The 144,179-nt window shown below is 33.7% G+C and overlaps 2 protein-coding genes, 1 long non-coding RNA gene and 1 pseudogene across 3 annotated transcripts in view; 3 read left to right on the forward strand and 1 right to left on the reverse strand.

The window, feature by feature from the left end:
* Positions 1–40,426: 40,426 nt before the first annotated feature.
* On the forward strand, positions 40,427–82,288 carry LOC145256138 (uncharacterized protein C56G2.4-like). The gene is made up of 8 exons (XM_080114723.1): positions 40,427–40,736; positions 42,721–42,959; positions 52,957–53,131; positions 64,944–65,048; positions 66,743–66,863; positions 69,363–69,493; positions 74,681–74,954; positions 81,854–82,288. The coding sequence occupies exons 1-8, from the start codon at positions 40,535–40,537 to the stop codon at positions 82,113–82,115; spliced, it is 1,509 nt and encodes a 502-aa protein (XP_079970849.1). The 5' UTR covers positions 40,427–40,534; the 3' UTR covers positions 82,116–82,288.
* On the reverse strand, positions 60,237–60,353 carry LOC145256561 (5S ribosomal RNA; annotated as a pseudogene).
* A 25,708-nt stretch (positions 82,289–107,996) lies between the features above and the next one.
* LOC145256301 (uncharacterized) lies at positions 107,997–115,700 on the forward strand. The gene is made up of 2 exons (XR_013863966.1): positions 107,997–108,318; positions 112,670–115,700. It is a non-coding gene; the product is annotated as an uncharacterized LOC145256301 (long non-coding RNA).
* Positions 115,701–143,859: 28,159 nt separating this feature from the next.
* LOC145256106 (UDP-glucuronosyltransferase 1-2-like) overlaps positions 143,860–144,179 on the forward strand; it is a 15,384-nt gene continuing 15,064 nt past the window's right edge. Inside the window, exon 1 of the mRNA XM_080114692.1 lies at positions 143,860–143,970. The gene's annotated coding sequence lies outside the window, so the exon portion shown is untranslated. The remainder of the gene's footprint in view (positions 143,971–144,179) is intronic.

Genomic DNA, 144,179 nt, shown 5'->3' on the forward strand with positions numbered 1-144,179 from the left:
TGATGGTGGAATTTGTGCTCATTTTTGCATTACCTCCTAATCCATATTAATCCATACTAATCCATATTAATCCATATTAATCCATACTAATCCATATTAATCCATACTAATCCATATTAATCCATATTAATCCATACTAATCCATATTAATCCATATTAATTCCTAACTGTCCATCGAACGGATTTCGTAATACTTTGCCGCATATAATCAGAAGTTAATTCCATGCATGCAAATGCATAAATATTTACATTAAGATTATCTACTGTCTGTATCTTGAATGAGATTCCCACAACGTTTCGGCTGATGTTACCTCCGACGTTCTTGTCGAACTCAAAAATCTGTAAGTCGAACTGACCTGGTAAACTAGGAGCTATTAGCTCTGTGTACTGATTTCATTGTTGCAAATTTTGTTGCTTTAGTTGTTGATGTTTCTGTTTTGGAGTATTCGACATTTTGCAACGTGGATATGTTTGTCTGAACTGTGTTATTTGATTGGAAATATGATATTTATATGAAAATCGAACGGATCACAGATCACAGATTAGTCCGTACATTCATGCGGTAACTGGCATGAATTTAGGTTATAGGATCGTTTTTATAGTTAAGCAGTGTCCAATTTAGCTTCCCAAAAATTGGAGTTCTTGATTCCATTACCTCGTCACTGCCTATTCATTCCCTTCTAGTAATGAATTTCTCTTTGTTTGTTGAAGTAATATATATATATATATATATATATATATATATATATATATATATATATATATATATATTTGGGGGGAGTGCGTATTCGGGCTTTGTTTGTTGAAGTAATATATATACGCATATATATATATATATATATATATATATATATATATATATATATATATATTTGGGGGGAGTGCGTATTCGGGCTTTGTTTGTTGAAGTAATATATATATATATATATATATATATATATATATATATATATTTGGGGGGGGAGTGCGTATTCGGGCTTTGTTTGTTGAAGTAATATATATATATGCATATATATATATATATATATATATATATATATATATATAAATGTATATATATATATATATATATATATATATATATATATATATATATATATATATATATATATATATATTTGGGGGTGCGTATTCGGGCTACATGTTTTTCATTTGCACAAACATTATTACAAATAACCGAGAGCTTTTGTTTAATTTTATTTTTTCGATTTTTCTTATTATAAATTTATACTTAAATCGAAAATGTTAACATATATCCCATATGTATCATAAACGCTTTCACTCCGTTCTCGAAGCATCAACTGGCTATGAATTTGCGATTCAATACCTTTTGTGAAAATAATGTTTCATCTCTTTTTCACGGCGTTTTGATCGTGCAATCATTATAGCTAGCATGTAGTGTTTTGTCTTTCTGATTTCCATACGTCTGTAAGTTCTCCCTCCAGGGAGGAAAGAAAGGGGGCATGAGAAAATTAAAAAAAACAGAAAGAGTGAAGCAGACAAGAAAGCAGTATGTATTACAAATTCGTTTTACATTCCTGCTAACATACGCATAAATATAATAGAACATAACCGATTCCATAGAATTAGTTATGCTCTAATGGGAGTAAGAAAATATATGCATCTGTTGGGAGAAATAAAAAGGCCGTGATGAAATCCAAAAGGGGTAAAAAGAAATAGTAGGGGAAAAAAATGTGTGATGAAGGTTTAAATGTGGACCAATCATTTTATGTGTGTATTTTGATGATATACTTTTATTTATTTATTTGTATATACCCCAAAAAAGGCAAAATGTCACTTCGATATAGGGGGCTAATATCTGGAACATAATTTACAGGGACACTGTCCAGGGAGTTGAGCAACAAGATGTCTGTTTACATTACACTTGAGCTTCTGCATGTCAGTACAGTCATGGAAGCAGGAACCCGGAAGAGAATTCCAAAGTCTAGCAGTCCTAAGGAAGAAACTATTAGAGTAGAAGGTTTTCTGGCATCTGGGGATCTTTATTGTGTAGAGGTGGGATTTTGCTGCTTGGATATTTATATCGAGTTGGCACAAGAGCTTGTAGTTCGTCGAAGTGCCTACCATTAAAATACTTGTAAAATAGGCAGAGGGGTGCAACATTTCGTCAATGGGACAGAGGTCGAAGCCTAGCAAACAGTGTGGGACCTATTAGGTTGGCGGCTCTTTTGAACCCTATCTAATAGCCAGAGGATAATAGCAGATGCACCAGCTTAAATAGTCCATACATGGGCGAATAGTGGCCTTGTAGAGATACAGGATACTCTCAAGCGTATGTAAATTTCTAGCACGGTAAAGAGAGCCCACCTTATTTGCCTTGTCAATGCCCTTGATGTATCTGTTCCAACTCATGTTCCCGTGAATTTTAAGCTGAGGAGTTTGAACGAAGTACTTTCAGGTAATGTATCATTAGCCATAGCTATTAGTGGTTAAAAAAGTTTCTTTTAATTATTAAAGGAAAGAAGCTTAGTCTTGGCAGCTTGGAATGTACACATCCATTTTTGTCCTTATTCCACTACAAACTGGAAATCTTCCTCTAGACTTTTCGCCATTGCCTTGAATATGTGTTCATTTGTTTTCCCCTCGTGTCTGTTATAGAACAGGATCATTTATGACTATGAAGAATAATAAAGGTTCAAGGATCTACATCTGAGGCACACTCGCATTTATAACATATTGCTTTGACGTACGACAATTGAAACCACCTGGATTTCTTTCTTATTTTAGAAAGATTTAATGGTGTTAAGTATTCGTACAGGAATACCATACGATCTGATTTTCCCAAGAAGACCATCATGCCGTACCCTGTCAATGGCCTTAGATTTATCTAGGGCTACTGTCCTAGCGAACCTTGCCTTATCCAGTGCATAATATATACGTTCAGAGATGCCAGTTAACATATCTGCCGTAGAACAGGCTTGCCTAAATCCATGCAATTAGTCGGACAGAAGTTTAGCAGCCGTGAGTTGGTGAACTAAAGCTTGATTAATTATGGGCACAAATATTTTGATGAAAATAGTGAGGAGGTTTATGGAGTGATAATTTAATGGGTCAGTTATTTCACCAGAATTTTGAGCCAGGAAAGCAGCATTCGTTAAGGCATTTGTTGAAAAGTTTAAAGAAACTTGGGGCAATTTGGTCGTTCGAGTAATAAATATTTATCATTTTATCATTAATATGAGCTGTGGAAAATTAAGTTTTAATCAAAATCAAAAAAAAAAAATAAAAAAGAAAGTGTGGCAAAAAAGAAGGTAGTCGTAAAAAATGTAGCTTCTTTTTTAAATGTTTTCGTCTAATGAAAATATCGTTGATTCGTTAGCGTCGAATATTATGATATGAAAACAGAAACGATTGTCTTAAAAACTACATTTTGTATTATTAGTGTTATCAACTTTGTTATGTAAAAAAATCGTCGCAGCTTTCTTTTTTTATGTTTAGATTTAATAAAAAGTATTCCTGCATCGAGCGTCCTAAATTATGAGATGAAAAAAAGAACGGATTTCTTAGTAAACGAGAGTTGTTTCCCTTTGCAAAATGACAAATTGTAAAATGGCAGCAACATTCTTTCTACCCGGCGTTTTATTTATCTATTTTAGATTTTTTTTCCTCACATAAAAAACTATCTTTGTATCTAACTTTTATCATGACAAGTAAAAAGGGATAAATATTAAAAGTAGGGATGAAACGATTCAAATATATTCTCAGATTTCAATACAATTATCGATTCCGTTCCAAATTTGCGATTCCGATACAGTTATGGATTTCAATACAAATACGGATTTCGATACAGTTACGGATTTCGATACAGTTACGGATTTTGATACAGTTACGGATTCCGATACAGTTATGGATTTCGATACAGTTATGGATTTCAATACAATTACGGATTTTGATACAGTTATGGATTCCGGTACAGTTATGGATTCCGATATAGTTACGGATTCCGATACAGTTATGGATTCCGATACAGTTATGGATTCCAATACAGTCACGGATTTTGAGACAGTTACAGATTCTGATATATTCACGGATTCTGATACAGTTACGGATTTCGATACAGTTACGGATGTTCATACAGTTACGGATTTTCATACAGTTACGGATTTCCATACAGTCATGGACTCTGATACAGTTACGGATTCCAATACAGTTACGGATTCCAATACAGTTATGGATTCCGATACAGTTTAGGATTTTTATACAGTTATGGATTCCGATACAGTCATGGATTTCAATACAGTTACGGATTCCGATACAATTACTGATTTCACGGATTTCGATACAGTTACAGATTCCGATACAGTTACAGATTCCGATACAGTTACGGATTTCGATACAGTTATGGATTTTGATACAGTTATGGATTCCAATACAGTTACGGATTTCGATACAGTTACAAAAATCTCTAAATTGTAACTATAGTAACTTTATTTTCGGATTACGCACAACTCTATTCTATTTTTTTTTTCACAAACGTAAAAATACACTTTGTGGGGTTGAGCTGTATAGTTTTGTTTTACTGATACTAAAATCATTAAATATTTACCATTTTTACATTAATATGAACTGTGGAAAATTAAGTTTTAATCAAAATCAAAAAAATGAACACAACAAAAAGAATCGTTTTTGGCATCTCTACTGAAAAAAGTCACCTACACCATTTCTTTATAACGTTTTCTTTTTAACATTCCAAACAAGGTACATTGCTACAGAAACTTAATGGCTTTGAAGTAATTTATAGCAGCCAGATTATTGAAGAGGAGAACTATGAGTAATCTAGATATATCTAGAAGTGTAAGCCATGTTTAGTTTCAGAACAGTTTCCGATGGTGTGTTGTTCTACACAAGTTCTGGAGGTGACTGGTTTGCAGTAGACAGTTCTCGAGTTAGAATCCACAGAGCAAAAGATTCTTCCCATTTTGACACGAAGAAGACGTATGCGAAATAGCTACAGAAAGGTTTAATTTTTATGGAGCAATTCTGGTTTCTGATTGGTTGGTAGCAGAACGGGAATTAATTCGATTTGTCTGTTCCCAACTGTGCGGGATCATACCCTATCATAATACTCTTATGATGGTATGTGTCTCCTAGCGGCTTCGGCAGCAGGAAGACAGGGTAGTAGTACACGTCAAGGATCCGTTCTTGACACTCATCCCAACAAGTGAGGGGCTGGGAACCGGCCCAGCACCTGTCCGACTGAGGTACACCGCCTGGGTAATTCCCAAGGGTCCACCCTCCAAGGCCTTGCCACCAGGCTTTCCAGTGGAGTAAGTTTATTGCTTGTCGCCTGAGGAGCCCCGACCGGGGAATGCCGACGGAGTTACTCAGACAATTTTTGCAATTGCAGCAGTGCCCCGCCTTTAGGGGAGCCTGTTTAGATCCCCACAGCCTTGTGCCAAACATTGATGAGGTGGGCAGCAATTGAATCACTACCCCATTATAATACAAAAATATTATAACATATATATATAATAATGGCTTTTACTGTGTGTGTGTGTGTGTGTGTGTGTGTGTGTGTGTGTGTGTGTGTGTGTGTGTGTGTGCAGGACAGTCTCAAAATCAGTAAATAATTTTATTATTGGCATCAGCAACGGTAAATTAAGTTTAAAAAAAAAAACAAAAAAAGAAAAAAACAATTCAACGTCGTTTTTAGTTATCACAAAAATAAGCACACAAATTTTCTGATTCCAATACCGATTCCGATACTACACAAAATTACGATTTTTTTTTTTTTTTTTTTTTTGTCGAATCTCGATTATGATTAATCGTGCCAACACTAATCAAAACATTAAACTTTTCTCAGCTTGTGCAAACTCACCAGATTTATTTGGTATGGGCACTTTTATTGATAGTACACGCATGAAGCTCTTGTCCCCTTTGAAGTAATCTCCTCCGGCTGCAATGCACTTGTTGTAATGTTTCAACAACTATTGGAAGGTCCCATGAAATTTATCTTGTGTGAGCATGACAATGACTCTCCTCACAGCCTCTTTCATTTCCTCAATTTTCTCATAACGGCGGCCTCTAAGCAAGGAAGGTCTGGACTATCGAGAGGAGGATGAACTGTCTTGATGTCCCTTCTTAGTCAAAAAGTCTGTGACAAGGATGGAGTTGGAAACTGCTGCATCTTCAGTTAATCGCAAAAATTGTGTGTACAGTTCCCACACTAACATCAAAATGTGCACTTATTGTTTCTATAGACATACGACAATCTTTGTCTATTAAATTCTTTATTTGGCCAATCAATTCTTGTGTTATGACTTTCTTATTGCTCCCGCACCTCCTATCCTCCGTTACAGACTCTGTGTCTTCCTCTAATCTCTTATGCCACTCAAAAACTGATGTTCGATTCATGCAAGATGGTCCAAAACAATTTGAAGCATTCCATACGTTTCTGTGGCATTTTTTTCAAAATTTAAAACAGAATTTTATTGCACATCGTTCTTCTAAAGTGTCCTTATGTCCAGCTTGCATTTTTGAAATTCACCAGCTGTGACAATCAGACTTTAGTAGGGTGTATTCCAGTTCCTGATGTACCAGTTCATTTGAACCTGAAATCATAAAAAAACTGGTCTGTCATCTCATAAGAGATATAGCAATAACATACTGAATTTCCAGGAGTCTACAATTTTTAATGCTTGTACAAAAGAGTCTGGAAACTTATTGAAGGCACCTTGTTTAAACCTTAACCAAATTATGCAACAGTGCAACTAAGAAAAATAGACTAACACAGGAAGTAGCGAATGCACTCCCTGGTATTTCTTCAACTCAATGATGGTGAACATATGGCAGGAAATTGATGCCATATGCAAATGCAACGAAAGGATATCATAATGCTTGCGGCAATATAAAGTCTTTGAAGATAGATTCACTTGTAATAAAATCTGTATTTTTTAAAATTGTATTTATCTGTACATATACATATACATATACATATACATATACAGGGTGTCCGAAAAGTCACTGAAGCATTTTGAACTTAAATAAATTCTTTATTTTTGATGACATCTTTCTGCAATTTTAACACAATTTTGACTAAGACATTGGAAAATTTAGAAAAAATGCAAAATTCAAACAATCTTTATTTATGAAAAATAATGTCTTTCAAATGTTGCCCATTTTCAGCTTCGCGTATTATCTGTCGCTATGGCAATGTCAAATGGCCACCACGTTCCCCAGATTTGACTAGCCCCGACTTTTTTGTGTGGATATTTTTAGAAAGAGCCTATGTTAACAAACTCCAAACCCTACAAGAATTGAAGGAAAACATCAGGAACGAAATAAGGGAGGTAAATTGCAATCCAGAGATTCTGCAGTCTGTCATGAATAATGTTTTGGAAAGAGTACAAATATGCGAAGCTGAAAATGGGCAACATTTAAAAGACATTATTTTTTATTTAGCATAATCTAAAACTTTTAGGAATCGTCAGTTTATAGGAAATAGTGTAGTGTATGGTAATGTAAAAAAGTCTGAGCATTGTGAAAAAACAGTCCTGAAAAGAGAACTAAACAAGATACAACTATAGTAAAAAAAAATATATATGTATAACAAATATCCGTAGGCAATGTAATAAACGGGAAATTTATACTTTAGCGGCATAAACTAGTTGACAAACAAAGGAAGTAAAAAAAACTTGCGGAAAAGTAAGTATAGTAGTCAAATACAAACTGAATGAAAAGTAATGCAAATGATAATTTATTTTAACGTAATTCAGACTTAGAGTGTGAAAATGTGGTTTCTGTAAAAACAAAAAATAGCTTTTTTATGATTTCGAAAGTGAAAAAAAAATTCTTTTTTTTTCCTAATCCTCCCAATCTAGTCTCGTTGGCAGTTTGATGTAGGAGGCTACTACAACTCTCTTTTATTAAGAGATTCGGTGGACGTTTATGTTGTAACGAAGTAAGGGTGTGGGGAGGTTGATGCCCCCTCCCGTTAGGAAGAAAGACAAAACCACTTGGTGTCAAGTTGTTTATTTAAGAATCACGAGAACTCTGTGTGTTAAAAGTTAAAAGAGAAACTGCATTTACTAACTGTTTATTTGAGTTCGATCAGATCTTTTAAGCGAGCGATTGTTTTATTTTTAGAAATGATGATTCAGATTATGGACTGAGAGCGGAATTTCTAAACAAAGAGAAATAATATCCGCGTGATGTTCAGAGGGCGAACATGAATGTTTATATATATATCAACAAGTTAGAGAGATACGGGGGAATGCGCAGAAGACAGACTATCAGATGGACAGATAGAAAGAACACATAAAGTCAGAGCAGAGCGGGCTTTTGACTTAAAACACATTTCTTCAGATACCCAGAGACCGACACTCCACAAGGTTACAAGCTGACGCCTTCGAACATATTCTTAGAATAATAACATATCGCTTCCTTCAAGACTCTGAAAGAATTATAAGAACTGTACTTTTTTTTTAATATATATTTGTGTGCAGAATCGTTTTATCCTGTTTTCTTTTACTACACTAAAAATCCACGGCTCTCTTTCGACGACTTTCGTCGTTGAGAGGGTACACAACGAATTGGTCCAGGATATATATCTAGACGATTAACCGATAATTCGGTCACTTCCCCATACCAGTAACTTTAGACGGCCAAGAATTATCACCGGCAGTGGAAGGGTTTGGAGGTCGACGATCATCCTCAACCGACTGGTGAAAGTGTGGGGGTAACAATGTAACCCCCTCCCCGTAAATCCCACAATTTGCATTTTTTTACGTTAATCTCATCGATAAAAAACTTAACTTTCAGATAAGAAAAAAGCAAAATTGTAAAAAAAATAAAAATTGTTTTTATGACTTTTATAGTCGGGAATCAGTTTTCAATTATAATGTTCTATTGAATTGCACACGTACTTTATGACCATCACCGAGAAAAATATTGTCGCAATATTTTTTTCGGCGATGGTAACAAAGTGCGTGTTCAATTTAGTAGAACGCTAATGTGTAAATAATTTTAACCCAAATAATGTGTAATGACATGTGCAACTTTTAACTAAATGTTATGGTTAATTTTTGTAAACATCAGTCTGTAAAATAAAGGAAAGTAAAGTATAAATGATTTTAAAAGAGATCAGTTCATTTTAGCATCGGTTAATTTAAGACGCGGAAATCAAATATGATGTAAAGAAAGCTGCGGATATATTTTGTTAATGTAAAAATGTGGCATATTAAAGTTTTAATGGTTAGTTGTTGTAAACATAAGTCTGTATAATAAAGAAAAGGCGACCATAGTAAAGCATAAATCATTTAAAAAGAGATCAGTTCATTTTAGCATCGGTTAATTTAGGACGCGGAAACCGGATACGATATAAAGAAAGCTGCGACTTTGTTATGTAATAATGTTAATCCTAATAAAGCATAATGGCATGTGTACCTGGTAAGTAAATCTAAAAAACAGTCTGTAAAATAAAGGAAAAGCGATGATAGTAAAATATAAATTATTTTTTAAAAATGCGTAGCGATTGATCGGCCATATTGATTAAGGATTGCTGTGTTCGTTTTTTATATGTTAGTGTACAATCTGAAATAATAGAATTTCATGGTCGCAGCCAATAAGAATAGGCAGAATGTTATTGGGGAGAAATCATTATTTTCGAATAGTGAAGTGCAATGGTAGGTGTAGGAGTCTGGGTGTTTAATCCAGTTAATAAGGGTGTCAGGTCAATAAAGTTATAATGGTTATATATTTACCCGGTCCTTACTGGGAGAGTGGGAGGACTTTTCATGTTTATAGATCTTGGCAATCGTGATGAAGTCGCTTGTAGGAAATAAAATAGGATTTTATTATAACGAATAAATGTCTGTAACGGCATTCAAAAGTTACATAAGATGGTGGGTAAAAGTTTAGACATAATAAATTTGTATGTGGCATCTGTTATTGCAAACCTAATTAGGTCTAGAAGGGAATTTCTGCAATCAAATATATATATATATATATATATATATATATAAAGTGACATTTTTTAAAAAGTGTATGTCTGTCTATGTGTCTGTCTGTGTACATTTTCCTACCAAACTACTCTGTCAATATTCAGTTTACAGACTCGAGATTTGACATACGGGGTATTGAGATTTGGGAAAATCTTTTTAATCGGGTTTCGACCAGAAATTTGGCTGTCAAGTGGTCATATTTCAACGATTTGATCTTTTAAAAGTCTACTTAACTCCTCCGCCAATTTTGGGTCTAAACACTTGGAATTTTAGATGTAGGTTACTTGGACATGGATCAAACTTTTTAATTCACTTGAGCCCAAAACAATAGTTTAAGGATTCAAAATTGGGGTCAAATTAAAAAAAAATTAACCTCTGTGGTCTCTATCAAATTACTTAGCCAATGTTTGGTCTAAACATTTGAAATTTTGCATACAGTGTATTCAGATGTAGGCCAAGCTTTTTAATTGGTTTTTGGCCGAAAATTTTGCAGCCAGGGGGGTCAAAGTTAAAAAGATTTGACCTTTCCCGTCTCTAGCAAACTATTCAGCCAATTTTAAGTCTAAACATTTGAAATTTTACATAAAGGGTATTCAGACATGCAGCAAGCTTTTTAATCACTTTTTGGGCGAAAATTTGGGGTGCCAAGAAGTCAAAGTTAAGAATCCTTCCTCGATTTTGGGTTTAAGCATTTGAAATTTTATATGTAGGTAAGCTGGATATGAATAAAACCTTTTAATATATATACATATTGATATAAAGTTATGAACAGCGCATAGGGCCCGTGCAAAGCCGGACTGAACTGCTAGTATATCTATAAAAGTGAGAATGTGTGTGTGTGTGTGTGTGTGTGTGTGTGTGTGTGTGTGTGTGTGTGTGTGTTAGTGAGGACAACTCTCAACCTATATACTACACGAATGTTTTATTGAAACTTGACTTGAAATTTTGTATATAGGTTTGTAGAGTTGAATGTCATAATCAAAGAAGCCAGCGTCCTCGTGTATATGCATTGTGTGGCTATAGATCTTACCTTCAGCTGGGATGTGTGTGTGTGTGTGTGTGTGTGTGTGTGTGTGTGTGTGTGTGTGTGTGAGAGCGAGAGCGAGAGCGAGCGAGATAAAGATGGCGGCCGTGGCTTTATAAGGTGTGGTCTCGTGGAATCAAACGAGATCACACCGCCCACCGCACACATATGCAAATGAAATGCAGTTAGTTTTTTATTTTTTTTTTAAATAACACGCCTGTTGGCAGGGGTTAGGGGATAGGTACGTGCTGGAAATTGAGAGAGAAAGTTACGAGGAGAAAATACAATGACGAATTCTATCCGTGAACTTTTGTGTATTTTTTTTTCTCTCCCAAAATACCAACCCATTTAACTGAAAGGGTATTCAGATATGTGGCAAAAATTTTATTTGGTTTTTATCCAGAAAACAAGGGCTGTTAAGGGGTCAAAATTAAAAACATGGTACTTGGGTTTGAGGGTCTCGAGGTTTTATCTGTTTGTAAACTGTTTCACAACTGTGCATCCGCGAATCGTTCACATGACAGCTTCCTTATGTTAAGAATAACCTTCGTGACAATTTGGTCTAACGGTTATCGTACTTGACTTACTGTCTTTATGTTTTGGTTTCAATCTCAGCTTTTTTTTACTTACAAAAAGTGAACTGCTTAAAAAAAAGCATAATACTCGCATGCACATGTCTCAGTTTCTGCATGAATTAGATAGTTTTAGTTAAAGACTCATATTTCAAATGTGGTTCTCGTTTAAACCTGCTTCATTTCAGTGATACGCAGCCGCCACTGTGCAAATATAGGATAACCCGTAGGCAAGATCAGACATGAATTAACTGGAGGAAATGTCGAATTCGAATTATGGCCTCAATTGTGACGGTTTGAGGTGGAAAGCAAGTATTTACATGACGTGATGGGAAATTTTAACTGATCAAAGTGACTAGAGACTAAAAAAGATGAAGTTTGAAATAAAAACCAAACGACAAAAACGAGGAAAGAAGAAAATATGATTAACTGTAGAAGAAAACGACTTTTTTTTTGTTTCTACATTTTTAATGCGATTAGGCCTGTAAAGAAGGAGGGGACAATAAACTGGAATTGATAATAGATGGGAAAAGAGGGCGTAACTATATGTTTACGGTCCAGAAAGCGACTTTCTCGGTGCTCCTGTGTGGGTGCGGACCCCAAGTTGACCACACACACACACACACACACACACACACACACACACACACACACACACACACACACACACACACTACTTCCGGACCAACGTAATTTTTACACGAATGGCAAAGACAATAAATAAAAAGAAATGAGAAAAAGAATTAAGATATCGCTAGTTGACTTATCTGGCGTTGTCCGGTAATGATTTTATTTTACAATTTGTTTTTTTTGTTTTTTTTTTTTGGTCCTTTCTTTTTGTTTTTTAGGGCGTTTTAATTCTATTATTACTTTTTTCTTGTTTGTTTCCAGTAAAGTGAAGTAGCTAGAATTTGGTTCCTTTTAAAAATATCGCTCATATGGAAATAATTTCAAATAGCGGGACCTGTGGAAATTATTGAGGTTAGCATTCTGTAGATATTCAGCATAAATAGAGACGCTCTGATATTATTGTAGCTCTTTTGTTAAAACTGCAAAAGTATTTATCAAAACTAGGATATTTATCAAAGCTAGCAGGGACGCCCAGCGTAGACCGGTCGTAAGTTACGCTTAAATATGATATTTTAATTCTTGCAGATTTCTTATATATTATTATAGAGTTAATGTTGTATTGATGCTTGTATATTATAACGTTGTGATTTCAAAAACAAAAAAAAAACATATCCGTATGATTTAAATGCAACCTTGAATCGAAACCGAAACCAAAACTTATAATTTTACCAAGTTACGATTGCAACTGAAGGAACTTCAGTTATATATATATATATATATATATATATATATATATATATATGTTTATATATATTTATGTATATATATGCATATATATGTATATATATGTATATATTTATGTATATATATGTATATATATGTATATATATGTATATATATGTATATATATATTTATATATATATGTATATATATGCATATATATGTATATATATATTTATATATATATGTATATACGTATATATACATATATGTACACATATATATACATATATATACATATATATAAATATATATATACATATATATAAATATATATATATACATATATATACATATATATACATATATATAAATATATATACATATATACATACATATATATATACATATATATAGATGTATATATTTATACATATATATAAATATATATATATACATATATATAAATATATAGATACATATATATACATATATATATAAATATATATATATAAATATATATATACATATATATACATATATATAAATATATATATATCCATATATATACATATATATAAATATATATATATATATACATATATATATAAATATATATATATATACATATATATACATATATATAAATATATATATACATATATATACATATATATAAATATATATATACATATATATACATATATATAAATATATATATACATATATATACATATATACATATATATACATATATATACATATATATAAATATATATATATATTCATATATATAATTATTTATATATACAGATATATAAATATATATACATATATATAAATATATATATACATATATATAAATATATATATATACATATTTATATATATATATATATATATATATATATATATATATATATATATATATATATATATTATCGACAATAATATAAGGAACGGAAAAAAATTACAATTATTCATGTATATTTCAAAAATTATAGCATGGATTTTTCGGAAATACTCAGAATAAACAAATAGAACCAATGTGTATAAACTAATACAAAAAAAATAAATAAAAATAAATAAATAAAATTACGATTCAATATTGAGAAATATTTTAGTTTTAAATTATATCTGTGGATTTATCCTGGCCAAAAGTTAAGGAACGAAATAGAAACTTTATGTTTTTTTTAATGCAAATGTTTTAAAAAAATAAATTCATTCAATATTTAGTGAACATCCCTTTATTCTTTATGACCTCACTGCACCTTCGACCACAAGACTGGATTAGTTTCTTGCAAAATTCAGGATTTATCTTTTCCCACTCTTCCTTCAATAAATCCCACAAATGATTTTGATTTGGGGGATTCCTTGTCTGTGCTCTTTCTCCAATCATTTTTCAAACATTTTCTATCGGACTCAGATCCGGACTCTGCGCTGGCCAGTCCATTACTCTTATTTCTTCTTCCTCGAGGTAACTTATCACTTTTTAGCTTAATGGCAAGGGGCGTTATCTTGCATAAAAATGCTTGGCTGATTAAGTGAAAGGCGTAAGCTCTCAATTACATGTTTTTGAAGGAGCTGCTTATAAGTCTCCGCATTAACCCTACCATAGATTCGAACTAGAGGGCCAACTCCTTCCAAGGATATCATAACCCACACCATTACACTTCTCCCTCCGAATTTAAGTGTCTTTTTAACACATTTGGAGGATAATCGTTCACCTGCTTTACGCCGTACATGCTTCTTTCCATCAGATCCAAACAAATTGAACTTGGATTCATCGCTGAAGTGAACCTTAGCCCATTGTTCATCAGTCCAGACGACATGCTCATGGGCAAACTCCAAACGGCTATATTTGTTCTTCTTGGAGATCAAGGGTTTAGATACTGGCACTCTGGCATGCAATCCGGCAGGTGTTAACCGTCGAGAAACAGTTTTTCTAGATATATTTTTCCCAGTCTGTTCATTAAAATCACGAGAAATTGATGTTGCGGATTTGAATCGGTCACTAAGAGCCTGCCTTTCCATAATCCTATCTTCTCTTTGAGACGTTTTAGGGGGTCTGCCGGTTTTAAGGGATGCTTCTAATGTAGTTTTATTCTTATATCGAGCTATCACACGATGAACAACACTTTTTGATCTTCGAACGATATTAGAAATTGTTGAAATTGATTTCTTTTCTTTGTAATTGTCTAAAATTAATTTTTTTTCTTGGAGAGACAGAGTTTTGCGAGTCGGTGACGCCATTTTTCTTTGTTGTGCTTATCAGCAGTTCCAATATTAAAAACTAGCTGTTTTTATGTAAAGTTTAGTCTCTTAAAAATAAATTTTCTATTTCGTTCCTTAACTTTTGGCCAGGATAAATCCACAGATATAATTTTAAACTAAAATATTTCTCAATATTGAATCGTAATTTTTTTTGTATTAGTTTATACACATTGGTTCTATTTGTTTATTCTGAGTATTTCAGAAAAATCTATGCATTAATTTTTTAAATATACATGAGTAATTGTAAATTTGTTTCCGTTCTTTATATTATGGCCGATACTATATATATATATATATATATATATATGTACATGTATATGTACATATATATGTGTATATATATATATATATATATATATATATATATATATATATATAACTCAAGTTACTTCAATTGCTATCGAAACTTGGTAAAATTATGTATAAAAAACATAGATGACTTAAGTGTCATCAGCTATAATCGAAACCGCAACATCACTTATGAAGAATTCTAGGTAAAATTATTTATGAAAAAATAAATGATTTAAGTGCCATAAGCTATAATCGAAACCGAAACCAAAACTTATGACGAATCAAATTGAATTAGATTATATTGTTCTTAATAACATGCCGAAAGGATTTACGATGAAGAAAAATAAGATATTGATTTTATCGGAAGAAAATTATCGATGACAAAGAAAATGATGGAGAGATTGACTTTACTTTGTTATATACAAGTAGGTGTACTCGACATTTATCGGGCGATGAGCTAAGCAGTTACATCTGTATACATAATTAGTTGATTCTCAGGCAATTGCATAGTTATCTCCTTTTTTGCTTATTCCGATCTGATTTTCGTCATTCCAAATTTTGATCATGTAGCAACTGTTTTTCCAGCTCAAAAGCGATACGAAATTGTCCCCAGGTCTGAATATCATATATATTAAATTTCAAGTCGATAGATAAAATGACATACGATATGATATACGGCATAATCGCGTTCTCGTCAGACCAGATAAATATATATAGTTTATGTTGTTGATTTTTTAAAACAGTATTAAGGTTAATATCTCCACCTTGGAAATCCGGTGTTTTCTTAGAAAGTCGCCCACTTTGTATTTGGACGCATTTATTTATTTATTTATTATTAAAAAAAAAGTAATCTACGTACACGTATATATATATATATATATATATATATATATATATATATATATATATATATATATATATATATATAAACATTTTCTCTTTGTAAGGAAACATCATTTTTTTGGTCACTCTTGTCTACGAATGGAAACAAAGTTGATATAAAAAATATATTTTCGCGAAAATTATCTTTACTTTCATCATATTTTGCTTAGGGTAATATTATTGAGTATAAAAACCTCTTTACAACCCTTCCTTTTCATAATCTATCATACTTTCATCAATCACAGTCCATTTTCTGTAGGCTGTTTTTGAACCCAGTCAACGACGGGTACTTCTACTAGTATATATATATATATATATATATATATATATATATATATATATATATATATATATAGGGGAGACAAATAAATAGAAACATTAAAAAATCCCCGATACATATTTTTAAATACACCCCTCTATCTAAACAAGCATAATATATAAAATACCCGAAAAGACTGAAACGAAAAATCACAATACTAAAATCCAAGAATCCAAAAAATAAATATCAAAATAGAATGAAAGCACCCCTACACTTATTTCAGAAGAGCTGGTCCCCCCTCCTCACACATACACATTAGTAACGACCTTGGATCACAGTCACCTTCCTAGGGAAGCAAATAACATCATAACACTACTAAACAGTACACACATTCTCAAACCAATACAAGAAAACACACACACACACACTACCCTACCCTAAAGGAAAAGAAAAAACACAATCAGAAAGAGAGAGTGAGAGAGAAAAACACAACACAGGAGTGACCACAGCCGAGGTCGGTGGCCTCGACACAGTCCAATAATAGAATAATAAAAATTGAATATTCAAGTGAATAGTAGACACTTACACGCTTCCACCCCTTGGAAACATTTCAAATGAACAACGAAAATGCTATTTTTACATCTCCAACACATTTGAAAATAATTTCTGACGAGGATGCTTCACAGAACGTCTGAAACGCGTTAAAACGATTTAAATGATTTAAAAACATTATTACAATGATCTAAACATAATTCTCAATGAAAAACCAAGACACGGAATAATAAAATAATGTTAAAAAATACACATATTTATATATATATATATATATATATATATATATATACTAGCAGAAGTACCCGCCGTTGACTGGGTTCAAAAACAGCCTACAGAAAATGGACTGTGATTGATGAAAGTATGATAGATTATGAAAAGGAAGGGTTGTAAAGAGGTTTTGATACTCAAAAATTTTACCCTAAGCAAAATATGATGAAAGTAAAGATAATTTTCGCGGAAATATATTTTTTATATCAACTTTGTTTCCATTCGTAGCCAAGAGTGACCAACAAAATGATGTTTCCTTACAAAGAGAAAATTTTATATATATATATATATATATATATATATATATATATATATATATATATATATATAAGAAATAAAAGTTACCATAGTCAATAAAAGTTACTTTTTTTGGTAGAAAAGTTCATTGGTTTGTATTTTTAAGTAGTTTGTAAAAAATCTTTTTTTTCAATTCACGAACCGGTTTTTAAAAAAATCAAAATGGCAGCGAATTTGAAATGTAGAGCCCCGTTTTCAATTTGAAGGAGGGGCACCTGAGCATTCTGTGTTAACAATTTAAGAGAGTTCCGTCAACGTAAGAAATATTTATAAACATATTTTAATGTTTTCCGTTATTTTGTGCTTGAGGAATATTCGATTATGGCATGTGTAGTTTATATAAAAATTCATTTAAGTTGTTATCGCATCAAATTTCGTTTTAATTTCGGTTTGCTGAAATTATTTCAAGTAAAGAGCATTAAAAACTATTTCAAAACAAAAAAAAACATGAACTGAACTTTTATTGACTATGGTAACATTTATTTCTTGTATATTTATTTTTTCGGATAGTCGTTTGTTGGCTTTTCTGCTAAACACTCTTACTAAATAATATCAACGAAATATCAAAAAACAAAGAAACAAAAACAGTTTTGAAAAATAATGAAGCTTTACTTTAGTAAAATAATCCGAAACAGCAAAATGGGATATTAAAGAAGTAAATACGTAATTACTTTAGTTTTTTAAAATAAAGAATTGATATAAATATGAATAAGAAGAAAATGGCACCCTTTTCAAGCAGAACAGCTTCGTTTCAGTTTTACAGTATTTAACGGTGTAGTATTGCGCCGTAGAATTCAGAGTTGTACTATAGTAACGTAAAGAACACGCAGAAAGGGTTGTAATCAACTGAATTCCTTCTAGTACGCTGACAAAAATTCTTAAACAGATATATAAATAAAAATAAAAAGGTTATGTAAATGTTTTTTAAAAAGACACGTAATCACGTGAGCAGGATTTTTTCCTTTTTTTGACACGATAATAAGTAACGTTCTTATTTTTTATTATTTATCTATTTATCTATTTTCGAAAGAGTAGCACGTGCAAGTGGAGAAGGAACAAAACAGAGTTATACAAAATTTGTGTCGAGAATTGTCTAAAATTCCGACTTTTGGGGGAGGGGCTTTCACTTTAATAAGAAGATGAATTTATGAGGTGAATTTATTCGACACAATATGATTCAACTCAAAAAAATAAATAAAATCTAACGTAAATTAAGATTAAAGTTAAGGTGTTATTGTGGACCCTCACCCCTTTTAAAAAACCTTGTTAAACTTTGTGATATATTTGCATTCTATGGGGGTCAGGCGCGAACGAACACCAAATAATTTTATTATACCATATTTCTTTAAACTGAAACATAATTATCAAAGTATACTTACGCAAATAGATATGAAAAGTCCTTGTTAAAGTTTGTGCCTATTTCCATTCCATGGAGTACAGGCGCGAACACAGATCGCACAATTTTATTATACCATCCCTATTTAAGTTGAAGCATACTTATCAAAGTATTATTATGTACATCTATATCAAAAACCTTTATAAACGTTTTTTTTTTATTTCCATACTTTGTGGGCCAGGCGCGAACGCAGACCCCACGGATTTTATGAACCACCGTTCTGCCAGATCAAACATACCCATTCCTGCTCCTCGATATATCTTCTATCATTATATGTAATCAATTTTTTTAAAATAGTCAACCATATAGGAGCCTATTCATGACCACACACACACACACACACACACGTTCAGCTAGCAGTTTAGCCCGGCTTAAAAAGCTTGCCCTATGTCTGAATACACGTTATGTAAAATTTCAAATGTTTAGACCAAAGATTGGCCTAGAGGTCAATTTTTAAAAAACTTTCACCCCAATTTTGACCCTTTAACATTTATTGTTTGGGACTCAAATCAAATTAAAAAAAACCCTGATCCGTCTTTAAGGAACCTATAACTAAAATTTCTAATGCTTGAACCCGAAATTGGCGGAGGTGTTTAGTAGAGTTTTCAAAGCTCAAATCCTTGAACTTTGACCTCTCGACAGCCAAATTTCTGGCCTAAAGCCGATTAAAATTTATTTCGAAATCTCTATACCCTTTATGTAAAATCTCTGCCGCTTGCCTGTTTCCCACCTGACTACAACTTGGACGTCTTCAAGTCCAACATAAACAAACTATTGACAAACCGCCTCCTTAAGTGAGACACTCTATCAAAACCCCCAATACTTACGATTACTACAATACTATCTCACTGATTACTGTACACGCAATAACCCTTATCCCTGAGTGGCCTTCGGGCCTTGATAAGTGGTGACCCCATTTAAAAACAATCTCGAGTCGGTAGACTGAAAATTAGCAGAGTAATTCAATAGGGAAATGTACACACACAGACGCACACAGAGACAACTTCACTTGTGTGTATATATATATATATATATATATATATATATATATATATATATATATATATATATATATATATATATATATATATATGAATTGTGGATTTGTTGTCACATCTTAGAAGACATTTTTATAAGTAAATTGAAATTATTTGAAAACCAAATAATGCCAAGGAAAAGTTCTTAACACAGAGGAGGGAGATGCATAACACAGAGGGGTTACACAATGTTCATTATAGATAATGATAATAACAATTATCTTTTTCTGTTGTAACTGAATGACGTCACGAGACAACACGTACAAAACATGATGATGACTTCTTTATTCATCTGATCGACCGGTCTACATGGTTAATCTTCTACCCCTTCGCTTCCAAAGGAGCAGCTGACCACTGACTGCCAACTGACTTACTCTCAAATCTTTCTCTCTCTCTCTCTCTCTCTCTCTCTCTCTCTCTCTCTCTCTCTCTGACTGACTGTCTCACTAACTGACTAACTCTAGCTCCTATATTGAGAATCTCCTTTCGTCTATGACGTCAGAAGTGTGTTTCCCAAACGTGACCAATTCACGTGGCTATGGATGTTTTTCCAAACACACTTTTAACATCAAAAGAATTCTCAACATATAATTCTAACCTATTTTTTAACAATATATTTTTAATTTGTATTTTTTTACATAGGCGTCATCACTTATCAAGGCCGAGAGCCCACTCAAGGATAAGGGTTAAAGAGTGTACAGTAGTCAAAAGGACAATATAGTAATCGATAGTAATGGAAGTTCGGTAAATTTGTTAATTTAAGTGGAACGGCTCACCAGAAACTTGTTCACGTTGGACTTGAAGACAACCATATTATAGACGGCTGGAAAGCAGTAAAACGGAAGACAATTCCACAGGCGTGCAGTTCTAAGAAAAAAGCTTTGATCATGGAATTTACGTTTAGGTTTAGGCACAGATAAAGAGTGGATGGGGAATTACTGATAGTGTTTTCAGCTAGACGAGTGTTTCTTATGAATGTTTGGCGAGTGTGGATCATAGACTGAAACTCAGTCGAAAACTGTCCATGAAAATAACGATAAAGCAGAGACAAACTCGCAACATCTCTTCTGTGAGATAGAGGTTGCAGCGAAGAGAAAAGGATATCTCCCACGAGGCCACAAAGTCTATTTTGAACTCTATCAAGGCAGGACAAGTCCTTTCTAGCAGCTTCTGCCCAGATGTGGCAACAGTATTCCATCCTTGGACGTACCTGGCTCTTATATAGATAGAGAATTGCATCAGCAGTTAGATATCTAATGGATCGATAGAAGGATCCGACCATTTTACCAGCGGCCTTGGCAACAGATTTGGTGTACGTATTCCATTTAAGATCAGGAGTAAAGGTCAAGAAGCTTGTCAAAACTTGAGGCCTCCCCAAGACGAGAGCCATTCATTTTAATTGATGCCAGATGGGGATCAAAACGTTGATGATGTAAAGATAGAAGCTTGCATTGTTCATTCTTTAGCTGACATTTTTAATATTCAGTTTTCTAAAAGAATGAACAATCAATTCTGTTTACGATATAAACAACATCTAACTATTCTAATAGAATTTAACAATAGACTAAATGCTAACGGTCCAATTCTTAACCTTGCTTACAAGGTTCGAGTCTCGGCTTATCTTAATCTCATTTTCACCTATCTAATACTCGTCTTACTTACATGGAAATGGGGCAGCCTTTCCTTGTAACAAAAGGACTAGTTGTTAAAACTGAAAAAGATAAGATATTCTAGTAAAAATATATAATAAATTCATGGTGGAAATCGCTTCAGACAATGTAGGAAGCTATTTGATGTAATGAGCTAAATTAAAATCGATTATTTCTTATTGTTCTTGACGTAAGAATCCCAAGTTGCTCAAATGACGTGCTTTCTGTCCTTTAGTCCTCACATTCCTTAAGCAATGTTTGTCGCAAAGAGAGAAGAATTGCTGTTTACTGGGTCAGAATCTATTCCATCAAACACTTGTTAGCAAGTTTTTGACATCGAAATACTATTTTAGCTTTTTACATCAAGTGGCTCCACGCCTTGTCTCGAGCGATTTCCATAAAAATATATCGAACGAATAGAGAATCAACAGTCTTGAATCAACAGAAGCAGTTGTCATGCTGTGTCGTACATTTGTTGTGCCCTAATTTGTCGCACATAATTAGTAAAATCAGGCCCGATCTTTAAAAGCTAACTTTTTTTTTCATTTTTAGTAAGATGTTGTAGTTTTACGAAATTTGAAAAGAAAAAAAGATGAACACAAGGCAAGATGAAAATGATACTTACAAAAAGAAACACACACACACACACACACATACATACAAAAAAAATCTGGCAAAGCAAGAAGGAAAACATGAAGACAGGAAGAGGGCGAGGCGAAACTAAGAAGGGAGAAGGGGATTAACTGAAGATTAAAAAGGGGAGCGAGGATTAAGGAAAAACAAACGCAGCACTATCGGATTAGACAGAGTAACAACAGTCGGTGCGTCAGATCAGAAAAGACCAAATACCGTTGATAGCGAATGTATACTTTGAAATTATACATAAAAACAAAGAGAAATACTTAAAAGAATGCGGCGTTCACTTTGATGAAAAACGAACAGAAGAAAAAAATAGTTAATTGACCACAATTCATTTTGACTTCACATCGACCATAAAAAATACGCAGAAAACAAGTGAATATGTGGCCTGCAAGGAGAACTCGTGTTGCAAACCTTCAATTTCCAAGATTTTGTCCAAAAAAGGGAAGAAAGATATTTCAGTCAATGTTCTATATCGTTTGTTTCTACATTGCAGGTAAGTTTTTCTAAGAATTTGCTAGCACAGCGAGTTCTATTATTTTATATATATATATTACAGGCATCTCTCTCTCTCTCTCTCTCTCTCTCTCTCTCTCTCTCTCTCTCTATATATATATATATATATATATATATATATATATATATATATATATATATATATATATATATATATATTGCAGGCCGATATATATTATATATATATATTATATATATATATATATATATACTAAAAATAAATGTTTTTTAACTCTTTTTCAAGATGTTTTTTAATATGTTTTATTAATCATTTGTTCATATATATATATATATATATATATATATTATTACAGGTATATATATATATATATATATATATATATATATATATATATATATATATATATATATATATATATATATATATATGTACTAGCAAAAGTACGCGTCGTTGACTGGGTTCAAAAACAGCCTACAGAAAATGGACTCTGATTTATGAAAGTATGATAGTTTATGAAAAGGAAGGGTCGTAAAGAGATAGCTTCGAATTTGGAGGTATCAAAACCAAAGCAAAATATGATAAACCCCATAATTTATTATACCATATCTGTTCACACTGAAACACTTATCACATTATTTTGTGGATCTATATAAAAAAACCCTTGTTAAACTTTGTGACATATTTACATTCTATGGGGGTCAGGTGCGAACGAACACCCCATAATTTCATCATACCATATTTATTCAAACTGAAACATAATTATCAAAGTATACTTACGCAGATAGATATGAAGAGTCTTCATTAAAGTCTGTGCCTTTTTCCATTCTATGGAGGCCTGGCGCGAACACAGACCCCACAATTTTATTATACCATCCCTATTTAAGTTAAAACATACTTATCAAATTATTCTTATGTACATCTATATCAAAAACACTTGTAAAGGTTTTTTTTTAATTTTTAATTTTTTTTATTTCCATACTTTGTGGACCAGGCGCGAAGCAGACCCCACAATTTTAATGAACCACCGTTCTGCCAGATCAAACATACCCATTCCTGTGTCTCGATACATCTTATATCATTATATGTAATCAGTTTTGTAAAATAGTCAAACATATAGGAGCCTATTCGTGTCCACACGCACACACACACACACACACACACACACACACACACACACACACACATTCAGCTTTATATTATAGATATATATATATATAAAACAAAAATCTTGTTGATAGGAATTTTTATTCAAATTTTCAAAAAACATTATAGACCTCTATACAAAATTTTGATTATCCGATATGGAGTAGACCTCGATTATTTGTCCTCCTTGTCGGATAATCAAAATTTTGTATAACTTCCTTACAGGTCTATAATGGTTTTTTTGAAAATTGGAATAAATTTTCATTTACAAGATATTTGTTTTGCATATATATATATATATATATATATATATATATATATATATATATTGTCTCTCTCCCTCTCCCTCTCTCTAACTCCCTCCCTCTCTCTCTCTCTCTCTCTCTCTATATATATATATATATATATATATATATATATATATATATAGAGAGAGAGAGAGAGAGAGAGAGAGAGAGAGAGAACGGATACCTCTGTAAGGATAACTGCGTGTGTAATTGTGAGACAAGGGTTGAATAATCCCCAACCAAACCTCTCCAAAATCGGAACTGTTTACATCCAGTAGCAAGGAAAAAGAGGACCAAGACATAGATTCTGCTTTTGTACATATATATATATATATATATATATATATATATATATATATATATATACTTAAGAATAAAGTTATCCAATAGATCTACTAGTGTAGAAACCCAGTGATACTTGGTCTTTCAAAATATTATTGACTGTAATATTTTATAGAGACAATCCCAGCTAAATAAAAATTGCTCAATATACTAGAAAGAGCAAATAAATCAAACTTTAGTAATGCAATCATTTAAAATTATGACGTGAAATGGTTGAATTTCAATCAAGAAAATTTTTGTTATTATATGTAAGACAAAGAATACAATTCAATTAGTATACTAACTGAATTGGAATCGTCGCATCACTTAATATTTTTCCTATCGAATTACTGATTCCGTACTAAATTTCTGATTCCGATATAATTACTAATTCCGATTCTTTATAAATCCGTAAATATTTAATTATGAAGTTGCTAATTTTTTACCGTTTATCGTAAAAATACAAGTTAAATGCACAGATGTTTTTTTTTCAAACGTAAAAATACATTAGTGGAGAGATGATTTATCGATTTTAGTTTTACTCGTAGTTTAAAATCAATAATAATTTATTATTTTATCATTATTACCAGCAGTGTAAGATTTTGCTTTAAACAAAATAAAATAAACAAGACAGTTGAAGGAATCGTTTTTGGCATCAAAAATAGGCACGAAAATGCTTGATTCCGGTACACTATTATATATAATGGCTTTGTGTAGCCAACCACACCTTTTTGGAATAACAGCTAACCTTTATCGGTGCAAATGACTGCCACAAGACAAAGTATACAGGAGACCGCAGGTTTTATATCAGAATTTCCTTCTAGATGCATATCTTAACGCTGACCGAGGGTGCATCTCTCCCAGTGAATTAATGCGCCCCAGATACCAATCTGGAAATTTCTGCAACGCAGCGCGGTACATACAGCGCCTAGCCTTCCCAAATGGTCACGCATCTCGTACTGGCTAGGCTCAACGTTGCTTAACTTCGGTGATCTTGCAAGAACCGGTATGTGTCAACGTGGTTGTGCCGTATATATATATATATATATATATATATATATATATATATATATATATATATAACTACTTCATTTACTCACATATAATTAATATACGAAAGTATAAATTTATGCGGAAACTTTAAGTATTTGCTTCAAAAGTGCTCAATACGTAGGTAGAGCTAGTTAGTAAGATATAAAATATATAAGCCCAAGTCCTAGAGTGGATGAAACGCGAAATATTCAGTGTAGCTTAATCGCCATATATATTTATAACTTACTATATATATATATATATATATATATATATATATATATATATATATATATATATATATATATATTACTTGTTTATTGTTATATAAACATGGTTACATCCTGCTGCTACAAATAGCCACTTGTTTCAATCAAACAACAGATATCATCAGGCAGCGACTTGACTATTCAAAAGTTCAATGAATAATGGATTTTCATTTTAGGTAGGAACTCTTTAAAAGTTGGAGTTAAAAAACTTAAAACACAGAACTTTAATTATAAGATGTAAAGAGGGAGGGGCAATTTAAATAAAGTTAAAAGATTATAATGGAGAGAGAGTGATTAAGAAGAGAAAAAAAGAGAAATAGAGAAATAAAATAGAGAGAAAAAATATAGAGAGAAAAAAATATAGAGAAAAAAGTACATATAATATGGAGAAGAAAAAGAAAAAAAATATAAATGGTTATTATAAAGAGAATAAGGACTAGAAGGGAAAAGAAAGAATGTTGAGATATAGTTAAAAAGAGAAATAAAGAAAGTAAGAATTAATAGGAAGGGAATCTTAAAGAAGTTGCCAGTATATAGAAAAAGAAAGAGAAAAAAATCTGCGTGTCAACCAATTTATGAACAATTATACAATTCAGTAATGAGACAAGATTATTACAAATACAATCTAAACGTTAGAAATAAACATGTCAAAAAAGACAGCGAATGTATCCAACTGACATATTTATCATCTAACATACGTCCACGAGTAATATCAACGCAGTTCAAACATACGTCTACAATTAATTAAGCCTTTTATACTAAATGATGTTTTTCACGTTTTTATTAAATGAATATATAAGTAAAAGAGAAAAATAATAATGAAAGAACAATATTAAAATTAATAATAATAATAATAATAATAAAAATAATAGTAATAATAATAATAGTAAAAATAATAATAATAATAATAATAATAATAATAATAATAATAATAATAATAATAATAATAATAATAAAAACAGAATAAAATTAATATTTATTATCTTTTTAATATAACATATTTAGCCATAAGAGGGGATTAAATAAATTAAATAATATATATATATATATATATATATATATATATATATATATATATATATATATATATATATATATAATAATTAAAATTACAATAAGTTTATCAAGGTAATCAAAATGGTAAACTTAAAATATATTATAAATATTAAAGAGTTAATATTTACAAGTAAAATAAACTCAGCCAGATGTAAAAGCTCAATAAAACCGAAAAGGAAATAGAGCTTATAATATGAACAAATGATTAATAAAACATGTTAAAAGACATCTTGAAAAAGAGTTAAAAACATATTTAATCTTAAAAAAGGAAACACAAGATAAGTGGATAGTCCTTAATCCGCGGAGTTTCGAAGAAATACTCTCCTTATCATCAGAGGGCAGGAATTAGCAAAATGCAGGATCGGATTTTGCATATCCACTTATCTTATGTTTCCTTTTTTAAAATTAAATATGTTTTTAACTCTTTTTCAAGATGTCTTTTAACATGCTTTATTAATCATTTGTTCATATATATTTATATATATATATATAGAGAGAGAGAGAAAGTGAGAGAGAGAGAGAAAGAAAGAGAGAGAATATATAATATATATTGGTGTATATGAATTCAATATATATTTTCTTGTTTATAACTTTTCTTTATATGGTTATGCTCCACCCTACATGTTGAGCTTTTTATATGTTTATAAGTCTCCCTTTAAGAAATCCTTCAATATTTCTTTAATTCCATCTCATATGTATATGTGCGTGTATATGTGTGTGCGCATATGTGCGTGTATGTATGGAAAAAATTTTTTTAATGAAACAAGCAAGTCTATATTATAATTCTGTGAATCTGTCCATTCCAAATTTTCTCAGTAACTACTGAGCCGATATGCCTTAAATTTTGTATGGACCTTTATTATTATAAGATGCAGAGAACTAAATATTATGGTATCCGTTTAATGCACAATTAGGGATCAATAATCAGCTCTCTGAATTAAGAAAAATAAAAGGCTTTACGTTTAGAGTGACTCTTGTGTGACAAAACGCACTCCAAACGCCCATGCACAGCCATCGTTCATTGCTTTGAAAATGGTGGTGTCTATGTATAAAAATTCATTCTCGAGCACAATAGGGCACTCGTTTAAATTGTACCACTCCCGCATTCGCAGCTCTTCAACTTTTTGAATTTAAAAAATATAGGAGGCTGTATTTTTTTTTTGACGGCCCTCGTAGATATTCAGGCATGATGTTAATTATAAATACCCAACGTTCGGAGCCATGAATGTGTTGTATACAATGTGAGGGAAATAATATGAGGTGCTTCAATAAGTTTCCAGACTTATTTTTTGTACAGGTATTTAAAATTGTTGTCGACTCATGAAAATTCAGTATGTTATTGCTATACATGCTATAAAGTGACTGAACAATTTTTTATGATTTCAGGTTCAAATGAACAGCTACAGCAGGAATTGGAATACACTCTACTAAAGCCTGATTGTCACAGCTGGTGAATTTTAAAAATGCAATCTGGACGTAAGGACACTTTAGAAGAACGATATGAAATAAAATTCTGTTTTAAACTTGGGAAAAAAATGCCACAGAAACGTATGAAATGCTTCAGACTGCTTTTGGACCATCTTGCATAAATCGAACATCAAAGGCAAGAAATCCGTGAAGTATGATAAAAGGTGCGGGAGGAGTAAGGAAGTAAGAACACCAGAGTTGATTGGTTTAATATAAAATTTAATGGATAAGAATCACCGTGTGTCTATAGAGAAACTAAGTTTACAGTTTGATGTCGAGTATAGGAACTGTGCACACAATTATTCGTGAGGAACTGAAGATGCAGAAAATTTACGCAAAGTTTGCTCTAAGAAAGACAGACTACTTGACCAAGATGGGCATCAAGACAGTTCCTCACCCTCCCTATAGTCCAGATCTTGCTCCCTGTGACTTTTCCTTATTCCCTAAGCTCAAGGAAAACATTAGAGCATATCGTTATGAGATAATTGAGGAGATGAGAGAAGCATCTTTCTTAGAACTGCACGCCTGTGGAACTCTGTTCCGTCTGCCTGCTTCCCACCTGACTACAACTTGGATGTCTTCAAGACCAATGTTAACAAATTCCTAATGAACCGCCCCCTTAATTAAACATGTCATCAAATCTCCACACTAACGTAATGTACTTACAATAACCCTTATCCCTGAGTGGCTTCCGGGCCTTGATAAGTGGTGATCACTGTGTAAAAAAAAAAAAAAAAAAAAAAAAAGCTGTCACGAGAGTCATTGAAACGTTCACACAAAACTTCCATGGAGCCTTCCAGAAGTTTTCGGAATGGTACAACAAGTGCATTACAGCTGGAGGAGATTACTTCGAAGCGGGCTAGAGTTTCATGTGTGAACTATCAATAAAAGTGCGCATACCAAAAAATCTGGAAACTTATTTAAGCCAACTCGAAGGTCAAGAGTTCAAGTAATACAAAAGATCTGACATATTTATAATTTCAGTAGCTTTTATTTATTTTTATTTTTTTATTAATATATCTATATATTTCATTAGCTTTCATTTTAATCAATTTTTTTTATTATTAATATTTCATGTTTTAAATTTTTTATTATTAATATTTCATTTTTAATATTTTTTTATTATTAATATTTCATTCTTTAAATTTTTTTTATTATTATTTAATTTTTTTTAAATTTTATTATTAATATTTCATGTTTTATTTTTTATTATTAATATTCATTTTTTTATTTTTTTATTATTAATATTGCATTTTTATAATTTTTTTATTATTAATATTTCATTTTTAACATTTTTTTTAATATTAACATTACATTTTTATCAATTTCTTTCATTATTATTATTTCATGATGATAATTTTTTCATTATTAACATTTCATGATTATGTTTTTATTATTAACATTTCATGATTATTATTTTTTCATTATTAATGTTTCCTGATTATTTTTTATTATTAATATTTCATGATTATTATTTTTTCATTATTAATATTTCATAATTATTTTTTCATTATTAACATTTCATGGTTATTATTTTTTCATTACAAACATTTCATGATTATTATTTTTTCATTATTAATATTTTATGATTATTATTTTTTCATTATTAATATTTCATGGTTATTTTTATTATTAACATTTCCTGATTATTATTTCTTTACTATTTTTTTTTTTTTATTTTTTTTTTTTTTTATTACAGTTTCACCCCAAACAAGGCAAATTGCCACTTTGGTGTAGGGGGCTACTATCAGGGGCAACAACTACTGGGGTAATATGTAGGGATTTGGGCAGCAAGGTGTCGGTTCACGTTACACTTGAACTTCTGCACGTCAGTACTGTTGGGGAAGCAGGGACCTGGAATGGAATTCCAGAGTCTTGCGGTTCATGATGATTTTTTCATTAACATTTCATGATTATTATTTTTTATTTTTTCATTATTAATATTTTTTCATTATTAATATTTCATGATAATTATTTTTTATAATTAATATTTCATGATTATTATTTTTTCATTATTCATATTTCATGATTATTTTTTATTATTAACATATGATGATTATTATTTTTTATTTTTTCATTATTAATATTTCATGATAATTATTTTTTATAATTAATATTTCATGATTATTATTTTTTCATTATTAATATTTCATGATTATTATTTTTTCATTATTAATATTTCATGATTATTATTTTTTCATTATTAATATTTCATGATTATTATTTTTTATTAATATTTCATGATAATTATTTTTTCATTATTAATATTTCATGATTATTATTTTTTCATTATTAATATTTCATGATTATTATTTTTTCATTATTAATATTTCATGATTATTATTTTTTCATTATTAATATTTCATGATTATTATTTTTTATTAATATTTCATGATTATTATTTTTTCATTATTAATATTTCATGATTATTATTTTTTATTATTAATATTTCATGATTATTATTTTTTATTATTAATATTTCATGATTATTATTTTTTACTATTAATATTTCATGATTATTTTTTTTTCATTATCAACATATCATGATTATTATTTTTTTCATTATTAATATTTCATGATTATTATTTTTTTCATTATTAATATATCATGATTATTATTTTTTTCATTATTAACATTTCATGATTATTTTTTTATTATTAATATTTCATGATTATTTTTTTTATTATTAATATTTCATGATTATTATTTTTTATTATTAATATTTCATGATTATTATTTTTTATTAATAATATTTCATGATTATTAATTTTTATTATTAATATTTCATGATTATTTTTTTCATTATTAACATTTCATGGTTATTATTTTTTATTATTAATATTTCATGATTATTATTTTTTCATTAATAACATTTCATTATTATTATTTTTTATTATTAATATTTTATTATTATTATTATTATTATTATTATTATTATTATTATTATTATTATTATTATTATTATTATTATTTGCATTGTTTGTATCATTCGGGTTGTGTCTTTCATATTGTGTGTAATTTTCACAAAATTTCATTTGATGTCACCTCCGACCGTCTTCAGGTTTATCATTTTGAACTCGAGAATCTTTCTGACGAACTGGTGAAGAAGCATGGAATTTCGAGCGGAACCCTTCATTTAATACATGGGCTAGAATGCTATCGTTCTGTTAGCCATGCACTGCAAAGCATGGAATCGAGAAGTCTTCTCCCTAAATTTTATTGGAATTGATGAGAACAATAAGTTACCTTCCCCATGATGAAGAGAAAATAAATAAATTTGAAGGGTCTATCAATAGACAGGAAATTTCGGTGTTCGACAAGACACACCTTGAAAAGGTCAAACTGCACTAAGGATTCAACCTTCAACCTCCAGAAGAGTGTCATTTACAACTGAATTATACGAAGTACTTTATATAGTTGTGAATTACTTGTGAATTTCCGAGTTTGACAGAAAGATTACTATGTTTGAAAAGATACACCTGAAGAAGTTCGGAGATTAAATGGGCCAAAAACATGTGAAAATTAATCCAAATAATCCCAATAATAGACATCATCAAAAATTCAGAAACATATTATTATTATTATTATTATTATTATTATTATTATTATTATTATTATTAGCTCTCAAGGAGCTTTCACACAGGTCATAAAAGATCTCTCCTTGAAAACAACCTGTGGTGTTCCCTGGAAGCTGAATGACAACAAGTCTCCCCAGATTTCCCATACTTTCCACCTCTTTTGATAATATTTGTAAATAAATTCGCGTTATCGCAACAACCGCTTACCATTGATTTCTTCCGGCAGCGAACATCAGTCTCCACTTGAATTTGAGTGGCAATAAGCCCCCTCCCCCTCCAAGGTCCCAGTTCTCTTTGCACTTGTCCAGCGAAGGTCTGGCCGGTGCTCTCCCCTGATCTTTCCATCCTCTTTGCCCCTTCTCAACAATTTGGCATCAGTCTTTTGGGGGGGGGGTGATAGGACAATGGAAGGGGATGGATTATTATTATCATTATTATTATTACTAATTGATAAAGTAATAATGCAGGATGCGAAGAAGAAGAGAAATCTGAGCGTAGCATGGATCGATTACAGAAAGGCTTATGACATGGTTCCTCATTCATGGATACGTGAAATACTATTGATGATGAAGGTTGCTGAGAATGTGGTAGGGCTTTTGGAGACAAGTATGGCTCAATGGAAAACGGTGCTGACAGCAAACAGAGAGGAGATGGGGCAGGTTGGCATTAAACGTGGGATATTTCAAGGAGAGTCGTTATCGCCACTTCTTTTTGTAATGATAATGATGCCACTGAGCATCCTTTCGAAGAGAGAAAAACTGGGGTATAACTTTGGATCTGATGACAGACGCCTCAACGATCTACTGTTTATGGACGATTTGAAAATATTTGGTAGAAATGAAAAGGAAATGGAGAGTCTGGTAGAACTTGTGGGGACATACTCAGAAGACATTGGGATGGAGTTTGGGATTAGTAAATGTGCGGTGCTGATGATGAAAAGAGGAGTAAAGGTTCATTCGAATGGAATAGTGCTGCCAAATGGAGAAATCATGACAGAAATAGAAGATACAGGATATAAGTATTTAGGAGTGCTGGAGGGTTTGGCATCATGAACAGAGAAATGAAAGAAAAAGTCAGGAAGGAGTATCTTAGAAGAGTGAAACTAATTGCAAAGTCGAAACTGTATGGAGGAAATCTAATGAAAGCAGTAAATGCATGGGCAGTCAGTGTTTTGAGATACAGTGCGGGAATTTTAGAATGGTCTGACAAGGATTTGCATGCCATGGATATCAAAACAAGAAAAGTTTTAGCAATTTTTGGTATATTTCACATTCGAAATAGCTTAGCTAGGCTGTATCAAAAGAGGAAAGATGGTGGGAGAGGATTGAAAAGTGTAAAAGATTGTGTTAAAACCGAGGAGATGTCGTTGAAGGAGCATGTGGTTAGAAGTGAGGAGTGGATGCTTAAGGTTGTTGCCAATGAAGTGGAGGTGTGTGAGACCAAGGCTGATTATGTGAAACGTATGGATAAAGAAAGGGCAGAGGAACTGGCTAGGAAGAAAATGCATGGAAGGTTCTTCCAGGATATAGCAGAAGTGGCTGATGAAAGATCATGGCAATGGCTTAGAGCTGGATATCTGGCTAAGAGTACTGAAGCTTTTGTTTGTGCAGCACAAGAGCAGGCATTAGGAACACAATTGTTCAAAAAAGTGGTTCTAGGAGAGGAAATTGCTGCAGAATGCCGGATTTGTGGTAAGACCTCAGAGTCAATTGTGCACCTTGCAGCAGGGTGTAGTGGATTGGCCCAGAGAGAGTACCACAAAAGACACTATCGCATGGGACTCCGGATATATTGAAAGGTGTGTAAGAGGGTTGGGGTGAAGTGTGCTGAAAAATGGTTTGAGGAGGTTCCTGATGAAGTGAGAACAAGTGAGGATGACAAGGTAGAGGTATGGTGGGACAAAAGTGTCATAACGACCAAGCAATTGGAACATAATCGTCCGGATTTGGTCGTCATTGACAAGGTCTCAAAAAAATGGCAGATTGTAGACTTCTCAGTACCCTGGGACAGGAATGTGAGAGAGAAGGAGAATGAGAAGTTGAGCAATTATGCTCCATTGGCGTTGGAGATAAGGCGTATACATGGGGTTAAAACACAAATAATCCCGGTCGTAGTTGGTACACTAGGAGTAGTATCAAGTCGTCTGGAAGGACAATTGAAAAAACTACAAATCCCCGATGTTTTAGGCGGCCTTCAAACCTCTGCAATTATAGGTACCACCAACATCCTTAGGAAAACCCTTGATCTTTGAAGCTCCTGGTTTGAAGCTGGGATTAAGGGAAATCCTCTGGAAATGAATCCCATCCCTTTCCAGAAATACATTCATAAGTGAAATCAGAATTATTATTATTATCATTATTATTATTATTATCATTATTATTATTATTGTTATTATTATTATTATTATCATTATTATTATTATTATTATTATTATTATTATTGTTATTATTATTGTTATTATCATTATTATCATTATTATTATTATTGTTATTATTGTTATTATTATTGTTATTATCATTATTATTATTATTATCATTATTATTATTATTGTTATTATTATTATTATTATCATTATTATCATTATTATTATTATTATTATTATTATTATCATTATTATCATTATTATTATTATTGTTATTATTGTTATTATTGTTATTATCATTATTATTATTATCATTATTATTATTATTATTATTATTGTTATTATTATCATTATTATCATTATTATCATTATTATTATTATTATTATTATTGTTATTATCATTATTATCATTATTATTATTATTGTTATTATTGTTATTATTATTGTTATTATCATTATTATTATTATTATCATTATTATTATTATTGTTATTATTATTATTATTATCATTATTATCATTATTATTATTATTATCATTATTATTATTATTATCATTATTATTATTATTATTATTATTATTATTATTGTTATTATTATTATTCACTAGGAGTTTTCACACAGATCACCATCAAAGAATTCTTTTTAAGAACAACCTGTCGTGTTCCCTGAAGTCTGAGTAACAGCAATGCTTCCTACACTTCCAACACTCATAACCGTTTTCGATAACCTTTGCAAATTCGTTTGCATTATCGCAATAGCTGTTTACCATTGAGTCCTCGTTTGTACCGACCATTGTTCTTCACTGGAATTTGGATTGTAATAAGCCTCCCGAAGGTCCCAGTCCTTTTAGCACTTATTCAGTGGAGGTCTGATTAGTGCTTTCTCTCCTCGTTCTTTTCATCATTCTTGATCCTACTTACTTATTTGGTGTGGCGCCAGTGTCTGGTAACTTACAATTATACAGTTTTAGTTTTCATGATTCCAGTGATGTTTTTTATGTTTTACGCCTGTAGCAGTTTCTATATGTCTGGCTTGCACTTGTCATATGAATAAGTCCCCACATCGAAGGTTTTTCTTAATACTTCAGCCGCTTTCATTATTGTTAGCTGTTGCATCTTCTCAGCCATACCTCTGAGTCCAATCTTTTTACTCTCTAACAGTTTTTGCACAGGCCATGGTCGACATGCCTCAGTTCTTCTTTGGTCCAACCTCTAAACGGTCTTGAATATCTTACTAGTAGCATTGTGTATACCTTTAATTAGGTTTCTGCTAGATAGTTTAGTTCCGAATTATTATTATTATTATTATTATTATTATTATTATTATTATTATTATTATTTTAGTTTTTTTAGTTTTTTTTTATTCAATCTCACCTCAAACAAGGCAAGTGCCACTTTGAAGTAGGGGGCTACTATCAGGGACATAATTTGCGGGGGCATTATGAAGGGAGATGAGTAGAAAGATGTTTGTTCACATTACACTTGAACTTCTGCATATCAGTACAGTTGAGAAAGCAGTATCCCGGAAAGGAGTTCCAAAGATTTGCAGTTATGGGGAATAAACTATTGGAGTAAAAGGCTTTCTTACACCTAAGGATCTCTACTGTAAAGGGGTGGGACTTAGTTGCTTGTCGGGTTTGTCGGGGTAGTCACGTCGAGGAGGTACAAGTGTTTGCAGTTCGTCAGAGCATTCACTATTCAAGTATTTGTAGAACAGGCATTATTATTATTATTATTATTATTATTATTATTATTATTATTATTATTATTATTTCGAAGTAATGAACAGTTTTATATCTTTATTCATTGTAATTTTTGTTTTCGGTACCGATTACTATCATGGTATTAAAACTTATTTGCTATCGGATTTGTCTTATTGTTTCAGGTTTCCTCTTGTTGAAACTATTCTCTGTGAAATATACCGCAATTGATTTAAACAGAATTTACGAACTATTTGAAGAGGTATTAAACGAAAATAAATATTTGTTTAGAGTCACGCAATGTAACTGTGTATTTTGTCGGCTAAATAGTTGGTTCTCAGAGTAATAGAAAATGTGAAGAAATTTTTTTCTGATAAAGTTTGGTTCTGGAATAGAAGACGCAAGAAATATTTTTTTACAAGGGAGTCACCACTTATCAAGGACCGAAGGCCACTCGAGGATAAGTGTTAATGAGTGTACTGTGGTGGAAATTGGTTATAAATTGACTATTTAAAAGAACAGCTCAATAAGAATTTGTTTACATTAGACTTGAAGACGACCATTTTGTAGTCACCTGGAAAGCAGGCTAACAGGACAGAATTTCACAGGCGGCCAGTTTTAGGAAAGAAGTTTTGTTCATTAAACTTGCGTTTAGATTTAGGCACTGATAAAGAGTGGGGGACATTGTTCATAGTGGTTGTAGATAAACGAGTTGTTTTTTTGTTTGTTTTTATTTGTGAAAGTCCAAAATATTCACTAATTTCTAAAATCTGTGTTGAAAATATCTGCACGATTGGAAACGTACTGAGCCAATATTCTTGATTGTAGAACGATTTTTGTAATAGAAAAAAATGTAGTTGTTCGAAGCAAAATAAAAATGTAGCATACATTCAGTCAGAAAATTTTGTTAGGGAAAGAGCGTTGTTCATGAAACTTGCGTTTAGATTTAGGCACAGATATAGAGTGGGGGACATTATTGATAATAGTTGTACCTATTTCCTATGCCTCCCCACGGGACAGAGTTAGACACCAGGGTTGTTTTTTAACGTGGAGAAAAGGTACAAAAATAAAAAATTGTCTCAGTCGTGAAGGATTGATCCTCCACCGAAAGAGAACAAGAAATGGAAGTGCAGCATCTGAAGAACAGATACTACACTTTGATCTTGGCCCAAAAAGTTGTAGCTAGACAATTGCTTTTTGTGAACCTTTGGCAAAGGGGAATCATAGATTGAAGCTCCGCCGAACATTTTCTATAGTGAATGCCCTAGATATTTGCTAATAATTATACTTTTAGACCCAAACCCAAAGAAAGAGTAGATGGACATACAACCAGAGTGCGCCTTTCAGTTCGATTTGTGCCTGTGTGTGTTTTTATTTATTTATTTATCTATTTATGTTTTCTTTTATTTACTTGAAACAAGGTACATTGTTTGTAAGTGAGACTTAAAGGCCTACTTTAATTAGGCGCCAGATTTATAGAGGGCATTCCTAGTTGGGAGTTGGGTAGCAATATATTTGTTGACATGACATCTAAATATTTGCATATAGGTACAGTCTAAGAAATAGGTGACCGGAAGGAAACTCCAAAGGCAAGCATTGTAACAGAATGCATATGAGCACGTATGAAAATATCAGCAGCAGCAGCAGCAGCCGAAAAATGGATGGCAAGCAATTGTATTAGCGGCAGGAGCAGCATTTGAATGCGTATGCAAATTGGCAAGTGTGCTTGGATTTGCGTCTGAAGAAAAAGAACAAAAGGACACCACGTGGTCAGAGAGAAAGAAAGTCAGTGCCCCGAAGGAGATGGATGTGTAATATGAAGGGAGAATAAAGAGTATAGTCGAAGAAGATGGACGTATAAAAAATGACTGTCTATGACTGGTGTGTAGTGGAGCAGAAGTAAGAGACTTTTAAGCTGGTGTTGAGACGAGGAGAAAGAAAAACTGTAAAAAAAACGATAAGTTCAAAAAGAAAAAAGCCAAATCGGATTTATTTATTTATTGTTTCTTTGTTCCTTTTTGATGGTGACGGACGACGTGGGGATCCGAAAGAGGTTTGAACTGTAACAGAACTATGGCCCGGAGATTTTTTTGCTTGGTTTATAGATGGAGAAGGGGTGAAGGAAATGAGGCCATAGAGGTCACAACAAAGAATACATTTAATTGACAACGTTTGAAATATGTAGAATCTGACTCCATGCAATTAAGGACAGACGAATATTGAAGGTTGAGAACCGGTTTTATTTATTAATGACAGTTTTAATTAGAAGAGGTAAAGTGTTCGTAGGATGTTTGTAGGTGTGTATGCATTGATAAGGAAAGAACTTTTGTAGGCTTGTATAATTTAACAAAGAATGAATGTTCGTAAGACTTATCTTTTCGGACGATGGGGGTGGTAAGTGAGTGGCCGGTCGTGCTACTGTCGGTGATATGTGTCCTGGCTTTTAACTTGAGAGTGGCGACTTCTTTCCTCAACAGCTAGCAGCACGCGTCTTCGCCTCCTATGTTTTTTTCCTTTTCTTTTTTCTTTTCTCTAAAAATGCCTCGTTTTATAGGGGCACATCGGCTCCCACTGACTGTGATATTTTAGGCCTTTATTTTAGGCGCGGAGCTCTGCCATTGGGTGATAATTCTTTTGTGGTTATCTTATTTTTCTTTTTCCAAACGGAAACGATGCGTGGAGCCATGTGCAAAAGACGATTTTTCATTTTGTCTCTTATGCTGGATACGTTAGCATCCGGTTCGCTGCTAATTCTCATCATGTTTCCACAGAACACAGTTCGAATGCAACGGCAATTTTACAGCATGGTAAAGAGAGATCCTTGTCTTTGAAGCAGACTTGACTGTGTCTTGTCTACATTTATTCTAATTCTAATTTGGTTGGAATGTTTTTTATATGAAAAACGTTCAATAAGTAATTATTCTGACCCACTTCTCATAGCAGTAGAGCAACATAACAGCTATTAGTCTTTCTCTACACAAGAATAATCCAGAGCTACACGATTCTCTCATCTGTGAAGGACGTTTTTCATAGAACACAACCAGTTGTTTATCTACCCACGACGTGCCTTCAGAAATCATCTTGGTAACGCTTTATTTAAAAAATTAATTTTATGCAAGGTTAGAATGTGTGTGGATTGGAGAAGATTTCATAACCATATGCTTGTGCCTGTGCTTTGATTTATCTTCTTGGCACATTTCCATTCTCGCTTCTGGAAAGGTGTTAGAAACCTGGGAATCCATCTGGCAGACACCTTATGCATGTGTGTTTCATAAGTAGATCCTCAGCAATAAGGTTAAACAATAAATTTGGCAAAGGTCACGTGCGGGATCTTTGTGTGTTCGAGTGACGGCAAACAAAAACGTAAGTCAAGGCTCGGGAGATGATGTCAAAACGAGGTCAAATTTTAGGACACAAAATCCCTGGTCAGCAAGCGACCACATTCTTGTAAAACATTGCAGATTGGAATGTCGTCGTCATTTTAATCAAATAAAGATATACAAAGGAGAGTCGATGCAGCGACATGAGATGGGTGCTGCACACCACCCACTAACCCTGTCACGCATGCCATCAGATCTGTCTTCCCTCATATATGATGCTCCCCATCATACTCTTAAGTATATAATTTCAGCCTTCATCCAACATATATATGCATATTGGTTCTATGTGTTATCTTGGTCCTCTCATCTATACTCCTCCTGCCACATATCATCTAGTCTCTCTTCTGCCACATATCATCTAGTCTCTCTTCTGTATGCCCCTCCTCGTATGCAACATATGCAAATGCGCATGGATGATACTTTTCACAGACTAATTTTGATCACACAGCAACCTTTCAATATGGCAGCCTCAACTTAACAGACAGAAGCGGATGATTAGGTCTGTAGGTCTGGGAGCTGTTTCTCTAATATATATATATATATATATATATATATATATATATATATATATATATATATATATATATATATATACCCGTCCTGTCACACAACTGTTAAAGAATAAAAAAACTGCCAAACTGTCAAACGAATATATTTCAAGCATTTAGGGAATTGAGGCCGCAAATTTGCTTCAATTTTTTCGGTTTTTTTTTCTATACCAGTTTATACGTTTTTCTTTTTTTAAAACGTTCCAATCTTTTGTCTCTCTTTTTAACTTCGCCGATTTGGACTTTATTTCATATGCGTGCTCATTTTAATGTGAACACTGGCGAAGCATGAATTTTTTTCAACCATTTTTGGCAAAGGATGTACACTCATATAACCACAAATAGTGTAACCCTTCTGATGCATCTTTAAATAACAGCAATTTCCGTCTTTTTTTTTTCTTCTTTTTATAAAACTGCATTTTTCTTGTAGATATCCTGCCACAAGTCACGTGTTCCCCTTGTTCTGGGGAAAATTCGGTCAAGGCAGATCTGCAATCCTGTGTGAGGGCTGTGCGAACAATGTTTCAAGATGACCATCGTTTCTGGTTTGGCCAAGACTACCGAATAGAGTGTCCAGACGATAAAGCCAAGAAACAAACCAGATGTTACAATCCACTGACCAACAGTACAGACAGTTTGGCCACTCGCCTCTTTGAACCAGCAAAGTTTAACAGCACACAATTAAATGGATACATGACCGTCCAGTATTTTTCACCCCCTGGTACGTTCAAAAAGTGTTATCCTTTTTATTTTATTTTATTTATTTATTTATTTTGTATTCACCTCAGGCTAAGGAACTACTTTGATTAGAAAGTAGATTTATAATAACCAACCTAAGTGATGAGTTGTGTAGTAAGGTGGTTGTTCACATTACATTTAAATTTGTACTTTTGTAGAGTCAAAGAAGCAGGAAACAAGGAGGGAATTACAAAGGCAAGCCATCAAAAGAAAAGAAACTATAAAAGTAGAAGCATTTACAGGCAAGCCTTTTTATTTATAGCATTTGTGGTGGCTTTTCGTCATGGTTCCAAGCATTCTGATTAAGTATTTTAATGGTGAATGCTCTGACGAACTGCAGACACTTGTGCCCTCACTACGTAGACACCCTCAACAAACCCGACAGGCAGCTAAATCCCACCCCCCACACAGTAGAAATGTAAAAGATCTTTCTACTCCAATAGTTTCTTCCCCAGAACCGCTACACTCTGGAATCCCATTCCAAGTCCCTGCTTCCCTAACTGTACTGACATGCAGAAATTCAAGTGTAATGTGAACCGACATCTTGCTACCCAAATCCCAAGATAGTGCCCCAGTAGTTGCTGCCCCTGATAGTAGCCCCCTACACCAAAGTGGCAATGTGCCTTGTTTGGGGTGAAAATGTAATAAAAAAAAAAAAGTTGACTTCTTTACACTTTCATGCTCTAACTAATTTTCATTCTCCCCTCCCCCTCGCTAGTTCTTTCTAAACAAAAAAGCAAGAAGTTTTTTAATCATTGACATAACTTGCTGCTTCACTACCAGAATGCAGGAGAAGAAAGGACATGAAAAAATAATTGTCAAGATCTGAAATTCAAGCCATTATATAAAAATAAATTTATAAAATGTTCTCTACAGTGCAATGTAAACTACCATGTATTGTAAACTAAGTCACTGCAGGGAGGCATGTCACGTTTCCTCTTGGTGCACCACAGTGTGTCCCCAACTAGAGCAGACAATTAATCGATTTGATTGAAAAATGGTCGATTTCACCAATTTTGATGACAATAAAATATGAGAGTCCCTGCTCATATATATATATATATATATATATATATATATATATATATATATATATATATATATATATATATACAAGTGAGAATGTGTGTGTGTGAACATTTCTCAACCTATGTACTCAACAAATGTTTTAAACTACAGACTTGAAATTTAGTACATAGGATATTTAGACTTGTGAAAACATTTTAATTGGGTTTCATCCGGAAAAAATGGCTGCTAAGGAGTCAAAATTAAAAAAATTGGTATGTGAGGGGGATCATTGGATTTTTTATCTGTTTGCTAACTTTTTCATGAATGCGTATGCGTGACTCGTTCTCATGACAGCTTCCTTATATTAAGAATAAGTAGGTTTGAAAACACACTTTAAAGTCGTGGCAAGCTGGCCTAATGATCATCGTACTTGACTCCCTGTCTTTAGGTTTTGGTTTCGATCTCAGCTCGAGTATTTTTTTTTTTTACTTACAAGAAGTGAACTGTTCAGAAAAAAAAACATACTCGTATGCTCATGTTTCAGTTTCTGTATGAATTAAAATATAATAAAAATATTTCTGTATGAATTAAAATATAATAAAAAGTATATTATGACTGGGCAACGCCGGGCGGTTTGCTAGTATATATATATATATATATATATACTAGCAAACCGCCCGGCGTTGCCCAGTCATAAAATACTTTTTATTATATTTTAATTCATACAGAAATATTTTTATTATATTTTAATTCAATATATATATATTGAAAATGACACTCAAGATGATGAGAACAGTAGTCCAAAGAATCCAAATAATACAAATAACCAATTCTCATCTCAAAAATTCAGAAACGTTAAAAAAATTGTTTATACTGAAGTAAAAAGAAAGTAATTTTTATTTTTATTATCTGCCAAAAACAGTGATTATAATGATTGATAATTCATTATTTTGCTTCAGGGAGTTATGCGGCTTGCTACAACATTGTGCATGAGGGAAAAAATGTAAGTTTCTCTCTTGACCCGACCACTGACATCGTCTTAAGTCCATGGCAAACTCGAAAACGGCCTTTGATCAGCTGGATATTGCCGGGAAAGCCACGACAAATTTCGTACACTCTTATGTTCGTGGATGCTGGACTTGGCAAAGTCCTTGCGCTCTATACCAATATTCAAGGGAGCAAACTCATAAATAAAACGGTAGGTTTTTGGACTTTTACATAATTATGAAAATAATAAACTTTTTGAACGTTAAAAACTTGGATTTAAAATGAGTGCTTTCTGCCATATTGATTATTCAGTGTGTGTGTGTGTGTGTGTGTGTGTGTGTGTGTGTGTGTGTGAAATGACACTAACCCTATTTGGGTTCAACCGGCTTCCTCTGAAAGAGGAAGTTTCATGGGAGTATGAAATTCACAAGCGATCCCCAATCGCATGTATATCCCCGTTAGGGAAGATGACGACATTAGGTTTTTGCAACTTTTTACAGGGAGGCGTCGACGTTCTTCTTACATACAGTGCCTGGAATTCCAAATAGGTCATCCATTTTAGTAATGACCAGGCTCAACGTTGCTTAACTTTGGTGATCTGTGTATCAACGCGATTATGCTGTGTTATTGAGTATGATTCAAATTGTATTCATTTTTACATTAAATACTAATCCCTATTAATCCCTAACTGTGCATGGAACAGATGTTGCATTCTGAGGGGGGGGGATTTCGTCTTTTATTATTATTATTGACAACTGTACACTCAATAACCCGTATCCTCGAGTGGTCTCTCGGCCTTGATAAGTGGTTACTCCTATGTCAAAAAAAAAAAAAGAAAAAAAGAAAAAAAAGAATCTGACCCAAGGTCATATCAGCATCCTTTGCCAGTTTATGGTAAGCTGCATAAAAAGTAACCAGAAAAAGCCAACGCGATTAGTCAGTCAGTCATGACCTATCAGCAGATGATGTTTCTGATAAAGAAAAAAAAAACAAGAAAAAAGATTTGTTTTCATTGTTACAAAAACAAAAACAAAATCATTTCATTGAAAACTAAAACTTCTTAGATACTTTCCAAAAAAAAAAACAACAACTTTATAGTTATTTCTATGTTTTCGTCTTAAAAAAAAACACTTATTTCTCTGAAACATTTGCGGGGGAAAAATTTTTTTAAATAAAATTTTCTTAAATTTTTTTTATTTTCTTATTTCTTTCATATAATTAAGCTTACGATAAGTCTTATTTTTCTTGTATTAAAGTTTTGTTTACAGCGTTTAGAATTCATTGTCAGATTCTGAATCAGTACCGATAATTTTTCTAGCCTCATAAAGGGATCCCACCCTGTTTTACATTTTTTAAATTGGCTAACTTCTTATGCGCAACAGATGATTAGCAGCTTTCGAATACATCTATCTCCCATCAACGGCCATCCAGACGAAGGAAGATATGAAATAAAACATAAAACACTAAACTTTGTAGCTTGCTAAAAATGGGCATAAATTATAACCAAATTAATTGTTAAATACCTTTAAAATTTATGTTCCGTTCTGCATGAAATACATATCTCTATTAATCCTTACCTGTGAATTGAATATCATAATACTTAGTTCACTGCACCTTTTGGTGTATCAGAATTTGGGGGGAATTTTTGACACCCCTAACATGAAACTGTGAATAAAATATAAAGAAACTCGTAATTTCTCTTTTAAAAGTGAGTTGTTTATTTTCGTTATGGAATATACTTCCAAAATAAACAATTAAAGTTGTTTGAAAAATGATAGAAATATTATTTTTCATTTTTTAAAAAACAGTGTTTACAAAGTGCTGGCGCGCCTTCATGCAGCAATTTTTTTGTTTTACGTAATGAAATCAATTGAATTTACGAGTTTATTTTTTTTTCAATTTTTAAACTTTAAAAATCTATCAAAATTTTTCTATTGGTTAAATTTTTACGATATTTTCAGGGTCAATGTGAAATTTTATGCTCTTTCGAATAAACCGAATATAATATTTTAGACAAACGTTTTTTTTAAATTCACCTCCCATTTTGAAATGTCCATTAAAATTTTAATAATTAATTTATGTACCAAAGTCCACAAATTGAAGATAAAAGATCAATAAATAATATATTGTAAATTAAAACAAAAAAAAAAGAAGTGTTGTTTGGAAATTTACTTGTAAAGTCTAAAGTGTAAAACCTTTTTTTAAAAAAAAGCACACTGATTTTTTTTTTTTAATTGGGGGCCTATGTTCTGCTTATATTGTTCAGTAAGTAATGTTTCATTCGATGTTTTCTTTTTTTTTAGATATTTAAAAAAAATTCACTCGACAAAAAAGAATGAAAATATAATAAATCAAAAATTTATGTATTTCTTTGAGAAAAGAAAAAAAAATCCTCGACGGTCTTTCTTTTTTAAAGGCAAAATCTTATAAGTAAAATTTGACTATTTTTAAACTATGGGAACACATATTTCTTCAGGGACAAGGCTAGACGACTAATACGAACGTGTGGTTTTTACTTCCTTCTGTCCATCCGTAGTTTAAAACAATAAAAAAACTACTTCCGGTTTTCGCTAAAAACGTAAAATTCTTGCATCATGGCGCGTTTTTCAAATAGGTGTTTAAAAAATTCTTTTATTTAAAAAATAAATGGATTTTAAAATATAAATATGGATAAATTCTTAACAATGAAGAATGGAACTACACATTGATTAGTAATTCTTATAAGTAAGTGATTTTTTGGAATTTATATTGATTTTTTATAATCGACATAAGTTAAATTTCGTTTATTATCTTCAAATCTTTTTAAAAAACGATTTAAAAAAACAAATATTGCATAATTTGCTATTAAACCTGTTATTTTTTTTAATTTTGGTCTTTGCTCCTTTAATTGAAAAAAAAATTAGGGTTTGAATTACATTTTTCAAGTAGATATAAGTTTGGAAAGATAGGAGGTCGAATTATTCAATATTTTTTCACGCAAGGTCGTTTTTGACATATCTACTGCACCTTGTCATAACAAAAATCGATACTAAATATTAGCCAAATCGACCCAGTAGTTTCCAATAAAAAAATAAGATTTAGATACCAATCCTTAATAATCTCTACTAATTTCTTAATGCATCGACGGATACCATAATACATAGGTCGCTGCACTTTATCACAAAAAAGGTCCATATAAAATTTCAGCAAAATCGAACAAATAGACAGGCCACGATGAAATATAATATACTAACCATTTTTGTCTATTAAAAGCGATAACACCTACAGCTCATTTATTTAAAATGAGGACTATATGTTACATAGGGTTATCATTGAGGGGCACCATTTACGTTTGGTGTATAACATAAAAGGATTCCGTGTGCGTATGATTGTCTCTAATATAAAGGGTTGTGTGTTTGATTATCATGAAGGGAATCGTGTGTGTGACATGTATTTTCAGAACCTACCTCTGCTTCTTCGATGTTGGACCATCTGGAAATTTCTCATCCTGGAGGGAGACTTGATACCTGTTTTTGGATGAAGATTCAATCACTCCAAGACAAGGAATTAGTTTTATAGTTTTTTATTTCACTTTCCCCAGAGGTCCTGCAGAAGGTGGAAGTGAAATCGGCCTGTGTGGGTTCTTATTCTACACACGTCAGCGTTCGTCCCCCCCCCCGTGGAGAGGAGGAGACAACGAGAAGCCGTCCGTTATCTTTTGTGTCCAAATCAAATCTCACCGATCTAGCCAACCTGACCACATCACTCATACGTAATCTGGTCAGCTGACCTTCGGTTCTGGTAAACGTGTCTACACTCCACGTTTACTCACCTCTCTCTCTCTCTCTCTCTCTCTCTCTCTCTCTCTCTCATATATGCCAAACGTCTAGAGTAAATGTGGTACTGTGGTGATTAATCAGTATCAATCCCTCTAAATACCTCACATTGCATGGACTAGATACCATAATACTTAGTTGGTTGCACATAATAGTGGTTTATACAAAATTTTAAACAGATCGTTCTAACAATTTCCGAGAACAGCTAAAACTTAAATACTAATCTCTATTAATCCTTAATAATACCTAAAGCAAATACCTAACCTACCTAACTGTGGATCAAAACGGGTACCATAAAGTTTACTGTGCCTTATCAAAACAAATGTTCATACAAAATTTCAGCTAGATAGACCCAGTAGTTTCTGAGCAAAAGTGAAACTGACAGACAGATAAACAGACAGACTAATAGAAAAATGATATCAGCTAAACTTTTAGTCTGATAAAAGCCGGCAAAGGTTATAGACTGTTGAGTTCAAATTAGTATTTATGCTACACTTTGAGAAGAAATAAACAGGTCGCCCAGCATTGCCCGGTCGTAAAATATGCTTAAATATGATTAATGCATATGTCATATTCATTATTACTATATATTAGACCCAATATATAGTAATGATTTAAAAAGTAAAAAAAAAAAAAATGACTTGTGCACCACCAACAAAAATTGAAACCAAAACGTTTAGCTTACGATTTTCATTTTCCTTTGGCGTTAATGCCTGAGCTATGAAGACATGTTTGCTGCAAGGCTAAAAATTAAAAAAATGAACCAATAGCTATTACGTTAAACATGTATATTCGTGATGTTGTCGTTTGATCTTCACCTGGCATATTCTATTTTTTTTTAATTGCACCAATTTTTCTCGGCTTAAACCCAAATATAAAGTTTTGCATGAGTTTGAATACTCTATATGTTAAGTTTCATGTCTGTAGACCAAAAACTGATGAAAGAGTTTGTAGGCAAAATTTTTTTAAACAAATATATATATACACACACATATATATATACTAGCAAAAGTACCCGTCGTTGACTGGGTTCAAAAACAGCCTACAGAAAATGGACTCTAATTTATGAAAGTATGATAAGTTATGAAAAGGAAGGGTTGTAAAGAGATAGCTTCGAATTTGGAGGTATCAAAACCAAAGCAAAATATGATGAAAGTAAAAATAAAATAAATAAACCCCATAATTTATTATACCATACCTGTACACACTGAAACACTTATCACAATATTCTGTGAATATATATTAAACACCTTGTTGAACTTTGTGACATATTTACATTCTATGGAGGTCAGGCGCAAACGAACACCCCATCATTTTATTATACCATATTTCTTCAAAATGAAACATAATTATCAAAGTATACTTACGCAGATAGATATGAAAAGTCTTTATTAAAGTTTGTGCCTATTTCCATTCTATGGAGACCAGACGTGAACGTAGACCCCACAATTTTATTATGCCATCCCTATTTAAGTTAAAACATACTTATCAAAGTATTCTTATGTATATCTATATCAAAAGCACTTGTAAACGTTTTTTTTTTAATTTTTTAATTTTTTATTTCCATACTTTGTGGACCAGGCACGAACGCAGACCCCACAATTTTAATGAACCACCGTTCTGCCAGATCAAACTTACCCATTCCTGTGTCTCGATACATATATATATATATATATATATATATATATATATCTTTGTTAAATTGTCTTAAAGATATCTTATTATAACATTACATTTAAACCTAATTCCAATTTATGATTTTATTCTAATTTTTATTCTCAATTATTTTACTTTGTTTATCACCATCATAAAGTAACTATTTCCCTTTATATTTGAAATATTTTCCAGATACATCTGCCTTACTTAAAAATGCTAGGTTTATATTTGGTGTCTTTTAAAAAAAAACACTACCCAATATTTTTGCTGATGAGGAGACTTTGTTTCAAAAGACTATATGTTAAAATTATTGTCCAGGAATTAATGTCTATCGCAATAAAAACATTGTTTCCGAAACGATCGTACAATTTATTGGCTTTGTTGTGTTCCTTCTTATGAAACCGATTTTTAATTTTTAATTTTAATTATCAATTATCAATCATCTTATTAAATATACACATACGTCAATATATATAATGTAAAATGTTTTTGGCTCCTGATGGGGGTAGTTATTTATTTGCCGCTCACCTCGGCAAAATGTGGCACAAGGCCGGAAAGTGGGGATCAAGTAGGCTCCCCTAAAGGAGGGGCATTCCTGCAATTGTAAAAATTGCCTGAGTAACCCCGTCGGCATTCGCTGGTAGGGGCGCCTCAGGCAGTAAGCAATGATCTTACTCCACCGGAAAGCCCATTGGCAAGGCCTGGGAGGGTGGACCTCTTAGGTATTACCCAGGCGGTGTACCTCAGTCCAACAGGTGCTGTGCCGGTTCCCGGCCCCTCACCTGTTGAGCTGAGTGTCAAGTGACGAATCCTTGACGAGTATTACTACTCTGTCTCCCTGCAGCTGAAACCGCTAGGAGACCTTCCCCATCAGATGAGCTGGTGGGGATATGAGATGAATGGATTTGCCAATCATTTTTATAACCAACGGCTGTGCTAAACAACTAATGAAAACGTTTAAAAATTATTAAAAAACTGTCGAATTTTGGATTCAATCAGTTCGCCGTTAACTACGGCACGGACCGCATTTGATTCTTGACCGCCATCTTTGTTACTGATCTGAACTACACTGCCATCTTTGTTCAACACAATGTCTCAAAACTTAACATATAGAAAGAGGTTTGTTTTTTTTTTTGTTTTTTTACTAGGAGGTCACCACTTATCAAGGCCCGGAGGCCACTCAGGGATAAGAGGTATTGCATGTACGGTACATTGTACATTAGTGTTGAGATTTCATAAAGTGTCTACTTAAGGGGGCGATTCATCAGGAATTTGTTTATGTTGGATTTGAAGACATCCAAGTTGTAGTCAGGTGGGATACAGGCAGACGGAACAGAGTTCCACTGGCGTGCTGTTCTAAGAAAGAAGCTGTGTTAATGGAATCTACATTTTGATTTAGGCACAGATAGAGAGTGGGGAAAATTTTTGATAGTGGCTTCAGCTAGACGGGTGTTTTTCGTAAAAGATTGGCAAGGAGGGAACAGAGATTGGAGCTCAGATGAGCACTTGCCATGGAAATAACGGTAAAACAAAGACAGGCTCGCAACGTCTCTTCTGTGGGAGAGAGGTTGCAGGGAAGAGAAAAGGGCATCCCCCACTAAGCCACAAAGTCTATTTTGTACTTTGTCAAGGCAGGATAGGCTATTTTTAGCAGCTCCTGCCCAGATATGGCAGCAGTATTCCATCCTTGGACATACTTGGCTTTTATATAGATAGAGAATTGCATCAGTAGTGAAATATCTTCTGGAGCGGTAGAAGGAACCCACCATCTTTCCAGCGACCCTGGCAAAAGACTTGATGTACGTGTTCCATTTCATATCAGGAGTAAAGGTCAAGCCCAGAAGCTTGTCAAAACATTGAGCTTCTCCTAGGCGAGAGCCATCCATTACAATTGATGCCAGATGGGGATCAGAGCGTTGATGGTGTAAAGATAGGAGCTTGGTTTTAGATGCATTAAAGGTAACCAGCCACGTCTTCCCCCACTGAACTACACGCTCGAGATCAGAGGAGAGAGAATCAGAGAGAACTTTGTCATTTACAGCCTTTGATGTGTTGCCGTAGATGGTTGTGTCATCAGCATAGATGTCAACGAATGATTTAAGTATGTGTTTAGGGAGGTCATTGATGTAGATCAGGAAGAGAGTTGGGCCCAGGATGGACCTCTGAGGGACTCAAGCATTAATACTGCAGGCCTCTGATTTTTTTCCATCGACCACTACTCTTGTGAGCCTATCGGAGAGAAATGATTTAATGATTGAGAAAACATTTCCAGTTGTACTATAGCTGGAAATCTTGTGAAGTAGTCCTTTATGCCATACCTTGTCGAAGGTCTTTGATATGTCAAGTGCAATTGCGCTAGAAAGGTAGCCTTTGTCGAGAGATTTGCTAATCCTATGAGATATAACCGTTAGCACATCTGCGGTAGATCTTGCAGAATGGAAACCATATTGCGTGTCACTAAGGAGATTATTTCTGCTGAGGTGGTTGACTATTTCACTATTTAGTATGGATTCCAGCAACTTACTCATGACACACAGGAGACTTATAGGTCTGTACTGAGAGGGAGATGACTTATCACCTGAATTCTTAAATACAGGGCATACTGATGAGATTTTCCAGGGTGTTGGAAAGCACTTCTCCTTAAGGCAATGCTTAAACAGTTTTGTAAGTATGGGAGCAAGTTCAGGTTGAAGCTTTTTTAACACTATAATTGGGATGCCGTCAGGGCCAGTTGCTGTACTGGAATCAAGGTTCTTGATTAGCTGGGCGACCTCATGCACAGATATTTGTATGTTACCTAGCGTGTTTTGTGTTATAGGAGGAAATATGGGGAGTTGATGGCCTGCGTTGCATAGGGTAGAATTAGCTGCAAAGTTCTTTGCAAATAGTTTGGCCCTGTCTGATGCTGACGAGATGACCTCTGGTCCATTGATAATGGTTGGGATAGAACGCACACTTCTGTTCAGGATCCTATTTGTTATTTGCCAAAACTGGTGGGAACCAAGACGCTGATCAGCTACTTTGGATTTAACAGACTGGGCATATAGCTCTCTTGCATTTTTTATTACTCTTTTACAGTGGTTGCTGGCAGTCCTGAAAGCAGCTTTAGTCTCAGTGCATCAATCGTGTGTTTACGTAAATATTATGCAACTATAAATCATGTAGAATATCTGCATAAACATAATTCTATGTAATAGTTAGCTAAAGATGATCATCCCATAAAAAAAACGAAAAAAAACTAATGAGGAATTCACTAAAATGAATGATTAAAAGAAATATGCAAATTAGATCTTTTCCAGATGAATGCAATTCAAGGATCGATATATAAGAAAGTTGTATTTTATTTTTAAATAAATAGAAAAAAAAAGTTAGATGAGTTGTGTTGTCACTCACTCACACGCACACGCGTGCAAATAAACGAGCGTTTATTCATTTCAATTTCCCCGCGCATTTTACACAAAAATAAGTTCTTCCAGCAACGCCATAATTTCAAATACGTCCACACATGAACATATTTCTGGCGGACGTAGTTGAAGACAGTATCACGTGACACAAGCGACCAATGAGAAAATTCAGAAGATTGTCTTTTTAACGCTTTTCCAAAAAACAAAATATTAGCAGTAGCAATCTTGTTTTGGAGCCGGTCCAAAAAACATTCTCTCTTCCTTCCTTTTTCTCTTCTTTCTCGCTTCGACGAAACATGAAACACGTGCCTCTCGTTTTCATAACATCAATTACACACGCTACGCAGTCACAGAAAAATCACACTTATGTTCACACGCACCCATTCCGTACATTTTCTATAAGAATTAACAACAACGGATTACTTTCCTCATGGGACTTTCGAATAAGGTTACCTTAGCCATTTAAAACACAAACTTTGAAATAAGGACATTATTTTCACAGAAGACTTTTACCTTCTAATCTTATTGATTTAACGAAGGACTTTCATCTAACATTCTAATAATGATTTCGCAATAACTTTTACTGATCGGACCTTTGCTTGTTCATCTTGTCATTTTTGTTGAAAAATAAATGCGGTGCTTTTTAAACGAGAAGGAGGTGTCATTTTGTTTTATTCCTTTTTTTTTTAATTATTTTGTTTGGGGCAAAGAGATTTACTTTCACTTAGCTTCTTCTCCCCTACAAATTGGTGACACCCGACCGTGAGATGAAACATGCACTTCCTTCTGTACACTACACTAGAGTATATATATATATCTATATGTGGTATTGTGGCGATATAGTAATCCCTAAATATGTAGCTAATGGATACCATGATTCTTAGTTCATTGCAACTTATCATTACAAAAGTCCATACAAATTTCAGCCTGATCTGGCCAGTTGTTTTCTATAAAACACAGAACGGACAAACAGACAATATTAATCCCTAACCTGTATCAAATGGATACCATAATACTTAAACTGGGATTAAATCTAAATGCAGATTCCATGAACAAAACTTCTTTCCCAGAACTGCCCGCCCGTGGAACACTGTTCCACTGACCTGCTTCCCAGTTGCATACAATATGGTAGCCTTCAAGTTCTTGCTCAGCCGTCCCTATAAATAATCCAATGCTACTCAAGTTACGCCATTAACGATTACTACTCTACCACCTTATAGGTATATGCAAAAGTTTAGCTAGATCGACCAGTAGTTTCTGAAATAAAAACTTGAATAAAGTGACAAACCGACCAAAAGAAATATATTAGGAGACACTTTTGTTTGTTTTTCAGGAAATCCTTCCATACAGCGGACCTAAAAACTTCCGTCCTGTGGCAAATCCATATGTCTTTCTGTTATTCGAACAAACCGAACCAGAAATCCGAATCTCCAGAAGATGGCGGGAAACATTCAAATGGCCATTGTACCGCTTCGTCCAGGATTTTACAAGTGACCACAATCTTAAAGGTGATTTATGCCAATTTCTATTTCTTTGCTTTAAAATTTGTCTAAAACCAGCAGGTTACTCGGCGTTGCCCGGGAACATAAAAACAAACTAAGAACAAACAGTGTAAAGTTTCTCACGACATCAAAGGTTTTTTTTTATTGGGGATTATCTCCCTTGGATTGGGCGTATTTTTTGTTATTATTTCTTATTTTTCTCATTATGGCAAGTGCTCGTCTGAGCTCCAATCTCTCGTCCCCCCTCGCCAATCTTTCACAAGAAACACCCGTCTGGCTGAAACTACTGTCAATAATTTTCCCCACTTTTTATCTGTGCCTTAATCCAAACGTAGATTCTATGAACAAAGCTTCTTTCTCAGAAGTGCACGACTGTGGAACCCTCTTCCGTTTGCCTGTTTCCCACCTGACTACAACTACAACATAAACAAACTCCTGACAAACCGCCCCTTAAGTAAGACATTCTATCAAAACCACAATGATTACTATGATACTATCTCATTGATTACTGTACACGCAATAACACTTATCCCTGAGTGGCCTTCGGGCCTTGATAAGTGGTGACCTCCATGTAAAAAAAAAAGAAAAGAAAAAAATGTCAAATTTGCAATTAACGGAATTCAAATGTGGTTAAATTCGATACTTGGGCGGCTTAGGGTGCTGTTGTTGTCTACTGTATGTGTTGCTTCTTTGAGTTTCCGAACAATTAAAACAATACAAACATTCATACCTTATCTCCAAAATCCAGAATTACATTAAAAATCGTGTTTAAAATATAATATATAATAGTACTAATTTATGAATGGCCATTTGGTGGTTATGAACTGAACCTTTTTTTTTTTTCTAAATTATCATATTATTTCTCTGGAATTATGCTGATTAAAAAAATAACAACTTTGTAAGAGTTATAGTTCCTATTTAAACTAACTCCCCACAGGACAGAGTTAGACACCATGGTCGTTTTTTAATGTGGAGAAAAGGAACAAAAAATAAAAAATTGTCTCAGTCGTGAAGGACTACCACTCCTCCACTAACAGAGAACAAGAAATTGAAGTGTAGCATCTGAAGAACAGATGGTATTTATTTGCTCCCCCACCGAGCAAATTAGGCACAAGGCCAATTTTTAATGTGAGGAGTGGAGGGAGGGGGAAGGGAAAAAGGGGACCAGCTCCCGAGAGGTGGGAAATGGGAGCTGGTTAAAGGTCAGGTATATGGGGTATCCCCCACATCTGGTCTTTGCTTGCAGTATCTGCCGGAACAGATGGTATTTATTTGCTCCCCCACCGAGCAAATTAGGCACAAGGCCAATTTTTAATGTGAGGAGTGAAGGGAGGGGGAAGGGAAAAAGGGGACCAGCTCCCGAGAGGTGGGAAATGGGAGCTGGTTAAAGGTCAGGTATGTGGGGTTGCCCCCACATCTGGTCTTTGCTTGCAGTATCTGCCGGAACAGATGGTATTTATTTGCTCCCCCACTGAGCAAATTAGGCACAAGGCCGTTTTTAATGTGAGGTAAAAACCAGCTCCCCTAAAAGTAGGCAAAAAGGGGGCACTCTGGTTACCAAAAATAATAATTGTCCCAGTATAGAGGGTTTCCCCTCCACTGACTGGTACAAACTATCTTAAGTGCAGTATCTGCCGGAACAGATGGTATTTATTTGCTCCCCCACTGAGCAAATTAGGCACAAGGCCGTTTTTAATGTGAGGTAAAAACCAGCTCCCCTAAAAGTAGGCAAAAAGGGGGCACTCTGGTTACCAAAAATAATAATTGTCCCAGTATAGAGGGTTTCCCCTCCATTGACTGGTACAAATTATCTTAAGTGTAGTATCTGCCGGAACAGATGGTATTTATTTGCTCCCCCACCGAGCAAATTAGGCACAGGGCCGATTTTTAATGTGAGGAGTGAAGGGAGGGGGAAGGGGAAAAGGGGACCAGCTCCCGAGAGGTGGGAAATGGGAGCTGGTTAAAGGTCAGGCATGTGGGGTTGCCCCCACATCTGGTCTTTGCTAGTCATAGCTAGTCATAGCTTGCAGTATCTGCCGGAACAGATACTACACTTTGATCTTGACCCAAAGGCCAAGAGTTATAGTTGGACATACGAACATACTTACATACAAGAAACAGGCTAGGTGGGGGGGGCGTTGCTCGGTCATAAAATACGCTTAAATATATTTTAATTCATGCAGATTTCATATTTATTATTGCAGAGCTAATTCTCTATTGGTTATTATATTGTACCTAATATATAGTACTGATTTCAAAAGTTAAAAAACAAAAATGATTTGGGTACCATCAGCTAGAAAAGAAACCAAAATATTTAGTGCTCTAGCCATGTTCCCTACCATATTGGCTATCAACAGATAAGAAAGATTTAAAATTGAACCACTTCAAGCTATGAATGAACTTGTGCATGCATAAAACTAATAGAAATATGTCGGCAGATTGGAATGAACATTTTGAATTTTGCATTTTGATGACATATATCTGTACGTGTTATTTATCCATCCAAACAAAGATTTTACTCATCATAAACCATCTTTGGTGTATGATTACTATTGGGTTGGTGCAAAAATAATGTCGTTTTTTTATGTTATACGAACTGACGAACTGCAATCATATGCTCTGACGAACTGCAATCACTTGTGCCCCCACGACGTGAGCACCCTCGACAAACCCGACAGGCTGCTAAATCCCACCCCCACACTGTAGAGATTCCTAGATGTAAAAGATCTTTTTACTCCAATAGTTTCTTCCCCAGAACCGCTAGACTCTGGAATTCCATTCCAGGTCCCTGCTCCCCCAACAGTACTGACGTGCAGAAGTTCAAGTGTAACGTGAACCAACATCTTGCTGCCCAAATCCTTACACAGTACCCCAGTAGTTGTTGCCCCTGATAGTAGCCCCCTACACCAAAGTGGCAATGTGCCTTGTTTGGGGTGAAAATGTAATATAAAAAAAAATAAAGAAAGAAATATCATTCAACCACGGTAGTGGTTGAATATATGCTTAAGTCCGAAATTGAATGAATCGAGACACATTCAAACCCCCACCACTAATTCCGTTCGCAACCAAATTTCAAACAGGTTATATAGTTGGATAGAACACCTCATAAGCTACATTTTGAAAAAAAAATCTCGAAAATTGGTTCAGTAGAAAAAAAGTTACAACAAAATATGTGGGTTCACAAACAGGAGAGTAAGTACATAAGTGACTAACGCTTTTTTTTATTATTTTGCATAACTTTTTTTGTATATAAATATTTTTTACTGCGACTTTGCCAATATGACATGTTAGCGTAACGGTTAGAGTACCGGGGGTTGATAGAAAGATTTTAGGTTCAATCCCGTGTATCGTTTTTTTTTATGATTAAAAAACCGAACTTTTTTTTTAATAACTAATTTTTTTGTAACTCTCCTTATGATTTTATAGCAAAAAAATGCTGAATTTATCGATTAAAAATATTAGTGAATTCTATGATATACATATTCTTTGAATGAACTCAAATTTTTCGTTATCACATTTGATGAAAAATGTAGTCCCATTTTGGCAATGCGTCTGACCAATGATGCTTTTGAACCCGCAACCAGCACTGCGATGTCATCAGCAGCAGCCTGGGCATAAATATTCCTATTTTTAAACTCCTTTAAAAGAGGATTTAGCATACAGTTCCATAGTAAAGGTGATAAAATCCCACTTTGGGGGTTTCATTTAACTACTTCCCTTTTAACAGTTGCCCTCAGTAGTTCTACTTGAACTGTTCTCTGCCTCACCATATACTCAATCCATCGGATGAGTACTGGTGGCACATTGAGTTCTCGTAGCGACTTGAACATACTACTGAAGAGTATGTTGTCAAAAGCTCCAAGAATATCTAGAAAGACACCGAGTGCCATCTTCTTTTTTGTTAGTTTACGCTCTATACAGATCACGAATTCATGAACCGCAGTCTCGGTAGAGACCTTGGCTCGGAACTACTGTGATTGAATGATAAATATTGCATAAATGTGTGTTTGAGAGCTAATTTTTTTTGACAATCATTAATAAATATTATAAATTTATATATTAATACAATAGCAATGCCTGGAAAAATCATGGATTATATGGAAAAATGCGCACATGAAAAGTAATATTCTTAAGATTTTATTAAACCTGGAAAAGTAAAGGACAAGAAATTCAACCTGGAAAAGTAAAGAACAAGATATTCTAGTAAAGTAAAAAATAAGAATTTTTTAGACTTAAAATATTGCAGCTAAAAATAAAATTTGAATATTGATAAATATTTTATTTATTATTTGCATATGTTGTTGTTTATTGTTGAGTTAGAAAGAATTAAATGATCCTAATTTTGATATAATAAAATTATTAATTTTTATGTAAATTATAAAATTATTCAACTAACTAACAAACTAATGAATTAATTTTATTCAAACAATTTTCACTACATAAATATATGCAAATAATAGGGGGAAAATAAGTTCAATCCAGCGACTGACACCCTTTCTAACTCAACAATAAACAACAACATATGCAAATAATAAATAAAATATTTATCAATATTCAAATTTTATTTTTAGCTGCAATATTTTAAGTCTAAAAAATTCTTAGTTTTTACTTTACTAGAATATCTTGTTCTTTACTTTTCCAGGTTGAATTTCTTGTCCTTTACTTTTCCAGGTTTAATAAAATCTTAAGAATATTACTTTTCATGCGCGCATTTTTCCATATAATATATATATATATATATATAAACGATATTACTTTTGCACCAACCTAATATTTCCTGTTAATTTCAGTGTTATGTGACCAGTAGATTAAGAATTTAGCAGTTAAATATTTACACACACACACACACACACACACATACACACATGCATACATACATGATGATTGCAACGTCTTGTCAGACGAGTGCCACTCCCTCAGACACTTAAAGTCCATGAGCCCAAAAATGACTTTTTTTTTTCTTTTTTTTTTTTTTTTAGTCCTACTGGTGAATTCACACGCTCAAGCAGGCATGACACTGAAGATGGTCATTGAGATCAATTATTACATGCTTAAAGCATTTCAACTTTTCCATCACCAGAAGACCACTTTTATAGACAAATGCCTAAGGGAGTATCTATACACAGATGATGTTACAGAGTCTTAGCTTTGTACGACAGCTAAGTCTCTCTCTCTCGGTTTTTTTTTTTTTTTTTTTTTTTACATAGGCATCACCACATTATCAAGGCCCAGAGGCCACTCAAGGATAAGGGTTAAAGAGTGTACAGTAGAAATTGGTCAATATAGTAATCATTAGTAATGAAAATTTGGTAAATTTAATAACTTATATGGAACGGCTCATCAAGAACTTATTTACTTTAGACTTGAACACAACCATATTGTAGTCAGCCGGAAAGCAGGAAAACGGAAGACAATTCCACAGGCGTGCAGTTCTAAGAAAGAAGCTTTGTTCATGGAATCTACGTTTAGGTTTAGGCACAGATAAAGAGTGGGGGAAATTATTGATAGTGTTTACAGCTAGACGAGTGTTTCTTGTGAAAGTTTGGCGAGGGGGGACCATAGATTGAAGCTCAGTTGAACACTTTCCATGAAAATAACGATACATCAGAGACAAACTCGCAACATCTCTTCTGTGAGATAGAGGTTGCAAGGAGGAGAAAAGGACATCTCCTACGAGGCTACGAAGTCTATTTTGAACTCTATCAAGGCAGGACAAGTCCTTTCTAGCAGCTCCTGCCCAGATGTGGCAACAGTATTCCATCCTTGGACGTACCTGGCTCTTATATAGGTAGAGAATAGCATCAGCAGTGAGATATCTACTGGATCGATAGAAAGATCCCACCATTTTTCCAGCGGCCTTGGCAACAGATTTGATATACGTGTTCCATTTAAGATCAGGAGTAATGGTCAAGCCCAGAAGCTTGTCAAAACTTGAGGCCTCCTGAAGACGAGAGCCATTCATTTCAATTGATGACAAATGTGGATTAGAATGTTGATGATGTAAAGAGAGAAGCTTGGTTTTAGATGCATTAAAAGTAACCAGCCACTTCTTTCCCCATTGTACTACGTGCTCAAGATCAGAGGAGAGAGAATTGGAGAGAACTTGGTCGTTTACTGTCTTAGATGTGGTACCATAAATGGTAGTGTCGTCAGCATAAATGTCTACAAATGATGTAAGGATATGATTTGGAAGATCATTAATGTAGATCAGGAAAAGAGTTGGGCCCAGGATGGATCCCTGAGGGACACCGGCATTAATACTGTGAGCTTCTGATTTTTGCCCCTCAACTACTACTCTTATGAACCTATCAGAAAGAAATGATTAAATAATTGAGAAGACTTTTCCAGCTATACCATAGCTAGCGATCTTATGAAGTAAACCTTTATGCCATACCCTATCAAAGGCTTTAGATATGTCAAGAGCAATTGCCCTAGAAAGATTGCCACCGTCGAGAGATTTGCTAATCCTATGCGATATAACTGTAAGGACATCTGCTGTAGATCTAGCAGAACGGAAACCATATTGAGTGTCACTAAGAAGGTTATTTTTGTTGAGATGTTTGATTACTTCTGTATTTAACACAGATTCTAGCACGGTTCAAAATGTTGAGAGCCAGAAACAAGCAAGAGCAAGATAGGCAGCAACAAGTTAAACTGCAGACCAGCTTAATGCGGGTACTGGTCTCCCGCTTTATGGTTTTTTAAATCAGAGATTTGCTTCTCCTAGAAAGGTTGCCTTCACCACGGCTTACAGGATTCCTCTCCACCCCAACACACACATACACACAAACACACACATACATACATACATACATACATACATACATACATATACACACACATACATATGCACATACATAATGACACACACACACACATACTCACATACATACAGACACACATACATACATACATACATACATACATAAAAAATGTCTTCCTTCAGTCTTGACTGACTATGGATACCCAGTGTAAGGGTGCCTGTGCGTAAAATTTTTGGAGCAAGAGTTGTGCAATCTCCAGCCACACCTTTCGTGAGTCAACGTTGTTGAACACCAGTGGAAAGTGGAGGTTCAGGATAACTGGAAACAATGCCGAGATAAGTGGAAAGCACATACAGTCCCTAGAATTCCCAAATAGTCACCCATCTGGTACTAACCAGGCTCAACATTGCTTAACTTCGGTGATCTGACGAGAACTGGTGTGTCAACGTGATTATGCCGTACATACATGCATACATACATACATGCATACATACATACATGCATACATGATGATTGCAACGTCTTGTCAGACGAGTGCCACTCCCTCAGACATTTAAAATCCATGAGCCTAAATGCCTGAGGGAGTATCTATACAAAGATGATGTTACAGAGTCTTAGCTTTGTACAACAGCTAAGTCTCTCTCTCGGTTCAAAACGTTGAGATCCAGCAACAAGCAAGAGCAAGATAGCCAGCAACAAATTAAACTGCAGACCAGCTTAATGCGGGTACTGGTCTCCCACTTTGTTTTTTAAATCAGAGATTTGCTTCTCCTAGAAAGGTTGCCTTCACCACGGCTTACGGGAGCCCTCTCTACCCCAATACACACACAATACAATATGTCAGGTCATGTCATATGCTACTGGTACCATGTAACCCAGTACTACCTGCCTCATGGTCGGGTCACCGGCGACTAAACTGGTTCCCCCACCAGACTTGTTTGGTGAGGAGGGTGGCTAGTCTCCCTGAAGGATTAAAAACAAGACCTTCCAAAGGGCAAAGGGCGACATGCATGCATACATACATACATACATACATACATACATGATGATTGTAACGTCTTGTCAAACGAGTGCCACTCCCTCAGTCACTGAGAGTCTATGAGCCTGAAGATAACCTTTTTTTTTCTTTTAGTCTTGCCAGCGAATTCACATGCTCAAGCAGATATGACATTGAAGACGGTCCTTGGCATACATACATATATATACATATACACACATACATACACATACATACCCATAAACATACACACATACAAACATATACAAACATATACATACACACATGCACACACATATACATACATATGCATTCACATATATACAAAAATATAAAAATGCATACACACATATATATACATATTCACATACATATATGTGAACATGTATGCACATATACATACATACACATAAAGTTACTACATATACCTACACATACATATATATGCACTTATACGCATGCATACATATGCATATATACATATACATACATACACACAAATATATATATACGTATATACATACAAACACACATAAACATATATACACAAAAATAGATTAAAAAATAAATAAAAATATATAAACACGTACATATATACATACACATACATACACTAGTACATATATTAACATACATACATACATACACATATGCATATATAGAATGATGGCAGATCAATTATTACATGCTTCCAGCATTTCAGGGCTACACGTGTGATAATTTTTCAATCACCATGGACAATTTTTTATAGACAAATGCCTGAGGAAGTATCTATACAAAGATGATGTTACAGAGTTTTAGCTTTGTACAGCAGCTAAGTCTCTCTCGGTTCAAAATGTTGAGATCCAGCAACAAGCATGAGCAAGAAAGCCAACAACAAGTTAAACTGCAGACCAGCTTAATGCGGGTACTGGTCTCCTGCTTTATGTTTTTTTTTTTTAATCAGAGATTTGCTTCACCCCACACACATCGAAATGAACATATACAGGTACACATACAAGCATGCATACATACAAATGCATGCAAACATACATACGCAAGAACACACAAACACACATGACAACATGCGCATACACACATACATGCATACATACACGCATATACATACATATGAACATACACGTACACCTAAACGTACATGTAGAATATACATGAAGGAGCATTCATGATGACGATGATGATGGTTGTTACAAATAGGTGAATTCAACATGAATAAACGAGTAAAAAAATCCAAAATACACAGCACATAAAATAGAGAGACGTTTGCTTTGCCGCTAGAGCAGCATTTAAATTGAATATGCATTCATAGCAGCACAAATCCTCAACGTTCATTACAATGATGATGATGGTTGTTACGAATAGGTGAATAACACTATTGAAGAACATGTAACAACAATGTTATACAAGGAGATGATGGTGGTTAAGTGGTTAACGACATCGACTGATGGCTTGGGTCTCCCATGTTCGAATCCGTTCCACAAAAATCACTTTCGTTTAGGATATTGGTAACCTTAACTGGGTCCCTACTGTAAGTACTGATATCATTCTAGAAAGAATTTTGATTAGAAAAATATTGGGGAAACCAATGCCAAAGACAGAAGCTTCAGATTCATATGATATGATAAAGATTACATATACAAATTGGAGATGATTTTACTTTAATGTATGTTGTTCTTAATGACCTTTATGTCTGGGAGTGAGGTTGTAAGGTAGTAAAAGATAAGAACTCATGACCACAGTGTTCCAAGTTCAAATCCAATTCGTTCCATAAAATCACTTTCGTTTAGAATATTGGCATTGTCAGCAATAGAATCATAGGATTCATACAAGAAGATGATGTCTGAGCACACTCAGAGAGAGAGAGAGAGAGAGAGAGAGAGAGAGAGAGAGAGAGAGAGAGAGAAGGGGGTACAAGGACTATAAGTACACTCCCAACTGGATGCTAATTCGTTGATTGCCAAATGCAAAATATTTAAAGAATTTGGTATGCAGCCAGGCTCCGTGCATTCTTTGGATCCAAAAAAGAAAAATAGTTTTAAAATTAATTTTGAACTAATAAAAAAATTTCTGTGGCCAAAATCATAATAAGGACACTAGACTCTTTTTCGAGGCTACGGGTGGATATATATGTATACGGCATAATCACGTTGACACACCAGTTCCCGCTGAATCACTGAAGTTAAGTAACGTTGAACCTAGTCAGTACTAAATGGGTGACTATTTGGGACTTTCAGGTGCTGTATGTACTCTCTGCTTATCTTGGCATTGTTTCTAATCGTCCTTGCCTTCTCCTTGCCACTGGACTCAAATAGTATCGATTCAGGAGATGTGTGGTTGGGGATTGTGCAACCCTTGCCTCACAATTACACGCACTACTGCCCCTAAGGGGTATCCTTTGTCTTTCAAGACTAAATGGAAACATGAGGGATGAGGTGGATATAAAAACTCGAGTTTTTTGGGGGGGGTTTACCCAAGAGAGAAGACAAAAAAAAAAAATAGACAAAAAACAACAAAAAAAAACAAAAAAGAAACGACAAAAAAAAATAGACAAAAAATAAAAAAACAAAAAAAAACGACAAAAAAACAAACAAAAAAGACAAAAAACAAAAAAAACAAAAAACAAAAAAAACAACAAAAAAAGACAAAAAAAGACAAAAAAAAACACAGAAATCAGTAGTGAGAAAAGTCTACCCTCACTACAAGAGCCGAATACACTTTCATCGAATTTACTTCTCAAACCCAGAAAGAAGGTATAATCTAAAAAAGTACATTTCTAAACATTTTTCTTTAATTCCCTTTTCCTTAATTCAATTTGAATATTCACCTTCAAAGCTAATATTTTGTTATATATAAAGTTTGTCTGGTTTTCCTTTATCTACATGGAAGTTGACTGATTGTGAGGTTTAAGATATTCAATTGAAATGCTCAATAAGGGACATCATGATGTCATCCATTAAAACAAAGGTAGCAATAATTGTGCTGTAATTAAAAAGTGACAACATCTATAAAAATAGGGATGCAGGGGTGCACACCTGATGCCAGCATCAATGAATCAAAAAGAACGAGGAGAATTTATCTTTTATAACATCGACTAGATGAACAGATGGGAGGAATAAAATAACTTTTTTGAAATATGAAAAGGTTTCGAATTATGAGTGGAACGATAAAATTGTCCCCATAAAAAAGACAACATGATTCCATTTCCGTTTGATTTTTTTGTTGCAGACCATCTACTAGTTGGCCAGTTGTGAACAAATCCAAGAGCGATAGGAGCCTTCTATCATGTCTGAAAGTGAAAAAGTTCAACAAATGAGATCACTGTACAACTTAGGCTCTCTCCCGACTAAAGTTATGACTACAGGATCATTGCCAGCACCCTCAAAATACATTGCTGGATTGCCATGAATAACAGGGGTGACCTCAGGGTGATGAAAAGATTTCTGGCCACGATTAAGTCTTTAGTGTAGTTTCAAGTGAGGCCGCATCATGCCACCTCACATCTTCGGAGTCTGCTTGAAAGTCAACACCAAAGTGTACCTGGATGTGCTGAAGAGTGTGGTGATCACCTGGTGCAATCAGGTGGCCGCTGGCAGACTCTGGGTGTGGCAACAGGACTCAGCGCCGGCCTACAAGACCTCAGCTTGGCTTCAGAAGGAGTGCTATGACTTTGTACCCTTCTCTACCTAGCCACTGCTCCTCCTCTGACCTGAACCCGCTGTCTAACTGCATTTGATCATACGTCGAAAACATCACCAAAATGATCTCCCACAACACCAAAGTTGGCCTGATTGCTGCAATCTGCCGAGTATTAGCCGAGCTCCCGCCGGCACTTGTGGACAAAGGCATGCTCGCAGTTTCAGACCCATATCAAGGCAGTGATTGAGGCTGGAGGCGGCTACATTGAATAGATATCAGTTCTACTACATAATCAAGTCACGTGAATTTATTTTTTCAATAAAACTTTTAAAATAAAGTCGTAGTCTTATATCGTTCGACTCTATACTGAATAGTACTGATATTATGACGATGTCTAATTATTAATATCTCTTTATTTTAGGCCCTATAGCTGCAACATGGGTGCTGGTATCATCCGATCTTTATGCCACAGAACAGAACAGAATATCCGGATGGTTTGACAACTGCCCATATTATATTGCTAACGGTAACAATTTATTTGCAACGATATTTCATATTATTAGTTTGCTATTTGCAATTTAGGAAAATGTTATGTAAGGCGGGCATGCCTTATGTAATACACGAGGGTCGTTCATAAAGTAATGCCTCCTATCTTTTCATTTTACCCGACTGGATCAGAGGGTTTGCAAATTGCCTGAAAGTTTCATCTCTCTGTTGCAAATACTGACGATATGGAACTCCTGTCAAAGACGTGCATCAGAAGCAAAGATGCATCATTAAATTTCAGGCAAAAGTGCATTGAGAATGGTGATGCCTATGTAGAAAAATAATTTCTTGAGCACATAAGTTCACTCGTTTTAATGGTACCACTCCCGTCTTTGTAGCTCTTCAACTGTTTAGTTAAAAAAAAATAGGAGGCTTTACTTTTGGAACTACCCTTGTATGACAAAGCATGCTTCAGACATGTATGCACAAACATCGTACATCGCTGGTAAATGTGCATTTATTGTAAAGTCCAAAGTGAACAAACGTATTTTCGGATTTTTTGGGACAATAACAGACAGTCTTTACCTTGTTCATTGTCTCCCTCACCTCTGGCAGCAGGCATCTGAAAATGAAGGCATCTTCTTCCAAATGGAACATCCAAAACGCTGAGTTTATTATTTCCACATCTTTATTTCCAAATGTTTCACATCTTGGAGTTTGAAACTCTTAACCTTCTCCTTAACATTTCCCTTAGTTGGTCCGTAGACGCTTCCATCAGACCAGAGATAACTCCTGTCCACTCTTACCAAGTAGCTAGCTAACTTACAACTCGTCACCTCGACTTCTCGTTACAGACTAACTCCTACTTCTGATTTCTTTTTGCTTACAAGTCTCTTGCATCAACCAAAATGGCCAATCTTGTTTGTTACGAAATCCACATCGTTGTTTACTAAACCAAATTCCAAACTAGCTTTTTCTTTATTCATAACATTTTCCCTCTAAGCCAAAATTTACCAATTAAATATTTTAACAAAAATTTTTTAACTAACATTCTTTTCTTTTAATAAATTTTTCTGAATATCTTTTTAACCTAAATAATTTAACAATTAATCATATTTCAAGGCAAGTGCTCGACTGAGCTTCAATCTCTGGCCCTTTCCAAAGAATTCACCTAGTTACAACAACTGTCAACAATTTCCCCCATTCTCTGTCTGTGCGTTAAACTAAATGCAAATTCCATAGACAAAGTTTCTTTTCTAGAACTACCCGCTTGTGGAACTCTGTACCTTGGGCTTGCTTTTCAGCTAACTACAACATGGTTGTATTCAAGTCTAATGTAGAGAAGTTCTTGTTGAGCCGTCCCCTTAAATAATCAAATTCTACCCAATTTCTACCACTACCGATCACTATGCTATTGTTCCACTGACCACCATGTGCTCATTAACCCTTATCCTCATGTAGCCTTCAAGCCTTGATAAATGGTAACTTTCTTGCAAAAAAAACGTATCGTAAGCTCAATTATTTGTTACATGCAATCCCCATGGAGAGACAGACTAAAATATTTTAAATAGATTTTTATATAAATATTTGAAAGTAATTTTTTAATATGCAATTTAAAAACAATTTGATTGTACATTTTTGTATTTGTAAAAAGTATTTCTCAAAAAAAAACGCATCAAATAAGTATGGAAACATTTTTTTATTATAGATTTTCTTTTTTGCTTCTCATGTCAGCCATTCAAAAACATCAACGTCCATTTGTCCCGCGCAACTTGTCTCTTGTCGCCGGAGTTTATATAACCTTCAGCAGCAGAAGTCTTGAATACCATTCTTGCTGCAGAAAACACAAAGCGAAGTAAGTATTACTTTAGTCCATCATCATCGTTATCATCGTTGTTATCATCATCATTATCACCATCGTCATCATAATCACTATTATCACCAGTGTCATCATCATCATCATCATCATCATCGTTATCATCATCGTCATCATCACCATCGTCATCATAATCACTATTATCACCAGTGTCATCATCATCATCATCATCATCACCATCACCATCACCATCGTCATCATAATCACTATTATCACCATTGTCATCATCATCATCATCGTTATCATCATTGTTGTCATCATCATCATCACCATCATAATCACTATTATCACCATTGTCATCATCATCATCATCATCGTTATCATCATTGTTGTCATCATCATCATCACCATCGTCATCATAATCACTATTATCACCATTGTCATCGTCATCATCATCATCATCATCATTATCATCACTGTTGCCATCATCACTATATTGTCGTCCTCACTATTGTCGTCATTGTCATCTTCATCATCATCACCATTGTTATTATCATTGTTGTCATCATCATCATCGTCATCATAATCACTATTATCACCATTGGGAGCATCATCATCGTCGTTATCATCATTGTTGCCACCATCATCATCTTCATCATCATAATCACATTATCATCATTGTCATTATCGCCATCGTAATCATCATTGTTGTCATCGTCATTGTTAGCATCACCAACAGTAACATCATCATCATTATCATCGTTTCATATTCATTTTACATGCTGGCATGTGTTGGATCGCTTTTAGCAACCTATCTATTACCAGCGTTTCATTTATTTCTCTTTTTCTCGAATCCAATCCTTATCGGTCCCTTCCATTTGTTCCTTGGTCTTTTTTTTATGGAAATCGCTCCAGACAAAGTGTGAGGCCACTTAATGTAAGTAGTTAAGAAGAATGCAAGATGATTATAGCAAATACAGGAGATACCTATTAGTCTTAGTCTTGAAAAGACCAAATTCAAAATTAGGGAGAAAACAGTCGGCAGGAAGAGAATTCCACAAACCTACAGTTCTTGGAAAGAAGCTACTGGAATAGGAAGCTGTATTAGCATAAGGTATTAAAACAATGAACTGATGCAGATTACTTGACCAATGAGTCAAACGGGCTGGACAAAAAGAAGCAGGGAATAGATTGCCAATTTTGAAGAGCACATGCCATAATAGTATTCATAGAAAAGACTGAGACTAGCTGCAACACCTATGTGAGAAAGAGGTTGCAGTGAATAAGAGGATGGACAGAGACAGAATATTTTTACTACAGCTGCACATCGGTTTAATCAAGCAGTTCACCAAGGCTCTGGACAAGGATGATGACTTCACTTACTTGTGGCAGGCTTTTCCAGGATTAATCAATAGCTTGATTGAAAGCTGGCATCTTTGACGGTCCTCAGATCTGGCAGCCCATCAGAGATCCAGAGTTTGAAAGCTCAGTGAACAAAGTGGAACTGAAAGGATGGAAGGCAATTTGTTCTGGCAGTGAAGAACTTTCTTGGCAACAATAAGGCCAGAAACTATGCAGAACTTGTCAACAACATCTCATGCCAGCCATTTCGTTCTTGTTTTACTTTAGTCTTAAAACTAGTTGTGATTCGAAGTAAATAAACGCTTTAAAATAAGTAAAACACTTATTTAAATGGGTACATGTTTCGTTTCACTTATGGCAACAATTAGGCCAGAAACTATGCAGAATATTGTCGACAACATGCTGAAAGCACTACCTTTCGGACGACAAATATGGAAAAATTAGTTAAAAACATTAATTCCTTTACCCTCAACTGGGCACTTTTTTTCACCAATATTTTCGAAAATCATCCCCTCTTTTCGATTGACTAGCCTTAATTTAAACATTCGTTTCTTTTGGTTTGGCAGTGGGTGCAACAGCAAAGACGTAACTTTTTTTTTCATGTTCTTTTCCTCCTTTGCGGTATGGGTTCGAGCCTGCCTACTACCACTTTTTTTTTTTGCTCAGCACACACCTCCAAATACCCGAGCAATACCAGGCACACAGGCTAGTCTTTGCTTAAATGAGAAACATATTATCACGAAATTTAATGACAGAGATAAACTCTTAAATAAAAAACAAGAAACATCAATTAATTGTAGACATTAAAAGTCACACCTGCTTTCTCATTTGCTAATTACTCCTTCATAAATCCTTATTAAACACGCTTCAAGCAATGCTTAAATTAATACATTAAATGTTCAGTGTAATTTATTTATAAAATTTCTACATTTAAAGAGAAGTAACTTTTATATACAATAAAAATATCTCCCTTGTCATGAGATATTTTCATGCAGTTAGGATTTTCATTTAATTTTTTCGAAATCTTTATAATAATTTGCTATGGCAATTCATCTGCGACAGTTCTAGAACTTCTTTGCGACTTTAGTCAAATAAAAACACTGAAAAAAACATTGCATAAAATCAGGATACTTGAACAAGCTGCAACAATGATTTGTAAAAAAATCGCCGTTTCAGATCAGCCATCATCACTCTGAATCCGTTGGGGGATGGAATAGTAAAAGCCGTTGAAACGCGCACAGATTCTACACCGCGAGTTACCCTGTCACCATCAATGATTAACGCAGAGAAAAAGAAGCAATTTTCACGTAAGTAAAAGCAACAAATTTTTTTTTCTAAATTTTCTCTTCTTCATGATAAAATGTGAACATTATATCTTTCCATAATATGCGCTTGTATTTACGGGAATGTTTGACACAAGGTTGGAAGGTGAAACTTGAAAGGTCAGAAAACAACAGTCATGTACACTCTGATTCATAAAAAAGTATCTGAGCAGCCCCATTGATTCTTATGTAGCTGTACCTCAGGCAATGAGCAATAAACTAACCTTTTCTCAAAGTGAAAAAACATAAAATATGAAAGGATGGACTTCCTAGACTGATTAGTGCAAGATCCTGACAGTAATCAATAAGAGAGAGTAAGCTAATCTTGATTATATATATATATATATATATATATATATATATATATATATATATAATTATTTCCACAGTCAAACAACATCGTAGCTCACAAGAGCCATGACAGCCACAAACCAGAAGTCCAAGACTCGAGTTTCGCCCTCATTTGGGCTCATCAGTTAGCAAACCTGACACACAGACAAGAAAGTCTATTAACTAACACAAATTAAGCAAATTGTGTCGAAATCTGACTATAGTATGGACCTACTTTGTCTCGAACAAGAGATGATGACGTCCAACATGTTAACCTAGCAAGCAATTAGTAATAAAATTTGCAGAATATGAGACATATATAATTATTTCAACAGCCAAATAACGTCACAGCTCACAGGAGCCATGACAGCAGACAGACCAGAAGTCCAAGACTTAAGCCAAATGATGGCGAAACTCGAGTCTTGGACATTCAGTTTTCTGGCTGTCATGACTCATGTGAGCTGCGACATTGTGTGGCTGTGGAAATAATTATATAATCTGTCACACTCTGAAAATTTTTATTACTAATTGCTTGCTAGATAAGCTTGTTGGATGGCATCCTCCTAGCGAGTCTACTTGTGAGACAACAGCTTGGTTTATAACTTGGTTGGATGACCATATCCCTTGTTTAAGATGAAGGAGGTTCGTTCCCTTGTCGGATTTTGCCGTGGTTTGCTTGATCTGTGTTAGTTGATAGACTTTCTTGTCTGTGTGGTGGGTTTGCTCAGGTGGCAGAGTGCTCGCCTTGCATGCAAGAGGCTCAGGTTTTGAATCTCGACTTCAGATATGTATAAATGATGAGCCTATATAAGGGCGAAACTCGAGTCTTGGGCTGTCAGTTTGTTGGCTCTCATGGCCTTTGTGAGCTGCGACGTTGTTTGACTGTGGAAATAATTATATAATCTCTCACATTCTGAAAATATATATATATATATATATATATATATATATATATATATATATATTTCCCCCAAACCCCTGGCTTTTATAGAGGGGAGACTAAAACTTGCTGCTATGGTTTCAAATGATCTAAAATAACAGCAAGGGGAGACTTGATTCCAAATATTTCTCATATGTTATATCTCCCCTCTTTTGGAAAAAGGGTACAATTATGAATATCTTCAATATCAAATAATCTTTATACAGTGTGAAATTTACTTTATGTATGAAAACCAAAGACGTTATTTCAGATCATTTGAAACCATAACAGCAAGTTTTGGTCTCCCCCTCTATCAAGGCCAGAGGTTTTGGGGAAATATCAGATATTTTGTAATTCATATGAAAAACTAGGAAAACAAATGACTATGATTGAAATATTGGAAAAGGTGCAGTATCTTTACACCAACAAAAAATCCTGTAAAATTACCACTTTGAAGGTTTTTGAGGGTGCTGAAAACGAAAATAATGGTTAAAATACCAGGAAACAAATAGTTTCTAAGATATGAAGAAATCATAGTTTTAAGAGGTGGAGCATCACTCTTCTATATTAATTTAAGATAAATTGAACATCTACTTTATAGCACCTTTTTTGGGAGGGGGTGTCTGTTTCTTTTTTTATATTGGTGTGGTGTTTATTTGGTAATTGTGGCCTGGTAGATCAACACAAAACCTACCTTAAACAACTTCTTTATTATAGGTTTTCGGTTGTGCTGAAAACAAATATTACATTTAAATTTTCTCGCTAATGAGTATTTTTTCGGGTATTAAGCAATGTAATTCTTTATGTGGTGGCCATTGCTGTATGTGCAAGCGAACGCATATTTTTGCTCAATACCCGGAAAAATACTTATTTGTGGAAAATTTAAATGCGATATTCGTTTTCAGCACACCCGAAAACATATAGAAAACAAGTTTTTATGGTATGGTTTTGTGTTAGTCTACTTGGCTACAATAAACACCATCCCTAAACAGACCTCACAAATAGGTGGTCACAATGTGAGTGCTCATTTTACATTAAGTTAACATAGAAAAGTGATCACCCATTATTTGAAACAATAATATGCGACCTTAATGGCAAATGCCACATAGCCCACTACACAACTCAGGTCATTAGCTTTCCAATGAGCCTTCATTTGTTAAAATCTGATCAATATTCGCCGACATTTCGAACATAAAATTGACAAAAAAAGTGAATATTTCTATGCTTGCAATCAAATTGAATATTGAAATGCTCATATCTTTGGTTGTATGAGATGAAACTACATAAAAATTTGCAGGCTATTTGAAGATAATAATACTATTCTATGGTTAAATTTTTATGACAATTGGTAAAAAAGAACCTATATTTTCAAACCAATAAAATATGCCCAAATTTGCTTACATTTGTATATATAGTGTCCTGGCAAGTCAGCTTTAGCTTTAGCTTTAGTTTTGAGATGAATTTTGCTTAGGGTTTTCTTTATTTGGTTGCAAAACTAAAGCTGACTTGCCAGGACACTGGCAAGTCAGCTTTAGTTTTGCTGCTTTGAGATGAATTTTGCTTAGGGTTTTCTTTGTTTGGTTGTCTCCCTTACATATATATATATATATATATATATATATATATATATATATATATATATATATATATATATATATATATATAAATAAGAGCAAATAGTTAATAAAACATGTTAAAAAACACTTTGAAAAAAGTTAAAAACATATTTAATTTGAAAAGGAAACACTAAATAAGTGGATGGTCCTTAATCTGCAGAGTTTTGAAGAAATACATTCCTTCTAATCAGAGGGTGGGAATTAGCAAAATGCGGGATCAGATTTTGCTTGAAAAAGTATTTGATGAAACTGCAAGTAAGCCAAAGATCTTACTTGATAACAAAAAGTGAAGCAGAGGGAATAGGGTGAAGGAAAAAGTGATTTCACGTGAATGGATAGTCTGGTGAAAGGTAAAGTATCCAATGACGGTAAAATCCAAAAATGCAAATCCAAGAAAGTTAGTTAAATTTCCATTCGCACAAGTAAAATCCAAGGGAATCGCGTAATTGGAAGATGGTCCAAAATAATCTGTACATTCTATGGATGTCCGGTGCGAATGCAGACCACACTATATTATTATATCACCTTTTTTCAAACTAAAACATACTTATCTACATTGACGTGCAGAGAACTTTTTCATCGCAGGTACTCAAGTAAAAAAAAAAAATGGTGGCTCGATGGTAGACAGCCCAGTAATACATTCCTCTGAGAAGAGCACTTTTAAAACAGGAGTAAAAGGGACAGGTGATTGGGCACTCCTAGCACGTCCCTGTTTATCTAAGTAATATTGGTAATGTTGCTACAGAATATATCTGATTATTTTCAAAACCATTGTAGGAGTTTATGAGATATTTCAATTCTGTGGCTGTCCAGCGTGAACGCAGACCCCATTCATAATTGTATCAACTTTGGGCAGAACTTATATTACCAAGAAACTATATTTTAGTTCTAGACAACAGCGACATTCAAATAAATTTTTTACAATTACGTTTTTGTATTGTATCTTCAATAGTTTCAGCTTTTCTTATATTCAGAAAAATATAGATTATCGCTGGTCATTTGTATATCAGTCTTGGTATGGGCAAGTCACGTGCGTTGCTGTTTTAAAATCAAAGAAGAAAAAAACAAATAACGACGCACATATGGAAGAGGTATTATTTTTTATATTCGTTTTTTTTTTTTTTTTAATTATTTCAGCAGCTTATTATTGAATGGACACTAGTTTACCAGATTATCAAAATATTTTTTTGAAATGTCGATATCTAAATATTTGTAGGGGGTACCCAGTTTCTAATGTAACGTTGTAGTAAACCGATCACCCATTTTAGAATATTTTGGGGCCAAATTTCGCGAATTTAGTCTTTTTAAAAGCAGTTTGGCCTTCAAAAATTCTTTTTAGCCTTTTTTAGAATTTGGCTTCAAATTTGCCTCATGGATACAGCTTTACAATATGCTCAACCCAAAAGATTAATCGCACAAAACAAGTTGCCCATTCGGAGATATTTAAAAGCAAAAATTGATAAAATTTGGTGGAAGTGCTGTAAGTGTAAAAAAAAGACTTACCTTTAAAAAGTTGATTTTATGGTTATTCGGGTCTGTATTCCATATTGTTTTCATTGGTCGCCATGTTTGTTTTCGCACGTGCACATTCATTGCTTTTAGATTATAAATGTCAGGTGACATAACTTGAGGAATACGTATTTGAAAAAAAACAATCATCAGGGCAAAATCTTTGTAAATGTCGGGTGATGAAACTTAAAAATAACCATAAATATGCGTATAAAATAATCGGAGAAAGCGAAATTCAAAAATAGGTCAGACTGCTTAAATAAGGCTAAATTCGCGAAATTTGGCCTAAAAATGTTGAGTGGTTCTAAAATCGGTGATCGATTTACTAGAACGTTGCATTAGAATCTTTAAATATTTAAATATCGACTTTTTAAAAAATAAACTTTTGATAATTTGGTAGACTTGTGTCCATTTGAAAATAATTCGCTGCAAAAATTGGGAAAAAAGACGAAAATAAAAAAATAGAGAGGGGGGCAACTGCTTTCATACATGCGTCCAAATAACAACAACAACAACAATGAAAGTTGATTTTTAAATAAATTCTGAAACACGTTATCGCTTGTCACTTGTATATCAGTCTTGGTATCGGCAAGTCGGAATTTTTAGCGATCAGACGATCCCATCTTTTAAAAATGCAGTAGTGATTTAAAACTCCCATACAACTATGAAATTGCCTTATGACATTTCTATGAGTTTCTTATGACATTTTCTTAGGATTTTCTTATGACATTTTCTTAGGATTTTCTTATGACATTTTCTATGATTTTCTTATGCCACAGAGATTTTCTTTTCTCTCAGGTAATCTATACACATTGTTAATGGTTGATCCAGATATTCCACACGTTCACAGAAACCTCGGGAACGCAGGTGAACCCCTGATCCATTGGATGGTGGTGAATATTCCTGACGGCAATGTTTCTCTCGGTGAAGAGCTCCACTCGTACATGGGGCCGCTACCACCAGACAACAACCCACATTATTACTATTACTTTCTGTTGCAACAATCACAGAGACTTGGCTTAAATGACACAGAAGGTTTCTTCTCTGACTGTGACCAAGCATTCAGGGGAAGGTATGCTTTTATTCTTTCTTTTCTTTAGTTCTTTTTAGCTCCATCGTGTCTAACAGGGAACTATGGGGAGCTGAACAGGGAGATGTCTGTTCACATTACATTTAAACTTCTGCAGGTTTATTCAGTCAAGGAATCAGACAACAGGGAAGGAATTCCAAAGTCTAGCAGGAAAGAAATTATTATAGAATCTTTTCAGCATCTAGGGTCACCACTAGTGAAAGGCTGGATATTTGCTGCTTGTCAAGTAAGTTGAGAGTATGTACGTCAAAGGGGCAGATATACTATAAGTTCATCAGAGTGCATTCCATTAAAGTACTTGTAAAATAGGCACAGGGATGTGATATTGTGGTGATGGTACAGGGTTTGGAGCTTGGTCAATAGTGCAGAACCTATCAGATTAGAGACTCTAAAAGGGAAAGACTAGTGGTAGATGCACCAACCCAGATGTTGCAACAATACTCCATGCGTGATTGAATGGTGGTTGTGTAGAGGTATAGGTACTCTCAGATGTGATTAATTTTCTAAGATAGTAGAAGGAGCCCATAATCTTTGCAGCAGCCTTGGCAATATCCTCAATGTATTTGTTCCAATTCATGTTGCCTGTGAATGTTAAGCTGAGGAGTTTGATTTACGAGATCTCAGGTCGGGTGTTACTTGTCATGACTTCTGATGGTTGAGAATGTGACAATGGAACAAAGGTTGGAGCTTAGCCGATAATACAGGAAGTATCAGATTTGGTATTCTTTCTTGGACACTGTCTAATAGGGAGAGACTAGTGGTAGATGCACCAGCTCAGGTGTGGCGACAATATTCCATGCATGGGTGAATTATGATATAGGATGCTCTTTGGTGTGAGTAATGTTCTAACACGGTACAGGGATTTCACCCCTCATTTAGCCTTGACAAAGTCTTCAATGTATGTTGTAATTGGGTTGTAAATGGAATGAAGACAAAACATGATATAATGGAGTACACAGCGACGATGACCCATTTTCGTGGGGAGTTCATATTTATAATGGACGCAATAGATAGAGAGATGTGAAGGGAGATGTGTAATGAACAGTTCTTTTAAACAGGACGGAGGGGAGATTCATTATTGATAAGGGGGATACAGTCAACAATTTGGAAGAGGGTTTATACATAAAGTTCATTATACAATACGATAGAACAGTGTGATGATATATATAAATTTGAAAGTCAAAAACAAATTACCTCCGTTTAAATGATGAACCAAGACAAAAGTTACATAACAATATGAAGACGTTTATTTCCCAGCTGGTGATGGGAATAATGGGAATTTGATGCTTGACAAGATTACTACATTGTCTCGACTTCCTCCTTTTCACTTCCAAAGGAGCTTAGGCTAACTCTTTCTCCAACTCTTTCTCCCTGGCTGAACTTGAACTGAACTGTCTCGAACTGCATCGAACTCCAGTCTAGTCTAACTTAACTGTACATATTGATCTATATTTCTTTGTGACGTCAGAACGTGGCCAAACATTTGCATGTTTTCCACATCAACATTGCATATGCATCCAACACGTTTTCTGGCAACACAAAGAACATTCCTTAATTTCACTGTTCCATTATTCCTCTAACCTAACTATCGTCATATAGTTATTTCTAACTACAATGGATAATTCCACTGCATTCCTGGAATCGTATCTAAATAACAAATATGTATCCATTTTAACTTTTAATAACTGAGTTCGATTCCAGCATTCTCCTTTAATAATAATTATATTCGACCCTAATTACTTTGTTTCTCTAAATACCGGGATTTGTCCCCTTCAATATACAACGTTCGTTCTAATTCAGGATGCCTAGCTGAAGAGTTTGAACAGTGAGCTCTTAGATAGGATGTTATTTGTCATGGTTGAAGAATTTTTTTATATATAATTGTTAAAGGAAAAGAAACTAAGTCTTATTAGCATCAAATGTCACCATCCATTTACGGTCCCATTTCACTATAGAGTGCAAGTCGTTTTCCAAGGTTATTAGCATTGCCTTAGATATGTCTACGTTAATTCCTCCATCATGTCTATTACCTAGCATATTTTTGTCTATTTCATTTGTTTATAACCCTTTATTATACATATTACAAGCAGAGCGCCCGGTGTTGCCCGGTCATAAAATATGTTTATACATGATATTATATGCTATGCAGATATTGTATTTATTATTATAGAACTAGAACTAATTCTCTATCGGTTATTTAAAAAAAAATTTTTTATTCAATTTTCACCCGAGACAAGGCACAGTGCCACTTTGAAGTAGGGGGCTACTATCGGGGACATAATTTGTGGGGGCATTATGAAGAGAGATGAGTAGAAAGATGTTTGTTCACATTACACTTGAACTTCTGCATATCAGTACAGTTGGGAAAGCAGAATCCCGGAAGGGAGTTCCAAAGACTTGCAGTTCTGGGGAAGAAACTATTGGAGTAAAAGGCTTTCTTACACCTAGGTATATCTACTGTAAAGGGGTGGGACTTAGTTGCTTGTGAGGTTTGTCAGGGGTAGTCACGTCGAGGAGGTACAAGTGTTTGCAGTTCGTCAGAGCATTCACCATTAAAGTATTTGTAGAACATACAGAGGGATGCAACATTTCGTCGATGGGACAAAGGCTGAAGCCTAGATGACAGTTCAGGATCTATCAGGTTGGCGACTCTCTTTTGAACCCTGTTCAGGAGTGAGAGACAAGCAGCAGATGCACCAGCCCAAATGTGACAACAGTACTCCATACATGGGCGAATGGTGGCCTTATAGAGGTATAGGATACTTTCAGGCATAAGTAATTTTCTAGCACGGTAGAGAGAGCCCACCTTCTTTGCAGTAGCCTTGGCAATGTTCTCAATATATATATTCCAGTTCATGTTCCCTATAAACGTTAAGTCGAGGAGTTTAAAAGAAGTACCTTCAGGCAATGTGTTCTATTGGTGGTAGAAAAGGTTTCTTGTAGTTATTGAAGGAAACAAGTTTAGTCTTAGCAGTGAATGTCACCATCCATTTTTGTCCCCATTCCACTACAGATTGGAGGTTATCCTCTAGTGTTTTTGCCATTTCCTTAGATATGTGTTCATTTGTTTTCCCCTCATGCCTGTTATAGAGAGTAATATAATAATGATTTCTAAGTAAAAAAAATATATATATAATTTGGGTGCCATCAGCTAGAATTGAAATTAAAACATTTAGCATTCTAGCCTTAGTCCTAATTAGTTGAGCTATAAAAAAACGGATAAAAAATAGTTAAAAATGAACAGACTTTAACGTATAAACATATATTTGCACATGCATATAAGAGTATTTAAAGTAGACTTATGCCTGTCGAGTTCTTATTGTTTTCTATTTTAACCCCTTCGTTGCTATTTTTACTGGTTTATATATATATATATATATATATATATATATATATATATATACTAGCAGGGGGGGGGCTCTGTCCAGGCATAAAATATGCGTAAATTTAATTTGTCTCGATTATGTAAATATTATTATAGAGTCATGATTTCAAAATTTAAAAAAAAAAAAGTATTTGGGTATCATCAGCTTGGATCGAAACCGAAAGCAAAACTGTAGCATTCAAAGCTTGTGACGTTACCACTGCACCAAGATGACATGCATATGAACTGATCAAAAATTTGAAATGAAAAATAAACTAAAATGAATGTAGAAAATGTATAACTTTTTTTTTTTCAATTTTGACCCATCTTTGACCCCTGAAAAATTTTAACCCATTTTGACCCCTTAAAAATTTTAACCCATTTTTGACCCCTTAAAAATTTTGACCCATTTTTGACCCCTTAAAAATTTTAACCCATTTTTGACCCCTTAAAAATTTTAACCCATTTTTGACCCCTTAAAAATTTTGACCCATTTTTGACCCCTTAAAAATTTTAACCGGCTAAAAGACCCATAAAAGAACCGTTCTTAAAAAAATCCGATCATTTGAGGGCTCTAGCACCGTTCTGCGACTTTTAGTTTCGGAGGAGATAAAGTTTGAAAATATGGAGACAGACAGACAGACATTTGTGAATCAACTTCTTTTCCGTTTTCAGGGTCGGATTCTTTTTCACTTTACAGTAGCCACCAGATTCTATTAAATCTGCCAATTTCTTGGAATATTCTGCTCTATCAATGACCACTGTACCATTGCCTTTGTCTGCTGGTAGTATTATGATATAATTGTCACCGCGCAGGGACTTGATAGCCAATACTACTTTCTTTGTGAGGTTTTGAATTCTCGATTGCTTGCTTCACTTTCCACCTTAGTTCATCTCCTTGTGCTTTAGGTTTATTCAAGGCTGCCTCCTCTACTGGAGCTATCATATCTAAGTATGGAATCTGCTTTAAGGTTGTGGCGAAGTTGAAACTTTTGTTTAGCACTGATTCTGCAGAGGGAGTTAGCTGACGTTTACTTTGATTGACAATGGCTCTTATTTGTGAATGGTGAACCTGGAGTCTTAGCTTTAGATTTTCCAATTTCTTTATTTGGCGAGACTTAACCTCCTTAAATTCTTTCTTATAGGATATGTCCAGGTATTCTTGACTGCGAGTTTTGTCATCAATCTGAGATATACTCTCCAGGAATGGGGTAAAGTTGTTTGAAATTTCGGTCTGTAATTGCTGTTTCTTCAACAGACTGTTGTAGATTCTGTCTCAGATGAGTTCATGCTCTACTCGTTTTGCGATCTTTTGTGTCCGTCTGGAGCTGACTGGTAGTTTTAATGTTAAGCCTGGTGGTACTAGCTTAAGATCACAGCACCGGCATAGGAATGTGAGGTGGTTAGACAACCTTGCCAGTTTTTGGTAGAGTCTTTCGATTTGTTTCCATATATAACTTATCGTTCTTAGATGTGCTGATAACTTGCACAGGTCAGGGGTTTATGTCATCTGTATACCGTCAGCCAACTTTCACTGAACAGTATCTAAACTTCAACTCCCACCATCCATATAATGTAAAGAAAGGAATTGTCCGTTGCCTATAACACTGAGCAAAAGCAATATGTAGTAATAGCAATGCATATCAACACGAGATGGACAGTTTAAGAAAAACCCTCCACCGAAACAACTATCCAGAGAGCATGACATCATCTTCAAGAAATGTGGACTATATACAAAAGGACACCACTCAGAAACTCAGCACAGTTTGTATACCATATATGAACGACTTGCCTGAAAAACTTCAACGAATATGTGATCCATATGACATCAAGACAGCATTCAGGAGTGATTCAACTCTCCGGAAACAGCTTGTGAGAGTCAAGCCCCTACAGAAAAAATTATGACTATGAACTGTTTATATGAAATCCCATGTAAATGTGGAAAACTATACAGAGCTGAAACATGTCGTCCGTTGAAAGCATGGTAAGAAGAACATTGAAAAGCCATAGTCCATGGAGAGACTGAAAAGTCAGGTATAGCTGACCATATCTGGAAAGAAAAGGGAAATCATCTACCATTATGAGATGAAGTAAAAATTATAGACAGAGAGGAACAGTGGAGAGTAAGACGACTGAAAGAAGCAGCATATATGCTGGGGAATAACCAACTGCTAAGTAGACCTAGTATAGAATTTAATACGATATGAGAACCATTAATTATAAACAATAGATAATATACACAAGTAATAAGTAAAAAACATAAATATATACAAGTAATAAGTATAGAGATAGATATACATTAATATATAATAATAATTAGTAATAAATAGTGATATTAACAACTAGAAATAAAAATAGGTTTAAGGCTCCTAAAATTTGTACTAGAATTGTCTGCAAGGACCCGTGGCGCAGTGGTTAGAGTACTGGGAAAAATCAATTGTAAAAGTCATATTCTCTTGAAGGTTGAGGGTTCAATCCTCAGTGAATGAAAAAATACATTTGCAAATTATTTAGGACCTCTATCCGATCATAAGCACGCTAACCCCATGAAGTAAATAAAGGGTTCCGCTTGAAATTTCGCCCAAATTCCTGAGTTCGACAGAAACATTCCAGCGTTCAACAAGATACACCTGAAGAAGATCGGAGGTTACATCGACTGAAACGTTGTGAAAATTACACTCAACATGAGAACAGTAGTCTGATGAATAATAATACGAATAACCAATCCTTGTCTCAAAAATTCAGAAACGTTAGTCTCTTTCATCTCCTCAATTGTCTCATAATGACAGTGTCAGAGATTTTTCTTGAGCTTAGGGAATAAATAAAACTGATAGAGACCAATGTCTGAGTCAAATAGTCTGGAAATGTGGACTGGTGCATTTGCGCAAATCTTTACCATCTTCAGTTCCTCAGGAATAATTATATGTACAGTTCCCACACTGACATCAAACTGTGCACTTATTGTCTCTATAGACACACAACGGTCCTTATCCATGAAATTCTTTATTTGGCCAATCAACTCTGGTCTTCTGTTTTCCTTACTCCTCCCACATCATCATCTCTCACAGATTTCCTGCCTTCCGTGAATCTCTTATGCCACTCAAAAACTGATGCTCGATTCATGCAAGATAATCCAAAAGCAATCTGAAGCAATCCATACGTTTCTGTGGCATTTTTTCCAAGTTTAAAACAGAATTTTATTTTGTATCGTTCTTCTAAAGTGTCCTCACGTCCAGATTGCATTTTTGAAATTCACAAGCTGTGACAATCAGGCTTTAGTAGAGTGTATTTCAATTACTGCTGTAACTGTTCATTGAACCTGAAATCATAAAAATTTGTCAGTCATCTCTTAAGATGTATAGCAATAATATACTGGATTTTCAGGAGTCTACAATAATTTTAAAGGCTGGAAACTCATTTATGGCACTTCGTAACATTGATATGATGTTTAGATGTTTTGCTATGTAATGCTGCATAATTGAACGCGTTTATTAATAATTCATGTTCTTTCTTTTAGGTGTCTTTTCAGATTGACGCCATTCGTGCGGAAATACCATTTACTGTTCGCAGGTGCCACGTGGATGGTGAGCTATAATGATGACTATGTTCAAGGAGTTTACCTGAGCCAAGGATCACCTCCAGACGAAATATGCGCCAGGAGTAGGTCATATCATCCAGGATGTTTACAAGACAATAGCGAAAGTGGCATCCACCATCCAACCATCAATACCATTTTATTATTTTCTCTTATTTTGTTTATTATGATTGTGAATTTATAAGTTTTTTTCCCCCTCTGATATATATCAGGTTGATGCAAAAGTTTTGCCGATTTAAAACTTTGATACTTATGCAGTATAAGGATCGTGCTAGTGTCAGAATCGTTTGGGTGGTTTACGGAAAATGCCAGAAAGTGTTAAAACACTTAGCACCTTAACACTAATACAAAAACACAGTTGTTCGCTATCATTGGTTTATTATAAAATTAAATATTTATTTAAACTTGAACAAAAAAAAATCATAAAATATTATAAAATGAAGAAAAAAATAATATAAAAACTTATAAGTTGGTTTTTCAAAAAATAAATATTTATTCATGAAACTTACCTTACAGTGAATTTTTTTTCTTGGTTTAAATTTTGATTCTCTTAAAGTTGAAACTTTAAAAATTATCCAATAATTATTCAAGAATATTGTTTTCCTTTTTCAATTAATTTTACATTAATATTGTTTTCATGTTTCAATTAATTTTTCATTAATATTGTTTTCATTTTCAATTTTACATTAATATTGTTTTCATTTTTCAATTAATTTTTCATTAATATTGTTTTCATATTTCAATTAATTTTTCATTAATATTGTTTTCCTTTTTCAATTAATTTTTCATTAATATTGTTTTCATTTTTCAATTAATTTTTCATTAATATTGTTTTCATATTTCAATTAATTTTTCATTAATATTGTTTTCCTTTTTCAATTAATTTTTCATTAATATTGTTTTCATGTTTCAATTAATTTTTCATTAATATTGTTTTCATTTTTCAATAAATTTTTCATTGACTCAGTTTCGTACAGATTAAAATAAGATATTTTTTAATGAAAAAATTGGCCAACGTTAACTAAAAAGAAAAATCTCAAAACTTTCGTTTGGCACCGTCTGACGTTTTATGTAAACTGCCCAGAGGATTCTGAGGATAAAGCGGTTATTATATTATACAAGTACCAAAATTTCGTTTCGAAAATTAAAACCCATCTATTTTTTTTTTAATTTCTTCATTCATAACAAGAATACTTGCTCTCTATAACTTGATTCCATCTGTCTATAAAATTATAAATGCCCCACTTGTAAAATTCTTTACAAATGTCAAATATGAATTATTTAGGTTTTCTGTGAAATATGAATTATTTAGGTTTTCTGTGAAATATAAATTATTTAGGTTTTCTGTGAAATATGAATTATTTAGGTTTTCTGTGAAATATGAATTATTTAGGTTTTCTGTGAATTATGAATTATTTAGGTTTTCTGTGAAATATGAATTATTTAGGTTTTCTGTGAAATATGAATTATTTAGGTTTTCTGTGAAATATGAATTATTTGGGTTTTCTGTGAAATATAAATTATTTAGGTTTTCTGTGAAATATGAATTATTTAGGTTTTCTGTGAAATATGAATTATTTAGGTTTTCTGTGAAATATGAATTATTTAGGTTTTCTGTGAAATATGAATTATTTAGGTTTTCTGTGAATTATGAATTATTTAGGTTTTCTGTGAAATATGAATTATTTAGGTTTTCTGTGAAATATGAATTATTTAGGTTTTCTGTGAAATATGAATTATTTAGGTTTTCTGTGAAATATGAATTATTTAGGTTTTCTGTGAAATATGAATTATTTAGGTTTTCTGTGAAATATGAATTATTTAGGTTTTCTGTGAAATATGAATTATTTAGGTTTTCTGTGAAATATGAATTATTTAGGTTTTCTGTGAAATATGAATTATTTAGGTTTTCTGTGAAATATGAATTATTTAGGTTTTCTGTGAAATATGAATTATTTAGGTTTTCTGTGAAATATGAATTATTTAGGTTTTCTGTGAAATATGAATTATTTAGGTTTTCTGTGAAATATGAATCGAACCCATGTTCGATCTCCTCTCGTGATGTTAAGGCCATCTAAATAGTTTGTAATCCTCAAACTAAGTAATAACCCGAAGGAGCTAGATCAAAAAATATGCAAAATCAGATAAAATTTTCCAACCAAATTCTTCTAGGACATCTTTAGTCAGTAGTGCCGTGTGAGGACGACCATTATCATGATGGGAGATGACTCCATTTTTGTTGACTAAAGAAGGTTTTTTGAGGGGTTAGCATGGGTTAACATTGCAGTAAAATAGGAATGATGCTTATATAATTGAAAATAGGAATGATGCTTATATCATTGAAAATAGGAATGATGCTTTAATCATTTGAAAAGAAAAACGTATAAATTATTCATGTTGATATGTTTAAGTAATAAAAATATGCTTAAAATAAATTATAGTTGTTTAAATTGTTTGTTCTATAAACCAGCAAAACCTTTTGCACCAACCTGATAAGTGGACAAAAACGTACTGGAAATATGTAAAGGTAATGGACATTAACTTCAATTTAGTCTTAGAAATTCAAGGTTAGAGATATTAATTCACTGAAACCAAATGTTCTTCTAGAGATACGCAGGTAGTCATAAGCTTTAGCATGTATAGGACTCCTTCTGTTGCGCAAGAAAATCACATTTGAGAGTATCCATTACCTCTGCAAAGTCGTCATTCGCCCATGCACAGACTATTGTAGCCACATCTAGGCTGCTGCATCTTCCACGAGACTTGCATTCTTAGACAGAATTAAAAAAAAAAAAAATATCCCAATTCTAATAGGTCCCACACTATCAACCAAGCACCAACCTCTGTCCCATCACCACAATGTTTCCTCCCTGTTATTGTTTTACAAGTACTTTAATGTAATGTGCTCTTCTGGGCTCATAGCACCTCTGCCTTCTTGATTTACATACTCCCGAATAAACCAATAAACAGCAAAATCCTACTCCTTCACTGTTAAGGTCCCTAAATACCAGCAAACCTTCTACTGTATTACTTTCTTCCCTCAGGCTCCTAGACGTTGGAATTCCGGTCTTGTTTTCTGCTTCCTTGACTGTAATAACTAGGGCTATGACAACAGCATATTCTTTTCATTGTTTTGACTCTCGAGTGTGTATCCATTGATATCTTATACGCTTTTATATTGAGTGATGTGGTTTTTGGTTGATTAACTGCGTCTAACTGTGTCGGATATATACTCGAGAGTCAAAACAATGATAAGAATATTCTGCTGTCATAGCGCTAGTAATGCCTGTAGAAATTTAAATGTAATGTGAACACACATCTCACTGTTCAACTTCCCACAGTCCCCTGTTAGACACAATTCCAAATAGTAGCCACTTTATGTTTCAAATGGCAATATGCCTTGCTTGGAGTGAAGAAAAAAGTAAAATGATCCTAGCTAAACTACATGTAATATATATTTAATACATGCAATTACGTTGTCTGGATGTTTCATGTAAAACTCATATAACTATGTATATGGTAAATCATTATTTGATTTTGACTATCCAATTTTTTGTTTTTTCTCTTCACTATGTTCATTAATATAGAAAACTTTGTTTTATTCTGTTTCTTTCCAAATTTTTTTTTTTTCTGTTATTTGATTGGGATTATTTTTTAAATAGTTGCCATGCAGCAAATTATTTTTTTTATTTTTTAAACAGTTGCCATGCAGCAAATTATTTTTTATTTTTTAAACAGTTGCCATGCAGCAAATTATTTTTTTTATTTTTTAAACAGTTGCCATGCAGCAAATTATTTTTTTATTTTTTAAACAGTTGCCATGCAGCAAATTATTTTTTAAATAGTTGCCATGCAGCAAATTATTATTTTTATTTTTTAAACAGTTGCCATGCAGCAAATTATTTTTTTATTTTTTAAATAGTTGCCATGCAGCAAATTATTTTTTATTTTTTAAATAGTTGCCATGCAGCAAATTATTTTTTTATTTTTTAAATATAGTTGCCATGCAGCAAATTATTTTTTTTTTATTTTTTAAATAGTTGTCGTGCTGCAAATTATTTTTTAATTTTTTAAATAGTTGTCATCAGAAGCAAATTAAAATTAAAATGAGTGCCATATTTATAATCAGCAGCAAATTCTATAAAATGATACATGTCTAAGTATTTTTAGATAAGAATCCGTTATCTAAATATTAATTTACTTGTTCGTATGTCCAGTTCCTCAAGAAAAACATCATCATCGCAAACATTAATAAATGCGAAACGAATTACCCCCCTTTATTATCGCCTTTTATCAGTTAAAAGTCAATAAAATAATTTCCTGCCCAAAAACTTTCAAAAACAAAAAAACATGGCTGTCTGTTTACGGTTTTAAGTTGACTATTTAGGTCATTCAGGCTGATAATTATAAAATAAATTTTATAATAAAAAAAGTCATGTTGAGAGGAAACTAAGTTTTTTTTTATTATAGTTTCTTTTCAAATTCTTAAAAAAATGTGCAACTGAATTGACATCTGTTCCTTTATAATTTATATAAAAAATTATTCAGAAAAAAAACAAAACAAAACAATATGTTGTGTGTAGAATTTTCATTGGAAAAAAAATCTAAATTTTTAAAATCAATTCTTTTTAGCCTTCAAGAGTTAATAAAGAATTTGCTAAAAAATTGTTTTAAATTCGTCGACGACGACGACGACGTTACACAGTTATTATTGATAAAAATAAATTATAACACTCACTTCTTCCACCCGAGCAATGCCAGATAGCCCTGTTAATATGAAAACGCAAAAAAATAAATAAATAAACACTGATTACAAGAGCAGGCATGAGATGGTTAATCAGCATTTCTTATATTATTAATAGGGCTAGGACAACAGCATATTCTTTTCAGAGTTTTGACTCTCGAGTGTGTATCCGTTGATATCTTATATGCTTTTCTATAGAGTGAGGTGGTTCTTGGTTGATTTACTGTGTCTAACTATGTTGGATATATACGCGAGAGTCAAAACAATGAAAAGAATATGCTGTTGTCCCAACCCTAATTATTAAATACTTGCGGGATCTCATGTAAATTTCACAGTGCTTTTTACATAAATCTGCAAAATTTACTGTTAAAAATATTATTCCTTTTAAAATCTAAAATATTTGTCAAGGTCAATACTATTAAAATATGTTTCTTTCTTCTTAAACCTGTATAAATAAAACAGTAGATTTATGTATGTGTGTGTCTGTCTGTGTGTAAATATTTAACCACTCTTTATGTTTAAATCTAAATGGAGATTCATTCCATTTTTTGTTTTTTCATTAATATTTAGAAATTCGAAAATGGTTTCATAAATTTTTTATGTTAAACACATATAGCTACGTATGTGGTAAATCATTATTTGATTCTGACTATCCAATTTTTCGTTTTTCATTAATATTTAGAAATTCGAAAATGGTTTTGGAAATTTTTTTATGTTAAACCCATATAGCTACATATCTGGTAAATCATTATTTGATTCTGACTATCCAATTTTTCGTTTTTCATTAATATTTAGAAATTCGAAAATGGTTTTGGAAATTTTTTTATGTTAAACCCATATAGCTACATATCTGGTAAATCATTATTTGATTCTGACTATCTAATTTTTTTTTTCATTAATATTTTGTAAATTCTAATTTATGGTTGTTGCTGCTGCTGCTTTACCGACTCTTAATTTATATAATTATAAAATTCAATTAACCTTGTAATGGGTGTTGTAACCCAACATCTGGTTTACGACTTCTGGTTGCACATGCGTGCGTAAATAAATAATCAATGCGACAATAAAACGTATTGTTTTACTGTGTACGTTTTCAGCATCACAATTGTTTTGTTTTTTTTTGCGTTTAAATTATCCAAATAAACAATTGTTAATACTTTCTGCATTTTTTACATTGTTCATTACCGTATTACATTTAAGTTATCTTAACGCAATTTTCTTACAAATACAACTACTTTAATCCGTTGACAACCATAAGAGCATTTTACAACGGCGATTTACCCATCGCCTTCATTTTTTAATTTATTCTCCACTTTTTAATACACCTTTCTTAAAAAACATTCATACGTTTTCTTCTACACTACCAGCATAAATAACCCCGAAAATATGTTTTTTTAAATTTGCATTACAAATAAATAATCAACGCAACAATAAAATGTATTGTTTTACTGTGTATGTTTTCAGCATCCCAATTGTTTTTTTCTTTTCGAGTTTAAATTAAAAGATATATCAAAATTTTGATTTAACTTTAAGTATTATGGTATCTGTTCAGTGCACATTTACCTATAAATATGGCAAACCACTTATAATTCAATGGCAGTAAGTTTTCTTTTTCAAAAAGAAACAATTATAAACAGAACGACTCATAGAAATCTATCTATATTCTTTTTTCATTTTAATATACTTTCATAGAAATGTTTCTGTTATGTCACAAAAACATTTTTTTTTTATGTCACAAGTGTCATGCTCATACATTAATTCCATAGCTAATACTGACCCAACGGGTCACGGGTAGTCTAGTATTGTATTAAAATTGTTAGGTAATCAGCAAGCATGGCTGCTGCTGACTTCAAACATGCAAAATATTTATGAAATTCTTGTGATGCTATAATAAACCCCTCTTACTTCCTCGTATACTTTACCTATTTCACCCCCCCCTCTTTCCAATACTTTCTCTATGCTCTTAGCTCTACTTTCTCTCTCTCTCTTTTTCCTCTCACTCATTTAATTATCATTCACCTCCTCTCACCACTTCTCTCATTATTCACACTTCATTTATGTTATCGCTCTTCCTCCTACCATCTAAAACATTATCATCTAAGTAAAATGTAATGAAGTATCACTTCCTTGAACCCACCTAAACATTGCTTTTAGGCTGATAACAAAGCACGACGCTCTTTCTGCAAAGTCACTCCTGAAATATTTTCCCTCGTTAGAATAACACTGTTTGAATATGGAATAAATGTTTCTTTCTCGCATGTTTTTTTTTTTTTTTTTGCTCACGTTCATCCCAAACAAGGCATATCGCTACTTGGACGTAAGGAGTGAATAATTGGGACCATGCCTAAGAAATATTAACAAAATGTTGGTTCACGTAATATTTGAACTTCTGCATATCAGTACAGTTAGAGAAGTAGGTAGCAGGAAGGGAATTCCATAGACTAGCTGTTCGAAGGAAGAAACTATTAGAGTAGAAAGCTTTCTGCCATTTAGGTACCTCAACAGTGAAGGGGTGTGATCTTGTTGTTAAATGGGTTTTTAGGGGATATGTACGTCGAGGGGGCACAAGTGCAATGAGTTCATCAGAGCACATGTTTCTTTCACTCAAGTAACAACGTTATATATAGCTACAACCACTATCAACAATTCCCCCACTTTCTATCTGTACCTAAATCTAAACGCGGATTCCATGAACTAAGATTCCTTCCTAGAGCTGTCCGCCTGTGGAACACTGTTCAGTTGCCCTGCTTTCTAGCTAACTACAATATGGTTGTCTTCAAGTCCAATGTAAATAAGTTTTTGCTGAGCCGTTCCCTTAAATAATCAAATTTTACCAAATTCTCACAACTAACGATTACTACACCATTATCCTGATGATTGCTGTATATCCATTAACTCTTATCCTTGAATGGCCTTTGGGTCTTGATAAATGATGATCCTCTTGTAAAAAAGAAAAATGCTTTCTAAAGATTATTTAAGTGGAACGGCTTAGCAAGAGAAGAGACGTTGCTAGCCTGTCTCTGTTCTTTTGATATTTTCATGGTGACTGTTCGTCTGAGCTCCAATCTCTAGTACCCCCCAATGATGGCATCATAATAAAAAATACCCGTGATAGTCCTAGCGAAGCATCAAGTAGTGAGTTCAATCTTGGCTGCGGCCACATGTTATGTTACATCATGGTCTCCCTTTGTTAAACTTTCACAATAGATACTTGTCTAGCTACAACCACAGTTAACAATTTTCTCCACTCTATATCTATGCCTAAATCTAAACGTAGATTCCATGAACTAACCTTCTTTTCCTAGAACTGCCCGCCTGTGGAACTCTTCGGCAGGCCTGCTTTACATCTGACTACAATATGGTCGTCTTCAAGTCCAATGTAAACAAGTTCTTAATGAGCCGTTCCTTTAAGTAATCACCGTCAATTTACCATATTTCCACTACCAATAATTACTATGGTGTTGTCCCATTGACTACTGTACACTCATTAACCCTTATCCTTGAGTGGCTTCCGGACCTTGATAAATGGTGACTCTTTTGAAAAAAATAAAAAAGAAAGAAAAAAAGAGAGAGAAAAGGGCATCACTCACTAGGTTTCGAAGCCGGTTTTGAACTCTGCCAAGGCAGGATAGGAAACTCCGACCAACTCCTGCCCAGATGTGGCAACAGTACTCTTTATTGCTATGGCGAGAATTACACTATATAACTTATGGGTTGAAAATATAATTAACATCATGGAGTTATACATCATCCAAATTATTATTTATAGATTAACTAGCGGGGGTACCCGGTGTTGCCCGGGTGTGTGTAGGTGTGTGTGGTGTTAAATAAAAAAGAACTCGGGGGGGGGGGGTAGGATCGAACCCGAAGCCCTGAAAATAAAATCGGCCAGCCAGAATGAGTTAGTGAAAGATGTTTGAATTTATTTAATTGACAGGTGCGCGGCCGGAATCATCGAGCATTACGACGACGATGATGATGATGACAACGACGACGTAGGTTTGTTTGTTATAAGCGAAGTAAAAAAAGAAAACAGCGTTAACACTTAAGTGGGAAAAAAACACAAAAAAAACTAACGTAAGGCAAACGGACGATGAAAACAGAAAAACGAACACGTGAAAAATGGCTTCAATAAGCCTGTTTCAATATTTAAATTTAAAAAATCAGTGGGTACCCGGGTGTTTTTGGGTGTCGCTAATAATAAGCGAAGTAAAAAAAAAAAAAAAAGCAGAAAAACGAAATACTGGTTCAATATTTAAATTAAAAAAATCGAAAAAAAAAAAAAAGCATTTCACACCACGATTCGAACCCAAAACGTTTAGATAATGAACCAAGGCCTTAACCAACTGAGCTAATGCAACGTATATGAAATTTGTTCAGTTTTTCAACTATTTAAAGTAAATCAGGTCACGACGTCATCTGACGCATGCGTAGAATCGGTCATTGTCAGGAGAGGACCGTTTTTGTTGACCCCCCCTATCGAAAATTGTCGATTTCGAGGTGAAAAAGTTAAAGTTTTTGGCCAATTTTTTTATATTTTTCGAGCAAAGGATGGAGCTTCGATGTGATACAGAGTTTGTGAATTTTCGTCGCGTCTGTCGAAAGTTTTAGCAGACATCCAAACTTACATACATACATTTTCGCTTTTATATATATAGATTATGGCTTGAATATAATTCAAATCAGAAATATAGAATTTATTGTTGATATTTAAAACTCTCACAGGAACTGCTTTATAAAAATTGAATAAATTTTATCTCTACAACCCAGTCAACATTAATTCATATGTTGTGTTATAATAGAATATTTTACTCCCCTCCCTCTTTCTTATGTGGCCTTGCCGATACAGAGAACTACAGTGAGCACTGCATTCACTAATACTACTAATATCGTAGTAATGGTGGTCTATCCATTTATTGTACTCTCTATTGTAGGTGTCTCCAAGCTACAGCCGACAGGCCAGATCCGGCCCACCAAAGTCTTTAATCTGGCCTGCAGTGCTCTTATTGGAAATGTACACATATTCAGGGGAAAAGAAAAAGTTTTATTTTAACCTGTAGAGAAAATTCGATAAAGACCTTGAAATTAAACTAAGGAACCAAACCTACCGTATTTGTTTTTTAACATATACTCAGTTTTCGTCATTGACAACGATCTGTGGTTCACTTGTGCTTTGTCGGGGGGAGGGTGGGGGCTATCATTGTATTAAAATCTACCAAGTTAAATGTACCTAAAATTATCTTTTAATGATAATTTAATCTTGCCGACATTGCTATTTATACAGGATATAAGTAGAATTATAAAGGGATTTAAAAAAATTTTTTTTATTACATTTTCACTCCAAACAAGGCACATTGCCACTTTGATGTAGGGACTACTATCAGGGATATAAGCTACAGAGTACTATGTAGGGAGTTGGGCAGCAAGATGTTTGGTCACATTACACTTGAACTTCTGCATGTCAGTGCAGTTGAGGAAGCAGAGATCTGGAAGGAAGTTCCAAAGTCTAGCAGTTCTGGAGAAGAAACTACTGGAGTAGAAAGCTCTCTTACATCTAGGGATCTCTACTGTGAAGAGGGCGGATTTAGCTGCTTGTCGGGTTTGTCCGGGGTAATTACGTCGAGGGAGTACAAGTGTTTGCAGTTCATTGGAGCATTCACCATTAAAGTACTTGTAGAACAGGCAGAGGGATGCAACATTTTGTCGATGGGACAGAGGTTGATGCTTAGATGACAGTTCAGGACCTAAGGTTACAACATAATTAATGAATTTAACATTTTTTTATATAGGAACCATAGGATTGTTAAATGCCCTCTGAACTTTCCTATGCAATGTCGATTCAAGGACGAAAAATGGAAAATTGACTTCAAATGTGGAAGTTTTGGGGACCATTTTGTTATTAAATCAGCGCCAGATGATAAGACACTGTGTCTTATCTGCACTGACGCTATTGAAATAGTTAATGAGTACAATATTTGACAAAAAAAAAAGGACTAAGCATGTTTTATAATTATTCATTCACTGTTTCTTGTTCATTTTTTGGGGGGGGGCAACATACCTCTAAAAAGTCACCAAAATCTTTGGAGACCACATTTCTTTCTTCATTCTTTTATTGCATAGGTTATTTCCTCCACTCAAATAACAACTTTGTAGATCGTAATTAGTGATGGGATGATTCCAATATTTTCCCAATTCCGATACAATTACCAATTCCAATTCTTTATGAATTTTTAAATAAAGAGTTGTTTTTTATGGGGGGGGGGAGGGGGCGGATTACCGCAAAAAACAAACATGTAATATGTGCATATATTTTCGCAAATGTAAAAATACACTTATGGGTGTGACTTATAGATTTTAGTTTTACTGGTAGTTTAAAATCGATAAATCTTTATAATTTCATCGTTAATACGAGCCATGGGAAATTAAGTTTTTAACAAAAACAAAGAAATAAAAGCAATAAAATAAATAGTTTTGAGCATCAGAAAATAGGCACAAATTTTTTTGATTCAGATTCGGATTCCGATACCCTAAAACGTTCTTATATTCTAAATTCCTTATTCTGATTCTGATTAATCGTCCCAACACTAATCGTAATCTTTTTCAAGAACACAACAGTTTGTTTAGATATTTTTAGATTTATCGACTTTCGGGTTTAATATTTTTTTATGTAAAAAACGAGAATAAAAAAATTGTCACCTTCGATCTCTTTGATATCGTTATTTTTGTTTCAAACAATTAAAAATGCATGATTGCTTTTAATGGATGTAATTGCAGACTATGGAAACAGCTATACCAGATTCAAATCCTTTACGATTAAAAAGAGATATGATATATTTTAGATCTATCTAAGTATAATATAATTTAGTTTTCTGGATGCAGAAAACTCCAAAAATATTAAATGTTAAATTTCATCAGTATTATCAAAAATTTATATTTTTGGCAAAGGTCAAAAATTCATATTTTTGGCAAAGGTCGAAAATTCATATTTTTGGCAAAGGTCGAAAATTCATATTTTTGGCAAAGGTCGAAAATTCATATTTTTGGCAAAGGTCAAAAGTTCATATTTTTGGCAAAGGTCGAAAATTCATATTTTTGGCAAAGGTCGAAAATTCACATTTTTGGCAAAGGTCGAAAATTCATATTTTTGGCAAAGGTCGAAAATTCATATTTTTGGCAAAGGTCGAAAATTCATATTTTTGGCAAAGGTCGAAAATTCATATTTTTGGCAAAGGTCGAAAATTCATATTTTTGGCAAAGGTCGAAAATTCATATCTTTGGCAAAGGTCGAAAATTCATATCTTAAACAATATTCAATTTTGAAAGGTAAGTCGAATGCCATTAAGTTCTTGTCATGAAGATCTAGAAGTGCAGCAGTGCATAAATCTAATACATAAAAGGCTACATGTCTGTCTGTTTGTCTGTCTATCTGTCTTCATATTTTCAAACTCTATCTCCTTCAAAACTAAAAGTCACAGAACGGCGCCAGGGCCCTCAAATGATTGGATTTTTTACATGCCGTTCTTTTATGGGTCTTTAGCCGGTTAAAATTGTTTTAAAAGAGTCAAAAATGGGTCAAAATTGAAAAAATCGTTGAACATTTTGTGCATTCATCTTGGTTTATTTTTAATTTTTGATTAGTTTATGTGCATATCACATATGTCACCCGCTTTGAATGCTACGGTTTCAGTTTCGATTCTAGCTGATGGCACTAAAAAATTTTTTTTTACTTTTGAAATCACGACTCTATAATAATATATACGAAATCTAGACAAATTAAAATATCATATTTTAAGCATATTTTATGCCCAGGCAAAGCCAGGCGTCCCTCCCCTGCTAGTAAATAAATAAATCTGTATTGTTTGTGGATTTGACATGGGATGACTTTATTCTTTTTTTGGGCATGCATGCATTACTACCGTTGAAAAAGTTATGGACCTGCAAGAATTTTGTGCGAGTGTCTTACTAGGGCCTATATACAGCGAAAATGAGTTCGTCCAAAGGTTGCAAAAAGACTAAACTAAATGATTAAAATTGTTGTCTGTCACAAAACAAAATCAGAAAATGTTAGATATCAATCCTTTACTTCTAATATTTTAATCATCAAATTATTTTTTTCATTTTTCGTTGCAAAACTCAGTAATGTTTTGCAAAGTCAAAAACAAAAATAATTATTTTCGTCTACAAAACAACCAAACCAAACATCATGAATAAATATTTGAAGATATAAAAAAATGAAGCATAAAATCTTTATCAAAATAAATGAATCCGAAAAGGATTGGTATGTCATAAAACAAAACAATTAAATAAATGAATAAATATTTGACAATATAAAGAACTTGAAGCATAAAAACTTTTTCCAAATTTACTGAACTCTGTATTAAATAGCCCAAAACAAAAAATTCCATGAAAAAAATATTTGAAGATAAAAATTTGAAGCATGAGAACATTTCTTTCTTTCCAAATCACTGGATGCGACATTAAATAACCTGAAAAGAGTGAATATACCATAAAACAAAACGACCAAACTAAACACCATGAATAAATATTTGAAGATATAAATAGCTTGATGCATAAAAGTGTTTTTGGTTTTTGTTTTTTTTTTTTGTTTTTTTTTTAAATTACCGGATTCGGCATTAAATAACTCCAAAAGGTTGGATATGCCGTAAAACAAAACAACCAAACTAAACATCATGAATAAATATTTGAAGATATAATAAGCTAGAACAATAAAAACTATTTTTTCAAAACGTAAATGGTTGATATGTTGTAAAGCAAAACAACTAAACCATTGAAAAATCAAAAGTTCAAACTTAATTCAAACCATTGAAAAATCAACTGTTCAAATTTGATTCAAACCATTGAAAAATCAAAAGTTCAAACTTAATTCAAACCATTGAAAAATAAACAGTTCAAATTTAATTCAAACCATTGAAAAATCAACTGTTCGAATTTAATTCAAACCATTGAAAAATCAACTGTTCGAATTTAATTCAAACCATTTAAAATCAACAGTTCAAATTTAATTCAAACCATTGAAAAATCAACAGTTCAAATTTAATTCAAACCATTGAAAAATCAACAGTTCAAATTTAATTCAAACCATTGAAAAATCAACAGTTCAAATTTAATTCAAACCATTGAAAAATCAACTGTTCGAATTTAATTCAAACCATTTAAAATCAACAGTTCAAATTTAATTCAAACCATTGAAAAATCAACAGTTCAAATTTAATTCAAACCATTGAAAAATAAACAGTTCAAATTTAATTCAAACCATTGAAAAATCAACAGTTCGAATTTAATTCAAACCATTGAAAAATCAACTGTTCGAATTTAATTCAAACCATTGAAAAATCAACTGTTCGAATTTAATTCAAACCATTTAAAATCAACAGTTCAAATTTAATTCAAACCATTGAAAAATCAACAGTTCAAATTTAATTCAAACCATTGAAAAATCAACAGTTCAAATTTAATTCAAACCATTGAAAAATCAACAGTTCAAATTTAATTCAAACCATTGAAAAATCAACAGTTCAAATTTAATTCAAACCATTGAAAAATCAACAGTTCAAATTTAATTCAAACCATTGAAAAATCAACAGTTCAAACTTAATTCAAAACATATCTTGTTTTGCTTCAGCTGACTTCCTAGTGATGAAGGCAGTGAATTTGCATTCTTTACTTAGCCAGAAGATTCTAGCTGAAATAAGTTTCAATGTGGGTGAAATTACAGAATGAGCCTGTTCTTACAACAAAGAATAGACAGTTTTGCAATGAGCTTCAGGAACGAAGAGGTGAAATGCATTCAAAGTAGTCTCTTAGAAGCTGTTCATCCACTGTACAAACGGTAATATAGTTATTTGCAGTTAACAAATTCTGCAGCTGACAGACTAAAAAGATCCACTAGAGGCTGGTCAAAACTTAAGAAATAGAGAAGTTACAAACAGAGAAGTAACATTGATGTAACACAGAAATAAATTTGACAAGGTTTCATCTTGTGACATGGCACCACTTAAAATGCTAAGAGATGAGACAAAGATGTATCAAGGTATTGATAGCTTAGAATGTGGGTTTACCAGTTTGTGTCTATGCCTGAGAAAGAGAAAGGATATTAGTGCAATGAACATTAGGTATGGGAGAGTGGTTCAAAGATTAGGGTTGACGACTGATTAGGGATATATAATTGTTGCAAGCATAGTGCAGAGGTTAGTCTGTACTGTCACACATGAAGAGAAATGCATGTGGATGTTGCGAGAAAGAAGTAAAAAGTGCATATAAATGGATATGCAATGTTGCGCATGATTAAGTGCATGTTTATGCACTGTTGTGCATGACTTCATGCTATCAAACTGAGGTAATCGAACTAACTGAAGCAGCACTAACCGTAGACATGTTTGATATCGTTATTGTTGTTTCGCGAAGGTAGCATGCTCTCGTTCCATTAGCCATGACTGCATAGAGGTCCTAAGTAATTTGCAATTGTATTTTCCGGTCGCCTACACTGAGAATTGAACCTTCACCCTTCAGCCTTCAAGAGAATATCACTTTTACAATTGATTTTTTCAAGTTCTCTAAGCTTTGCGCTACAGGTCTTTACTTACTTAGAACCTCAATTGCAAATCATTTAGGACCTTTATCCTGTCATGTTTGACGGAAAGAGAGCATGCAAGCAAATAAAGAGTTTTGTTTGAAATTCCGTCCAAATTCCCGCGTTCGACAGAAACATTCATGAGTTTTACAAGATACACCTAAAAAAGGCCAGAGGTTACATTGACCAAAACGTTGTGAAAATGACATTAAAGATGAGAACAATAATCTGAAAATTGCAAATGATATAAATGAATATTTTTTTATTTGATGTTAGATTTGTTGACATGCATTTTTCTTTTTAAGTCTGAGTACCGAACCATTCTGTTGAAGCCGTAAACTTATTTTTCATTTTTTTTTCTTCCTTTGGAAAGTTTTCTGTAGTGCCTTAAAGTCGACTTTGTTCCATCTCGTTTGCCTCATTGGCCTAGTGGTCTCCATCAATTCGTTGTTTTGAAACCGTGTTGTAATACAGCTTCTTATTCCTGTAACTTCTTTCCAAGAGCCACCAACTTGTGGAACTCTCGTTCTGCTGACTGTTTTTCTCCTACCTTTAACCTTAGTCTTTTCAAGACTAAAGTCAATAGGCATCTTCTGTCTTTGTGATAATCATATTTTGTTGTTGGTAGCTCCTTATATCAAGTAGTTTCATGCCTTGTCTGGAGCGATTTCCATAAAAAAAAAAAAATACGGAGAGATTTTAAGTAGCTGTTAACAATTATACAAAACACAAGATTCCATTGCGTACCAGAGTGACACCAACATTTCCGACCTGTACAGCTTCTAGATGTGGTGTAAGATAAAATGTCAAGATGACCTGATCATGATGGTGGTGCAATTCTACAGGCCTCCATCACAAAGTATGTCACACAACAACACCTCAATTGATACAGTCACATCATCCACAACCAGACATTGGGCCAGGATCAGTTGATAATAAGTTTATCCTGGTGGGCAACACTTACAGGAGAACCAGGAAGTCATTTTCGAAATGTCTAACCTCATTAGATCAAACCATATTGGAGGCAGCATATCTAAGGATAGTAAGTACCTGATGTCAAACAACAGTAATTCTAAATACCAGGTTGACATTTGGCAGGATTTAATGGCCTTCCATGGCCCAAACTTGGTCTTTAGCCCAGGTTAACATTTCTGAGATGATATTTCAATAAATATGAACTCAGGACGGCCGGGTCAAACTCTTCCAAAAGCTAAGTTAAGCAATTTTCTATCTATAACTTTTGAAATCTTAATATCACTAACATTTGTGTATTGCAAACATCTTTTCTTTTTTCTTTTTTTTTTTTCAGCCTTGACTTAAACTCTGAACATTTTAAATGTACTTATCTTGTAGTTTTAAAAATTTTTTTTTTTTTTTTTGTCAAATATACTATTATTAACCAATACGGTTTTCTTATATTTAAAAAAAAAAAGAGAATTTTTCAAATTAAAACCACTATTATCCAAACTCAGAAAATCGCGGCCTTTTCTCTGCAGTATGCATTATTTTTAACTAGTCTAAACTTAATACGAAACCCAAACTGTATTAGTCTTAACCAGTTTTTAAATGAGTTCTTCAAATCTAAATTGATGCAAAATAACCCGACTTCACAATTTGAAAGTTCAATTATCATATTTTGCTTATAAGGTAAAGCTAGAATTCTGGACCATTCTCTATCTAGGTAGCTAAAGCCAAAAAATATCCATGCATTAATATGGGAGGGGAGACTATTTCAAATATCGTCCTAAACTGGGAATGGAGTAACGGACTTATATTAAGTACATATTAATGTCCTTCTTACCTTTTTTTTTTAAATAGAGAGTAGATAATGCCCTGTGGATGTGTTATCGGCAGCTCCGGTAACTCTTGCTTCTCCTTTTTTGTCCCTCAGTCCTCAGTGGTTTTTCTGACAAAGGGCGAAGAAAAAGCTGCTTTCCAGGTCGGTAGTACTTCATGAACAGTAGCCTAAGATGTCAAAAACTTTTCTGTTTCTATGTCTATCCTTGTGGCCATGTCACTAGTAAGAGTGCTGGAGGTAAACTTTTCATCTGGGCTGACATTATCTGCCTGATAGTCAGGGACCCGAACCACTAAGGAGGCTGTCCTATCAGCAGGTGCAAAGTACTGGGGCTGCTGTATTACCATTTGGTGAATGGATTCTGGACTATGCAGTAGTTTCTAGTGGGGCCTCTCGATGCCATACTAGTGGGTAGTTGTTACGGCTTTACCTTATCATGTGCTACAAAAAAAAAATTCCTGTCTTTTCTCTCTTACTTTCCCTCTCTGTCCTGCTCTAACCAAGTCTGACGACTTGTTCTGCAAATCCCAAAACCTCAACATGAAAGATCTCCAAAAACAAAACACGAATAAACCTAGAACCCCATCCTCCAATGTAGACCCCTACTACCAATGTCTCCTTCTCCAACATTAGGGGTCTACATTTCAACCTTCCAGAGGTTAAAAGCCAATTACAGGAGACAAAACCGGACATATTCTTTCTAAACAAATCTGGCATAGGGCCGACAACTTCCCTAGATGAGTTTATAATTAAAGGATACTCTAACTTAACATCTAAATCTGACCCCCAAGATCGCCATGAGCATGGAATATGGGCCTACATCAAAGATGGCTTTCTATGTGATAGGGATATCGCCAGAGAAGACCCTAATTTACCTTATAGGTGCTTCCGGGTTGCACTTGCTTACACCACCGCATTTATATTTGCCCTCTATCAACCCCACAACAGTGGAGTTACTATCTTTAAGAGTATATCTGAGAAAATTGACTACATACTGTTTGCACATCCCTCGGCTAATATTCACATTTGCGGTGACTTCAATGTCCATAATATGGAATGGCTGACCCACTCAAATAAGACAGATGATGAGGGGAGGTCCTGTCATGATTTTGCCCTTGCCTATGACCTCACTCAGATTGTTCACGAACTCACCCGTATGACCGATATTACCGGTCAGTATGCAAGTCTCCTAGACCTTTTTCTCACAACTTCCTCTGAGCTGTGTTCACATTCCGTTCTATCTCCCTTGGGATCCTCCGACCACTCTGCTGTATCAGTTAAGATAAAAATGAAATGTAATAAGTCTTCAGATATACCTCTCCACCATACTGTATATCAATACTCTATGGCTGACTGGGATAGCTTCCGTACATTCATACCTGATCTACCTCTGCATTCCATGTTTAAAAAGGATGTTTCCTCTATAATAGTATCAGAACTGACCGAATGGTTAATTGTAAGCATAGACCGATTCATACCATCCAAAAAATTCCAACAAAAACCTAACAGCCAGCCATGGTTCGCCCCAGAATGTGCTGCTGCCATCGCGCACAGAAAACACTTTTTCCATAGCTACTAACGTAATAGATGTACTGAGACTAAAGCTGCTTTCAAGACTGCCAGCAACCACTGTAAAAGAGTAATAAAAAATGCAAGAGAGCTATATGCTCAGTCCATTAAATCCAAAGTAGCTGAGCAGCAGCTTGGTTCCCACCAGTTTTGGCAAACAGTAAACAGGATCCTGAACAGAAGCATGAGTTCTATCATAACCATCATCAATAGACCTGAGGTTATCTCATCAGCATCAGACAAGGCCAAACTATTTGCCAAGAACTTTGCAGCTAATTCTACCCTATGCGATGAAGGCCATCAACTCCCCGTGTTTCCTCCTATAACAGACAACACACTATGCAACATTCAAATATCTATGCATGAGGTCGCCAAGCTAATCAAGAACCTTGATTCCAGTAAAGCAACTGGCCCTGATGGCATTCCAATTATAATGTTGAAAAATCTTCAACCAGAACTTGCCCCCATACTTACGAAACTATTTAAGCGTTGCCTTAAAGAGAAGTGCTTTCCAACAACCTGGAAAACCTCGTCAGTTTGCCTTGTATTTAAGAATTCAGGTGATAAGTCATCTCCCTCTCAGTACAGACCAATAAGTCTCTTGTGCATCATGAGTAAGCTGCTGGAATCCATATTAAATAGAGAAGTAGTCAACCACCTCAGCAGAAACAACTTTCTTAGTGACATGCAATATGGTTTCCATTCTGCTAGATCTACAGCAGATGTGCTAACAGTTATAGCTCATAGGATTAATGAATCTCTCAACAAAAGGCTTCCTTTCTACGGCAGTTGCTCTTGACATATCAAAGGCCTTTGATAAGGTATGGCATAAGGGCCTACTTCACAAGATTTCCAACTACGGTATCACTGGAAATGTTTTCTAAATAATTAAATCATTTCTCTCTGATAGATTCATAAGAGTAGTGGTTGATGGGAAGCAATCATAGGCCCACAGTATTACTGCTGGAGTCCCTCAGAGGTCCATCCTGGGCCCAACTCTCTTCCTGATCTACATCAATGATCTCCCAAAACACATACTTAAATCATTCGTTGACATCTATGCTGATGACACGACCATCTATGGCAACACAGCAAAGGCTGTAAATGACAAAGTTCTCTCTGATTCTCTCTCCTCTGATCTTGAGCGCGTGGTACAGTGTGGGAAGAGGTGGCTGGTTACTTTTAATGCATCTAAAACCAAGCTCCTATCTTTACATCATCAACGCTCTGATCCCCATCTGGCATCAACTGAAATGGGTGGCTCTCATCTTGGGGAGGCTTCATGTTTTGACAAGCATCTGGGTTTGACCTTTACTCCTGATCTGAAATGGAACACGTACATCAAGTCTGTTGCTTAGGTCGCTCGGAAAATGGTTGTATCCTTCTACCGCTCCAGAAGATATCTCACTCTGATGCAATTCTCTATCTGTATAAAAGCCAAGTACGTCCGAGGATGGAATACTGCTGCCACATCTGGGCAGGAGCTGCTAAAAAAAGCCTATCCTTCCTTGACAGAATACAAATATGTTCTTCTAGCAACGAATTAATTTCAAATATGCCCACGCTCTTTTCTCACAACAACAAAAGCAAAATGGACAGATTTCTGACGGACGTAGGTGAAGACAATACCATGTGACAATATTAACCAATGAGAAATTTTAGAAGATTGTTTTTTAACACTTTCCCAAAATAAATATCAGCAGCAGCAATCTTGTGCTGGAATTCGATTCAAAAAGTATTTAAACGCAAAAAACATTCTTTCTCTCTCTCTTTTCGCTCCAACTTGACACAAGTTTACAGCTCATCGTCGTTTTCAAATCTGTCGGAACCATAATTACACACGCCATGCGGGCATCCCCCCCAAAAAAACACACTTATGCACACGCACGCACCCATTCCGCAAATTTTCTATAAGAATTACTAACAACGGACTACTTTCCTCATGGGACTTTTGAATAAGACAAACTTTGCCAGTTCAAACAAAAACCTTGAAATAAGGACATTATTTCACAAAAGACTTTCACCTTCCAATCTTATTATTTTAACGAAGGACTTTCATCTAACATGACCTTTTAATCTTAGTAATTCAACAAAGGATTTTCACCTAATTTGAATATTCTAACCTCAATGATTTCACAAGAACTCTTACCGATCGGACCTTTGCTTGTTCATCTTGTTATTTTGTTGAAAAATAAATGCGGCGCATTTTTAACGAGAAAGAGGTGTCATTGTGTTTTATTTCTTTTTTTTTTATTATTATTTTGTTTGGGGTAAAGGAATTTAATTTCTCGTAAATTTCTTTTCCCTATAGTAACCAGCTAAATCAAGTCACTTCTCAAGTAATCAGTAGAATCTATTCGAATGGAATTTATTAATTTCTGGAACAATTTGATTTTGTCACCGGTTGCCCACGCAGTCCTGCTAGCATGTAGAGACGCAGCAGTAATGTGCCACTTTTACACCAACATGCAACTATATTTTTATCTATTCACGTATGTAGACAATGAATAGGTTGGAACATTTGAGAAAGCACATAGAAAAGGACCAACATGCCAAAAAATAACCCAGTCTAGTCAGTGTTTTTGAAAGTCACCATCGTTGCCGCCTGTAATTATCACTTGCATAGGATGTTAAAACTTTACCAAGTCTCAGCAATGATTCCGTGATTTACAGACAGCTTTTTGCAGGCTAGATAGCCGCTGCTCGAAATTATCACACATGGGGACTCTGTCACACAACATTAAAAATTTGCACTAGTGTCATGTTCAAACTGTAAATGGACAAATAACTCAATCCCTTACTAATGAAGCTCACGCAAGCAACAAGAGGTGAATATTTTCTGCTCACAAACTTTTACCCTCTTGGTATTTTTCATTTGCTGGCATCAATGAATTCCTTAGTCACTAAAAAAGTCATAAAATTTGAAAAAAGTCATAAAATTTGCAAAAAGTCATAAAATTTGCAAAATTTGCAAAAACTCATAAAATTTGCAAAAACTCATAAAATTTGCAACATTTAAAAAGTCACTAAAATTTGCTGACATCAATGAGTTCCTTAGTCACTAAAAACTTCCAACAATATCTTTACAATTACCCAAATATTCTTTATCCAGTTAAATGATGTTCCTGAACTTTTGCGTTATTAAAATACACATCTCCCCATATCATTAATGGATCTTAATCTTTTTAATTTCATGCTTATGGAGAGATATCGAACATTCAAGAAGGACTGTGACTTGCACATATCCCACGCACAAAAATTTATGGTTAAATAAAACATATTATTTTAAATGTTTGTATTTGTTCTTGAGTCGTTGCTATTTGGTGATGTTTTTTTTATGTTAGGGAAAAGGAGTTTCGACCTATGCTCCTGTTACCATCATGGATTCAGAGACTGAAGGATGTCCCTTGTCCTTACACTATCACACACACACACACACACACACACACACACACACACACACACACACACACACACACACACACACACACACACACATATATATATACTAGCAAAAGTACCCGTCGTTGACTGGGTTCAAAAACAGCCTACAGAAAATGGACTCTGATTTATGAAAGTACTAGCGGGGGGTACTCGGCGTTGCCCGGGTGTTTAGAGGTGTGTGTGTGTGGGGTAGATCAAAACAACAAACAAAAAAAACGTTGGCCGGGTGTTTGGAGGTGTAAAAGAAAAAAAAAAAGTTTTAGCAGAAAGGTAGGCTTGAACTCCGAACTTTTGATGCGGAGGTGGAAAGGAAATGGAAAAAAAACCCTCTGCAACTTAACCATCTCGACCACAGGAATAGATGAATAGATAAGTGTGTTAAGTTGACGTTTATAAACCGAAATTAGCAGGTGTGAGAACGTTAAGTTGTGTGATATTGGACCATGTTTCTGTTTTCCCCCCTACGCGGCAATAAAAAAATAACTCGAAAATAGTTTGTAAAAGTCGGGTAAATTAAAGATAGCTGCGACCCGAGTTCCTTAGTCGTAGATATTATTATTTAAACAGCATATAAAAAGTTTTAAGAAGGAGCGAGCCAACCGAGAAGCACGGCGAAAAAAGCCGTTTGTAGACATACACAAAAAGCGAACATACATACATACATACATACATACATACATACATATATACATACATACATTTTTGCTTTTATATATATAGATGATAGATTATGAAAAGGAAGGGTTGTAAAGAGATAGCTTCGAATTTGGGGGTATCAAAACCAAAGCAAAATATGATGAAAGTAAAACTAAAATAGATAAACCCCATAATTTATTATACCATACCTGTTCACACTGAAATACTTATCACAATATTCTGTGGATCTATATTAAAAAACCTTGTTAAACTTTGTGATATATTTCCATTCTATGGAGATCAGGCGCGAACGAACGCCCCATCATTTTATTATACCATATTTCTTCAAACTGAAACATAATTATCAAAGTATACGTACGCAGATAGATATGAAAAGTCTTTATTAAAGTTTGTGCCTATTTCCATTCTATGGAGGGCAGGCGTGAATGCAGACCCCACAATTTTATTATACCATCCCTATTTAAGTTAAAACATACTTATCAAAGTATTATTATGTTCATCTACATCAAAAACACTTGTAAACGTTTTTTTTTAATTTTTAAATTTTTTATTTCCATACTTTGTGAACCAGGTGCGTTATGCCAGATCAAAGATACCCATTCTTGTGGCTTGATACATCTTCTATCATTATATGTGATCAGTTTTCTATAATAGTCAACCATATAGGAGCCTATTCATGACCAGACACACACACAGACGTTCAGATTTATATTATACATAATATATATATATATATATATATATATATATATATATATATATATATAACCGTCTTTTCGACTACCAGTAGTCGAATAGAAAAATAATAAGACAAGCTACGACGTGTAGGCATCTAGATGGGCCATGTAGATTATGCCTTCATGAAAAATGTACTATCCTATACTTTAAAGAACTCCAACATCTATTAAACTGTAGAAGAGAAATAGCAAATAACTGTGTTCACAAAATAAAATTTACTCTAGGATAGCGATACAAAATAGTTTTAAAACTAACAAAAACAATAGAAAATAAACAAATAAATAAATTTAATAAACATGAATATACATAAACGATCACACATATATGTATGTATATATATATGTATATATATGTGCATATATGTATGTACACATATATATATATTTATATATAAACTAACAATAATAAAAACACAAAAAAAAAACACTAACCTAGTTTAAAAAAAAACAAACACTAACCTAGTTTTAAAACAGATCCTTTGTCCGATAAAATACATGCCCATGGGCTGATAGGAAGGGGCGCGGTGGATACTAGAAAGCTGATTGGCTAACTAAAATCTCAATAGAAGAGGAGCATATAAAAACGATAAACAACCACAGAATTCACACATAAGCCTGAGGAGTCCTAGAGTGGATGAAAGGCCGAATATTCAGTGTTGCTTAATCGCCATATATATTTTATAAATTACTATATATATATATATATATATATATATATATATATATATACATATATATACATATATATATATACATATATATATATATATATATATATATATATATATATATATATATATATATAGTAATTTATAAAATATATATGGCGATTAAGCTACACTGAATATTCTGCGTTTCATCCAACTATAGGATTCGTCAGGCTTATGCCCGAATTTTGTCGTTGCTTCTTGTTTTTATATATGTTGAGGATTTCTAGTTGGCCAATCAGCTTTCTAGTATCCACCGCGCCCCTTCCTACCAGCCAATGGGCATGCATTTTATCAAACAAAGGATCTGTTTTAGAACTAGGTTAGTGGGTTTAGGTGGTCGTTCTCCTTTTTTTTTTTTTTTTTTTAATACATATAAATATACCTATGTGCACACAACAATGCATATACATATACATATATACATATATATATATATATATATATATATATATATATATATATATACATATATGCATGTGATCGTTTATGTATATTCATGTTTATTTAATTTATTTATTTGTTTTTTTTCCTATTGTTATTGTTAGTTTTAAAGCTATTTTGTATCGCTATCCTAGAGTAAGTTTTATTTTGTGAACACAGTTGTTAAAACTAACAATAACAATAGGAAAAAAAACAAATAAATAAATTAAATAAACATGAATATACATAAACGATCACATGCATATATGTATATATATATATATATATATATATATATATATATATATATATATATATATATATATGTATATATGTATATGCATTGTTGTGTGCACATAGGTATATTTATATGTATAAAAAAAAAAAAAAAAAAAAGGAGAACGACCACCTAAACCCACTAACCTAGTTCTAAAACAGATCCTTTGTTTGATAAAATGCATGCCCATTGGCTGGTAGGAAGGGGCGCGGTGGATACTAGAAAGCTGATTGGCCAACTAGAAATCCTCAACATATATAAAAACAAGAAGCAACGACAAAATTCGGGCATAAGCCTGACGAATCCTATAGTTGGATGAAACGCAGAATATTCAGTGTAGCTTAATCGCCATATATATTTTATAAATTACTAACTAGCTCTACCTACGTATTGAGCACTTTTGAAGTAAACACTTAAAGTTTACGCATAAATCTATACTTTCATATATTAAATTTATGCACATAAATGAAGTATATATATATATATATATATATATATATATATATATATATATATATATATAGAGAGAGAGAGAGAGAGAGAGAGAGAGAGAGAAAGTAATAAATAGAGATATATAATGATAAATAGTAACATTGTACATCTAAAAACAAAATAGGTTCAAGTTTCTTAAAATTCAAATTAGAATTATCTGCAAGGACCTTTGGATAAAATACTTGGTAAAATTCAGTTATAAACATACACTCTTCTGGAGGTTGAAGGTTCAATCTTCAGTGAGGGCAACATTGAAAATATATTTGTAAATTACTTAGGATTTTCTACCTAATTAGGGTTGATTAAATAAAATGTACCGTTTAAAATTCCGTGCAGATTCCCGAGTTCGACAAGATACAGCTGAAGAAGATGGGAGATTACATCAACCGAAACAGTGTGAAAATAACACTCAAGATGAGGACAGTAGTCCGAAAATCAAAATAATACGAGAAAATCCTGCGTGAAATATCAATGAATATATTTTTTTACCGCCTTCCCAGGAGGATCGACTCAAATAGGTCCTATAATTTGACCTTGTTGCCAAAAACACCCCACCAAGAAAGAAATCACGAAAGCTATTTTTACAGAGAGAACTAATTCATGGTCGACACCGTGTACGGAATACGGTGTCGTTTTTATTTTATTCTCTCGATTTTTGTAGTTTTATTTCCTGCTGACCTTTTTTTTTATTTTGTTTTTTAATTTCTTGTTGAAATGTCCTCGAGCAGCCGAGAAATCTTAGTCACTGCGAGTGTTGCCTTCGCCGTGGGGGTGTTGGTTGGATACAAGTTGAAAACATGGCGGATGAAATTCCTTCAAAAGATGAAGGAATTTTATGACAAGAAAGCGTCGAAAATCCAGAAGAAAATTGATGATGAGATCGGCGTTAATTCAACATCAAATACGACCACAACAACGACAGTTTCTTCTTCTTAAAGTCAGAAATCAGTAATTTAATTTTTTTTTTTTTAAATTCTTTGAACAAAACAGAACTTTTTATTCTATTTGACATTTTATTTTTTTTTCATTTGATTAACATTACACGGTAATTTTTTTTTTGTTTATTATTATTTCACCTTCGAAAATTCATCAAGTAGAACAACTGTTATTGTTTTTTGGGTTTGTGTGTGTGTGAATTCTTCACAGACTACTTTCTACCATCTAAGAAAAATGCAATTTTACACAATTTTCCATAGAAATAATTTTTACCTATAAATAACTTTCAACTCGATGAATTTTCGTAATTTTTTGGGTAAAATCCCTTCAGAGCGTATTGTGGTTATTTGCGAAAATAAAGCTGTGTACGCATTATAAATGTTTCTTTTCTATGTCTTATGTTATACATTAGTACATTAGGGGTCATTTCGAGTTAAAAGTTTAGGTATTTTTTTTAGATTAGGTCCATCCACCTCCACCTCCACAATTTTCTTTTAAATGACACCTAATATTTTCGACTATGCTGAATACGAAAATCACATTGAAATTTTGCAGAAATAAGTAGGGGTTTGTTTTACTGTACATATAGATTCGAAAAAGGTGTCAAAAAACAAATATATAGCAAATAAATGTTATCAAAGGCAAGATAAGTTACTTTTCTACGTAACTGGATATATTTTTTCGTGTTTTTATTCAATGTAACATGTTTATTCAGCTCGAAAACATAGTGTTTACCGATGTATTGGAAAATTCAAGATGGTGCCTCACTCCCTCTTTAACACGGTAAGTTTGGGAAAAGGTGTTATAAATAAAAAACTAGACAAAATACTATTAAAAACCCGCCGAATATATGTCAACCTATGTCACGGTAACATATATTGAGCGAGTTTTTAATAGTATTTTATCCAGTTTTTTTTATTTATAACACCTTTTCCTAACCTTACTGTGTTAAAGAGGGAGTCAGACGCCATCTTGAATTTTTCAATACATCGGTAAACACTGTATGGTTTTCGAGCTGAATAAACATGTTACATTGAATAAAAACACAAAAAATATATCCAGTTTGGTAGAAAAGTAACTTATCTTGCCTTTGATAACATTTATATAACATATTTGTTTTTTGACAACTTTTTCGAATCTATGTGTACAGTGGTTTAAAAAATAATAGAAATATTATTTTTTATTTTTTAAAAAACAGTGTTTACAAAGTGCCGGGGCGCCTTCATGCAGCCATTTTTTTTTTTACGTAATGAAATCAATTGAATTTTACGAGTTAAATATTTTTCAATTTTTAAACTTTAAAAATCTATAAAAAATTTTCTATTGGTTCAATTTCTACGATATTTTCAAAGTCAATGTGAAATTTTATGCTCTTTCCAGTAAACCAAATGTAATATTTTAGACAAATGTTTTTTTTTAAATTCACCCCTCATTTTTAAATGTCTATTAAAATTTTAATAATTAATTCACTCACCAAACTTTTACATATCACACATTAAAGATAAAAGATCAATAAATAAAATATTCTAATTTAAAACAAAAAAAGAAGTGTTTTTTGGAAATTTATGTGTAAAGTTCAAAGTGTAAAATCTTTTTTTTTTTAAAAACCACATTGATTTTTTTTTTTTTAACGAAAGCTCATGTTATGCTTATATCGTCAAGTAAATACCGGATGCTGACAACAATTTTTTCTATTTCATTCAATGTTTTATTTTTTTAGATATTTAAAAAAAAAAAGATCCAGTCGATAAAGTAGAAATAAGATATGATAATCAAAAACTCGTGTATTTCATTAAGGGAATTAAAAAAAAAAATCAGTCAACTGGATTTTTTGTTTAACGGTAAAAACTTATAAGTGAATGTGTGCTTTTTTTTTTAACTACGGAGGACCAAAAATACTAATTTTGGTTAACAGCACGCAATAAAAAAGAGACATTAATTATGTCCCTTTGACGAATCTGTATTTGATAAATTGCAAATTAGCAGCAGCAGCGCTTTAAGCTTATGGCGCAAAACGCGTTACGAAAATGCAATTTTCTATGACTCTTGCTTTAAAAAATCCTTTTATTTAAAAAATACATGGAATATAAATATGGACAAATTCTCATAAATGAAGAATTAAAGCAGCCATTGCTTAGTTTTTTTTTTCATAGTTAAGTGATTTTTTGGCATTCTCTATATTTAATAGATTTTGGTATCAATTAAAATTTGTTGAATTTTGTGAAATCTTTTTTTTAAGAAAACTGATGAAAAAAAATATTTTATTTTTCGATCAAACCTTTCATTATTTTAAAATTTGGTCTTTCCTCATTTTATTGAAAAAAAATTACGGTTTGAAATTACATTTTCATATTGATTATACAAGTAAGCTTCGAAACAGAGACAGTCTATATAATCAGATGTTTACTCAAGTTTTCAATGGCGACTTCTGGTACTCCTAGTAATTATTAACAAGAAAATTGGTGCAAGTCTAGATTAGTACTTGTAGTGATAAAGGAAAGATGGTGGGATCCTTCTACCGCTCCAGAAGATATCTCACTACTGATGCAATTCTCTATCTATATAAAAGCCAAGTACATCCAAGGATGGAATACTGCTGCCATATCTGGGCAGGAGCTGCTAAAAACAGCCTCTCCTGCCTTGACAGAGTACAAAATAGACTTCGTGGCTTAGTGGGAGATGCCCTTTTCTCTACCCTGCAACCTCTCTCCCACAGAAGAGACGTTGCGAGCCTATCCTTGTTTTATCGTTATTTCCATGGCAAGTGCTCGTCTGAACTCCAATCTCTGGTCCCCCCCTCGCCAATCTTTCACGAAAAACACCCGTCTAGCTGAATCCACTGTGAAAAATTTCCCCCACTCTTTATCTGTGCCTAAATCAAAACGTGGATTCCATGAACAAAGCTTCTTTCTTAGAACTGCACGCCTGTGGAACTCTGTTCCGTCTGCCTACTTCCCACCTGGCTACAACTTGGATGTCTTCAAGTCCAACGTTAACAAATTCCTAATGAACCGCCCCCTTAAGTAAACACTTTCAAATCTCCACACTAACGTACTGTACTTGCAATAACCCTTACCCCTGAGTGGCTTCCGGGCCTTGATAAGTGGTGACCACCGTGTAAAAAAAAAAAAAAAAAATGAGTACCTTTTATTTTCTTGAATAAAAAAAACTTACTCAATGAGAACACAACTGTTTTTGCTTTAATAATTATTTTTTATTCAAACGTAAAAAATAAAAATTTCAATTTGGCTTGAACTTTGTGGTTTCCGAATTATTTTTTATTTTTAATATTTTTTTTTAGCCAGACTTAATAAACAAAACAAAAACAAAAACAATTTTGGTGCTTATGCACTTATGTTACCGTTATTTTTTATGGTTTGAAGTGTTTCTAATTTGAAGTGTTTTTAATGTTTTTACATAATCAGAAAAGCACAAAGTTCAAGGCAAAATATAAAAATAAAACAAGGCCAAAATTTCTTTCAAAATGTTGTTTTGTCGTTGCATTTATTCTACATGAGTAGAAAATAAAATTTGTTTAAATCGTTTCTTTTAGAATTTCCGAGTTATCAATTTGGTCTCATTTTATTAGTCTCATTTCGTTTTCCGGTACACTCGATCTGACTTTTTGATCACCCATCTGGTCTTCTGAACGTCAGCCATATTACATATTCATCGTTAGTTATTTAGACGAGACATACACATTTAAATCATGATTTTCTCTAGTTCAGATGAGTGCAGTAAATAAATGCCCCCAGTTTCGGATCTGTATCGGGGCGGTGATTGTGGCTAAAGGTGGCTACAATGAATAGATGTCAGCTCTACTACATAATCAAGTTACCTGAATTGATTTTTACAATAAAAGTTTTAAAATGAAGCCGTAGTGTTGTTTTCTTTTGGGTTACAACTTTATCGTTCTGCCCTCTACATTGTAAAGATTTTTCTGTCTTTTTTTTTATTAGGTTGAATTCTGGACAAGCACTAAAAAAACTAACATGCCTATGACTAAAAATAAAATAAGTAAAAAAAAAACAAAAAAAAGTTTCAAAAGTAGTTAGTGAAAATTGAGTTTTGCTAAAAGACAAAATTTTCAAAGTTTTCAGAAAATAATTATCTCTTTTGTTACAATTTGAATATTTCAATTTCGTTTTTTATTCGTTTTTCGCTAATTGTCTTTGAAAGCTAGTTTCATTAATAATCAGTTTTCTGTGCCATTGTTTTTCATAATTTTTGGGTATGTTCATTACTGTGACATGACAAGCAAATACTTGGTTTACTTGAAATTCAATATTTCAAATTTCACTCGTATAATGATGAAGTGCCAAATGTTTTAATATTTTACGTTCTATGTTTTTATTTTTTTCAGAATCTATAAAATGGAGTTTCTGGAATCCGTCGACCAGCATTGTGCACATCCCTTCCTGGCAACACTGTATCACTTCTTCACATATGCTTGGAGTGTTAGCGGCAGCTATAAAATGATGGAGGCTGATTGTTTACTGTTGATGTAGTTCAGGCTATGTTTACAAAACTAAACGATCATTTTTTTTTTTTTGTGTAGATAAATAAATTTGATCTGGATAAGACTAACATCTATTATATAAATCTCAAACGTCTGTTTGTTTGTGTGTTTCTATGTCTGCGAAAAACTTTCGTCAGCCGCATCAGACAGGGTTGAAACCGGTACTATCAGGCGCATAATATGTGAAAATTAGCAAAAAAAAAGATTAATTCTGTAGTTGTCAACTGGACCATTTCTTGCAAGGGGAGGTCACTTTTTGCGTTGTGATTTTCACAAGTCACGCACGCGTAGCAAACTAAAAGTATGTTTAAAAATGTCATTTTGCAGCGTCATGACATCATATGTCGTCGTGGCTGTGACAGCTATTTTTCCCTTCTTTTCCTCTTTTGCATTTCAGGTTCAAACCCAGCTGCTGCGGCTCATTTAAAAATTTTTTTTTGGTCGCACAAGCACTCCCTGCTGTTTTGATTAAAGTTGTTTTGATTTATTAATTTTTTTTTTTTTTTGTTTGGGGTGGGGGTTCTCTTCATATCTCTTCTGCCGGAATATCTGGTGGGGAGGTTGCTGTTCTTTTTTTTTTGTGGGGTGATAAATGAAAGTGCTCTATATCCTTTGTATATGAAGCTCGGTGTCCAATCAGAATTTTGTATCCACCCAGACAATGCTGGGTATCCATACTAGTTTATTATATAATGCTCAGTCATCAGTGTGTTTGTGTGTTTACTAAAATCTATTTTCATCTGCACCGAACTTGCTAGAACCTGGTACCATTAGAAAGAGTAACCTCTCAGACACATAATATCGAAAAATTTTTAAAAATGTTTTGACACTGTTTGTTAATCACGCATGCACAAACGATCAATTTATTGTTTCATTTCATAAAGCTAAATTTGCAACGTGATAACATCGGTGACGTCTTGGTCCAACTGATAGTGTTCATTTGCAAACTTTACTCTTGCAAGTTTGTGCTGAGCATGTTGCATTTTTTTTTTTTAATAACACGATAAGAGCCACCCAAGTCCGGCTTTTTTTTTTTTACTCTATTATAATATGTATCATATGTAACCATATTTTACGACCCCCCCCCCGCTATTTGTTTATAATTTTTAAATATTCAAACACAAAAGATGCATTCAACCGTTTTTGAAACAAAGCAGGTAAAAAGACAAAGAATCTCATCAAATAAATTTGTTTGCCATGTATATTACAATGAAATTGGTTCTTTGATACAAGCAGCTCATAAGAAAACTATGCAAAGAATTTACCTGCGATTAACGAGAGGGATTGTCATAGCAACGCTTACGTTTAAGATTCAGTTTAATGTTGCATATACCTCCCCTAATATGGTTTAATGTATCATTATTTAATGTTTTATGTCACGATCAAATAAAACATGTTTGTTATTGAATGCAAATCGACAAATAACAGCAGTACAATTAATTCATATCTCATGCATGGCTCCTCCTGTGATTGTCTTAATAGGGTGTATTCTTGCAAGAATTAAAGCTTCACAAACATCAAATAAGAGAAGACATCTGTGACTCTTAGCCCCTTAATTTATAATGTATCATCAATTTTTAAGGGTTATAGTCAGCTAACGTACTTCCTAACTTCCGGTATGGCTACTACCAGAAGTGGTGGCAAAGCAAATCAGTTCCTTCACTTTTTTATTCTCCAGTATTTCTGTGAAGCGATTTATTGAAATAAAATAGAAGAAAGATATTATCCAAAAAGTATACAATAAAAAAAAATTTAAAAAATCATAAAAAAATAAAAATAACACGATTAGTCTTTATTTGCACTTTTAATAACAGAATTAAAACATAAAAAAAAAGTTTTTATTTTATTTGAAATTTTATCAGAAATATGTTCATGAAATTATAATATTACGTTTTTTTTTTTAAATTTTAAAAATAAAAAGTTTTTTTAGTTGAATTTATATAATAAATATATGTTTATAAAAGTATAAAAATAAAATTATTGCCATCAAAATAACAAATAAAATTATTGAAATCAAAATAAAATTTCAAACATCATAAAAAAAACAAAACGTATCCAATGTATAATATTCTCAAAATAGTTTAAAAAGTATTTTCAATAATTCTTAAAAATAGATAAAACTAATTTCAATAATTCTTTATTAAAATGAGACCGAAAAACATTTCAATGATTATTAAATAAAAAAGAACTATTGAAAAAAAATAATAATAAAAAAAAAAAAAAATACATGCACAGGGGAGATATAGGTGTAAGAGAAAAAAAGTAAAGGAACCAGTTCGCCTTATCATCACTTCCGGTAGTAGACACACCGGAAGTTAGAAAGTATGTTACCTGACTTATTAAGTCCTTTCTTTAGACAAGCTGCTTGCTTTAAATTTCCTGATGAATCCATACTTTTATCAAATTCTTTCTCTCAATCATACGGCGTCATGTCTTTTTCTAGCAACAGCAGGTTGAGGACACATCTGAATGCATACGCACTAGCTCCCTAACATTAATATCTAAGATCACAGTGTAGTATCTGTTCTGATGCTACACTTCACCTTTTCTGCCCTTAGTCAGTAGATGGAGAAATCCTTCACAACTGAGACAATTTTAATTTTTGTTCCTATCCAAAGGGCCCCTTTTTGGGGGGAGCTGGACTTTCCCCACATTAAAAACCAACCTTGTGTCTAACTCTGCCCTCGTGGGGAGGCAAGTAAATAGGGACATAAGAAGGGATTTTTTTTTGGGGGGGGGGGTATTTAAGATTTTGAAAAAGTGAGAAACTAATTATGCTGTAGGACACAAAACCTGGAGAATGTAATCGTTTAAGGCTTAGTTAAGGAATGGAATTGCAGTGTTTAAATAAAGTATATTTTTCTAAAGATCAAAATGTTTTTGTCATTTTTGTATGCAAACATTTATTCCATCTTTCTTACGCACACATTATTAGAATTTTCCCAACTCTTTATCGGTGCCTAAATCAAAACGTAGATTTCATGAACAAAGCTTCTTTCTTAGAACTGCACGCCTTCAACTTGGTTATCTTCAAGTCCAACATAAACAAATTCTTTAAAGTAATCCAATTTACCAATTTCCCATTACTAACGATTACAATGTTATCCCATTGACTACTGCACGCTCCATAACTCTTATCCTCGAGTGGCCTCTGGGCCTTGATAAGTGGTGACTCCTATGTAAAAAAAAGAGGGGGTGGGGAGCTTATGAGGGAGAACCTGAACCTAACTAATATTCCTGATGAACCAAGTGCAAAAGAGATCCAGACAATTGCACCTAAGGAAACAACGAGAATACTAAAAAGAGCTCTCGGTTGGTTTCAATAAAAAAGCAGAGCAATGTTGGCAGCTGGTTTGGCTGCCCCATACCCAACGTTACAATCTTCAAAGGAAGAAAACAAAACAAAAAAAAGACACAATAGACCCGTCGTTGAAATGAGACCACACATTGTCGGACCAAAGCAGAGAATTGCCAATTGGCCACTTAGGTTCCTGACTAGTTGCATTAATGTTAAAGTTTTTCCTAAAACACAGCGGAACACACACAATAAAAGACTTCTGTTTTATACCCATCTTCCTATACTGTTCAGATTTAATTTTCCTCTGAGGTCATCAGATCTAAGCATATCTTTAACACTGACATTACCCATCTCGTATCATTTCTCTCCATGCAACACATGTCCTCTACCCTCACTCTCCACATTTTTCTTCTATTCATAATCACGCTGCGTATATATTAGTGTTAGGACGATTAATTGGAATCGAGAATTGGAAAAATCAGAATTTTTGAGGGAATCAGTATCAAAATTGGAAAAATTTGTGCCTATTTTCCAATGCCAAAAACGATTCTTTTAATTGTCTTTTTTATTTGATTTTGTTTAAAACAAAATCTTCCACTGTTGGTAGTAATGTTAAAAAAATAAATATTTATTGATTTTAAAACTAAGATCAGTAGATCGTCCCTCACAAGTTTGTTTTTACATTTGAGAAAATATCTGCACATTTAACATCAACTCCCCATATTTCCTCCTATAACAGACAACACACTATGCAACATACACATATCTGTGTGTGAGGTCGCCAAGCTAATCAAGAACCTTGATTCCAGTAAAGCAACTGGCCCTGATGGCATTCCAGTTATAGTGCTGAAAAAGCTCCAACCAGAACTTGCCCCCATACTTACAAAACTGTTTAAGCGTTGCCTTAAGGAGAAGTGCTTTCCAACACCCTGGAAAACCTCATCAGTATGCCCTGTATTTAAGAATTCAGGTGAAAAGTCATCTCCTTCTCAGTACAGGCCAATAAGTCTCCTGTGTGTCAATATGGTTTCCGCTCTGCAAGATCTACAGCAGATGTGCTAACAGTTATATCTCATAGGATTAGTGAATCTCTTGACAAAGGCTTCCTTTCTAGGGCAATTGCTCTTGACATATGGACGGCCTTCAATAAGGTATGGCATAAGGGCTTACTTCACAAGATTTCCAGCTACGGTATCACTGGAAATGTTTTCTCAATCATTAAATCATTTCTCTCCGATAGGTTCATAAGAGTAGTGGTTGATGGGCAGAAATCAGAGGCCCACAGTATTAATACTGGTGTCCCTCAGGGGTCCATACTGGGCCCAACTCTCTTCCTGATCTACATCAATGATCTCCCAAAACACATACTTAAATCATTCGTTGACATCTATGCTGATGACACGACCATCTATGGCAACACATCAAAGGCCGTAAATAACAAGGTTCTCTCTAATTCTCTTCTGATCTTGAGCGCATGGTACAGTGGGGGAAGAGGTGGCTGGTTACTTTTAATGCATCCAAAACCAAGCTTCTATCTTTACATCATCAACGCTCTGATCCCCATCTGGCATCAATTGAAATGGATGGCTCTCGTCTTGGGGAGGCTCCATGTTTTGACAAGCTTCTGGGTTTGACCTTTACTGCTGATCTGAAATGGAACACGTCAAACCTGTTGCCAAGGATGCTGGGAAAATGGTAGGATCCTTCTACCGCTCCAGAAGATATCTCACTACTGATGCAATTCTCTATCTGTATAAAAGCCAAGTACGTCTAAGGATGGAGTACTGCTGCCACATCTGGGCAGGAGCTGCTAAAAACAGCCTATCCTTCCTTGACAGAGTACAAAATGCCCTTTTCTCTTCTCTGCAACCTCTCCCCCAAAGAAGAAACGTTGCAAGCCTGTCTTTGCTTTATTATTATTTCCATGGCAGGTGCTCGTCTGAGCTCCAATTTCTCGTCCCCCCTCACCAATCTTTCGCAAGAAACACTCGTCTGGCTGAAACTACTGCCAATAATTTTCCCCACTCTTTATTCGTGCCTAAATCCAAACGTAGATTCCATGCACGACTGTGGAACTCTCTTCCGTCTGCCTGTTTCCCACCTGACTACAACTTGGATGTCTTCAAATCCAACATAAACAAATTTCTGACAAACCGCCCTCTTAAGTAAGACACTCTATCAAATCTCCAATACTAATGATTTCTACAATACTATCTCATTGATTACTATACACGCAATAACCCTTATCCCTGAGTGGCCTCCGGGCCTTGATAAGTGGTGACCTCCATGTAAAAAAAAAAAGTGTTTTTAACGTAATCACAAAAAAATAACAACTCTATAATATAAAAAATTGGAATCAGGAGTTTAATATCAAATCGGTAATTGTATCGGAATCAGTAATTGTATCGGAATCTGAGAAAAATATTGGAATCGTCCAATCATATATGCATAATAGACTTTCCTTTGGTCAACAGTGGTTGCTTTGCTGGTACTCTGCAGACTCGAAGTTCAGAAAGCCTTTCTACAACTCAAAATACAAAAATTTCAACCCAACTTTGCGCCTCCAAGGTTTTGTTACAAATAGTAGGAAACAGTGGGTAGCCCCAAACCGGATCCGAACAAGACAAACAGTTGGAGACAAACAGACTCCCCAATCTACCCAAAGTGCAAGGGAACACTCCAGGACACAGACCACTTGATTCTACACTGTCCAGTCACCGGACTGAAAAGAGGCTATGCGACAGCCCATCTATCTGAAGACGATTTCTCAGATTGGCTAAAAATAGTGATATAGAGGCCTAACCTATACGATACTACTGCTGATTGATAATGGCGGAAGTTTCCCCTCAATTCTTGGAATCAAACTAGTTCTTGCTCCATCCTGTTTCCTAATGGTATCACCATGGTAACAAAACTTATCGACAATATCAGTATCTTTGCCATCTAGATCTGCTTTCTCCACATTTCAGATCTCATCCATCTCCATTGTCTTACAATTCTAGCACATAAATGAATCATCATCATCATCATCATCATCATCATCTTGAATGAATCATCATCTTGTATGAATCATCATCATCATCATCATCATTATATCACGTGAATCATCATCATCGTTATCATTATCCTCATATTGAATGCATCATCATTATCATCATCATGATCTTGTATGAATCATCATCATCAGCATCATCTTGTATGAATCATCATTATCTTGTATGAATCATCATCATCACCATCATTATATCACGTGAATCATGATCTTGTATGAAGAATCATCATGATTATCATCATCATCCTCATATTGGATGAATCAGCATCATCTTGTATAAATCATCATCATCACCATCATTATATCACGTGAATCATCATCACCATCATCATCTTGTATGAAGAATCATAATCATCATATTGTATGAATCCGAGGATTCTGTTTTTGACATTGGTTGACTCGATATTTTGCTAATAATAATCCCTGTAGAAAAACATCTGGTACTCACGAGAGGGACCACTAGAAGGTTCCCAATGTCCTAATTAACTGAAAGTAAGTTTTTTGTGGAATACTCAGGTTGTCAGTCCGTGTCATTAACCACTGAACCACCATCACTTTCCACATAAACTGGTTATCACGCTGCCATTAATTCCACTGCACTTCTTGTAAACCTGATGCGTACAAATTAGTTGGGACGATTAATTGGGATCGGGAACCAGAAAAATAGGAACTTTTGGGGATTTCGGAATCTGAAAGATTTGTCCATATTCTCCGATGCTTAAAACGGTTCTTTTAATTGTAGTTTTTTTTTTTTATTTTGTTTAAAGCAAAATCTTCCACTGCTGGTAATAATGATAAAATAATAAATATTTAATGATTTTAAACAAATAGTAAAACTTTAAATTATAGACCCCCCCCTCACTCTACTATTTTTATGTGAGAGAAGAAAATATCTACACATTTATCATGTTTTTACAGTAATTGAGGGGGAAAATAGCAACTTTATGGTTAAGTATTAAAAGATATATAAATAAATAGAATCGGTAATTGTATTGAAATTGGGAATTTAGTACAGAATCGGTAATGGTGTTGGAATCGAGAAAGATATTGGAATTGTCCTATCTCTAGTAAAATGAAGTTGAATTGCACCCCAACTTCTTTTTCACAAACTTATTCTGGAATGTTTCTAACTTGCCAACTGATTACCATCTTGAAAGTCTTGGTGACTTTTACTCTCAAACCTTTTACTTTTCAGAGCATTCCAGACCATTTTTCAAGAGGTCGACCAGTGAGTCGTCTCTACATGCCTATAGGTTGTTGGGTTGACCATGTAACATGCTTGGCCTTTGTAGCAGTGTAGTATCTGTTCTGGCAGATACTACGAGCAAAGACCATATGTGGAGGCACCCCCACATATAAAATCTTGGTCAATGTAGGAGCAATCCTTTATACTAATTATCACTATCCAGCTCCCCTACTCCCCGGGGAGCTGATCCTCATTTCCCCTTCACTCCTCACATTAAAAATCGGCCTAATTTGCTTGGTGGGGGAGCAAATAAATACCATCTGTTCTGGTGCTATACTTCACCTTTTTTCTTTCCTTGGTCAGTAGAGGAGAAATCCTTCATGACTGAGACAATTTTTATTTTTGTTCTTATCCAGAGTGCCCCTTTTTTGGAAGCTGGATTTTCCCTACATTAAAAACCAACCTTGTGTCTTACTCTGCCCTCGTGGGGAGGCAAATAGGAACATAAGAAGGGATTTTTTAAATTTTTTTATTTGAGATTTTGAAAAAGTGAACAACTAAGTATGATTTAGAACCCAACAACAAAATCTCGAAAGACAAAGGATACCCCCTGTAGGGGCAGCTGAGCATGTAATTGTGAAGCAAGGGTTGCATATTTCGGAATCACACCTTTCCTGAATCGGCACTGCTTGAGTCCAGTGGCAAGGAGAAGTCCAGGACGACTGGAAACAATGCTTAGATAAGCCGAGAGCACATACAGCACCTAGAAGTCCCAAATGGTCACCCATCTAGTACTGACCATGCTCCTTGTTGCTTCGGTGATATGACGGGAACGGGTGTGTCAAACGTGATTATGCCAAGTACTAAATTATCACTATAGAGCATCTCTTCCAGATAACCTGTATGAAACTCCCTCGAAAATGCTTCTAATTCACAAATGAAAATCAACAAACTCCATAAGTGACCTTGTTGTACTCCTACTTTAACATTAAATCTGTCACTATTATTAGTGCAGTTCATTCTATTGTGTTCTAAAAATATAAAGCAACAAATTTTATTTCATTAGCACCTTATTCGATTTAACGTAGATTCCATGAACAAAGCTTCTTTCTTAGAACTGCACGCCTGTGGAATTGTCTTCCGTTTTCCTGCTTTCCAGCTCACTACAATATGGTTGTCTTCAAGTCCAATGTAAACAAGTTCTTGATGAACCGTTCCCCTTAAGTTAACAAATTTACTGAATTTCCATTACTAACGATCACTATATTGTCCAATTGACTACTGTACACTCTTAACCTTTATCCTCGAGTGGTCTCTGGCTTTGATAAGTGGTTATGCCTATGTAAAAAAAAAAAAAAAAACACCTACAGGGTGGAATGATAAAATTTTCGCCATAGAAAAGACAACATGATTCCATTTCCGTTTGATGAAAACCGGTTTGCTTTTTTTTTTGTTGCAGACCATCTACTAATTGGTCAGTTGTGTGCAAATCCCAAGAGCGATAGGAGCCTTCTATCGTGACTGAAAGTGAAATAATGTTCAACGAGCGAGATCAGAGATGCACCGCTGTATAACTCCTGCTCTCTACCAGTCCAAATTAAAACAGGACCATTGCCAGCACTCTCAAAATGTATTGCTGGATTGCCCTAAATAACAGGGATGTGCCCATGGTGATGGAAACAGTTTCAAGTGAGGGGCACATTATGCCATCTCACATGATTGAAGTTGACTTGAAAATCAACACCAAAATGTATCTGGTTGTGCTGAAGAGTGTGGTGATCCCCGGGTGTAATCAGGTGGCCACTGGCAAACCCTGGGTGTGGCAGAATGACTTGGTGCCAGCCCACAAGTCCAAAGAAACCCAGGCTTGGCTTCAGAAGGAGTGCTACAACTTTGCATCCTTCTCTCAGTGCCCCCCTCCTTCTTCCCCCGACTTGAACCCACTGGGTTACTTCTTCTGGTCACATGTCAAGAACATCACCAACAGGACCTCTCACAACACCAAAGCCAGCCTGATCACTGTCATCCACCTAGTATTCGCTGAGCTTCCGCTATCGCTTATGGAAAAAGCATGCTCCTAGTTCTGGACTCTCATCGAGGCGGTGATTGAGGCTGAAGGAGGCTACATTGAATAGCCGTCAGCTCTACTACATAATCAAGTTACCTGAATTGATTTTTCAATAAAAGTTTTAAAATAAAGCTGTGGTGTTGTTTTCTTTAGGACGATAATTTTAAAGTTCTACGCTGTATTTTAAGAAAATTGAATAGATATTCTGAAAATTTCAAATCAATTCCTTATTCGTTTCTTGAGTTAAAGAGCTAATCCTAATTTTTCTAATCTCTTTCTTTATTTGATTTTTTTTTGGGGGGGGGGAGGGTTGTCCAGAATTCCCTCTATATTAATATATTTTTAAAAAAAAAATCTGTATGATGTAAGTACCTGTGACTGAACGAAAATATATTTAAAAAATGCAGTTTTATTTTGAACTAGGAAAATCAAATTTTATGAGTAAGAGAGGAGTGACTATTGTATGTCGCCATCTTGAAAATAATCCCGAGAAGCAAGGGAGATAACTCAACAATAATTCAAATTTGTGAGATTTTTATTGTAATGTCTACAAATCCATATTAATTGCGTAAAAATGATTTTCTTTATTAAAAAAAAAAGTACTCAATCAATTTACATGATTTTTGGAATTTGATTTTTTTTCGTTTTATCACGGATAAGTACACCATACAGATTTTTCTTTCTTTCTTTTTTATCATTGAAGGAATTCTGGGCAAGAACTAAGTTTTTTTTTTTTGTCGTTTTGATTGACAGATGAGTTCTTGCTGTGAATGCCTTATAGAGAAGAAACTAGTTGCTGGTATTGGTGTATAATCTGATTAAAAATAAATGTTAAAAATTTTGCTTCTGATTCATAGGACAAGCCTAAACTTGATGATGAGGATAATAACAATGACGACAATGGATGGATCGATGACTATTATTGGAATTATTCTAACTACCGTTCTCATCTTGGATGGAATTCATACAATGTTTTAGACGGATCTTGAAAATTACTTTTATTGGTGAATAATCTAAAGAGTGTTTTTGTTCTTTTTTATCAACGAACCATAGAATTCAAAATGTGTGATGCGTTTATGACATGGAAAGAGCATCGAGTCATTTCCATTTTTTGTATAAGACTGTTTTTGTTCTTTTTTTTTTCCAACAAGTTTGGCATAAATGGCTGCTAATGAAAATAAAACCGTACAGTATAACTGGATGTATGCTAAATATAACTGGATCCTTCAATACAATAGACAAGACAATAGGACTATCCTGGTTGTCATGGGTGGGCGTATGACAGTTGCCATAGCTTTTAACAACGTTTGAAGAAGGGTTACTATTTCGGTCGGTTCCCTTTTTGGGGCACCTCCGACATTAGAGAGAGAACAAGAGTGCTGAAAAAGAACGGTTGTGGAAAAGAAAACATTGGGTTATAATTAAGTGCGACGAGACTTTAGGATTGTTTTATAAAAGTTTCCAAGATTTAGGGGCACAAAGAGGATGGTACATTTTCTTCGATAAAAGTCTTTACTCAAGGAAACTTGTCCGTCGCATGTTGATGCTTCTATCGTTTCTGCATGTCTGAGACAGATTTCTTCTTTTTATTTCCCTCCAGGACAGTCCTCTATTCCGATTGGCTGAAACCTCTGATGATGTTGAGAGAAGAAAGCAAGGGAAAAGTAGAAGAGTAGGGAGAAAGAGAGAAATAAGGGAAGCAGCATCATAGTAGTAGTTCACTACATGCGTAAATCCAAACAGTATAACATTAATACGAGATTGCTTCAAGGGTTGATCCTTAGACTACTATTATTCCTGACATTCATTCACGACCCCTCTGATAATATTGTATCAGAGATGGGTATATTTGCTGATGATACAATGCTCTATAACATGCACAAGAGCAGAACGGATGTACATAAATTTAAGACAATGGCAGAATTGTTAGAAAATGACCTACAGACAATAGTGAAATTTGAGCCGAAAATAGATGGTAACATTTAATGTTATAAAACTAAACTGCTCTCCTTTAATGATTACGAGACACCTCTCCAACCACAGATATTCAGGTCCTGGATATGACCTAAAACTATATCCGGTGGTGAGGCCCCACCTTGCGGGTCTTGGGGAGTGTGGAGCCACCCTTTAATTGCCATTGCTCCCAGGTCCACTCTGACTCGGAGAATCTGACTTAAAAAAAAATATACTCCATTAAAAAATCGTTCCTCAAAATAACTAGATTCGGCATTAAATAACCTGAAAAAGGTTGATATGCCGTAAAACAGAAACAACCAACCACAAATATTCATCACAAATAACACCCTTCGTGAGAGTTCTTCCTTCAAACTCCTCAGCTAAACATTCACGGGCAATAAGAACTGGAACAAATATATTGAGGACATTGCAAAGGCTGCTACAAAAAAAAGGTAGGTTCCCTCTATCGAGCTAGAAGACGATTCACATCTGAGAGTATCCTGTGTCTCTACAAAGCCACCATTTGCCCATGCATGGAGTATGGTTGTCACATCTAGGCTGATGAATTTACCACTGGTCTCTCCCTCTTGGATAAGGTCCAAAAAAGAGTCTTCAATCTAATATATCCCACTTTGTCAACTAAGCTCCAACCCCTGTCCCATCGCCACAATGTTGCATCTCTGTGCCTGTTTTACATGTATTTTAGTGAAATATGCTCTGATGAACTCGTTGCACTTGTGCCCCCTTGATGTACATATCATTGACAAACCCGCTTAGCAACAAAATCACACCCCTTCACTGTTGAGGTCCTTAAATGCCAAAAAAGCTTTCTATTCAAATAGTTTCTTCCCTCGAACAGCTAGATTTTGGAATTCCCTTGGTGCTGGCTGTTTCCCTGACTGTACTGATATGCAGAAGTTTAAATTTAACGTAAACCAACATCTTGTTTATCTTTCCTAGGCATGGTCCCAAATAGCTCTTTATGTCCAAGTGGTGACATACCTTGTTAGGGGTGAACATGAGTAAAAACCAACAAAAAAAACAAAACAAGCAATAATCATTAGAATTCAAAATGTATGATGCGTTCATGACACGAAAAGAGTGTCGAGTTATTTCCATTTTTGTATACATTCTATTTGATATAATATTTCTGAATTTTTGAGATGAGGATTGATAATATGTGTTAGATTGTTTGGACTACTGTTCTCATCTTGGTTCTTCCTATTTACTTGCCTCCTCACAGGGGCAGAGTGGGACACAAGGTCGGTTTTTAGTGTGGGGGATATCCAGCTTCCCAAAAAGGAGCACTCTGAATAGGAAGAAAAATTAAAATTGCCTCAGTCATGAAGGATGTCTCCTCCACTGACTGAGGATAGAAAAGATGACGTTTAGCATCAGAACAGATACTACACTGTGACTGTTAGGATAAGATGAGAACAATAGTCCAAACAAATCAAATAATCCACATTGTAAATCCTCATCTAAAAAATCTAGAAACATGACAAACTGTTGTACAGTTTGAGGTAAACTTCATTTACCAAACTGATTATAGTCAGCTAATGTACTTCCTAACTTCCAGCACAGCTGCTACCGAAAGCGGTGACAAGGCAAATCAGTTCCTTCACTTTTTTTGTTTTTTAGTATTTCTATTGTGAAGCGATTTATTGAAATATAATATAAGAAAAGGACATTATTAAAAATTATATACAATAAAAATTAACAAAATTATACAGATAAAAATAACACAATTAGTCTTTATTGGCACTTTTAATAAGAAAACGTATTTTGAATAATTTTTTTCCAAATACAAAAAAACACAAAAAAGTATTTTCAATAATTCTTTTAAAAATAAACTAATTTCAATAATTCTTAATTTAATTTTATAAACTCAACAAGCAGCAAAATCCCACCCCTACATAATAGAAATCCCTAGATGCCAGAAAGACTTCTGCTCTCATAGTTTATTCCCTAGGACTGCTAGACTTTGGAATTCCCTTCCAGGTTCCTGTTTCCCTGAGTGTACTAACAGGTAGAAGTTCAAGTGTAGTGTAAACAGACATCTTGCTGCAGTGCTCAGCTCCCCACATAGTACCCCTACAAATGATGTTCCAGATAGTAAAATTCAGGTGCATTAAAGTGGCACTATGCGTATTTGGGGTGAAAATATAAAAAAATAAAAAAGGATTCCGTTCAAAATTCTATGCAGTTTCCCAAGAAAAAATTCCGAGTTCAACAAGATACACCTAAAAAAGTTGAGCCATACATTGGATGAAACGTTGTGAGAATAACACTCAGTATGAGAATAGAAGTCTGAATAATAAGAAGGAAGAAAAGTCTTTCTCTTTGGCTGGCGAACAGGATATGGCGTTCTAATTAAGTACATAATATTGTTTTTGCTTAAAACGACATATTAAAAAAAAAAACCCAAAAAAAAACTCGAGCTGTCGACTTTATATCCACAAACACCAGCAAAACAACCACCCATCCAGCTGGTGGCCATTTTACCGACTTTGAAATCCGGTATTCTTTCTATTTATAAAGTAATTCATATATATTAAACGAAACCAGATTCATCTAAATAAATCAATATGAAAACATGTTTGTTTGTTAAAGGGAAGTAACTCTTGCCTTTGTCTTGTTTGCCTCAAGTGAGACAAGAATTACGTCCCTTCCATAGATAGCACATTTCATTGAATATGCACTTGCACCGTAGAGCTTGAGTTAATATCCTCTTTATAAAAGTGATTTTTTTTTTTCTAAGAAATCTCCACTCACCAAGGCTTAAATGATGCTTCAGGATAAGGATTAACGACTGCTAAGAGGACGCCTCTACAACAAGTTGTTTACATTGGGCTTGAACACGATCATGTTATAGCCAGCCAGGAAGCAACCCTGTTGTATTATGTTTTACATCTTCTAGTAGATTTCGAAACTGGATTTGTACTCCGTTAAGGGAGGGAGCTGTTCTGAGCAGCTCCTCCCCAGATGGTACAATAATACTCTATCTTAGGACGTGGTTTTGGCTCTTATACCGATAAAGGATTGCATCAAGAGTGAGATATCTTCTGGAGCAGTAGAATAATCCAACCATTTTCCCAGCGACATTGGCAACGGAATTGATGTAAGTGTTCCATTTCAGTTTAGGAGTGACGGGTAATCTCAGCAGCTTGTCAAAGCAGGATGGTTCTGCAGTGCTTTTCCTGGCTACATTTAGTGTATTTTGGTGATTCTACGTCTTTGGAAATTGCCAAGAACAGCGTTAACAATGAATTGGAGAATAAACAGATAAATGTTAGAAAGTGCGTCGTCAATAACGTATTCAGCGAAGGAGATGAGAAAACATGAATTAACAAACAAAATATATTGATATATCAACGATTTTACAGAAATTTAAAATATACTTTGAAAGACGAAAATTGGTTGAGAAGTTTTAAGGTTCATGAATAAGAAGTGGAGAAAAATTTCTTTCAAAGTTCCATTGTGTGTGTGTGTTTATTTGTGTGTGTGTGTGTGTGTGTGTGTGTGTGTGTGTGTGTGTGTGTGCGTGTGCGTGTGTGTGTGTGTGTGTGTGAGAGAGAGAGAGAGAGAGAGAGAGAGAGAGAGAGAGAGAGAGAGAGAGAGAGAGTTTTCTCCTTCTGGGTGGCTTATGTTCAGTAGAGATAGAGCTGCAGGCTTAAAGGCATTTCAGTGTGTCGTGTCGCATTCCAGTCATTTTAAATGGGATTAGAGAGTTAAAAAAAACAGTTGAATTGATATAAACATTAAAAACTTCGAACCGTGTTTATTTAAAACACAATAAAAAAACAGACAACAACATTTAGTCGTCAACAAGATGACATAATAATAATAATAATAATAATAATAATAATAATAATAATAATAATAATAATAATAATAATAATAATAATAATAATAATAAAAAAAAGAAACAAAACAAAAAACAAAAACACAGTTACAAAATCTTTATAAAAATGATGAATGGCGTGGTCGACACCGAATAATCGCTCCACGGAATCGGACACACCAAAACGTCTCATACCCTATTATGCTCGTCCGTCTAGCAGAGTACATCGATTTCTAATCTCTAACACTTCCCCAAAAGGAGAGCCATTCATTTCAATTGGAGTTGAGTGAGAATGAGAGATGAAAAGATAGAAGCTTGGTTTTCTGGAAAAAAAAAACTGTTCAAATAAAATATTTTAAAACTAGCGAGGGTGGGGGAGCGGCTTTGCTCAGGTGTAAAATACGCTTAAGCGTGATATTTTTATTTGTACAGATTTCGTATATATTATTATAGAGTCGTGATATCAAAAGTAAAAAAAAAAAGAAAAAAAGAAAAGTATTTGGGTGCCATCAGCTAGAATTGAAGGTGCACTTTTCCTCGCACAAACCAGTGTTGCTAAACCATAACAAGGAAATCCTTTGGGGCTGCGAATACTATGTGATTTTTAATATTTGCCCCGAGTACATTGTCTGGTAAGGATTCAAGTTTTCAGTCTTGAAATGATTTTTACGCCCCAATTTTACTACTATAAACCGTAGTATTCCCCCTGGCCTTAGACTCATTGGTTTAGAATGCTTGACATCCCAACGAGATAAAACCAAAATCTTTGTTAATTCGTTGGTTTCCCTCGTCGGGGTAATTTTAATTTTCATCCGTTGTCCTCATGCTCTTAAGTTTTTTTTTTGTTGTTTTTTTTTGTCTTCTTTTTCCCCCTGTGATTAAAGTGTGGATAATTTTTTCTTTAATAAATAAAAAATAAAAAAAATAAAAAAATGAATAAGTAAATAAAATGAAAATAAAATAAAAATAAATAAATAAATAATAAAAGATAAATAAAAAATAGAAAATAAATAAATAAAATAAATGAATAAACAATAAAAAATAAATAAATAAAAATAAATGATAAAATGAATAAAAAATAAACTCCACCAGACTAGATGAATTCTTGTCATGAATCCGCTAAGACCTGAGCTCCAATCTATGATCCCTCCTCGCAAAAACTTTCACGAGAAACGCTCCTCTAACTGAAAACACTATCAATAATTTCCCCCACTCTTTATCTGTGCCTAAACCTACACGTAGATTCCATGAACAAAGCTTTTTTCTTAGAACTGCACACCCGTGGAACTCTCTTTCATTTAGCTGTTTTCCGACTGACTATAATATGGTCGTCTGCAAGTCCAACGTAAACAAATTCTTGATGATCTGTTTCCCTTAAGTAATTCAATTTACCAAATTTCCACTACTAACAATCACTACGACATTGTCCCATTGACCACTACACTTATTAACCGTTATCCTCGAGAGACATGTGGCCTTGATAAGTGTTGACTTCTTTGTTATATATATATATATATATATATATATATATATATATATATATATAATTATTTTTTTACTAAAAAGAAACTTCTTTATTAACTCAGTATTTGTAACGGAGAACTTTAATGGAATACTCATCTCATATAGAAATCAAGTGTTAGACCCAGGAATTTTGATTGAAGTAAAATGAGAAAAAGTAACTCTTACCATATTGGTAAAGGGAAGTAACTCATATCGGGAACCTAATCCAAGGGACGTAATTGTTCCATACAAATCAACAATTAAGATCACTTCTCAAGTTTAATGAAGGTCAGCTAAAATAAGTCACACGAGTTATTTCACTCAGCGATGTTGCTGAGACTGACTTATTGGTGTAACTATTTGTTTTTATTTTGTATTTTTTTTTGCATTAAAAGAGGCAAAAGCCAGTAAAACAATCTTCAATTTTTAGTCCAATTTTTAATAAAAAAAAAAAAAAATAGAAAAAAGAACGGATAAATACAAAAAAAAAAAAAAGGTTTTGTGCACTCATCTTCGCAGTTGTTGCTATTTCATCACATTTCGGGATTAATGTCGCAGTGGATAGAGGTGTAAGGGCATGCCAGAGGATTAGTTGGCCAAAACCTGGCGAGACAACAACTATGGAAGGTAGTAATTACTGGGGATACAGTAATGAGACTCAGCATTCCTATTAATCACCTGAAGAAATCCAAGGGATGAATGGGCGAACACGTGGTCGTGGTGGGTGGGACAACAACAATTATGAAGATGAGGAAAACAGTCTGCAAAAAGAAAAAAAGAAAGAAAGAAAGTATGCACAAATTATGAAGCCTCACTTTAAAGGATTCTAAAAAAAAAAAAAATATAAAAATAATAAAAAGTTTTTACTTTTAATATTATATTATAAATACACGTGGACCGTTATATCACAACCATTACCACTGTGTATTGTAATTTGATTTTATTTAAAAATTCATAAAAATATCGGTTAAGATATTCTTTTCGCATAACTATAAACAATAAGTCTCTTTTCTTCTTCTTCTTCTTCTTCTTCTTCTTCTTCTTCTTATTATTATTATTATTATTATTGTTGTTGTTGTTGTTGTTGTTGTAGGCATCATGAACAGAGAAATGAAGGAGAAAGTCAGGAAGAAGTTTCTTAGAAGAGTGAAACTAATTGTGAAATCAAAATTGTATCGAGGAAACCTAATGAAAGCGGTGAATGCATGGGCAGTCAGTGTTTTGAGATACAGTGCGGGAATTTTAGAATGGTCCGATAAGGATTTGCATGCTATGGATATCAAAATAAGAAAAGTTTTAGCAATGTTTGGTATATTTCAGATTCGAAGTAGCATAGCAAGGCTGTATCAAAAGAGGAAAGACGGTGGGAGAGAATTGAAAAATGTAAAAGATTGTGTTAGAACTGAGGAGATGTCGTTGAAGGAGCATGTAGTTAGAAGTGAGGAGTGGATGCTTAAGGTTGTGACCAATGAAGTGGAGGTATGTGAGACCAAGGCTGATTACGTGGAACGTAGGGATATAGAAAGGACAGAGGAACTGGCTAGGAAGAAAATGCATGGAAGGTTCTTCCAGGATATAGCAGAAGTGGCTGATGAAAGATCATGGAAATGGCTAGAGCTGGGTATTTGGCTAAGAGTACTGAAGCTTTTGTTTGTGCAGCACAAGAGCAGGCATTAGGAACACGATTGTTAAAAAAAGTGGTTCTAGGAGAGGAAGTTGCTGCAGAATGCCGGATTTGTGGTGAGACCTCAAAGTCAATTGTGCACCTTGCAGCAGGGTGTAGTGGATTGGCCCAGAGAGAGTACCACAAAAGACACAATCGCATGGGACTCCGGATATATTGGGAGGTCTGTAAGAAGGTTGGGATGAAGTGTGCTAGAAAATGGTTTGAGGATGTGCCTGATGAAGTGAGAACAAGTGAGGATGGAAATGTAGAGGTATGGTGGGACAAAAGTGTCATAACGACCAAGCGATTGGAACATAATCGTCCGGATTTGGTCGTCATTGACAAGGTCTCAAAATATGGCAGATTGTAGACTTCTCAGTACTGTGGGACAGGAATGTGAGAGAGAAGGAGAACGAGAAGTGGAGCAATTATACTCCATTGGCCTTTGAGATAAGGCGTATACACGGGGTTTAAAACACAAATAATTCCGATCGTAGTAGGTACGCTAGGAGTAGTATCAAGTCGTCTGGAAGGACAATTAAAAAAACTACGAATATCCGATGTTTTAGGCGGCCATCAAACCTCTGCAATTATAGGTACCACCAACATCCTTAGGAAAACCCTTGATCTTTGAAGCTCCTGGTTTGGAGCCAGGATTGAGAGAAATCCTCTGGGAATGAATCCCATCCCTTTCTATGGAGACGTTGATAAACGAAATCAGAATTATTATTATTATTATTATTATTATTATTATTATTATTATTATTATTATTTGTACTCACAAGGAGTTCTCACAAAGATAATTCCCTGACAATACTTGCGAGTCCCTTTCTTCTTATTATTTCACATTAATCTAAACTTTTGGATGTTTTTAGTTGGGTTTTCTTTTTTAACATCAAGTCGATTTCTTTTGACTCAAGCTTAACAGTTTCGCCGTTCTTAACAAATACAATTCTTTAACAAGTTTTGATTACAATAATTAATAATTTGGAAAAAATATATATTGAAAAAAATTATTATGATCTCTAGAAAGAAGTATATATCATTCAAATAGTTGAGTGGTCTTACTTCTGTTCAAGTAATACATCTCATATGTCATAGTATGGACGAATATTGTAGAGGAAATGGAGGGAGCTCGTAGGTTGAGGCAGTGTGTCTTTTGGCGACTCTCACAAACTCCCTCTCTAAGCTAGTCATCATGAGTCGCATCTTCTGTTTGGCACGTGACTTATTTTTCGCCATTCCTTCTGATCCAGGGCAAGTTGGTTGATGGACGCCCAACTGTTGAGAAATGTCCAATCAAAAGTATTTTCTATCCACCTTCCCCTTGGCTTTCCTCTGCCACTTTTACCTTCTAAAACATAACTTTGACTCGCCATTAGCTGATCATTTGACATGGCCAAAAAGTTTCAGGGTTTTACTTTTTATTTTATCAAATAGAGGGTGTAGAGAAGTAGTTTGACGGATGGTGAGAATTTTGTTTATTTTGATCAGGCGATATTCTGTTACATGATTTTGAAATACCTCAATGCGATTGGTTAGTTGTTTAGTCCATGTGATTTTGAAATACCTCAATGCGATTGGTTAGTTGTTTAGTCCATGTGATTTTGAAATACCTCAATGCGATTGGTTAGTTGTTTAGTCCATGTGATTTTGAAATACCTCAATGTGATTGGTTAGTTGTTTAGTTCATGTGATTTTGAAATACCTCAATGCGATTGGTTAGTTGTTTAGTCCATGTGATTTTGAAATACCTAAATACGATTGGTTAGTTGTTTAGTCCATGTGATTTTGAAATACCTCAATGCGATTGGTTAGTTGTTTAGTCCATGTGATTTTGAAATACCTCAATGCGATTGGTTAGTTGTTTAGTCCATGTGATTTTGAAATACCTCAATACGATTGGTTAGTTGTTTAGTCCATGTGATTTTGAAATACCTCAATGCGATTGGTTAGTTGTTTAGTCCATGTGATTTTGAAATACCTCAATGCGATTGGTTAGTTGTTTAGTCCATGTAATTTTTAAATACCTCAATGCGATTGGTTAGTTGTTTAGTCCATGTGATTTTGAAATACCTCAATACGATTGGTAAGTTGTTTAGTCCATGTGATACAATCAAGACCATATAAAACTATTATATACTGCGAGGACATAACTTAAATAAACTTTCACTTTAACAGTTATTAGCAGTCTTTTTGATTTTAGAATGGTGCTGCATTTTTGGAAATTCTGTCTTTCAATGTCGTCTCATGATCACTGCAGAAAGCTAGTATTTATGGCTTAATCAGCCAATCACAATATTGCAGGAGGAAGGACCCGGATGTACTTATATTCATTACATCAAATTACACCAATTATCCATTGTTTATGAAATCTGTAAAAATCAGAAGCGTTTGTAAAAAAGAGATTATATGTCTTCGCTATAAATCCTCAGCTGTACTGTGATAATAGACTTGATGTGTGTGAAAACCGAAATAATATATGTATGAACTTTTGGGCTCACATTTGTATAATAAGAATTTATATTACTATAGAAAATCTCAATCTTTTTCAACTTTTCTCATATTAAAAAATGATAACCAGATCTTGTTAAATAATTGTTTTTTTTTTTAATTGGGAAGAGAAGAATGGTTTAAAGGAAAACCTTGGTTTAAATGATTTTTCTATAAACTATTCTTTTTTTACTAATTGAATTGATTAGATTTGTAAAGTAGTAAGTTTACATTTGTTTTATTATCATTTTCTCCTCTCCCCCCTCTCTCTCTTTATATATATATATATATATATATATATATATATATATATACATAAACACACACACACATATATATATATATATATGTATATATATATATATAATTTTTTTTTTTTTACACAGTGATCACCACTTATCAAGGCCCGGAAGCCACTCAGGGATAAGGGTTATTGCAAGTACATTACGTTAGTATGGAGATTTGATGAAGTGTTTACTTAAGGGGGCGGTTCATTAGGAATTTGTTAACATTGGACTTGAATACATCCAAGTTGTAGTCCGGTGGGAAGCAGGCAGACGGAACAGAGTTCCACAGACGTGCAGTTCTAAGAAAGAAGCTTTGTTCATGAAATCCGCATTTTGATTTAGGCACAGATATAGAGTGGGGGAATTGTTTTCACAATGGATTCAGCTAGACGGGTGTTTTTCGTGAAAGATTGGCGAGGGGGGACCAGAGATTGGAGTTCAGACGAGCACCTGCAATGGAAATAACGATAAAACAATATATATATATATATATATATATATATATATATATATATATATATATGTGCCTTTTTATGCTTATTTAAATCTGTATCTTTGGTAATTCTAATATTTTCTTTTTTTGTTTGTTTGTAATCCTAAAATTATTTTAGCAACTTCGGTTATATTAACACCTTACTAGTCAATGTAGCGCCCACACAGTTGATGCAACGTGCCAGCAACAATACCGTTTCTCTGATTTCTCCACTTAGCAGCTATTCTCTCTGCACATGTAAATTTTCAAATCTTATAAACTTCTTTCCAGAAAAACTTTTTTTATATATATATAAAAAATTTTTTTTTATATATAAAAACTTTTTTTTATATATAAAACCTTTTTTATATAAAAACTTTTTTATATATAAAAACCTTTTTATATATAAAAACTTTTTATATATAAAAACTTTTTTTATATATATATAAAACTTTTTTGATATATAAAACTTTTTTTTATATATAAAAACTTTTTTTTATATATAAAAATTTTTTATACATAAAAACCTTTTTTTATATATAAGAACTTTTTTATATATAAAAACTTTTTATATATATAAAAACTTTTTTATATATAAAAACTTTTTTATATATAAAAACTTTTTTATATATAAAAACTTTTTATATATAAAAACTTTTTATATATAAAAACTTTTTTATACATAAAAACTTTTTTATGTATAAAAACTTATATATATATATAAAACTTTTTTTATATATAAAAACATTTTTATATATAAAAACTTTTTCATATATAAAAACTATTTTATATATAAAAACATTTTTATATAAAAACTTTTTTATATGTATAAAAACATTTTTTTATATATAAAAACTTTTTTATAAATAAAAATTTTTTATATATAAAAACCTTTTATATATAAAAACGTTTTTATATATAAAACTTTTTTTTATATATAAAAACGTTTTTATATATAAAAACCTTTTATATATATAAAAACTTTTTTATATATAAAAACTTTTTTATATATAAAAACTTTTTTATATATAAAAAACTTTTTATATATATAAAAACTTTTTTATATATAAAAACTTTTTTATATATAAAAAAGTTTTTATATATATAAAAACATTTTATATATAAAAACTTTTTTATATATAAAAAACTTTTTATACCAAACACTTAGTTTAAAGCAAACTTGATTAAAATAAAAAGTTTTATTTTAAGTTTTCTTATTTTATGTGACTCGAGTGAAATTCAAATATATTTTTTTTATTTCATCTTTACTTAGTTTACAATGTTGTCTCTATAATCAGTTATAAAGTTTAATTAATGTACCGTAATTTCAGTTTTATATTGCAAAAATAATAGATATTTTAAAAATATACACACGCACGTAAATTTTCCAATCTTTTAAGTAAACTTTTTTTCAGTTAACGAAATAAAAACATTAAGAAATTTATGTGCGTGGTTTGAACCCACAGACCATGTCATGCAATAAAAAAATACCCCCCCCCAAAAAAAAACCAACCAAACAAAAAAAACAAAAAAAACACGTATATTTTCAAGTCTTATAAAATTCTTTGTAATTTACCTGTGAAGTTTGAACCTACAGACACCGTCATGCAAAAAACAAAATCGAAACAAAAACAAAACAAACAAAAACAAAACAAAACAAAAAACATGCTATCAACTTACCCACTTTTCACGGCTCATTGTTCTATCATTGTTGCTAAGCGACAACATGGAAAAATGGCTATACCGATAATAGATAAATTAAAATAATTGTTTCGATTATCGATTATCCTTAATTATCGAGGGTATTCTGAGAGAAAACTTAACTAAAATCATCCCCAGACTTACACACTAAAGGTCTGTAAATATTAAAGCAAATCTGTTCAACAGTTTTGGAGTCTATAAGGAACGAACTCACACACGCACACACACAGAGAGGCAAAGTTGCATTTATATAATTGTGGATCTTGCAGTCATAACAGGAAGACCCGTTTTGATGTTCATGATTAAAAGTGGGAAATGAAAAAAAAAAAATAATGGGGGAGGTCAGCTGACCGGTTTCACCCTCACTTTTCGTAAGCTGGATCGAGGGATTTTCTTTTTTATTAATAAAATCGAGTGAAATATCCATCTGGGAATTTCTACGACTTGGTATGGTACATACAGCGCCTAGCCTTCCCAAATCGTCACCCATATATATATATATATATATATATATATATATATATATATATATATATATATATATATATATATAAATGACACGCATGTTTGTAAATTCTTTTCCAGAGTAAGAAGGAATACAAAATTCTTTCCCTCTTCACTATATATATATATATATAATCTGTTTCCTCAGCAAATTTTAACTCAATTCTGATGATGTCCTCTTAAATAGGGAAGCAACGTTTTCGTTCTCATATATATATATATATATATATATATATATATATATATATATATATATATATATATATATATATATTATAAAAAAATAAACGACTTGAGTACCTTCAGCTATTATTGAAACCGAAACCAACCAAGACATGAATAATTCTTGGTAAAATTATTTATTACAAGAACTGAAGGCCATAACAATTAAATGACAGTCACTTGGAAGAAAAAAGATGTAATCGTGACACACAAAATAACACACATGCTATCGTAATAATGCATAGATTATTGGTTGTATGATATGTCTTACACGTGTTTAGTTAAATATTGGTTGTATGATAACAGTAAAAAATAAAAACTCTACTTATTATACGTTTATTTTATAGATCATTGATATTTATGCTCTGAAAGTGCAAATCTATCTTTATTGAGCTTAAATAAATCTGGCAATTTTCGGAGAACAATTTTATTGAATATATGCGTCAAAAGAATATATTTTTTTACTATCAAAAGGCACACACACACACACACACACACACACACACACACACACACACACACACACACACACACACACACACACACACACACACATATATATATATATACATACACAGAATTACAAAAAAAAAACGGGCCTCAAATCTAATTAGGCCCCGTTTCTTAGTGTTTTGTCCGAATAAAATGAAACTTTGGTCATAACTAGTTTATTATATTCAACACATCACATAAAAACACAATGGTCTTTGGCCTTTTTTCTCCATTCTACAGCATATGTTCTAGATGGCCTCCATTTAGCTTTTGTTTTTTTTTGGGCCACCCTGTATATATCAAAAACTTCTTTCATAATTTGCAGTTTTCAATTCTTGTGCTAATCAGCAAATTCATATATTGCCTATGAATAGCATTTTCCTCTGATGATATGAGCCAGTTTTTTGAAACTCCGTGGGATAAAGAACTTTTCAACTTTTCAACTTGTATTCCTTGTTTACCAGAGTTCCCAAATAAGAATACTTGTGGGGATATTTATAGCTAGGGATCTGTTAACATTGTCTATGAAAAAAGGCCAAGTTATAATCTGTAGGAAAGCAGTCCCTTTGCTCAGAGGCAACATGCATACCGTAGATTTATCCGGCATAAGTCCTGTACAAATAGAGTAAAGTATATAGAAGCTAGAAATAATTGTATGAAAGAAGTAGCAACAGCTAAGAGTAAATACACTGAAACCACCAGGAAACGCATTGAAGTCCAAAAATTAGGAACTCGTGATTTCTGAAAAATCTACAATAATGTAATAAATAATGGGCAATCGACAATACCCCCCCCCTCCCCCACTATCAAACAATCATGAGGTTGTTTGCACAGCAACTGAGAAAGCTAACATGCTTTCCCGTCAGTTTGACTCAAACTCTACCTTGGACCCGGCAAGCTATTCCCTCCCTGATTTTCCTCTACAGACAGAAACGACACTAGCTGATCTGAAGCTCACGCCCACCCAAGTACATGATATTATAAAAAACCTAGACACCTCAAAAGCATGTGAACCCGATCTTATCCAAGCTGTGCTATTAAAAAAATGCCCCGCTGGGGTCGCTCCTGTTCTCTCTAAACTCTTTAACAAATGCCTTAACGAATCTTGCTTTTCTGGCTGCTGGAAAACTGTTTCTGTGGTACCAGTTTACAAAAACTCTGGCAAAAGAACTTACCCATTAAATTATCGCCCAATTAGCCTCCTCCATCTTTTCGACAAAATATTTGAGTCCTTAATTAATCAAGCTCTAGTCCACCACCTTACAGCTGCTAAACTTCTGTCAGACCACCAATATGGATTTAGGTAAGCTCGTTCTACTGCAGATATTCTAACTGTAATCTCTGAACATTTATACTAAGCACTGGATAAGGCAGGGGAGGGGGGCAGTAGCCCTAGATATATCTAAGGCTTTTGACAGGGTATGGCACGATGGTCTTCTGATGAAAATAAAATCCTATGGTATGCTTAGTATAATTAAATCCTTCTTAAATGAGAGAAAAATCCAGGTTGTCCTTGATGGGCGTACGTTAAAAAAATTTGATATAAATGCAGGTGTACCTCAGGGATCAATCCTTGGACCTTTATTATTTCTGATATTCATTAATGACTTACCTGATAAAATTGTCTCTGAGATGGGTATATTTGCCGATGACACCACGCCCTATAACAGGAACGTGGGGAAAACTAATGAGCACATATCTAAGGTAATGGCCGAAACCCTACAGGAAAATCTTCAGTTTTAGTGGAATGGGGTCATAAATGGATGGTAACGTTCAATGCTTCCAAGACAAATCTCGTTTCCTTTAATAATTACACGAAACCTTACCAACCAGCAATAGCTAAGGCTAGAGATACTTTACATGAGAGCACTTTGTTCAAGCTCCTTGGCTTAATGTTCACAGGAAACATGAGTTGGAATAGATACATCGAGATTATTGCTAAGGCTGCTGCAAAGAAGGTAGGCTTTCTCTATCGTGCTAGAAAGTTACTTATGTATGAAAGTATGCTGTACCTCTACACAGCCACCATTCGCCCATGTATGAAGTACTGCTGTAACATTCGGGATGGTGCATCTGCTACTAGTCTATCACTCCTGGACAGGGTTCAAAAGAGAGTCGCCAACCTAATAGGTCCTGAACTGTCATCTAAACTTCAACCCCTGTCTCACCGATGAAATGTTGCATCTCTCTGACTCTTTTATAAGTATTTTAATGGTGGATGCTCTGACGAACTACAAGCTCTCGTACCCCCTCGACGAAAATACCTCCGACAAACCCAACAAGCAGCAAAATCCCACCCCTACACAGTTGAGATCCCTAGATGTAAGAAAGCCTTTTACTTCCCAGGACTGCAGGACTTTGGAATTTTCTGGTTTCCTGCTTCCCCAACTGTACTAACATGCAGAAGTTCAAGTGTAATGTGAACAGATATCTTGTTGCTAAACTCCCTACATGGTACCCCTGGAACTTAGGTCCTTGATAGTAGCCCCCTATATCAAAGTGGCAATATGCCTTGTTTGGGGTGAAAATGTAATAAAAAAAAATGTCTTCCACAGGCGGGAAGTTCTTTTGAAAAAGCTCTATTTGTGGAACTTTCGTCTGATACTAGGCACATCGAAAAAAAAACAAAGAGAAAATTTTTGTCTGTTTTGGCAGCAAGTGGAGGGAGACTAACAACGTCTTTTTTTTTGTGAGGAAAAGACTGTAAAGAGCGAAAGAGATCATTTCCCACTTGATTTTGAAGTTGATTCTGAATTTTGTCAATTGTGCATTCATTCGTTTTGTGGACTCATCTCATAGGTATTGTTTTACCACGTTTCGGCTAACTCGTCCTCTGGCCTTCTTCCTGTGATTAATCCTGATGGGGGATAAGAATGCTGACTCTTGTAACTTATTCCCAGTAATTACTGCCTTCCATAGTTGTTGTCTCACCACATTTTGGCCAACTAATTCTCTGGCCTTCTTTGGTAGGATTGAAGCCGCTATTTTCAGACAGTGTTCACCTGTTATGTAGAGACTCAACACCTTTATCCACTGCGTCACAGGCCTAAAAGTCAAGTGTATTCTGGTGTGGCAGGAATACTCCACCTTGGGATATAGCTGACACTTTATGAAAATAAATGATTGCACCAAGTATTAGTGATCTCCTGGGGCGGCAGAAATGGTCCATTTTTCAATTGTCCTAGCAATAGATTAGATATAAGGTTTTCCAATTTAGGTATGACATGAGAATCAGTTCTCGGAGCCTATCAAAGCTTCTTAAAGGATAGGCAGACATTTATTTTAGCATTGTAATTATAAAATCTCCCCTAATGCAGACGGTTATACCAACTAATAATAATGTAGTAGCCTTTTAATCCATTAAAATGAACAAGAGTTATAGCCTGTTGACTTAGAATGGGTGCTTTATGCCAAACTGAGGATTAAATATGGTGAAATTTGTGCCCATTTTTACATTAACTACTAACCTCTATTGGATCGATGCCTCCGTCCAGTCTGTAAGGGTAACCACGTGTGTAATAGTGTGATAAGTGTTGCACAATCCACACCAACACCTCTTCTTAATCGTCACTGCTTGGGTCCAGTGGCAATGAGAGGCCCAAGACTTACTGAAAACTAGTGTTGGGACGATTAATCGGAATCGGGAATCGGAAAAATTGACAAATTTGGGATATCGGAATCTGTATCGGAATCAGAAAAATTGATGCCTATTTTCCGATGCCAATACGATTCTTTTAATTGTCTTTTTTTTTTTTATTTGATTTTGTTGAAAGCAAAATCTTCCATTGTTAGTAATAATGCTGAAATAATGAATATTTATTGATTTTAAATTACCAATAAAGCTAAAATCTATAGATCATCTTGCACAAAGTGTATTTTGAAGTTTAGGAAAATATCTGCATATTTATAACGTGTTTTTTTTTTAATGGAAATCAAGGAAAATAACAACTCTATAGTCAAATATTTAGAGATTTATAAAGAATCGGAATCAGTAATTGTATCGGAATCGGGAAAAATATTGGAATCGTCTCATCACTGCTAAGATAAGTGAGGAGCACATACAGCACTTAGAATTCCAAAATGGTCACCCATTTTAGTACTGACAAGGCTCAACGTTGCTTAACTTGAGGTGATCTGATGGGCGTATCAATGTGATACGCGCCTGGTCCACAAAGTATGGAAATAAAAAATTTAAAAATTAAAAAAAAACGTTTACAAGTGTTTTTGATATAGATGTACATAAGAATACTTTGATAAGTATGTTTTAACTTAAATAGGGATGTTTTGATAAAATTGTGGGGTCTGCGTTCGCGCCTGAGCTCCATAGAATGGAAATAGGCACAAACTTTAATAAAGACTTTTCATATCTATCTGCATAAGTATACTTTGATAATTATGTTTCAGTTTGAAGAAATATAGTATAATAAACTGATGGGGTGTTCGTTCGCGCCTGACCTCCATAGAATGGAAATGTGTCACAAAGTTTAACAAGGTTCTTTAATATAGATCCACAGAATATTGTGATAAGTGCTTCAGTGTGAACAGGTATGGTATAATAAATTATGGGGTTTATCTATTTTATTTTTACTTTCATCATATTTTGCTTTGGTTTTGATACTCCCAAATTCGAAGCTATCTCTTTACAACCCTTCCTTTTCATAACCTATCATACTTTCATAAATCAGTCCATTTTCTGTAGGCTTTTTTTGAACACAGTCAACGACGGGTACTTTTGCTAGTATATATATATATATAATATATACATATTCTGTATATATAATCCCTATTAATCCCTATTAATTCCTATGAATCCATATTAATCCCTATTAATTCCTAACTGTGCATGGAACAAATACTATAATACTTAATTAGCTGCAACTTATCATAAAAAGAGTCCAGGCAAAATTTTAGTCAGATCGGCCCAGTAGATTCTGAAAAACTTCTTCAGTAAATATGACATTGTGATGACTAATCTATATTAATCCCTATTAATCCACATTAATCTCATACTGTACATCGAACAGATACCATAATACTTAGTTTGCTGCACTTTATCATAACAAAGATCCATACAATATTTTAGTCAGATCGGCCCAGTAGATTTTGAAAAAAACTTCTAGAGTAAATGTGGCACTGTGATGACTAGGGTTATGACAACAGCATATTCTTTTCATTGTTTTTACTCTCGAGTATATATCCGACACAGATACAATTAATCAACCGAGAACCACATCACTCTACATAAAAACATATGATATCAATGGATATATACCTGAGAATCAAAACAAGGAAAAGAATATGCTGTTGTCAGAGTCCTAGTGGTGACTAATCTTTATTATTCCCTATTAATCCCTGTTAGTTTAAACTAAACAGAAAAATACAAATAAAACACAATAGCCCAATTACATTTACACATTTAATGTACACTGACAAACATTTAAAGAACACAGGACAAGATCAAAGCGTAGTATCTGTTCTTCAGATGCTGCACTTCAATTTCTTGTTCTTTGTCAATGGAGGAGAAATCCTTCACGACTGAGACAATTTTTATTTTTGTTCCTTTTCTCCACGTTAAAAAACGACCCTGGTGTCTAACTCTGTCCCGTGGGGAGGCATTGTAAATAGGAACAACACAACATAGTACAATGGAGAATGTTCAATAAGACTCACCGGTTGGTGGAATAAGACCTTAGAGCTCATCTCGTGGTGGAAAAAGGTTCTCCTCTCCTTGAGAGGGAAAATCAACACGTCTGCCCGTGACCAAAAGTAAAAGACACAAGGAATATATAAGGGGCAGATTACTCCTCCCCAGTGTCCTCTAATTTTTAGTCCCCTACATCCCTATTAATCCACATTAATCTCAGATTTTGCATCGAACGGATAGCATAATACTTAGTTCGCTGCACTTCATCATAACAAAGGTTCACACAAAATTTCAGCCAGATTGGACCAATAGTTGCCGAGAAAAGGTTGAACAGACAGATAAATAGACAAAGAAAAATATAAAATAGAAACTTATTTTATCATTTATTTTCAAATGATGTGTATAATAATCTGACATTGTGTGACAATTGTATGGCATTCGCTGTCACGGGATTTAAAAATGTCAAATCATTGACATTGTAATCAAAGATAAAAGCTTTTACTAATTTTTCAGAACTCGTGTTTTACTGCTTATCAAAATGACATCGTGAAAAGAAACAAACACATCTGCAAACGATGACGTATCAAAATTAACGAATTCATTCTGCGGAAATTATTAGTTTTTTTTTTTTTTTTTTAAGTGCTTTGGAATCTCGGCGTATAGTATTACAACTAAAATTGTCGACAGATCATTTCGAAAACGAACTGGGGACAGAATCAAGTGTTAAACCATCTCAACTATATTTTGCCCCAAAAATGTGAGTGATTTTTTTTTTGGCAATTCAACTGATTATAGTATATATTAATTCGAAAAAAACAAAACAAAAAAAAAAACGCTATTTGAAAAAAAAATGCATAATAATATTAAGTTTATATCAATTTTTTAATTGCAACTTCAAGGTAAATTTTTGTTCAATATGTGTATTTACATTTGTAAAAAATAAATATTTTTTTTACTTATTTGAAC

The sequence above is a fragment of the Euprymna scolopes genome, chromosome 32 (genome assembly GCF_053919585.1).
Source record: "Euprymna scolopes isolate OS-2025 chromosome 32, ASM5391958v1, whole genome shotgun sequence".
Classification (NCBI taxonomy): Eukaryota; Metazoa; Mollusca; class Cephalopoda; order Sepiida; family Sepiolidae; genus Euprymna; species Euprymna scolopes.

Bases quoted from the DNA above. Each gene is read 5' to 3' on its own strand.
- LOC145256138 (XM_080114723.1), top strand. From the start codon at position 40,535: ATGTTTCAAGATGACCATCGTTTCTGGTTTGGCCAAGACTACCGAATA. The intron at 66,864-69,362 runs GTAAGTATTACT...TCGCCGTTTCAG, and splicing joins TGCAGAAAACACAAAGCGAA to ATCAGCCATCATCACTCTGA. The intron at 69,494-74,680 runs GTAAGTAAAAGC...CTTTTCTCTCAG, and splicing joins GAAAAAGAAGCAATTTTCAC to GTAATCTATACACATTGTTA.